The 121,896-nt window shown below is 38.8% G+C and overlaps 2 protein-coding genes and 1 non-coding gene across 10 annotated transcripts; 1 reads left to right on the plus strand and 2 right to left on the minus strand.

The window, feature by feature from the left end:
- The first annotated feature begins 52,341 nt into the window (after window positions 1-52,341).
- On the plus strand, window positions 52,342-96,537 carry DIS3L (DIS3 like exosome 3'-5' exoribonuclease). Of its 2 annotated transcripts, XM_020982950.2 has the most exons (17): window positions 52,342-52,534; window positions 54,761-54,914; window positions 62,969-63,097; window positions 66,706-66,841; window positions 71,611-71,787; window positions 72,666-72,744; window positions 73,988-74,167; window positions 74,622-74,791; window positions 83,915-84,076; window positions 85,044-85,291; window positions 85,958-86,050; window positions 87,575-88,108; window positions 90,012-90,166; window positions 90,268-90,446; window positions 94,214-94,359; window positions 95,885-96,059; window positions 96,143-96,537. In XM_020982950.2, the coding sequence occupies exons 1-17, from the start codon at window positions 52,396-52,398 to the stop codon at window positions 96,452-96,454; spliced, it is 3,168 nt and encodes a 1,055-aa protein (XP_020838609.1). In that variant the 5' UTR covers window positions 52,342-52,395; the 3' UTR covers window positions 96,455-96,537. The 2 variants fall into 2 exon arrangements, with proteins under 2 accessions (XP_020838609.1, XP_020838616.1); XM_020982957.2 differs by lacking the exons at window positions 52,342-52,534; window positions 54,761-54,914; window positions 62,969-63,097; window positions 66,706-66,841; window positions 71,611-71,787 and adding an exon at window positions 72,216-72,286.
- TIPIN (TIMELESS interacting protein) lies at window positions 89,640-110,421 on the minus strand. Of its 7 annotated transcripts, XR_013485340.1 has the most exons (9): window positions 110,316-110,421; window positions 108,933-109,070; window positions 108,499-108,583; window positions 108,221-108,296; window positions 106,754-106,876; window positions 105,777-105,840; window positions 101,920-102,126; window positions 95,910-96,084; window positions 89,640-90,338 (listed from the first exon to the last, which is right to left on the minus strand). XR_013485340.1 is itself a non-coding variant. In XM_020983000.2 (8 exons), the coding sequence occupies exons 2-8, from the start codon at window positions 109,060-109,062 to the stop codon at window positions 96,077-96,079; spliced, it is 693 nt and encodes a 230-aa protein (XP_020838659.1). In that variant the 5' UTR covers window positions 109,063-109,070; window positions 110,316-110,421; the 3' UTR covers window positions 89,640-96,076. The 7 variants fall into 7 exon arrangements, 6 of the variants coding, with proteins under 6 accessions (XP_020838659.1, XP_020838624.1, XP_020838632.1 ...); XM_020983000.2 differs by having other exon boundaries at window positions 89,640-96,084; XM_020982965.2 differs by lacking the exons at window positions 89,640-90,338; window positions 95,910-96,084 and adding an exon at window positions 99,317-99,947.
- On the minus strand, window positions 105,009-105,146 carry LOC144456433 (small Cajal body-specific RNA 14). Its single transcript, XR_013485526.1, has one exon.
- Window positions 110,422-121,896: the final 11,475 nt, after the last annotated feature.

Below are 121,896 nucleotides of genomic sequence, written 5' to 3' on the forward strand. Positions count from 1 at the left end.
AGTTGGATTAGTTTGAATCAGAACCAGGAGACCCCTGGAGATGCCTACCTTTGCTTGCTATTCAATTTTCTGAGTTGTGTGATCTGTCTTCAACTCAGTTTACCCACCAGTAAAATTCTATGAGAGAGTTCAGGTAGTGGATAGGGAAGTGGACTGAAGTCAGAAACATTTGCTTTCAAGCCTTACTTCTTAACACAACCTGGCTGGATGACCCCAGGCAATTCATTTAACTGATCACTGACCCAAGAAACTTTCTAAGATGAATAGTAGGTAAGGTTCTACCTCAATGAAGGGTGTTTCGTCATTGCAAGTTCCTTACACCAATGAACTCTCAGGTCTGGTCTAAAAAATGATGAGGCTACAGACTTTAAAAATGGAGCTGTGAGAGCCAGGTACTACCCAGCACCTTTCTTTAGGCATATAATATGATATTATTACTGTTACCACTCTGCCAGAGGTACTGTTTGCCAAACAATTTGAGAGTCCCTGGTGGAAGGTCATAAATACAACTTTCTCTTCCTTATCCATAGCAACAAGAAAAGTGGATCAATTAAACCTACAGATATTCCCCAAACTTCATCTCAGCCAACAGCTTTTACCATCAAGCTTTTCATCAAAGCTAGGCATAAAGAGGTTGAAATTACCGGTGGCATCTTTGCTTAGGGGTAAAAGCATTGGACTTGGATTGGAATCCTTCCTCTCACACTGACTAGCTTTGTGACTGTGGGCAAATTACTTAACCTCTCTGAGCCCTTATTTCTTCTTCTCTAACATGATAATACTGGGAGCACCTATCTCAGAAAGTTGCTTCGAGGATCAAGTGAGATAATAAGGTACATAAAGTACTCTGCAAGACTTAAAGAGTTATAGAACTGTCAGCAACAAGTATACCCAAGAGGGACAGCTTGGGACCATGGAAAAAGAATGATGGCTCTGGAGTCAGGTGACCTAGCTCCAATTCCTACCTCTGATTCTTACTATACGTTATGACCTCAATTAAGTTCCTTAAACCTCCTTGAGCTTAAATGTCACCATCTATAATGTGGCTAGGTTGCACCAGGTAACCTCTGCAGTCGCTTCCAGTCCTACATCTATGATCCAGGTGTGGTTATCTGAGTACCTGTGACAGTGCCCTAAATACAGTAGGTACTCCATAAATGTTTGCTGTTGAAGAAGAACAAGGAAGTGGTCAAAACGTTTCAAAGCAAAAAATAGTCCACACTGAATCAATAGCACCTAATCAATAAAATCCTGTATGCATACTATTTGCCCACCCTACCTCAGAATCTAGCCAAAGGCTGTCTGATAGTAAGCTTGGAGCATAAGTCCCAGACCAAGACCTATATTAAGTGGTTCTAGCTTCTACCTAAGTGCCTTGCTTTCTCCTTGCAGTCCCAGATCATGGTCTACTCCTCGTCCCTTAAAATACATATCTTAAGCTTTCCCACCTCTGGATCTTTGCTCACATAATTCACACTACCTGGAATGCACTCAAATTTCTGCACATTGAACTATTCTTCCTCCTTCAAAGTGTAGCTTCAGTCCCACCTCTTCCAGCAAGCCTTTCTCCATCTCCCTCCTCTGAAGTCCTATACCACTTAAGGCTAGCACTTAACTACAATATAAAACAGTCCTTACCCATTCTACTAATTCATAAGACTTAGAGCTGAAAACTCCTAAAAGACAAGGGCCAGGTGATAGGTATCTCTATTATGCTAGTCTATCACTGGTATTTCAAAGGAGCAGAATCAGTATTTCTTTAGGTCAAGAATAATTCTTGAATCACCAAAATAATTAACATTTCTATGGTACCTCACCAGCAACAAGCCAGTGAGGGCAGCAGCACCTTATGATTTCCATTTGTTGTTGTTCAGTCTTTTCAGTTGTAACTGACTCTCCATAACCCCATTTTGGAGTTTTCTTGACAAAGATATTAGAATGGTTTGCCATTTCCTTCTCTAGTTCATTGTACAGATGAGGAAACTGAGGCCAACAGGGTTAAGTGACTTGTTCAGGGTCACACAGCTAGTGTCAGAGGCCAGATTTGAACTCAGAAGGATGAGTTTTCCTGATTGCACACCCAGTGCTCTATTCATTGTTCCACCCAGCTGCCCCATGACTCCCATAAAAGGAGACTCAAAGAGGTTCTGACTTGGCCAAGGCCACACAGATAGTAAGTGGCAGAACCAGGATTCAAATCTAAAGTCTCTCACTCCAAGTCTATATTCTGTTCTCTGGGTTCCCAGGAAAACATCTGTCAAAGAAATAGCACTGTTTGAACTCCCTAACCCATCTTCATCTAATCAAGTGCATTTCTAGCATCACTTGGACTCAGCCTTCCAAAGGTCCTCACTGGAGTCAAAAGTTAACTAACACAATTCCATTTCCATTTTAAATTTTAAATTTATATTCACTTAAGACACACTATTTTTTACTTTTTTTAACATAATGTTCACATAATGTTGGATATAGCGGGACTGCATTCCCAGAATATTTGTTGGTTGACATCTGTGACAAGGTCCAGTGCCTCAGGGGATCCCTCCTCTGGTTTTGGGGAGTATGGTTGAATGACCTCTCCACAAAGCTCTCAGCTGTTATCCCCATTAACCTGAGTTTGATTAGACTGTGAAGAACTAAATGAAACCCACCTGCCTCCTATTCACTGAGACCTCCTCCAGAACAAAGAAAGCTGGAGTTCAAACTCTTCTATACTAAAATCAGACCTGAGCTCCCAAAACTTGGGCCTTTTAGCCCCTTCCCCTCCACAGGATTCATTCATTTTTCGAAGGAAATAGTTTTTGAGTCTTTTCCCCAAATTAATCCCACCCAACCTGCAAGTAGACCCCCAGCCCACCTTTCTGCCCACCCAACCCAACCTCTGCTTCTCCTTCCTAGAGGTCACAGATTCCCTCTCGGAGAGAATGGCCTCCAAGTCTCGGTCATTGACTTTCTTGTCTCAGGTGTCCCCCCAAATATCAACAAGATTCAAAACAAACCCAGCTCACCCAATCAAAGAGACTATTCTCTCTTCTTACCCCTGAGACGATGCCGGCACTTAACCACTTCGTGACTCTAATCTTTCGAAAAGGAAACATGAGGGGGGAGAGGCATTTGAGCCTCAGGAGCGGTTTCTAGAGGGTTACGGAGAATGTCTCCCGACACTAAGCCATCGAGCTGAGATGCCCTGTTAAGTAGAAGAAGCCAAAGCAACCCGGGGCTGCGGAAGAGCCCACAGAGCTTGCCAGCTCTTTGCTCTCACAAACACAGAGATGCCTGACTCCCAAACACAGACCCCCGTTTGTCCCTATTAGAAACATTTTGGGTTCAAAATCGTTATTACTTCAACACTTCAACTATCCGTGGCCTCATCTGTATGGGAAGCTCCCTTCCCCCAGCAAAAGATCGCAACCTCTCTGTGCCTTAGTGGGCAATCTTCACGAGTTGCTATGGCCAAAAAAAAAAAAAAAATTAATCACCCAGTGACTCACCTTCTGAGTTATTATTGCAAAATAAAAAAACAAATCACGTTTGGAAAGCCGGCTTCGTTTTGGAACGCTTAGAGAGGTCATTACTCTTTCACCCCCTTCTCCAAGTAACACCCCTCACTACAGAAGGGAAAAGTTAGGAACTCAGGATCCACTCTCCGGGTACACAGACAAAGTGGATTCTCAACCCAGCCATGGAAAGCCATTTTCGCTGGGGACAGAAGATGCTAATGCTTCAGTTCCCCGCCCGAGCTATTGCTCCGAGCAAACCCGTTCAATTCTGGGTTCCCATTCTGAAAAGGTTTAGGAATCGGGGTGTGGGTCATAGCAGGAGAGAAGGAAAGCTGGCAGTAATAAGACGAGGCAGGAAGGAGGAGTATTTTGCCTCTTCCCGCCTGCAGAAATGAAGCCATGGAAAGAACCCACGAGATCAGAAATGGGTAAGGTGCCGTGTTTCAGGCACCCCAGGAGAGGTGGCTCTCTACACCGCCTGCGGACCCGCATCAGCTGCGCGCGCCCAGCCTCCGGAAGAGCCCCAGCCGCCGTGCTGCCCACGGGGGACCACGGGGCCGTGGTGCTACCAGGGTTCTCTCTCTCTGCCTCCTCTCCCCCACGTGGAGGGAAACCTCAACTACCCGCACGCGGCTGCGGGGAAGCCCCGAGTCTGGGCGGGTTCTCTGGCAGGCTCCCCCACAGCCGTGTTCCCTGTCTTGTTGGCTCACCTCGGCGCCTCCAGACCCAGCTGGACCCCCGGGCTCCTCCCCATGTTCTGGTTTCAATCCCCAACCCTTCCCGCAAAACTCGAGTGCCGCATCCTGGATCGCGGAATGAACCTGAGAGAGACGGCAAGGGCACGAGTAGGGGGCAGGGGTGCTGGGCAAAGTTAGTCTGGGACCAAGCCCCGGGGGGACCCTTTATTCCTGAGCCGCCTCTCCCCGCTCCCCATCACTTACCTGCCCCGGTAGCTCCAAGCCGACCGGGTCTTCTCTGAAGTCAAGGCGCAGCGGCCGCGAGACGAGGAGAGCTCCGAAGCCTGGTTACTGCAAGCGGAGACCGCGGACTCTGCAACCGGCCCTGCGAGCTGGAGGAGCGGCGGTGGCTGCAGCTGTTGCCGCTGCTGCTGAACAAGCCCCCACCCCTTCCCTCGCCCCTCTGTCCCTCCCTGATGCCTCCCTCCCTCTCACCCTCCCCCTTTCCTCTCTCTTTTTCCTCCTTTCTTCCTCTTTTCTTCTCCCTTCTCGATTCTCTCTGACCTTCCTTCTCTATTCTTCTATCTCCCAGTCTCTCATATCTGTACCTCTCCCTCGGTCTTTCCCTATTTCTCCATCTCTCTTCCTCCCTTCCACCCTCTCCCCGCCTCTAAGGGTTTGGAGTTGCGGGTGTCCAAGCAGCGTCTACTCAATGCTGCTGGCTAGTCCGGCCGAGGGGCGGGGCGGACCGCACGTGGGAAGGGGAGGGAGGGAGAACCTCAGAGAGCACCGCGTAAGACCCGCACCTGAGCTGCCGCAAACTGAAGAGTACACGAGGGAGTTTAATCTAGATCAGGAACAGAGGACGAGAAAGAGGAACCAGAAAATAGAAGGGAAAAGGGCAGGACGTCATTAACACACTAGGAAGACTGGTGTCAAAGCTAGAAGGTCCAAGAATGGGAAAGGGGACAGAGAAGCCTTGTTTTTCCTCATCTATAACTCTCTTTTTCTCTGTTATTTCCTTCCCCTCCCCCACCCCAGGCCTCAACTTAAGCCTTCTTTCTTTTTGCCTCTGCACCAACGTTGTCAATGTCTCTCTGCCTCATCTCTCCTCCCCCCCACTCCCTTTAAAAATAATAATAATAATAATAATGAAGATTTGAAAGGGCCTTGGGGATCATCTACTTCAATCCTCTAATGTCAACGTCAGTCCTAGAAGCAGAGACTAGCCTGTCCTGTCCAGTAAAGCTCAACTAAGAATGAGGCAGACTTCCTCAGCCCCCAACCTCCTAGCAGAGAACTGGAATGACAAGGAAAGAAACATGAATAGCTGCATGATGCGGTCCTCTTGGTTAGCTCTCCCTTTTCCCTTTGACTAAAAAAAAAGTAAAAAACCTGAAGGACCAAAGTAGGGATAATAAGACTTTCCACACTAGCAGCCAGAATTATTTGCAAATAAAACCTCCAGTTCACTCTGACGCTTTTGGAAACAGCTTCTGTGCCTAAACATTAAGTCCTCTGAAGTCCACCTAGAATCCACATGAAAACTCTCTCTGGGTAGTGCCTGAGAAGGGCCCCAGATCACTTCGCTCTCTCTTACACTCCTACTACCCCCAAAGCAGTGTCCAAGCATGAAATAAATGTACTGGCAACAGAAACATCGGGAAAGAAAGTCATACATTATAATCATCATTGTCCTTTAAGAGTTTGTGAAGCCCAGGGTTGCCATCTGTCCCATACTGCTAAACTCTTCATCTTTGCAGGATGGAAACAGAGCCCCAGATGGTATGCAAAGAGTAGAGGAAAGTGGACTTTCCTCACCTCAAAAGTAGGCCCTCATTCTCTTGCAATGGTGTCAAACTCATCTTAGAAAACCATACATTAACATTATAGTGTATTATATTTTTATTCATTCTGTTAAACATTTCCCAATTTTATTTTAATCTGCTTCTGGCCACACTAAGGAATTTTGGGCTGCTCATAGCCCAAAGGCCTTAAGTTACACACACTTCTCTTGGGAACAATCTAGAATTCTAAACAGGACTAATGCCTTCCAATAATATTGTGAAAGTTCCAAAACAATAAAATGATATCCTATTTGAGTTTCATCCCATGGATAATTCAGTCAAATAAATGAACCAGTACTCTGGGCTCTTTCCACCCTGCAAACTCTTCTCATCCCAGTTAGACCAGGAAATGTATCCAGCCTTTAATTCTGGACTATTTTCTATATCATCATGATATTGCAGAAAGAACACTAAGCTAGGAATTCAAAGATCAGACTAGTAGAATAGATAGAGCACTGTATTTAGAGCTCAAAGCCCCAGCTTTGGAAAGGAAAAAGTAGGAAGAAAGCTATTCTCGACTATCAAACTAGTTACTAAAAAAAGTAGTTACAACATAAAAAGAAAAAATAGCAGTAGCAACATGAAATCCAAGAAAGGAGCCAGCAATAAAGTTCATCGTGTCAAATGTCTACACACAAAAGCATAAAGTATGAATAACGAACAAATCAAAATACGTATCCTAGGTGGCAGCTAGGTGGCACAGTGAATAGAGCGCTAGCTTTGGAGTCAGAAGGACCTGAGTTCAAATTTGACCTCAGACACTTGACACTTACTAGCTATGTGACTCTGGGCAAGTCACTAATCCTGATAGCCTAAGCAAAAAAAACCCCAAAAAACAGATATCCTCACACAAGGAAGCTTAACCTCGTAGGTATCACTGAGGCGTGGTAGGATGGGACCCATGACTAGAATATGTCTTTGGAAGGTCATAGCTTATTGCAAAGGAACAGAAGAGGCAAAGGAGACAAGACAGACTGACATTTACAAAAAGGAGATGTACTCAAGTATTTATAAAGTGTTTAACAGAATGCGGGGCATATTACAGGATATATATGTGTGTGTGTGTGTGTGTGTGTGTGTGTGTGTGTGTGTGTGTGTGTGTGTGTGTATTAACCATTATTGTTATTATTCGTGTGATGAAATCCTGGTACCAGAGGAGTGGAAATATGGTAGAGAACATCTGAGTGAAGATCAATCAACAGAAGCAATGTTGACATTGGAGTAGGCCACAGACCACCTGGACAGAAAAAGGAAATAGATGATGAGTTCGGGAAGTAGATCACAAACTGACAAGGAGGTGTGACATAGTAATGATGAGGGATTTTATTTATGTGGATACCTATGGCTCTCTCTGACAAAAGCAGAGCAGCTAATAGTTTACTCCTTTTAGTTAATGACAATTTCATCCTTTAAAAGGTAGAGGAAGTAAAGAGGGAAACCAGTTCTGGATCTGAATCATCAATAAGAAGGAATTAATGGCTGAAAGTAGAAATAATAGGAATCCGGTGGAAGTGTTGGAAGAAGTAACGCCCTCAATCTTGGAATTTGCGATAAATGAGAGGAAAACTGGGCATAGTCTATTACATACCCTAGATTTTGTGAGAACATATTAGAGGGTTTAGAAAAAAGGTAGGTTAGAATTCCATTCTACAGGAGAAGAAAACTCAGGAACTAATAAGCTAGCATTTATTAAATGCCTACTATGTACCAGCCACTGTACTAAGTACTGGGGATACAGACAGGCAAAAAACAGTCCCTGCCTGTAAGGAATTCACAGTCTAAAGGGGAAGAAATTTTTTAATAATTATATACAATCAAGATATATACAAGATAAAGTGGAGATAAGCTCAAGTAAAAGGCATTAAGATTAAAGGGGATTGGGAAGGGGTTCTTACAGAACATGGGACTTGAACTAAGACTTCAGAAGTCAGTGAAACTAGGAGACAGAGATGAGGAGGGAGAAAATTCCCAGCATGGAGGACAGCCAGGAAAAATGTTCAGTGGAGAGATGAGTGTCTTGTTCAAGGAAGCAAAGAGGCCAGTATCACTGGATGGCAGAGTAGGTGATGAGGAGAGTAAGACGTAAGAACGCTGGAAAGGTAAGAAGTGGCCAGATTATAAAGGTTTTTAAAAGTCAAAGAGGATGAGGGGCAGGGGAAGCTAGGTGGTTCAGTGGATAGAGCACTGGCCCTGAAGTCAGGAGAACTTGAGTTTAAATCTGGCCTCAGACACATAATACTTCCTAGCTGTGTGACTCTGGGCAAGTCATTTAACTCCAATTGCCTCACTTAAAAAAAAAGAGAGAGAATGAGGGACAGCTAGGTGGTCCAGTAGATAGAGCACCAGCCCTGGAGTCAGGAGGACTTGAGTTCAAATCTGGCCTCAGATACTTTACATTTACTAGCTGTGTGACCCTGGGCAAGTTACCCAATTGCCTCATCAAAAAAAAAAAAAGTCAAAGAGAATGTTTTTTATTTGATCCTAGAAGTAATAGGGAGCCATTAGAAAGGATGGGAAGCTCCAAGAATGAAATTTTGAAAGCACAAAGAGAATTCCAATGAGAAGGAAAAGGAAACCTCTAAAGAGACCAGTGTAGATGAACTGGAAACTCGTAAACAAACTTGTATTTTTAAAAGAAGAGGGAAATAAGGGCAGGTCACAGAGGAGAAATACAAAAGTATAGCACAGCCCTATAAAAATAATGCCAAAATTGCTAAAACTCAGAAAGAGATAAGATTGGTGGAAAAAATGTTAAAGACAAGAAAATGGGGAAGAGGGTAGGTTAAAACTATATTGGAGAAAAGAAGAAGATCAAAGAGGGAATAGAGCCAGTTTGAGTGGGCAGAATAATGTTCATGGAAGACTGAAAGAAGGGAAAAATAATTAATTCTTATTCTCTTGCTTTTTCTACCATGGAGAATAATTTATCTGTTGGAAAAGCCAGACCAAAAATGACTAATAGGGAAATTCAAATAAATGGAGAGATTGTAAGCAAAGATCTAAACTGCCCTTGATGAATTCAAGTCACCAGGCCCAGATGAATTGCAACCCAGGGTGCTGAAAGAAATGACTGATATGATTCCTGAAGCATCATTACTGATATGTTTTTACTTACATGTTTATATATAGTATCCCCCAGAGAGCAGCAATTATTTTTTTTAACTTTGTATCCCTATCACCTAACATAATACCATAAATACAGTAGGTGTTTAATAAATGGGGGAAGGGAGTAATTGCATTGAATTGGCTGGTGAGTTTGACAGTCTTGGCAAAAGTCTAGAATGTATTATTAAAGAATGCCCATCATTAGATGGTCTAAAGAAGCTAGTGGGGTTTGTTGAAGATGTGGGTTTGTTGACAATGTTGTCCTCTTCAGAATTTCTGTCTTGATCTTCACTCTTCTCATAATATGAATCTATGGTACGTTTCTTTTTACTCATGGTGTTTCTTTATTCCCTGGCCTTTAAAGAGATTGAGTTCTCCTGTTGGGGCACAGAGGGTACTGACCCAAGCTTCTTGTGTTGGGAGCCTAGGTCTTGGTCACTGGCTTTGCATTCTGGAGCCTCTTGTGCTGGGAATTGGAGGCTGTAGGTTGCTGGCAGCTTACCTTGTGTTGGGCTGGGATCAGCAAGGCTGGAACTTTCAGGCAATTCTAGGTTGCCTGCTTTTCCTTTCCTTTAGCTTTCTTCCACTCCTTTTAGATGGCTGCTGCAGGATGTTTATCTGCCTGGGGCCCCCTTCAGTGTTGTCTCCCTCGTTTCTGCTAATGCACTGGGGGATTCCTTTGCGGTGGACTGCTGAGAATCCTGGTGGTTTTCTGAGCTGGTTTCCACCGGTTCCCCCGCCCTCACTGAAGCACTCGGAGGTCCAGGTGTTGGTGTTTGCCTGCTCTATCACCTGGGCTTCAGGATCTCTTCACAATTGGGAGCTTCAGGGCTCCTACAGCTCACCTGGTGTTGGGTTGGAATCAGCAAGGTCGAGGCTTTAGGAAGCCTTTAGGTTGTTTTCTTCACCTCCTTCAGATGAATGCTGCAGGGTACTTATTCGCCTGGGGCCCCTTGTTTTTGCTGAGGCGCTGGGAGACCCGTTTGCTGGGCTACTGCACTGCTGTTCCTTGTCTTTCTTCTAGTTCAGGTGATCCAGGGTTGGTTTTTTTTTTTCTGGGGTGATATTTTCTGGGTTTTCAGAGGTTGATAGGGGAGAGTGAGAGGGACTACCTTTTCACTCCGCCATCTTGGCTCCCAGAAGAGGAAGTCCAGAAGTTAGTGGGGTTTGCAAAAAGCCATCTTAGCCTATCAAGAAGAGGCCATGCCAGACTATCCTCATTTCCATTTTTGACAAAGTTACTAAACTGGTAGATTAAGGAAATGGGAATAGGGAGGACTGGATCTGTGATTCCATGGGAATAGAGAATTCCCAGGTAAGGAAAATCTCTTTACCAATCCAAGTTGGCACCATCTTGCATCTCATAGTCTTAGAGAGTTGTCTAGAACGTTGAAACGTTAAGTGATTACCCAGGCCTACATGGCCAGTATGTGTCAAAGGCAAGTCTCAAGTCTTCCTAGCTTCAGGGCCAGTTCTGTGGTCAAAGTTTACCTACATTTAAGAGATGCATTTGCAGAGTTTATCACATTATTGTTATGGACAAGAAAAGAGGCACATGGACTACAAAATGATAGGTGGATTTGGAACTGGTTAAACAACTGGATCCAAAGAGACCCAATGTTTTTGTGGAAGGTTATCTCTAGTGGAATGCCTATGAGATCTGTGCTTGGTCCTATGCTGTTTAATCTCCTTATCATTGATTTGGATAAAAGAGTGGAGAACAAAAATAGATTCTAGTCTCCATCCCTCAAATTACCTTGCATTTAACTTATGTACGTTTTGTGTTTATTTATATGTGTATATTCTCAATAGAATATAAGCTCCTTCAGTTCTGAGACTATCTTTATTATGAGAGCACAGTTCCTGGTACATAGTAGGCATTTATTAAATGCTTGTCAATTAATTGATTGCACAACTCAGAAAATTTGACAGCAGATGACACAAAGTTAGGGAGTTAACACATTGATTGAGAGAATCATAATCCCAAAACATCTCAATGATATGTCATCAGCTATACAAATACAAGATGGGTGAGATACAGTATTTTAGCAGTTCATGTGAAAAAGATGTGGGTGAGCACAACAAATCACTTGACAACTTAGCATTTAGCATAGTGCCTGGCACATAGTAGGTGCTCAATAAATAAATAACTGACCAACTGATCTTTTGGGGCTCAGTTTCCTCACTTGCAAAATAGGGATAATACCTGGTCAACCTAATTCACAGGGAGGTTGTATGGAAAGCATTTAGTAACTTAGGAGGTTAAGTGACTTGCTAATAAGTGTCAGAGGTGAGTTTTGAATCTGTGTCTTCCTGATTCCAAGTCCACACTTGAATCTAGCCCTATACCACAAGCTCTACACAAAAACAGAGAGAAATAAGAGAAATAGCAGAACAAAACCCACATTAAATGATTTGGACAGGCTTCTTATGAACCTACAATCACCAATCAAAGCCTTGATTAAGTTGGTTGTATTTATTAAATGGTGTTCAATATTTAATAACATTGAATACGTATTGAATATTTAATGAGATTGGTTGAATGTTGTTTGTGTAAGAACCTGAGAAATGCTGATTGCTTTGGATCAAGAACTGAGTTTGAGTCATTCTGAAAAACTGGTGCTGTAAATCTCTTTTCCCCATTTTCATGGGTTTGTCCCAATCATAGGTCAATATCATGATTTTTATAATTATTATTATCGTTTATTCCTATTTGCTATAAAAATTAATACAGCTCTTTTAGGAAATTATTGGTTACTTTAAAAAGGCACCAAGCTTCCCTGGACCCATCTAAACTAAAGGTGAATTTCTCGGTTTCTTTTTTCTGCTTTCAACTGAAACAGGGACTGACTCAGATCTTATGAGATGTACCACTCGTTTTGAGCCCTTAGTATTCTCAGCGGGAACAATGAGATCTGGAAGCAATTCATGGAGCATAATTTGCCCAAGATCCTGGAGAAAAGAAACAGTAGCACTATTCCTCCTCTGTTCCATAACTACTGGTGAGCTGTCCAGGCACAGTACAAGAGTTTCTACATCTCTTTCTCCAAAATAAAAAGAATCAGATGCGAAATCCACCTTTCAGGGGTATCATGTGTATTTATGAGGTCCCTGGGAGAATTCAAGAGTTGGAAATCAATGAATGAACGAAGCATATCCATATGAGTATGTTTTTACATAGGTTACAGATATACTATTGATATCTTACAGCTAATAAGCAATCAGAATGCAATTTGACAATCGGCCAAAGTTAAATCATTGGAAATATTCCTCATACCACAGTGGGATGCAACCCAGCAGGATGTAAACTGCTTACTCACGAAGACAGCAATGCATTCACCATCAAATAAACTCATCTTGCCGGTGCACCTTGGCCAGATTCTGATTTCTTTCGATTTTGGGACAAAACCAGATGCAAATTAATGCTGCAAAAAATAAGTAAATAAATAAATAAGGCATTAGGTAGAGGAGAAGCACTTTCTTGCTGAAATCAATAGGGCCTTGCTCCTTATTATATGCTGCTTGTGTTAGCTGCAACATATACTCACTGCCTCTGCCTCCTCAACACCCACTCCTTTGTAAATCCCCCCCCAACTCCCCAGCCCTTTGCATTTTAGCTTATGACTTCTCCAGTCTATGGAAGCTGCTCTCTCCAAGGTCACCAATGATGTCTTCATTGGCAAATCCATTGGCTTTTTCTCAATACTCATCATCCTCTTTGGTCTTTCTGCAGCATTTGTTAGTCTTGACCAGTGCCCTCTTTCTTAGAGACTCTCTTTCATTTTTAAATTTCTCTAACACTTTTCTCGGGTTATCTTACCTAACTTCTCTGTCTTGATCTCCTTTCCTAGTTCATTCTCCATCTCCTGCCTACTAAGTGTGGGTGTACTCCCAAGGTTCTGTCTTTGTCTTTCAGTTCATCTAACTCTAAATTCTACTACTTGGGCATCTCATTCACTCCCAAGGTTTCCTTATTGCTTCCATGCTGATGACTCTCAAATCTATACAACCAGTCCCAGTTACTCCCCTGAGCTCTGGTACCACATCTCTAACTACCTGTGGGGCATCTCTTTAAGCATTTCTTGAAAATACCTCAGATTCAATATAGCCAAAACTAAATACATAATCTTCTCCCCAAGTCTTCGAAATTTCTCTCTTTCTATTGATGGCACTACCATCTTCCAAACCACAAAGACTCCAAACCTCAGCCGTATTTGACTTCAGTAAACTGTCAGCTCCTTGAGGGTAGAAACTGTTTGTTTTATTTTTTCTTTGTATCTCCAGGACTTAGCACAATGTCTGGAACATTTTAGGTACTTAACAAATGGTTAGTAAATTGATTCTTTCCTCTCCTTCACCTACCCTCCCATCACTGAATCATTTACCACATCTTTTGAATTGTACCTCCACAATTTCTTTCACATATGGTCCTTTTGCTCCATTCTCATTTACCACCATTGGCATTCAAGTCTTTATAACATCTCACCCAAACTATTATAACAGTCTTCTAACTGGTCTCTCCACTTCTAGGCTCTCCCCTCACCAACCTATCCTTCATATAACAGCCAAAATAGTCTTTCTAATGCTCAGGCATGTCCACATCACCCCCTTGCTAATAAGGAGCCCTAGTGTCTCCCTGCTGAACGAATGAGTGAATGAATGAAAAAGCATTTATTAAGCATTTACTATGGGCCAAGGGCACTTTGTTAAACGCTGGTGATACAATCACAAAAGCAAAGACATACCTTCTCTCAAGTGTTCTAAATGTTAATAGGGAAGACAACACATATAGGTGATTGGCGACCAGGAAGGGACACATTGGTCCAGAAAATTATAGGGATGGTGAATAGGGCTGAAGATGGAAGAGATGATTATCTGTGAGTGGAGATTTTCTTCTATTGCTTGTAGGATAAAAAAACAAGACCCTTAACTGGACATTTAAGGCCCTCCACAATCTTGTTCTACCTGACCTACCTTTTCATATTTATTTCACTTTTATGATTATTACCTTACTGTATTATATTCTAGTCAAACTAATATACTAAATATTCCTTAATCTGATCCTGTGCACTCCTATTTGATTTCTTTCTCACCTCTGCCTGTTATAGTTCGTATCTTCATTAGACGTCTTTAGGTGCCACTTCTTCCATGAAGTCTTCCCTGGCTTCCTGACTCTAAATCTATCACTTTTTCCACCACATCTATGTGCAAATGAGCTACCCTCTCTCCAAGACTCATGGGAATTCTCTGAAGGATAGGGCTTATGACAGCTAGAAGCCCATATGCCAACCTAACTGAGCAAAGGAGTGATTTGTCCATTAACAGCATCACACTCACAGTGAACGCGGTGGAGATTCCTTGAAGGGAGAAAAAGGACTCTTGGGGTTAAGTTATATAGCAACCACCCTAAATTTGAGTTCATTCTCCACAGGGATAAAATGGTTTATAACATGGTGAGTACTTGATTTGGAGGAGATATTGTTAAACTTCAGTCCTTGCTATATCTCCTCAGTCTGTTAATTATTTCCTTTTATTATCATTGAGTCATTTCAATAGTGTCTGACTCTTTGTGACCCCATTTGGGGTTTTCTTGGCAAAGATACTAGAGTGCTTTGCCATTTCCTTCTCAGCTCTTTTTACAGATGAAGAACTGAGGCAAACAGGGTTAAGCAACTTGCCCAGGGTCACACAGCTAGTAAAATGTCTGAGGCCTTATTTGAACTCAAGAAGATGAATTTTCCTGACTCCAGGCTCAGGGCTCTATCCACTGCTACCTAGCTGGCCCTAATTATTTCCTATTTATCCTATATATAGCTTGCTTTTTATGTATTTGTTGGTATTTTGTCTGTCCCATTAGATTATAAACTTCTTGAGGGAAGGAACTGTCTTTTGCCTTTTTTTATCTCCATTACTTTACACAGTGCCTGTCACATTGTAGGTGCTTAGTAAATGTTTATTGATTTATTGTAAAAGCTAATTTATGTTACTTGACTAATTGATATTGAGGATATGTCAAATGGTTAAGTCACATAATCAGGGAACACAACAAATGTAGGGCTTATATTAGAAGCCCAACTACTCATGGTCACCCTTACCACACTAAGGGGAAAAGAGGTATCTATTCTTTGGGAACTCAACATGGGAATACAAGTTCAAATTGGGAGAATGAGAACATAACCTTTTGTGATTTCCAAGGTTTGACCTTGGAAAGGTCAAAAGTAGGTACTTAAGGCAAGTTATTTCATATGTTTAATATGATCGTACATGGATGGCCTATATCAGATTGCTTGCCATCTTGGAGCTGGGGTGGGGAGGAAAAAAAATTGGAACTCAAAATCTTAAAAAGTATATCTTGAAAACTATCTTTACATGTAATTAGAAAAAATAAAATACTATTAAGTAAAAAAATCAAAAATAAGATAAAAATAAAGTACTCAACTGTAAAAAAAAAAGATTTCAGGAAGGGTTAAATGCCTGGAACTTAGCAAATTATCTGCAAGAAAAAGCTTCAGCATAATATGAAAGAACCTTTGAACAAAATCTATCTCAACTTTTTTGCACGGAGGATCCAAGATTCCTTCTTAGAGAATTCCATTGTTCAACTACACTGACAATCTGCTGAATGCCCTGCAGATTCTCTGCTTCACAGTAAAGCCACCAGAATTCTACTTCGTGAATGAGTCTACCCATATGGTAGACTGTCTATAGTTGTATGAATACATAAATGAATGATTGTGTCTCTCTATACGGGGAGTAGGGGCTGTGCATGTATGTATGCTAGAACTGCTAAAAAGTTAAACTCCAGCTCAGTGCTCAAGTTTAGGGAGGAAGTCAGATCTCTTTTGTCCTTTGAGGACTTCAGTTTTCCTATCTGCATTGAGGAAATAATACTAATGATCTCCCTCTAATTTTAGACATACACAAAGGGTCTTCACAAGGTCCTAGCATACTTTTAATTTTGTTAACCAATTTATAAATATGGTTTAAAATATCTACACATTATTTAAAAGCACCTTTTTTAAGGTTTAGGACAGCTATATTACATAGTTACACACAATGTATTCATTTTTTAAGCTCCTTATTACAAATGAATTTTTTTTTTTGTGGCAGACAGGAAGGTAAACTGTGTCCCAGGGCTAACAGAATTGAAGACCATATTAGCTTGGCAAAGAAAATTCAATATGTCTTTATGTTTACGAGTCAGTTTTTTTTTCTACTATGCCTACACCCTATGTGTGAAGTTTTAAAACCATACAAGGACTCTATGAAGAGCAATAGGTATATATATATGTATATATATATATATATGTATATATATATATATACATATATATACATATATGTATTGTGTTATATGTACATGTATATGTGTGTATATATATATATATATATATATATGCTAATGCATGTATATGCATGTATAGGTAGCACAGTGGATAAAACACTCGACCTGGAGTCAGGAAGACTTGAGTTCAAATCTAACCTCAGATATTAACTAGCTGTGTGACCTTGAAGAAGTAACTCAAAACAGCTGTTTGCCTCTGTTTCATCATCAGTAAAATTTGGACAATAACAGCATCTACCTCCCAAGGTTGTTGTGAAAATCACATGCGATAATAATTGTAAAGCACCTAGCAGTGTCTGGCACATAGCAGGTACTATATAAATGTTAGTTATCATGATTATGCGTAGATAAACAGATATGAATATCTGGATCTATGATTTCATTAGTGTAGGGAAATCCAAGGGTTCAAACTCCCTCCGGCCATGCAGATATGAAACTTGCCTACAACTTTTACAATTCAAAAGCTGCCAGGATCAGTGAGATGTTACGTGATTTGCCTATGGTCATGCGAGCTACTATGATTTAAACCTGGGTCTTCTTGATATTAAAGCAGATGAGCTGTTAGGCTACTATCATTCTTCTATGATATACCTATCATATAACATTTATTAACAATATCTGAAGACTGAGCACAGACTAATATATCTATATCCCAGAAGAACAATTAGCAAATGAATGAATGAAAGTTCTGCCTGTAATCATTTTTAGCTTGGGATTCTGTGCTTTGATTATATGATGAGTAAATAAAAGATAAAACTAAGCCTGAGATTCTGTCATGAGAGGTGAGAGTGTGGGATTCAAATATACTTCTAGAAAACTGAAACAAATTTTCCTTATTCCTAGGCACTCATATCTATAATGACAACAGAACATCTCATGAATATCATCTCATAATTTGCCTTGAAAACAACAGTATAAATGCTATAAATAATATTATACATAAAATATATAATATATAATACATTTATGTACTATATATTTATTATGCTTCTATATAATATATAAAATATACCATATAAAATAATATAAATAAATAAATGACTGAACAAATAAATAAATAAATAAATGAATGAATGATGAATGAATGAATGAATAAATAAATGAATGAATGAATGAATGAATGAATGAATGAATGAATGAATGAATGAATAAATAAATAAATAAATAAATAAATAGGTGAATGAATGAATGATGGGTTTGCTAGTTGTTATGTTTGGTCTTGAGTTTGACATATAATCACTGTATCTTGAAACAATCTTTGAAGAAAAAGGAGAGCAAACTGGAGCCTTTGAGGCCCAGCCTGTACACCTAAGCCAGCTGCCTGGATGGCCACTGAATTCAGCCATAATGGAACTTTCACAGGAAATGGAACTTCAGTTAATAATCCAATCTGAAATAATTTAGAAGGCTTTTTGGAGAAGTTTTTGAATCAGCTGAACTCATCACACATGGGTTTAATGTATAATAATTTGTTCTCAAATGCTAAGGTTTTTGTTGGCAATAAAGATAGCAAGTGGAAATAAGTTTTCTATAAGTAAAGCAGATTTATTCCTTGTTTCATATGGAATTGTTCCGGGTCTCAGCTTATGAATCACTCTGTGCTCCCCGCAATAAGATGTTGTCCATGCAGTCAGTAATGATAAATGGTTCGTAATTGTGAATCTGATATTGGTTTTCAATATTGAATTTATCATTCTGTCCTCTTAACAGATATTAAATACTTTTAAGAATTTGTATATTTGCCTGATCTATCTGTGATTTTTCAATGTGTAAAATTTATTAGTTTTCTAGTTTTTGAGATTTTCAACAGCTGACATCATTAATAATGCTGAGTAATGGAACTGACCTCTTTTAAACCTCGTTTCTTTCCACTAATCCACAATGTCTAAATTAAATCAAAATATATTAGACGTAGGGACCTGAAAAGCCAATGACTGTAGTGAAGTACCTGGCTAAGGCTCGTTTGAATGCAGCTCCCACAGGCCTAGAATGGACATCATATATATTTCTTCCATCAATGCCCACCATCCCCTCCCCCCACATACATATACACACCCAAGGAGAGCATTGATTCCAAGGCAGTACCTGGCTTGATGCCTGCTCTGTATCTGACTATCTGAGAAAGCTTAGGCAGCCTTCCCCTCCTCCCTCCATTGCCTCAGTTTCTTCATTCTTAGGTGATTGATGATAATAATAATGCTCCCTGTCTGGCTCCCTCTGAGAGCTAGGGGATGTGAATTAATGAGAGAACTCTGGCTAAACACTTAGCAATTTCCAGCCTCCAGAGAGGTTCTTTGTAAACACAAAGTATCATTACTTTCACTTACCTTTGCTCTGAGTAAGAGATCCATTCCTTCCTTCTTTTCATTTACCTTTGTTCTGAATGATTGGCTCATTACCAGAATAGGAAAGTTAAAAATCCTAGACACTCCTTTAAATCAGCTTTACAAATTAACCTGAAAGAAATTAGGCTGAGTATAAGAGAAATAAGGCTGTGCAGAAATAAGGGATTAGAAGTTAAATGTGGAAAGGTGGGGATGAGAAATCATGTCGTGTTCCTGCAGTGCTGGAAAGTAGAGGGCAGTCCTAAGGATTTTGTGGCTGGAAGATTCCTTTTGATCTTCCTTACAAGGTTCGGTATCCTATGACCCCTGTGGCTATGGGTGAGTTAAATAGCCATATAGAGTAGAAAGGGCCTGCAGAACTGGGCTTGCAAGGTCTGGGAATGAATCTGCTGTCAGCCACAGTAGATCTCTACAAACCGCACACACCTCCATCTGAGCCGGGAAAGCGGATCGATCTCCTTGTCTCTGCACATATACAGAGGGCTTACTCACCTGGGAAAGAAGCAATGGAAATAATGAGAAGCCAGCAGGGGTGGGCAAGGAGAGGGTCATGAAAGGGAATTGGGGGAAGCAGGTCCAATTAGAAAAAGAAAAGCTTCAAATGGGCACAGGACCAGCTTTATCTATAGGTGAAATTGGCAGTCACACATGTGGTACAAGCTGAGAAGAACTCCTTGACCCTAAACACCTCCTGAATTTGTACTGATGCCTGAAATCTATCTAACAATGGCCTAATCATTTTATTCCATCAGAGAAAAACTTCAATCAATCAAGTATCTATTAAGTGCTTGTTATATACCAAATACTGTGCCAGGCACTGAGCATACAAATACAATGGATGAAACAATTCCTACTCATGAGGGTCTTACATTCTAATAGAAAAGAAAATAAGTACATATATCACTATATATAAAATAAATATAAAGAGAATAAATTCAAATAAATACAAAATGTAAATAGCTCCAGTAGAATCAAGTAACTGTGACTTACAGACATGACCTAGCATAAATGGTTAATATTATTAACTCTTTTCAAAGAGCTATAACTATGGGGCAGCGATGTGGTGCTCTGGATAGAGCTCCCACCTTAGAGTCAGGAGGACTTGAGTTCAAATCTGGCCTCAGACACTTGACACTTACTAGCTGTGTGACCCGAGCAAGTCACTTAACCCCAACTGTCTCACCAAGAAAAAAAAAAGGAAAAAGAAAAAGAGCTATAACTATTACAGCTTTAAAAAAAAAAACCTGAGACATCATTTAGTCCTCTATCTACACATGGAGAAAATGAGGGCAAAACTAGCTTTCAAGTGGAGGAAAAGAAAGAACTAGAGGCATGGAGAGAGACATTCTGGAGGTAATAGAAAGAACATTGGACCAGGGACCAGGAGTACTGGATTCTAATCCTAGCTTTGACATTAACTCACTGTGACCTTTACCAAATCATTTCAACACTCTAAACCTCAGTTTTTCTCTTTTATAGCCTAACAGTAGGGACTGGATTTCATTAGTAGAGAGAGGGAAGTCCCAGGCAAGGAAATTCCTTATGCCACCATGATGGATGTTTTCTCTGCCCTTATAGTCTTAAAAACCCTGGAGCATGAAGAGCTAACTTGCCCAGGGCTACACAGCCAGTAGGTGTCAGGGGTGGGATTTGAACCCAGGTCTTCCTGGCATCAAAGTTGGCTCTCTTATGCACTGGGCCACTCTACTTCTTGTCTATAAAATGAGAAAACTGGACTGCATGTTCCGTGGTCCTGTGAATGACTGAAGGTGTATAGACTATGGACTAAGAGAAAGAAATGATAAAAGACCAGAAATACTGAAACATCAATGACAAAGCTCCCCAACCTGACTATTTGTTCCCCCGGGAGGATTGCCTCTTCTGCCATAAAGAAGAATGTGTAGAGAGCCTGACAAGCAAATGAGGATTGTTATAAGACTTGTTCCCCCTCATTCCTCCTTTACCTTTCTTCTCTCCTCTAGGTAAGGGGTCACAGTCACCTAAAAAAAGAGCTGACCCTGTTACAGGGCTTTAGGTTTGCAAAGCACTTTATACGGAAGAAGGAAGGCCAGAAAGAATCACAGACAAACAAGACAACTTTGAGTTACATTTTGAATTCAACTTTTGTAAAAAACTACATTTTGAATTCATTATACAGGGTGTCCCAAAAGTTTTGGTGCATTTTTAAATTATTAAGGCCTGAAACTGGATGGACTAAGAGTTTTGGGACTTCCTTTACACCTAAAAAGAGAAACAATCTTAACACAATACAGATTTGCAATTTCATATATAATCTTCTGATCTACAGCATACATACATGTATGGAAGTGCTTGTTTTACTTAATGTTTGCTAAGTTAAGAATAAAAATTAAATGACAAGTTTAAAAAATGTAAAGTGCTTTACATGCATTTTTTTTCCTTCTGGTCCTCTCAACAATTCTGTGAGGTAGGTACTTCAGGTATTGTTATCCCCACTTTAGAGAGGCTCAAAACTGAAGGGAATGTGCCTACGGTCATGCAGCTGGTAAGCATTAGAAGAAGATTCTAAACCCAGATTTCTAACTAAAAGTGTACCCATCAATTGGGGAATGGCTGAATAAGTGATGATACACGAATATAATGGAAAATTTGGCTTAGCACAGTTCCCGGGACATGGTATATCTTTTTTTTGTTTGTTTTTGTTTTGGTGAGGCAATCGGGGTTAAGTGACTTACCCAGAGTCACACAGCTAGTGAACATCATTTGTCCAAGGTCACATTTGAACTCAGGTCCTCCTGACTCCAGGGCCAGTGCTCTATCCACTGTGCCACCTAGCTGCCCCTCACATGGTATATCTTTAATAAATACTTATTTACATCCTTCCTTCCTACTATTGTTCTGTAAGAAAATGATGAAGGGAATGGTTTCAGAGAAACTGGGAAGACTTGCATGACCTGATACAAAGGTAAGTGAGCAGAACCAAAAGAACAAATTATATGATAATGAAAATATCATAAAGACAAATAACTTTGAAGGACTTAAGAACTCTGATCAACTCAATAACTAACCATGATTCCAGAGAACTGGTGATGAATGGATGGAGAGGTGATGGATTTGGGGTACAGAATGAGACATATTTTTGGAATTTGTTTAGCTTGACCAGGCACATTTGCTACAAGGATATTGTTTTTCTTTCTTTTTTCTTTCAATGAGATAGAGGAGGAGGTAGAAGAAAGATAATGAATTTTTGTTAATTGAAAAAAAATCCAAAAAAAAAACCAGGTTTTTCCTGATTCCAATGTCAGCTCTCTTTCCACTACACCAAGATGCCTCTAGGAGAGGCTTAAATCTGATCAACAATTCACATTTCCTCTAATACTTTAGTATTTACAAAGCACTTTCTTCACAACTTAAAGAGGCAAACACTGTAGGCATTGCTAACCCCACTTAACAGATGACATGAAGCTAAATGACAAAGCCAGGATCTGAACCAGGTTATTTGATTCCCAAGCCTGGAGCTCCTTCTGAGCTATCAGTTGGTGCACTGTAGGTACTTAGTAAATCTCTAATTGAATCAAACTGAATTATTACACATGTGTGACTTGTCCATTTTGTGGATTATATGTACTAATCGTTTAAAGCTAGATCCTTCTGGCTCCCTTGCCCCATTTCTGCCATCAAAGAATCTTAGAATTGGAAGGTAACACGTCTTGATCTGGACAATCCTCCCTTGGGATAAGAGTGAGGTGGGGAAAGGAAAGGTGTACCTCAGTTAGCATAAAAAGCAGCTGCAGGCTGATTCTAGAACATAGCTTCATTATCTCTTAATTGCCTCAATTCTGGCATATGATATGTCTGTACTCTGGAGCAGTACCAGCCACAACTCCAGATCAACACCAATGTGAACATCCACATTCACTGTTATGAAGACAAAAGAAGAATAAACTCCAGTTTCCCTAACACAAGAAGCAGGTACCACTATTGAGTTATTCTTCCTAGACTCAGAAAGGCAGAATTTCAGAGTGGGAGGGAAACTCAGCAGCCATCTATTCCAAATCAAGATGGAGAAGGAATCCCCACTATAGAGGAAGAGAGCACTGAATTCATATCCTGGCTCTGACACTTACTGTGTGATATCTTGTATCCTCATTGCAATAGACCCTAAGCTCCTTGAGGGAAGAACTATTTTAATTTTTGTCGTTGTAGTCCCAGACCACCCCATCATCAGTATAAGTGATTAAGAATTGACTCTTCGAATAGAAGAATTTATGACCAAACAAGAGATAGAGAACATTTTAAAATGTGAAATGGATAATTTTGATTACATTAAATTAAAAAGGGGTTGCACAAACAAAGCCAATGTAACCAAGATTAGAAGGGAAGCAGAAAGCTGAGAAATAATTTTTACAGCCAGTGTCTCTGATAGAGACTTCATTTCTAGAATATATAGAGAACTGAGTCAAATTGATAAGAATACAAGTCATTCCCCAATTGATAAATGGTCAAAGGATAGGCAATTTTCAGATGAAGAAATTAAAGCTATCTATAGTCACATGAAAAAATGCTCTGAATCACTATTGATTGGAGAAATACAGATTGAAATAACTCTGAATTACCATATTATACCTATCACATTGGCTAACGTGACAAAACAGAAAAATAATAAATGTTGGAGAAGATGTGGGTAAGTTGGAACATGCTTTGTTGGTAGAGTTGTGAACTGATCCAGCCATTCTGGAGAGCAGTTTGGAGCTATGCCCAAAGGGCTATAGAACTGTGTATACCCTTTGATCCAGCAATGCTACTTCTAGGTCTGTACCCAAGGAGATCAGAAAAATGAGAAAGGGACCCACATGTCCAAATATTTGTGATGGCTCTTTTTATGGTGGCAAAGAGTTGGAAATTGAAGGGACATCCATCAATTGGGGAATGTCTAAATAAGTTGTGGAATGCTCTTGTTCCACAAGAAATGATGAGCAGGTGGACTTCAGAAAAATCTGGAAAGACATACATGAACTAATGCTGACTGAAGAGAGAACCAGAAGAACATTGTGCATAGTGACAGCACTTTGCGCAATGACCAACTTTGATAGACTTGGCTCTTCTAAGCAGTGCAATGATCTAAGATGATTCCAAAAGACTCATGATGGAAAATGCTGTCCATATCCAGAAAGAGAACTATGGAGTTTGAATGCAGATTGAAGCATACTATTTTCTCTTTTTTTGTTTTTTCTTTCTCATGGTTTCCCCCTTTTGTTCTGATTCTTCTTTCATAACATGACTAATGTGGAAATATATTTAATATGATTATACATGTATAGTCTATATCAGCTTACATGCCATCATGGGGAGGGGGGATAATTTAGAACTCAAAATATTATAAAAGTGAATGTTAAAAAAAACTGAAAATAGATTTAAACATTTTAAAAAATAAAAAAAATTTGACTTCACCTCACACCAAGTCTAATTTCATGTTCTTGAGCCAGGCAGATTTCCCATTGGCTTTCAATCCAATGCAAATCAATTACTTCAGGCACTTTGTCCATGAAAGTATTATGGACCAAGAGCCAACATAGCAAAAGAAATGGATATCTATCAATAGGGTCATTCAAAGGCAAAAAAAGCTTAAAAATAAAACTTGGATTCAGAGGAAACTTGCTGATTCATGAAATGTCAGAGAGACAGTGTATCCGGCAGAAAGAGCTCTGGAGTAACATAAATTGATACAGGGGTTCCAGACCTGGAATATCTTGGGTAAGAGAAACCTAAATAGAGGTATGACTTTGGTCAACTCACTTCACATCTCTTGACTTCAGTTTTCTCATCTGTACAATGGGAGAGATATAACTAGGTGATTTCTAAGATCCTTTTCAGGGAGCTAAGTGATGCAGTTCATAGAGTGCCAGGCCTGAAGTCAGGAAGACTCACTTTCCTGAGTTCAGATCCAGCCTCAGACACTTACTAGCTGTGTGACCTTGGGTAAGTCACTTAACCCTGTTAGTCTCAGTTTCCTCATCTGTAAGATGAGCTGGAGAAGGAAATGTCACTGTAGCATCTTTGCCAAGAAAACCCCAAATGGGGCCAAAAAGAGTGGGATATGACTGAAACAGCTGAATAACAAGAAAATCTATACAATTCTAATAGTCTATGATATTAAATTACTTAGCCACTCTGTAATTCATTTTCCCAACATGTAAAGGTAAGGTGGTGTTACCTTACTTATGATTATATTATAGAATTAGAAAATGGATTTTAAGTGTTTTGAAAGCAAAAGTTTGGAGCAGCTAGGTGGCACAGTAGATGGAGCACTGGCCCTGGAGTCAGGAAGACCTGAGTTCAAATCTGGCCTCAGACACATAACACTCACTAGCTGTGTGACTCTGGGCAAGTCACTTAACCCCAATTGCCCCACCAAAAATAAAAAAAAAAGAAAGAAAGTGAAAGTGTTATACAAATGCAAGATGTTCATTCACTCAATATCTATTGACCATCCACGAGCTTGACCAGTGATGGGAACTATGGGAGTACAAAGAAATATAAAACATAGTCCCTGCCTCAAAGAATATTAGTAGTAACAAATACCAATATTAATCAATAAAGCATTTCTTAAATGCCTACTGCATACTTAGTTACCATGCTGTCTGCTGTGGGAGAATATAAAAGAATAGTAATACATAGTCCCCCCCTGGGAAACTTACAGTCTAATTAGGGAGATGACTTAAAAGAAAGAACAAGATTACAAGACAGTTTATAATAGACTGTTGAATTGTGTGGTACAGACAGCAAATGCAAAATGAGTTCAGAGAATGGACAGATCAATGCATGATGCTGTAACTATTATCTGGAATTGTCTGAAAAGACTTCAAGAAGGAAGTAGAACTGCAAGCTGGGCCTAGAAGAATAGGTAGGATTTGGATAGCTAGAAAGAGGAGAGGTTATTCCAAGCAAGGAAGATGTGTATCCCCAACACCTAGCACATAGTCTTGCACCCAGTAGGTGCTTAATGAATGTTTATCAAATAATCAGAAGTCTTATAAATATTCTAATGATTTATGGTTACCTTTCCAGCTAACCACTCTTTTTCATCATGAAAAGTAGAAACAAAATTTGGTACTGTCAGGATAGGAGCAAGAAGGAAGAGATAATAGACCCCATTCATTCATCTTCTCTTTCCCTTTAGACAAGCACAGTTGGGGTAAAAAAAACAAGTTGGATCCCTGAAAAACAAGAAAGAGATTTGATTAATGTGCCTCTCAAGGAACGACTCCTATCACTAAGTGAGTTACTGAACAGAGATAGTAACAGCCATAATAATGATGGCAATATTATCTTATATTTTCATAGCACTTTACCATCCAGGAATTATTTTCACATACCTCTGATATTCACATTGACCTTGGGAGACATCAAGGGCAGATAAGGCTTAGACCTTGGATAAGTCACTTAGCCTAGTAACTCACAGAGGCAGGATTAAAACCTAGGTTTTCTGACTCCTAGCCCAGTGTTTTTCCACCTACCTTCAGGGACTCCCACAGCTGACCACTTCTTAATCAATCAACAAGCATTTACTATGTACCTTTTATGTGCCAGACACTGTAGATACTAGGATACAAAGAATGAAACAATCCCTCCTCTCAAAGAGTTAACATTCTGTGGGAGACACTACATATATATACATATACATATATATATACATATATACATATATACACATATATATACACATATATACATATATATATATATACATATATACACACACACACACACACACACACATATATATATATATATGTAGCTGTGGGTTGTTGAGAGCATTCTCAGAGCTTCCCCGCCTGATTCTGGCTGACCAAGCTCAGTACTTGGGAACTTTGAAGATGACCGAGCATCTTGCCATTGAGCAAGAAGAGCCAATGAATGACCTAGTGGATCTTTAAAAAGAAGTGACTCACCTCTTGCTCTTCTTTCCTGTTGAATATGTGAGCACCCTTCAAGCCTCTCAACAGAGATGTTAGGGCAAGGGCTGCCTGCACTTCCCACCTCCTCTCCCCTCCCCTGCTATATGGCAGCTCCCCCATGTGGCAGCTAGAGCAGGGAATCTCAACTAGGTGCGCATGAGTTGGGTCGGGCTTCCGGCTGCCTCTTCTCCTTTGCATTTCTTTCCTAGTAAAGTGAAAGAACAAAGACTTTAAGATGCAGGTGTCCAGGCTTGGAGGTGCCCTTGTGAGTTTCAGAGATCTGGAAGCCCTGTATCCATTAAGTAGACCTGACTGGAAGCATAGGAAATTTCTTCATTGAAGAAGATAACCACTAACAAAAAAAGAAACCCAAGACCTAACCTGGCTGGCCAATAGATATGGACTTTGACAGTATAGAGCCAAGGTGAAATGTAGCACTGCCTATTCAGCAATTCCATAAGCTGCTTTATGTTCTAATGAGGTTTTACATCTCCACTTACCAGGTGAGTCTAATAATAGTTCTAAATTAAGCTACTGAATCTTGTTTTAAGTCTTTCTGTCAATATATGCTTGTGGGTTTTGTGTTTAGCATTTTCTTTTGCATCCTATACCTGATTCATAGTGCACATTGAGCACTTTTGTAATTCCCCCTTTAGAGAGAGACCCTAAATATGAGAGGTGGGAGTGTAAGAAGCCAAGGGAAAAGGAGCCCAGCACCTCTCACTATGGGCCTGACTCCCCTAGGACTGAACTGAGTCTGACTACGTGAAAAGGTCAGGAGCAGATGGGCCCTTTAAGGGAGGAGAGAGTACAGTACTGGTCCCAACCCCTTGAGAACAGTAGCAATTCTTATGGTTAGACATATGTAAGTACATTCAGAATAAATGCAAAATAAATACAAGGCAATTAAACACAAAGTATTTAGGGAGTAGAGCACTAGCAAGTGTATCAAGAAAAGCTTCAAGTAGAAGGCGATGCTTGAGCTGCATCTTGAAGGAAATGAAGGATTTTTATAAGGCAGAGGTGAAAAGGAAGTGCTTTCTTTACAGGTATGGGAAGTGAAAAGTCATGGAAATAGGAAATAGGAGTGCTGTGTGCAGGAATAGAGAGAAGACCAGTTTTGCTGGATCAGAGGGTTCAGGAAAGGTAGTAACATACAATGAAACTGGAAAGATAACTTGGGCCACGTGATATATGGGCTTTAAAGGACACCATGAGGAGTTCACATTTCATCCTAGAACACTGGAGTGACATTCTTAATACGTTCCTTGGTGACATCACGAGCTATTCCTAATTCATGAGGAAAAACTTCAAGCGCTGATCCCTGTAACAAAATTCTACATGCCATTCTTTCATGACCCCCTCTGAGGAGTCATGCATAACCACAGTTATCTCATCACTTACCTAGGAAGAACATTGCTAGTCCTGATAATTAGACAAGGACTATTTCTGAACTCTGTCATCTTTCAAGAGGTGGGAATAACAAACTAAAACATCAAATTATATGGTGTGATTAGTAGGAAAATTAAAATTCAAAAATATGTAGCTTCACAGCAATTAAATCGGTCCTGTTTTAAGCCAAGACCACTACAACTCAAAATAAAGGGGAAGAAGACCAAAGGATACCCCCCACTGTCCTTAATTATAGGAGAGATGAGAAGGAAGCAGCTTTGGTACAGCTTGCTCAAAACACAACACTGAAAGAAAATGGAAAAAGAGAATAATTAAAATCAAGATATCACTATTGTCTCTTTAAAGAAACTGGTGGGCAAAGGGATCTGATTCGCAGAAACACTCATGAGTTTCTATTTTTAATGTTCCTTCAGAAATAAGTAGTTCAAGGGCACAGTGGATAGAGCACTGGCCCTGGAGTCAGGAGGACCTGAGTTCAAATCCAGTCTCAAACAAGACACTTGACATTTATTAGCTATGTGACCCTGGGCAAGTCACTTAACCCCAATTGCCTTGAGAAAAAAAAAGAAATACATAGTTGAAAGATGAACATGCAGGACCTGCATCCACTTTTTCAGTTTTCTGTGATCCCATTCTCATGTTCCTTTGCTCTCAGGAAAAATGCAGGGGGGCCAAAGTCAGTCTCACTGCAAATTCTGGCTCAGGATACCTGTCTCATTTCTTCGCTCACCCTCAACCACGTGAAATGGTTAAATTTCTCTAGCCCACTTGGCATGACCAAAATACAATTACTACATCATCATAATTATTAGTATCATTATTGCTGCTGTCATTAAACATTTATCAAACATCGACAATGTACATAAAACAGGCACAAAGTATAAAGGAAGATACATCTCCTGCTTTGAAAGTATCTACACTTTTAACCACGCATTTATTTAACTGCAGGGGATCAGTGTCCTGTGACATGATATTCTTTTCCACTGGTTCTATCTCAATTCTCTTACTCAACTTCTGGCCTTCTGAAAATCTCTTGGCACATTAAATCTGCTCATTGTTTTCAGGTACCACCTGTGCCACTCATCTCTAAATTGATCATTGAAGTCAAAGGTCATTAGCATAGAGGACTTAAAGAGTACAATAGAGGACATGGACAATGAGTCATAGAAGCTCAGAGCCGAACAGAATCACCAGAATCATCTGGTCCACTGAGTTTCTGCTTAAATAGGAACGTCCACTACAATAGCCCTAACAGTGATCTTTGGTCTGCTAGCTGGTCTCCACTGATTGGGAACTCACTACCTTCTAGAGTGACCAGAGGTAATGATGGTGTGATCAAATTATCAAGATGAAAGAAAATAGGATATTTTGCCAGGGCACATGGGCAATTTGGTTTTTTTAACTTCAAGCATTCACGGTATGATCAGCGTGGAAACTTTCTCCACTGACATAAAATGCAACACACACATATACATTTGCACATGACTTGGATGGTCTTGTAGCTAAAAAATTCATTAACCTATAGCCAACCTCTTGGTGAGCCTCTCTGAACTTAGCTTGGCTGGTCTATCCCCATGTGACAAACATAGTATCTCATCAGATTCATTCCCAAAGCCTTTCTAGCTTGATAAGACCTCTCATGGCTTGTGCTTTTACCGCATAACTATTAAGAACCTGGGGCTACATCCACATGATGATAAACTCAGATCAGAGCTTGGTGGATGGAAGTGACTCAGATAGCATCTTATTTGGAGGCGTTCTGTTTCGCCTATAGCACCATTTTGAAATTTCACACTTTACAAGCCATAAACTTTTCTTAAAAGTCAAAACTAGCACTATCATAATTTTTATTTGTTTGTACATTTCCTTGGAATCCAAAAAAAACCCTCTAAAACTCTTACAAAGCGTTCATGGCTATATACGAGTATTATCAGTACACATAGGTTTGCCAAGCAAAGTCCTACTTCCTGCTGTCATATCACATTTTACAGCTGCTAGGTGATATAAGTGGAAGAATATATTTTACCACCTTGAGCTACTTTTTTAGAGTAAGGGGAAAAAAACAAACAAACCACCATGCACTTTTATTGCATTTTAACCAATAGAATTTCTGAACGCCAGTGAATTAGTCAGTTTTATGATTACTGGCTGGCCGACTTCCCTTGTCACAAACTGAGAGCCTGAGTAGTGTACATGACTTGTATTCTCATGAGTACGGGAGGAGATAAATGACTGACATTGCTACCAGTGAATGATGAGATTTGTCTTTATCGGTGAAAATAAGGTCATAACTAAGCTCAGCTGTTGCCTATTATATGTACATTATAGCTATGTTTCTGTTTATAATGTAATGTGAGACAGTATAACATGTTGAGCTGGAGTCTTCCAGTGCATAAATTGTCCATTTTTAAAACTGCATTAAGTCTTTAGGGCCAACTAGGGTAACATTTAATACACTGATGCCAGTCATCAATAAACTCCTTTACTTCTGATCTGGTTTTCTGATACCAGTCTGGGGAAAAGATCCTTTGGAGAGCCTTCTGGTTACTTTAAACAAGAGATTTCAAAATGACATAATGAACTTTGGGGGGTGAGGTGGGGGTGGGAGATATAGCCTCATGAGTGCATCCACACAAGAAACTCATCTACAACTTGAAGTTTTATAAACTGTCCTGGGGCATGAGAAGTTAAGTGGTTTGCCTGTGATACACAGCTTGTATGTGTTAGAAGCAGGACGTGAATCCTTAGTTTTCTTGATTCCAGAGTTAGCCCACTATACCACACTGCCTCTCCTATTGAACCATAGCTGGGTTTTCTTAGAATTTTAAGTTTGTCATTTCATTTCAATGAATTCTTTTTAGATCTTGGGAATGGGAAGAATGGCGTCCAGCTCCATTCTCCATTCTTTTCCAAAATGTTGAACTAACAGGTTGTACACGGTTCGCACCTGTGAAGATGAGAAAATCAAGAATATTTTATAAAACACAGGATACATAGACACTAACTCCTGGGAAGAGTGACACTTTTGGTATCCAGGGTTTTCAAGAACCACCTCCAAAACCTGCAAATGGAGCTCTTTTTTTATGCTCCTCCTTGGTCTGGAGTTTTCAAATTGACTTATGTTGTAGTAGCATAATAAGTATGCCCACCCTTAGCTGCTTCTGCAAAAACAAGTACATGCAGGTGTTTGCACAACTCAATAAAGTAAAACACTAACATCATAATCTGAGTGGATTGGCAGACTTTTTAGATACAGCATAATACAAAGGAAAAAACATGGAAAGCAATGGGTTAGGGCAGGGTAAGGGAAAAGATACAAAAGAACATAAATGTACAGAAGTGGAGGAAGGTTTCTTGCTGCTCAGCCGTGTCTGACTCTTTGTGGACCCACTGGAGATTTTCTTGGTAAAGATACTGGAGTGGTTTGCCCTTTCCTTCTCCAGCTCATTTTACAGATGAGGAACTGAGGCAAACAGTGACTTGCCCAGGCTCACACAATTAGTGTCTGAGGCCAGATTTGAACTTCGAAGATGAGTCTTCCTGATACCAAGTCCAATGCTCTAGCGACTTGGCCATGCCCCAGGAGAAAGGTAGATAACCAATTACTGATTAGTGACATGCCCAGCTAGCTAACCACATGCCCATACTTAGCATTACTATGCAGAAGTAGTAGGGGGCGGTGAAGAATACTAAATTGAAGACCTGGATTGTAGTCTCAACTTTGTGACAGATTTGCTATATGACCCAGGGTAGGCGACTTAACCTCTCAGTTTCTGGCCAAGATGGTGGAGTAGAGAAACATTCAGCTGAGCTCTCTCAACATTCCCTCCAAACAACTTTAAAATAATGCCTCAAATCAAGTTCTAGAGTGTCAGAGTCAACAAAAGGTCAGAGTGACACATTCTTTCAGTCTAAGACAGGTGATCTTAGGATCAAAAAGGATCAATCCTTTTGAGATTGTTCTGTGAAGTTTGGATTTATTCAAAGGGCCACACTTGAGGACCTAGAGGTCCACATGTGGCCACAAGGCCACAGATGCCCCACCCCTGGTCTAACACAACATAGGAGGTAGGAAAGAGATCTATGGCCCAGGGATGGAGGCTGACTCAGCCCACATGTACAAAACACCAGTGGTAGTTGTAGGTGACGGCAACAGAAGCAGCAGCTTCAGAAGAGCTCAAGCTAAAGACAGTAATGGGACCCGGTAACTGTCAGAAAGAGATTACAGGGGACTGCCTGTGTTATCACTGGATATAGAATCAGATGCTGTTTCACCACTCCATTGCCTATACTCACTTCTGGGTCATAGCTCAAGGGCAGTTTCACTTTCCCCCACCAAGGAAGGAGGAGCCCTGAGGTATTGATCCAAATCCCAAGGGATCAGGGACCCTTCCTAGGTAAGGAAGTATAGACCTAGAGTGTAGAGCAAGAGATGAGTGACCACACCTCTCCCCAGATCGTACCCCCATGATGGAGGGCAGAGCCAAGATGTCAGAGTAAAAGCAGTGACTTGCTTGAGCTCTTCCCCAAATCTCTCCAAATACCTGTAAAAAAAAAAGACTCTAAACAAATCCTAGAGCAGTAGAATCCACAAAAAGACAGAGTGAAACAAATTTCCAGCCCAAGACAACTTGGATGGTTGATGGGAAAGGTCTGTTGCACCAGGCTGGGAGAGGAGTGCCATTTAGTGTGAGCCACGAAGGCCAGCGAACCTCAGGAGACTGAATCACTGGCAGCTATGGTGGATTCCAGACTTCTCAACCCACAAACTCCAAAGACAACGTAGAAGGTCAGTAGGAAAAGTCTGTTGAACCTGAGTGAGAGAGGACTGCAGTTGGGCCCCAGTCCTGGTGCAGCCCAGGTGGTGGCAGCAGTGGCTGCTTCCTCCAGAGCTCTCAGCCCACGGATGGTGGGGGATGGAGCAGCTGATCAGAGTGGGATCTCTTTGCTGGCACTAAGGCAGGATTCTCTTGCTTTGCCCATGCTTAAATCTGGGTTGTGGTTCCGGATGGCAGTCCTGGGACAAGGAGGGGCACTGGAGTGGCAGAGCTTGTGGTAGCAGTGAAGAATGAATACTCCTCACAGTTCCAAGACAGAAAAGAGTGCTTATGGTCACTCATAGACTAGAGCACAGGTCAGGAAAGGAGTAAATACTTCTCTTTTGATCATACTACCTTGGAAGAACTGAAAATTTACAGGTCCCTAAAAGTATCTCTGAAAACAGTTGCGCAAAACCCCTGAAGCTTGGGACAGTATACCCTCCTCCATACTGGAAGGAGACCCCTACCTTAACTAAGAGTTAAAAAGTCAAGCAATTGGCTGGGAATATGAGCAAACGGCACAAAAAAAAGTCAGACCACAGAATCTTACTTTGGTGACAAAGATCAAAACATACAATCAGAATAAGACAACAAAGTCAAAGCTCCTACATCCAAAGCCTCCGAGAAAAATATCAATTGATCTCAGGCCACAGAAGGGCTCAAAAAGGATTTTAAAAAGCAAGTGAGAGAAGTAGAGGAAAAATTGGGAAGAGAAATGAGAGTAATGCAAGAAAATCATGAAAAATGAGTCAACAGCTTGCTAAAGGAGACAAAGAAAATAACACCTTAAAAAAAATAGACTAACCCAAAGGATCCATGATGAAAAAGAAAGAGAACTAATGAACTCTGAATACAGATTGTAGCATACTTTTTTTAACTTTATTTTTATTGTTTTACTTCATGTTTTCTTTTGCAACATGGCAAATATGGAAATATATTTTGCATGACTACACATGTATAACCTATATCAAATTGTTTGTTTTCTCAATGAGGGGGGTGGGAAGGGAGGAATGGAGAGAATTTAGAACTCAAATTTTTTAAAATGAATGTTTAAAATTATTTTTATATGTAATTGGAGAAAAATAAAATACTAAATAAATATTTAAAAAATAATAATCATAGAATTTTATATTTGTATAATACTTTATAGTGTTCTAAAGTATTTCCCTATGCATATATATGTATATGTGTATGTATGTGTGTATATATATACATACACACACACACACACACATTACCTTAGTTGATCTCCACAATACCCCTGCAAGATAGGGAGGGTAGGTATTATATCTATTTCACAAGGACTGTTATAGGAAAGCACTTCATAGACTTTAAAGCACTATATAAATATTATCAATCAATCAATCAACAAGCTTTTATTAAGCACTTACTCTGTACCAGGCATTGGGCTACGTAATGAGGATAAAAAGACAAAACACTAAAAGTCCCTTCCCTCAATGCATCAGTGCTATGATTATTTTTCTGGATAAAGAAAGGGAAACTGAGGGGCAGCTAGTTGGAGCAGTGGATAGAGCACCAGCCTTAGACTCAGGAGGACCGGAGTTCAAATCTGACCTCAGACACATGACACTTACTAGCTGTGTGACCCTGGGCAAGTCACTTAACCCCGATTGCCTCACAAAAAGGGGGGGGGGAAGTGAGGTTATTTTTTAAATCATTTTTATTTATTTCATTATTTCCCAATTACATATGAAAAAAAACTGTTTAATAATCTTTTTTTATTTTAGTTACAAATTCTCTCCCTCCCTTCTGTGCCACCCCAGTCCTTGAGAAGTTTTCCAATTTGATAAAGATTATTCATGTGAAGCAAAACAAATTTCTACATTAGCCATATTGTAAAAAAAAAAAACTTAGACCAAAATCCGCAAGAAAAATAAAGTAAAAAAAGTATGCTTCCATCTGTATTCTGACACCATCAGTTCTTTCTCTGGGAATGGATAGCATTTTCCATCATAAGTCCTTCAGAGTTGTCTTGGATCATTGTATTGTTGATAATAGCTAAGTCATTCACAGCTGATCATCTTAAAATATTGCTATTACTGTGTACAATGTTCTCCTGGTTCTACTCATTTCACTTTGCATCCATTCATGTAAGCCTTTCCAGGCTTTTCTGAGAGCATCCTGTTCATCATTTCTTACAGCACAATAGTATTCCATCACAATCATATACCACCAAAAGAGCTGCTATAAATATTTTTGTACAAAGAGGTCCTTTTGCCTTTTTCTTTGATCTCTTTCAGATGCAAATTAGTAGTAGTATTGCTGGTTCAAAGAGTATATACAGTTTTATAGCTCTTTGACCATAGTTCTAAGCTCTGATGTGCTACTGCTCCTCCTCATGCTGGGAGTGCCACCCAGGACTGTGACCCAGATCCAAGTATGGGCAAAGCAACAGAGTCCTGCTCTCAGTGCCAGAAAAGAGACCCCTATAATCTCTTTCTGATCAGTTGGTTGACCCCCTTACCATCTGTGGGCAGAGAGCTTCAGAAGCAGCCACACTGCTGCTGCTGACTCAGTGTCTCCCAGGGCGTGCTGCTGGTTTTTTTAGGGCCTGGTCTGTGCCACAGCCAGGTCTGCATGGGTGCAGCCACCACTGGACTCCACTCTTGCCCCGATGCAACAGACCTTTCCTGCCAACATTCTAAGTTGTATTTGGCTGGAAATTTATTTCTTCCCAACCTTTTGTGGATTCTGCCGCTCCCTGATTTGTTTTAGGGCATTATTTAAAGGTGTTCAGCAGGGTTTTAGGAAGAGTTCAGGCAAGTCCCTGCCTTTTCTCCTCCATCTTGACTCTGTCTCCCTCTGATTGTTATTATTATGCAGCTAATTATGGCTCCACAAAGTAGATCTTACCAAAAAATCAAGGTCAACTCTTTAAAAATCTGTTCTTTCCCATGTGACATAGTGATCCCCTGTTTTGCTTAAGGGAACAATCATGGAGAATGCCATTGATATCCGCTGTGGAGCTCAAGCCTCTAATTGCAATAAAAATCACATATATAGAGCGCACGAGTTGGTGAGTTATTTATAATAATGGAATGCAGATAAGTTTTTATTTGTAGCTTTTTCGACTCACTGAAAAAACCCTGCTTTGTTGCTTGAATTTTAATGTACTGGAAATCTAGGGGTAAAAGCAATGGGTTACATTATTGAAGCAAAGAAACAGCAGGAACTGAGGAGGTAGGGAAAGAAACAAAGGTCCAAATAAATGTCCCTTTTAGGGGGTGAGTAATTGACATCTGGGGTTAGGCCATGTTCCAGAAATCCAGACCAAGGACAGAGGGAAAAGAACCACAGCATCTCAAATGTCCACAGAGAGCCTTTGGTTTTAAGTCTCATCTGAAAGACACCCACACACTAAACTGCCTGGTATTCAATTTATTCTCTGCAGAAGAATAAAGAACTGAGTCAATGCTGCAAGGATGTGAACTTGGACTTCTAGGGAGAGGGAAGCTGCTGGTTTAACCACTAAACCAGCCCCTTCAGGCAGGGGAAGACAGACATTAAAGTACATGGAAGGCAGTCATATCCTTTATAAAAAGAATGTTTCTGTTTTCATTATCATTTAGGACTGAAGTCAGTGTTGAACAATAATAAGAATCTTGCTTGAAAAAAAATCCACCAAAATCACAGGCATACACAATAAAAACTCTATTATGGGCTTTTGTGCATATAAATAGTTTTAAAAATGAGGCTGCTAAGGCTGGCATCTCAGAGGCAACTAGAGAAAAGTCATGTTTATATATTCCAACAGTTGTAGCAGTCACAGATCTCAGCTTTCTCTATCAAAATGAGTTGGGCATTTTTTTCAGAATGTATATCAACAAAGATAGGTTGGGGGAGGAGAAGGAAGATACAAATAGGAGAGAAAGGAGCACAAAGTATATAGACAAAAGATCAGATGTTCTAGGGGGGGAAACTGGAGAGAACCAAAAAAAAAAAAAGGCAACAAGACAGAATTAGGGCTGGTTTTATTAGGCATTCTTTTATATAATTTGATTGTACATAAACTCAGGCTTCCTTCTGTGATTTTGCCTTTAAATAATAACAATTTAATGTGGCTTGGATGCCATTTTCATTGTTTTCCCTTCTATTCAAATACAAGGCAAGCAGCAATTAGCGTTCAGCTGGAACCTAATGATGTCAATGCTACTACTATCTCTATTGGGGCAATCCCATGTACACAAACAATCTGGATATCTTCATGAGGATTCCCAATTTAAAAAAAAGAGAGAGATAGGATGAGTATTGCACCCATTACATCAGATTTAAGGTTCACTCTGAGGAATTTAAGATAGGGAGGAGAAAGAATTTCCTCATAGTACTGGTTGTTAGACACTAAAATGAATGATCAGGAAGAGAATGAAATCTCCTTCTCTGCAAATCGTTAACAATACGGTCTCATCCATCTGATGAGACTACCCAAAGATAGGAGAAAGGACTGAGTGACCTTTTCAAGGTCACTTCCAGACTATCAGCTACCTAACACATACATGATGAGACTAGAACACACAGCTACCAGTTGGCTAAACATGAAAATACACACTTGAGAAAGGAATTATGAAATGAATATTTTGTTTCTTTACAAGTTTGAGCTGAAGGACTCACTTTGGTTTCCATTATAACAAACTAACTCATGGTTGGTTTGTTTTTTCTCTGCTTTCTTCTTTACCCATATCTTTTCCTCCTTTAATCCTCCAAAAGAGGTCACTCACCGAGGTTCCTGACCTTACCTAGAAAATCTGGCAGACAAGACTTAATCACTCCCTACTAACCACTCCATCCCCAACCCCTAGGTAGGTGATTTTCAGGGATTCCCCAGGGAGGAGCAGGTAGAGGACTGTGTCACTTAACAGTAGCACATTCTTGTGTGTGCTTCTTAGGGATTTCATTATCAGCCCTCCTCACCTTCCCCTTCTCTTAGGCCCCCTCTCTCCTGGTAATTTTAAGGCTTTAGTGAAATGAAAGGTACCTCTCCCTAATAAAAATCACGAGGTTTCCTGCTCTGCAAAATCGCGCTTTCAGAATCATAGAATTTGAGAAATGGATATAGTCTAACCAGAGATGGAGAATCTGCGGCTTACTGAGTTTGGATTCAGTCAAAGGGCCGTACTTGGGGACGTAGAGGGCCACCTATGGCCTTGAGGATGCAGGTTCCCCACCCCTAGTCTAACCCATATATTAATGAAATCCCACTCCAACACATATCACGAGTGGTCTTTCCATTTCTACTTGAAAAAAAACTCAAGGGGGCAGTCAGGTGGTAAAATGGATAGAGCACCAGACCTGGAGTCAGGAGGACCTGAGTTCAAATGTGGCCTCAAACACTTACTAGCTGTATGACCCTGGGCAAGTCACTTAATCCCAACTGCCTCTCCCCCCGCAAAAAAAAAAATTAAATTAAAAAACTTCAGGCTAGAAAACCCACACAGCCTATTCCACTGTTGGACAGCACTCATTACTAGGAAATTTTTCCTGACATCAAACCTAAATAAGCCTCTTTGACACCTACTCTCTGCTCTTGGTTCAATCCTCTGGAACCAAACAGAACAAATCTAATCCTCCTTCCACAGGACAGCCCTTCGAACACTTGAAGATGATCATCATGTCTCTTCCTTGGCACAGGCTTCTCTTCTCCAGGCTAAGTATGCCCAGTTCCTTTAACCAATCCACCTATGACATGGATTTCTGGCCCTTCCTCACTCTGGTTGTCCTCCTCTCAACACTCTCCAGCTTATCTATGCTTTTCTTAAACCATGGTATCCAGAAGAGAACACAATACTCCAGATAATTTCTGACCAATGCAAATGTGATAGCAATAATCTTTCCTGGGACCCTGACGCTTAGATAGGATTTTTATAATAATAGCACCTACCTCAAAGTGTTAAGAATCTTATGAGATAATGGATGAAAAGCACTTTGTGAACCTTAAAGAATTGTATAAATACTAGCTATCCTTTGACGATTTTCTACTCCAACTGAGTAATGACTTTTCTCCCTCTCAGATGTCACATAGCACTTTGTACCTCTTTCTGTTTTGTTCTGTTTTGTTTTAGGCAATTGGGATTAAGTGACATGCCCAGGGTCACACAGCTAGTGTCAAGTGTTTGGTCTGAGGCCAGATTTGAACTCAGGTCTTCCTGACTCCAGGGCCAGTGCTCTATCTACTTAGCCACCTAGCTGCCCCCTGTTTGTACCTCTTTTAAGCTATCATTATTACCTTATATGATTGTTATTTTTGTATGTCATATCTTCCTACTAGACTATATGTGAGCTCCATATAGGCAAGAACTGGGTCTTATCTATACTTTAAAGCTCCCCTGGGCTTAGTATGTGGTAGGCACTTAATATAATGCTGATAAACTGAATCATGTTACTAGTCCCACCAGTTCTTCCTTCGAAATACATCTCCCCTCCATCTCTTCCTTTTCATTTCTACTACAGTCTTACTGACATGACAACACTCCCTTCTGATCATCTTATTACCCAGCTCAAAAATCCTCACTGGCTCCCCTAGGCCAAAGGACTAAACTTGGCATTCCAGGCCAAGATCAGATCCGAGATCTGATTCCAATTTACCTTTCTAGCTTTATCACTTACTACTCCCCTACTCCAAGTCAAATCACTTTACTTTACTGTACTCAAAACTCACCTGAAGCTTTCCTTCTTCAATATTTTTGCCTAAAATCCTTCCTCATCTTCTCAGTTTATATAAATCTTCACCTCCCTTTAAGAACTAGCTCATCTCCCAACTCCTTAGTAAAATCTTCCTGGAAATTCTCAGCCTAAAGTGATCTCTCCCTACTCTGAAAGCATAAGACATTTATTATCTGTATCATTTGGTAATTTCTCATTTTCTACCTTGTGACATTTCTCCCACTGTTGTCTTTTGTTGCTATTTAAATATCATCTCATTTAACTTTTCATGTGATAGATGGATAAGCCTAAACTGGAGCAAGGGTACGGGGACCACGGGGTTTGGGTAGAGATCATGTCATAGCAGGGTAGAGATCATGTCATAGGATTTAGAGCTAAAAGCATCCACGTCATATTTCTTTGTACCCCCACAGCATCTAGCACAGTATCTGTACATAGCAGATGCTCAATAAATATTTGATGATTTAAGAGTGAGAAAACAACAACATTCTTTTCAGCTTGTCTTTTTATGTATGGTAATCTCCTCTGTGGATCACAGGAAAAGGATGTCTATCAGACAGGTCCTGGGGCTCAGGCAACCATCCCTAAATCCCAAGGAAAACCCTTCCACCTCTTTTTTTTTGCCTCCTTAGCTCAAAATTCAGATTAGAAGTTCAAGAGCCTCACCAAAACCAGGAAATTCTAACGAGGTCCTTGTTCAGTTGTTTCCAACTCTTTGTGACCCCATTTGGTGATTTCCTTGGCAAAGATACTGCCATTTCCTTCTCCAGTTCATTTTACAGATGAGGAGATTGGACAAACAGGGTTAAGTGACTTGCCCAGGTCACAGAGCTAGTAAGTGTCTGAGGCCGAATTTAAACTCATGAAGATGAGTCTTCCTAACTCCAAGTCCAGTGCTCCATCCACTTGCACTACCTAGCTGCCCTTAAAGAAGTCCTAAGTTCAAACCAAAAGATGATGAGACTAATTTTAACTGATGACATTTAGCCTCAAAACTGAGATCAGAATAACTTAATCTAACTTTTCACTATGTAGCAACTGTAAAGTACATAGCTGTAGGTGCACACAGACACACTAACCCATCTGAAATAGCATTAACTTTATGGGGCAAAATGCTGAACTTCATTCACACAGTCTATGGAAGGCATTATCTTGACAAACTGAATGAAGATGAATATATAAACCTTAAGTTCCTTTACTTTCTTGGACAGAGAATGCCACTGTATCATTTAACTTTTCATCTACTAGATTGTAAGATCCTTGAGGGCAAGGCTCATGTCATGTGATATACAATTATCAAGTTATAGAACAGCTGTGTTCCATGAGTTCATTTTTCTATCGGTCGCCTAGAACTTGTACTACATATTCCCATAGGAATAATGCTATGATTTTGCAGTCAAGCTCTAATTAACTATAATAACTCATCTCAGTCACAGCTGATGAAGAAAGGTACCTCCTACTGCTTGTTAAAGAAGCAGAGGAATAAAGGAGCAGAGTGTTGCATATGCTTACAGCATCATTTGATTTTACTTAACTTTCTCTTTGTTACAAGAGAGAGTTTTAAAATAGGGGGAGGGGATTGGGGAGATATCAGAAAATAATTAGACTGTAAAAGCAAAAGGTATCAAAACTTATTTTAAAAAAAAAAAAGGAAGAATACTATGAATGTTAGGTTCCCAGTACAGCTCACAAAAGCCTTCGTAACCCATCATGTACCTGCATAGGGTAATAAAGTTACTTCATCTATACCTAATTGCCCTTTATAACATTGTTTCTATGCAGCCTATCTCCCCTCCCCGTTGGCATGATGGGAGGGAAGTGCTATAGATAATCCTAAGTACTAATATCTTATTAAAGCTCCTCATCTGCATCACAGAAAACATTCTCGAAGCAACAAGGCTTCACTAGAAGTACTGAATTAAGGGGGGGGGGGAAGGCAATTGCCCCTCAGAGAATGTGATTTTCAGACTCAGCCATCTCTCTAGTGGATGACTTGTAAAAGTTGCTGTTGATACATCAGGGACTACTTAGCTACACACTAGAGATCCTGCAGTTCAATGATGAATACTGAACTTGAATTTTAGAAAGATCTGAGTTTGAATACTACCTCTGGCACTTGATAAATTTGTGATCATAGCAAGTCACTAAATTTCTTTGAGATTCAGTTTTCCCATCTGTAAAATGAAAATAATACCAGAATTATTTTGTGGGTCAAACAAGACTATGTTTGCTATGTGAATAATGTAATTTATAAACCTTAAAGGGATTTCAACCTGTGATTTCATTGACATGGAGAACTAATGGGTAAGGAAATGCTTTCTACCAATAAGGGTTGGCACCTTGTCAGTAACTTACAGTCTTAGACTGAGAGATCAGGAGACTTGCCCAGGATCACAGAGCCCAGGTACTTCTGAGGCAAAACTTGAACCCATATCACTCTGGCTTCAAGGTTAGCATTCTATCCTCTATGTCATGCTGCTGCTAACAAACTTTAAAGCACTATAGACATTTTAACCATTATTTGTCATTGGTTTAAAACTAACTACTAGATATAATAATATTCTTATCACTAGAAGTTTGCAGTTCACAATTGAAATGGAAAGGACAAAACAGAGAGAGAAAGAGAGACAGAGACAGTGAGAGACAGAGACAGAGAGAGACAGAGAGAGAAACTGAAAGCAATGTAATTAAAATGCACAAGTTTGGTGCTGAAGAAAGGATAAGAAAAAGTACTTCCCTCTCTTCTTTGCATAGGTGGGGGACTGTGAGTGTGGAACATTGCATATACTGTAAGATTCTGATGATACATTGGTTAGTTTTGCTGACTTGCCTTTTTTGCCTTTTCTTTCTATTCTACTTTTAATCACTTTAATTAATTTTAATTACAAGCAGTGTCTTACTGGTAATGGAGAGGGGAAAGATAATGTTATGTGAAGATGATATAAAAACAAAAGATCAGCAATTTTTAAAAATTCCATAGTCTTTATTTAGCTGTTACTTGAATTATTTTTTATTTATTAATCTAATCTTTTAAAAAGTATACTATGGACAGCTTCTAAAACTGTGGAAAAATTAAGAAAATTACCCTGAAGTGGAAAAGGTATGCTTCAATATGGCTTACTAAATATTTAATTATCTTCAGAAAATTGCTATTTACCTTCTATTTAATAACTTTTCTTACCTTTAATGCAATCAGTTAAACAACAAGTATTTATTAAATGCCTTCTTTGTTCCAGACACTATGTTAGATTCTGGGAAACAGTCCCTGACTTCAAAGAGCTTAGATTCTAAGGGGCAAATTCATAATAGCAAAGAGCAGCTCAGCAGAGATATGAGTAGATGGGGATGCCTTGAAAAGACTAGAAGAAAATCTCAACAGTGGAAAAAGAACCTGTAACCAGATGACATCACTAAACAAGTAGATGATGCCAGTGGGACTGTGGATAAATAGTCAGTAGCATTAGAGGCAGAGAGCAAGGATGTTGCATGTTACCCTGGTTAAACATGTTCTTTGACTATATGTTCCCCACGTGTGAGCTATTTCTTGACAGTATATATACTCTTGTATATAGAGGGGACTTTTCCTTGTCATTTATTTTGCTATGTTGATTAATTAAATGTCTTTTGCTTTGAAGTAGTGTGTTCTCAGAAATATCAGCAGGGGCTTATAAGCTATGATTTTAACTATGTGATAACCCAAAGCATGCTTTGAACTTGGGGTTGCTTTCAGGGAATATCAGACTACATACATAACCATATGTAGTAAATATGTGCATTCATGACACCAGAATAAAGGGCTAAAGTAACGACTACCAAGGCCAATTCCAGCTCTAGGTAGATAACTCCGCTAAAATACTGTGGTTTTTTTAAAGCTCTTACAAAAAGATATTTACTTCAAAGACACAGCAAGAACAAATGTGCAAACGTTTTCTCCAACACCTCAGTGAAACATTCTCTCCTATCTCATCTCAGTCTGTGGGGAAAGTGGGATGAGACTTAGCTTAGTTCCTACGTAGCACTGGTACCACCAAGTTAATGTCCAAAGGTGAAATCACTGCTGAAAGGATCCTACTCTCAGCTACTTCTGGGAACAGGGCAATGACATAGCTACGAGAATCCCAAGCCCCAGGTGGTTCCTGGACTTTCAGAAGCCTACTCTCCAGACCTTTTGGCACTTGCAAAGTTGGAGCTTCCGGATTAATTTCCTTCACCTAAAGAGAAAGAACAAAGGCCCATTTTCAGAGGGCGACATGTTAGCCTCAGAGGGGAGAAGACCCAAGGCCTCTTTTCTTCCTGTTGTAACTGTACTGTTGTTTTCTCTCACCAAATGCTTTCAGTGAAGGTGTCAACGCAAGAGCAGAGATATACCAAGAAAGCAGCCAAAAGAAAGGCTGAGGGTCTCGTTAGGTAGTGCCTCCAGTTCTGGCTGTATGCCCAAAAGAAAAAGCTTCTTCTAACCTCATAGTTAGTAGACTAGAACCAAGTACAGAAAGTCTAAATATGCTCCAAAGTCTCTCCAAGGTAACTCCATTCCACATCATCACAAGTCTCCCAGAAACAGGCTCCTCACACTCTCTCACATGGGAAGACAACATCAGGGGTGCTCTGTATACATGCCAGTACCCATTCACTATCCCTTGTTTAAAAAACTTAATAGTTCTCAGCAAATCATTAGGGATGGTGAAAATTACCACTGTCCATATATACAAAGTTATACAGATTCAATAAGGAATATTTTGCAAAGTTTACCAAAGATTGCTGATTGCTTAGTACCTGAGATGGCCCTACCATGTTGCTTGAAATGCTTTCCCCAACCCAAAAGCAATGAACCAAATAACAGTCAAAGAAATTTAGCTTCCTGTCTCAGAAGGAAACTTAGTCTTTAAGAAGCTTCCCAGGCTACTTGCTTGGTGTATCCCTGAAAAGATTTAGGACCTAGCATCACCTGAAAGTCAGCCTCTTACTTTCAAGGGAGAAACCAAATGTTCTCCAACATTTTCCATGATTTCCTCAATACAAAAGGTCATCCAACTTAGGCCAGGACAAATTTTTCTAAGTGTCCCTTTCTACTCATGAAACCCTATGCAGAAATTTCTTCAGGGGTTCCTGTACCATAAGTGATTCCCTTAGAGTCCAGGAAAACTTCCTCTGGGTCTCTATTTCAAAGAATACCTAAAAATTTTGCCAATCTATCCCTGTCAAGGCAAGGGCAATTCTACTGGAATTTGAGATTCACTACAATAACAGGACAAGTAAGCTTTGAAGAAATAATAAATAAGGTCAAATGAACAACTTAGGCAAAGTTTTGAGAAAAGGAATTAAACACAAAGTATTGACCAACTGAGGTTTCTAGGCTTGCAGGCAAACCTAGCCCTACAGACTTGCAATGGCAAAGTGATCTCACAATAAGGAAAGCAACCTAATCTGTTTAAAGGCAAAAGGAAAATATGAACATTTCTCAGCTAGGCACCAGCATTTTAGTAATGCAAAATTCATACTTTCCTAGTTCTCTTATTAGTCTCAATATTAATATGTGTACAGAATTCAGTAAAACATGAGATATCACCATTTAAACATTGAACAAATCAACAAATTCCAGTTTGCAAATGACATCTCAAATGGAACTGACTTATAAGGGAAACACACACTGGAAAAATAACTGTACATACATAAAGAGATAAATTCTTTTTTTTTTGCCAATTTCTCTAGGATCCTGCAAACTAAGGTATTCAAAAATGAAAGTCTAGAGTGGAGAATCTACCTAGAGGGTTCTGCAAATATAAAGGACCTGATTTTATCCAGGTATGCTCTGTTCTTACTATCCCAGAGCCGGGCTGGCTACATCTCCTCCTAGAGGTATCCCAAGAGGTTGGGGGCATCTCTTAACCAATGCCATTGGCTCAAGCCCTTTACTGTTTGTATTCCCCTAGTGTGAGCCAACAGTGATTAATACCATAGTTCTATTCAGTGATTGAACACCTATTAGCTTTTAGAAAGGGATATTTACTTCAAAGATACAACAAGAATTAAAGTATAAACATTTCTCCCTAAGCCTCTGAGCTCCCCAGATAGGCCCAGATTTAGTTCAGTTCCTAAATGGCATTGCTCCCACCAAGTGTGTATCCAAACGTAGTATTGCTGAGTTCTTGCTGGATTGGATCCCAAAGATCCCTTCTAAAGGTCACTCCAGGCTTCTCTGGGCCTCAACACTAGCAAGATTTGCTACAAAACCTGGCGTGGACTAAGACTCCTGGAATGCTGAACCCTAGGTAGCTCCTAGACCTCCAAAAGCTCATTCTCCTAACCTTAAACCTCTCAAGGTTGTAGTCACTGATCCCTTCATCTAATAGAGAAAACAAACAGAACAAAGGATCAGTTGTAGCTCATTTTCGTGGGGCCACATGTCAGCCTCAAAGAGGAAAGAAGATGTTGGCCTCTTTCTTTATAACGCTGTCTCTCACTAGACACTATCAGGGAAGGAGTCAGACCAAGAGCAGAGATCCACAAAGAGAGAGCAACCAAAAAGAATACTAATCTACTGTTTTCAAGCTGGCAAAATCAGCCAATTTTGTGTCCATTAAGCAATGGATTTTAGGATATTTTCAATATGCGCACATAAATTTGAAATAATAGCAATCTTCAGTGGACGATATAAATTGTGGTCTCAAAGAAGTAACTTCCTTCTTACTCCCCGGACAAGGGATTTCGACTTGGGAAAGGAGAAAGTTATTTTCTTCTCCCAACAGTGATCCCTCAAGCTGATTAAGGAGCATAATTTAAAATTTTGAAAACCAATCAAAATGCTTTCAGTTCTTCAGGTCTGGAGAGATGGGGCCTCGAAGGCTAAAAAAGTAAATAGAACTAGAATCTTATGGTTCAATAAAAAGTATGTAAGCCTCAAGCTCTTTTACATTCTAGAAAGAATATTTATTAATGGCATCTCTTAAAATGTCAGATTTAATAGAAAATACAGAAAGGAAAGTCTTTTTAAAATGTTACAAAGAGTTTCTTAATCATGCCTTTGACCCTATTTCAATTCTTCACAAAAAAGTGGTGGCTTATACTAGCATTCTCCCAGGTTTGATCACACTAACTGCCTCTCAATGATATTAGCCTATAATGATGATCTTTTAAATTTAAAATTAAAATCTTTTAAGAAATGTCAGGGGCTCCTATCATCTGACACTATGGGTTTACAAGTTTCTATCTCTGAATGAGATAGTTATCACTCATTCTTGGTGGAACCTGAACAGTGAAACAAAAGGTGAGAATCCCACGAGGCTTTTTTTCTGTACATATTGCCTTAACTACAAAAAACAGTGGGCTTGAGTTTGTAATGTCTTCCTATGCTCTGGGTACAAAATAAATCAATTCTGTTTAAAATGAACATAATATGGGTTGGTGTAAGTAAGGTTTTGTTTTAAATTTTCTATCAGCCTGGACTAACCAAGCTAATTTGGCCTACATGGACATCATTATCTCCAACTTCACATTTGTATGGTCTCCTGAAGAATGGATTGGCACTCTGATTTCTTCTTAAGGACATTATTTCTGCTGCTCTACATTTCAAATATTCCAACAAATGTGATTGTCTTAAACATATTTTATGAAGTTCAAAATGTTTATTTTAAATCAAATTATGAATCGTACAGGCTGTTTCCTTTGGCATGAAGCTGTTGTGGTAGAATCTTGCATATGTATCAGATTCTTAACTTTCAATATTTGCTCCTTCTTTTACATACAGAGACACAGAAATTATTTAAATGAATGACATTATTTGACAATTAAAATTGAACTAATTTGTGAAAATATCCCTCCTGTTTTCATGGGTGTTAGCCCCCTGAGATTTCCAGGAAGTCCTCTATTCTTTTCATTATAGCATGCATTTTTTTTGTAAGTCACAAATACAAGAATTCAGGGACGAAAACATAATATCCATCTTTTCCACTTCTAATCTCTCCATTATCTTTCTATTACAAGATTTTAAATGCATTAGCTGTCATTATAAGATATGAAATGGAATGCAGGTTTTCAGACAGCTATATTCAGTAACAAAAAACTAAAATGAGTTGAGAAATTCTGTGCAGTGTAGTCATCAAATTAAACTATGCATAGTGACCATGTCATAAGAATGACAAATGAAAACTTAATCCTTTCAAACAACACCAATCCAGAAAAACGTAAATGAAAAATAGGGATGCTCATATTTTAAATTATTTTCAATGGCTAATCACACAACTGCATTTTCCCTGCACAGTAACATGTTTCAAGAGCTTGAGACCTCACCCCTTTCACCATTCCCCTTAAATTCAATGAATCAAGTTTAGTTCTAATTAATTTTGAAGCAGTAATACTTCTGAGCCTCTTGTCAAAAGGCACTGTTAAAACGTGGAAGGTTTCTGAAAGAAACAACTAGAAGCATTTTGAAAGAAATAACCTACAAGCCTGAACGCCTTCTCCACGTGAGAAGGGAAGTTAGCAATATAACCTCAAAATCAATGAAATAGCATCACTTAGTGGTGTAAAAAGACATTACATTAAAGAAAGAAAAAAAAATTAATCTGCACAATAAAAATCCTGCTAAGATACACAATTTGGATGCAGAAAATAATTCTTTTTTTCTTTTACCACCCTGCCCCCCAAAAAAACCCTCTTAAGCAGAACATTTTACAGTAATCACTGCAAAATGGATTATGGGGATTCATAGTGCTTTCAGAAAGCCAAAAGGGAATTATTATATCTGTAACAAAAAGTGAAAATTAAGGATTATCATCTTTTAATGTATACGAAATTAAATTACCCTTAATACAACAGAGTCATCCTAGCAACCATTTCTCTCTAAATAATTTTCTACTGAACTGGGACACAAATGAAAGTAACCTTACTTTTGGATGAATTTGGTTATTTTAGCTATTTACATGGCATTTAACCACTGACTAGTTGGTTGTAGCACCCAACAAATTCTGAAACACTAGCTAGAGTAACTGAGGCCCAGGAAAGTTAGAGCAGCCACGTAATGTGTGCTGAAGGACAGTACTTGAATTCTGTAGGTCCTAATTGTCAGTACTGATAAAGTCCTGCTGCTGGACTTCTTAAAAGATAATGTTTTCATGCCTCCTTTCTTCTGTTTACTATCTGCCACTACACATTTGGCAGCCTGTTCAAAATATCTTTGGCTTGGACATATGATCAACTTTGAAAAGTTCTGGAGAAAATTCTAGATGCTTCTTCTATAACCCATTCAAGCACTTAAGTCTATCAGGTATTTTTTCTTCATATCCAACATCCATTCATATCACCTGAGTAAAGTGTTTTCCCAAGTGTGAATCAACGATATTTGGCCCAGCAGGTTACCAGAGGTTCTTAACATAGAATTTATGTGAATTAAAAAGAAAAAACCCTGATAACTGTATTTCAATGTAGTTTCCTTTATATTTCTCTGTACTTTATTTTAAGTATTTCAAACCATTATTCTGAGAAGGGGCCATGTGTTTGATTAGACTACCAAAGGGGTCCATGATACAAAAAGAAAAAAAAATGTTAAGAATCTCTATCCTAAAAGAATCTGTCACACTTGGAAGCCTAACTCTTTCCCTCCTACAGATTCCTTTCTTAGAGTCAAGATAGAAGAGTGGAATTGCCAAAGGCTGAGCTAAATGAGGATACCCAGAGATCCAATAAGAATGGTTCTGCGGTCTTAGCTATGCAAAGAATACCGAGGGCTGGGATGTTCTACCATCTACTATTAATTGATTTTTTTCAAAAAAGGAATAAAAGAAATTGTGAGCTAAAGATTGTCAATTCTGGTATTTGGTTTGGAAGTAAGTTCTCATCCTATCCCATGAAAATGGTAAATTTAATGGAAATAAACCTAAGTGTCTCAGGAGCTAATAAGTTCGTTGCCTACCCTTTGTAAAAATGCACATCTGGTCACCACTCATAGTATCACCCTTCATCAGTAGAAATTCAGAAGTTGTTGTTTGCTGCTGACTGCACTCTTGAAACACATATGCAAGTAAGCATGCAAATGAGTGACAACTCCTCTGCAGAATAAGCACACTGATGCTAAGCCTGAAGAAGAATCAAGTCATGCACCAGGAGAACCTATTCCTAATCAACTATTTTCATCAGCAATATGGAGTGCAAAGCTGTCACTGAATTTTGCTATTCTGGCATCATGCTGTCCAACAATATACTAACTGACAATGAAGTAAAAAACTGGAAATTGAATCAAGATGGCCAGTATCTGTTTTGTGGGGACAGACTGATCATGTATTGATATGGCACCACGCTACAGATCAAACTAAAAATGTGTAGAGTGGCAATCATGTCCAACCTCTATAGGACTACAGAACTTAGACTTATCACAGAATCCAAAACTGGTTTCTTGAGCAAATTAATAATCCTTAAACTACATTTAATATAAAGCAAGACTGGAATGAGATGCTAAAATGCTATTCGAGAGTGAACTGAAATGAAGCTATCTATAAGAGGGGACGACAAAAGACACACTGTGGGTCAGCATTAACCGATTATATAGGCATGAAATGCTGACTATACAGACAGACCAGTCTGAAACCAAGGGAGCAGAGACGACAAGCTAGTTCATTTTAAGAAAAGCATCATGCAGTCTTTGAGGGGAAAAGGGCAGTGTTTTTCATTTCAGATAGTAAATTCTTAGGAAGTAGGGATGGTTTTTCTTTAACACACTGCATAGTGTTTATTGGTGCAATGAATGTGCAGATGCTTACTAAGTACTCAAAATCAATGAAGGAGTTTCTCGACCTGAAATCACTAACAAAATATTTTGTACTAATATGTGTACTTTTTATGTTCTATCGCTAAAAAAAGATGATGAAACATAATGAAGCATTAAACTACATATAATACTACAAATTGTTTTGTTAGGTTTTGTTTTGTTTTGTTTTTTTTTTTCATTTTCGCCTCTCTTTGTATCCCCAGTGATAAGCAAAGTGCCTGGTGTTTAATGAAATGCTTATTGACTTGACTTAGTGATTTCAGGTACAAGGAAACTGCAATGATTTTGTTAATCAATCAACAAGAAATTATTATGCACCTACTATTTACCAAGGATTGTACTAGGCGCTGCAGATACAAAGACAAATAAATAACTAAATAACCCCTGTGTATCTATTAGAGAAAGAAAATGTGTGTGCATATGTATCCATATGTGTGCCTTTTTACCTACAGAATAAATATCAACAGAATTAAAAATAAATACAAAGTTGCATTTATTTTGGAGGGCACTAGAAATTAGAAGAATAGCTAGCATTCACATAGTTCTTTAAAGTTTGCCCTATGGTATATGTTACCTTATTTGATGTTCACAACCACCCAAAGACTGAATTATCTAAAATTTCTATCCACTCCACACCTGGAAGGCTTCTGCACGTAGCAGCAATTCAATAAATGTTTGTTGAATGAATAAATGAATGAAATCTACTGATGATGAAATACTACCACGCACATCATCTAAGTTCCAAACTGTTCTACACTACCTAGAAATCCTTAAGGTCCTTTTTTAAAATTAATGGGAAATTTTCACATATATAATAGACTATTTGGGTATGGTCTAGTGGCTTCCAAATCTTATGTAGTAACACCCCCACACCTTGTTCTAGGACAAAGTAAGCAATTCAACAGGTGCGTAGGCACCCATACTACTATCCACCCTCTTTGGTGAACAGGGCAACACTGAGAAGCCCTTCCTTTATTTCAGACACAATTAGACTGCAGATTATGGTCAACTGCTCAGGAAGGCTCTCTCCCAGTTGCCTAGTGACAAAGCTTAGTTAAGATTTGTGGTGATGGGAGGTGTCAGGTAAGGCGTTCCCTTAGTGTCCTAAGGTTGCCCTGAGTATATTAGTTGCAAATCATACCTACAAAAAGCTATAGACACAAGAAACTCCTTCACTTCTCTCCCAGCATTTTCACAAGCTGTCTCTCAAGCCTGGAATGTTCTCCCTTCTTAATTCCCACCCCTGGCTTCTTTCCAAGTCGATGCTAAAATATCACTTTCTGCAAGAAGTCTTTAATGAATACATACACAAGTATGTATGTCTGTGCATATGTGTATGTGTATATATGGAGAACAGGCTATACACACACACACATCTCTTTGTACAAAGCTTTTTTTATGTTGTCTCCCCTATTAGAATGTGAGCACCCTTAGGCATGGGATCGTTTTTGTCTTTGTATGTCCAGGGCTTAGCACAGCGCCTGATAACATAGTTGGTACTTAATGTATGTTTGTTGACCGGCTTCAAGTGGAATGAAAACCGCTGTAGTAATTAACACCCATAGTAATTAACCTGCTTTCCCTAGAACTGGACGCCTTTCACGTGCTTTCTCCTCCCCTCCTTTGTCTCTATAACCTCTTCTTTAGGGATGGGTAGAGTTTCCTCTCCCCAGGGCACGGGGGGGGGGGTCCCTCGGGGTCGGCCAGTGACGGAGCTCCGGCTCGGACCCCGGTGTCCCGGCCCCTCCCGCGCCCCTCTCCGAGGCCTCGTGGTCGAGGCGGGGTCGGTCGTTGGGCTCCGCAGGGGGCAGCCGGGCGGCCTCAGCAGCTGCAGCACCGCAAGCTTCAGCTGCGGCCTCAGGCCCCTCAGGAGGCGCCCCGCCGCGCTCGGGGCCCGGCCTCCAGAGGACGGAAGGGGGCGGGCCCCAAGCCGCGGCCTCGCCTCTTCCCGCTGCCCGGCCTCGCCGCCGCCATGCTGCAGAAGCGGGAGAAGGTGATGCACCTGAGGACGTTCCAGGGCCGCACCGTGCGCATTGTGAGGGAGCACTACCTGCGGCCCAGTGTGCCCTGCAACAGCCCGCTGTGCCCGCAGCCCACCCGCTGCCGTAACGGTCAGAGCCGGGGCGGGGGGAGCGGGAAGGGAGCTGGCGGGGGCGAGGGCGGGGGCGGGGGCGTAAACGCGGTTGGTGTTCCCGGCCTATCCGAAGCTGTGGCGCCCCCTGCAGGAAGGGCAGAAGCGAGGAGAGAAGCCGACCGCACTGTAAATACGGGGGTTTGCGCCTCCTCGTGGCGGTGGGGACGTGAGATGGCTCTAGGGCCGATGACTAGCCAGGGCTAGATTGTAAACACTGGGCCTGAGCTTCCCACCTCCTCCTAGCTGGGGCAGGCGGGACTAGAGACTGGGCTGGTTGGGAGCGGGGCGGGCATGTAAACTGGCCCTCCCCTACCCCTTCCGGAAGGGAATATAAACATTGCTTCTGCGCTGCCCGCCTCGTAACTTAGGCGTCCTCTGGAGGCGGGGTGGGGATGCAGTGGGAAGCCACAATGTCAACACTGGGCCTGCGCGCCTCTGCTTGCCGCTGTGGCGCCTCCTGGAGCGGGGGAGGTGGGGTGGCTGCTGGTGGTTTCTCAATGTAAGCCTGGGCCCCTCCGCTCCAGAAGCTTCCCCCTCTCATCCTAAACGGGGTGGGGTTTGGGGTTTTTTTGGTAGTTTTGTGCACTTAGAAACATTAGTCTGAAACACAAAAAGATTTAGGATCCCTGCTCGTAGGGTTAATTCCCATCTTCCATCTCTCTCTCCCTGTCTCCTTTTCTGCCTCCCCCTCCCTTTTCCCCCCTCCCTCCCCCTCTCTCATTGGGTATTTGTGTGTATGTAGGATCCCTCGTTAGAATGTAGTCTCTCCGCAGCCCCCAGCCCCAGTACCTGGCACACAGTAAGAGCTTAATAAAAGCTTGTTGATTGGTTGATTGATCTCAAATCACTTCTTCCATCTGGGTTACAGATTCCAGTTCTTCAAGATGAATGGGTTTGACTAAATATTCTGTATTCTTGCTTTAAAGCTTAGGACTCTATGACCTTATTAAAGGCAGTGGTCCTGTTGTCCACTTCCTTAGGAGCCACTTGTATTGAACGCATTTCCTTGTATGCTCCATTGATGACTGATCCTAATCCTTCAGGACTTGAAACCATGGGAGAAAATCCCTTATTTTTTAAAGGTTAAATGTCCATTTCTGACTGTCAAGGTCTCCCAGATCAGAGAGAAGGGTTGATTCTAACTGAAAAGTCAATTGCTTTACCAGAGATGGGCCTTCTGTTGGCTTGAATGTTCACACTTAACATAAAGTCGTGACATCCTGGGCATTCTCAGATGGCCAAGTTGAGTGCCCTCATCCTCATGCTATTTATGTATATAAACTATTATAGTGGCAAGAGACTTGCAGAAGACATATGGTAACCCTTACTGTTTTTCCCAAAGTACTATGGTCTTTGGTGTGCTCTGCAGTGTCTTCTCTGGTTTGTTTTTAAGTGTTTAAGTTGTTTCAAGTTCATAATAATAATGAACTTAATAATAGGTTTTAGAATTTAAAGAACCTTAGATGTCATCGAGTCTGGCCTCCTCATGTCCAAACTGAGGCCCATAGATGTTAAGTAACCAGCCTGTAGTCACACTAGCTGTGATAGAGCCCATATTATCATTCTTCTAGTGGAAGGTAGGGTGGGGGAAGTCATGAGCCACTTAATGCTGTTTGGAATCCTCAACTTCAGGGCTTAGTGGAACATTAATGGTCAAAGTTGGGTAAACCCATGAGCTGAAGAGAAATTGTATCCTTCATTGCCCATTACTTTTATTGAATAATTTATTCAGTTAACACTTTCATTATAGATGACCAGCATAATGCTCTGAAACATAAGGTAGAACTACTAGCTTGAAATTATATTTAGAAATAATAGCATTTTATGATTCTTTGGAAATTGTCTTTTTCATTCAGTCTTCAGATATGGGTTGCTTGGCAGCAATGGGTTAACTCAGAAAATCTAAGTAATCCTAAAAGTTTGTTTATTTTTCAGAAAATCTATCAACTTCCCCCAATGCAATTCTGGCACCATAATAAACCGTGTTATGCTTTTATTTATCCCAGCTTTAGAAAAATGAAGCCGCTAAGTTTACCTGGTCTTTGGCCCTCTACCAAAGTAGATCTGTCTTGTCTTTTAAAAACCATGCAGGGTAGTTAAGGTTGTAAGTTATTTTGTACTCTGGGACTCTGTGACATGGCAGTGGTAATAAAGCAGCCTTGGAACTGTTGTCTCATCTCTTAAATTTTGAATTATGTTCCAGATGGGAAACTTTTGTCCAGTGATGTGACTCATTATGTTATCCCTGACTGGAAAGTTGTTCAAGATTACCTTGAGATTCTTGAGTTTCCAGAGCTGAAAGGTATTATTTTCATGCAAACAGCCTGTCAAGCTGTACAGCATCAAAGAGGACGAAGGTATATCTGTTTTGCATAATTATTTACTTCTAATTTGAACTTATTAAAAAAGAAAGGGGGGGCAAGGTGAGAAATCTATTATTTAAAAAGAATTTTGGAACTAATTTGTTATTTACTTCTCTAATAAGGAATTATGAAAGGCATTTTTGCAGTAGCTCTATTTCACAGTTTTTGTTTCAGTTTGTGACTGAAACATAATCATCTGGCTCCGTGCTCATGTCCCAGTAGGTTGGTGTTTTAAGGTTACAACCAGCACAACCTTCACATAATTTGGTCTGCTTTCTTGCAGCAGAAAGCTGATTGGGGATTTCTTTTTTAAGGTCCTTCGCACTTTAATCCTGATATATATGTACATGTATACATAGAACTCTGTATATGTGTATTTATATGTACATATCTATATTTCAGAAATTTACAATGATTTGTTGAATGAAAAAGTTCAGTATTTTCTTTAAAATCTGTACTTCTATATTGCAAGTGCATTCAAATCGTACCATCTGATAATTTATTGAAGGAAACTAAAATAAACTCCTGTTTTGTTCTCAGAGTCTCATTGTAGCTGCCGTCCACAATAATTGTATTTGCTAAACAAAAGCCTTCTGGCAGAAGCCAATCTAAAACCCTTTCCTTATAAAAATATCTAAATGAAAGAAACAGTTGACAGACTTTTAAAACAAATGCTTTAACAATGTTTTTGCTTCATTTAATGTTTTAAGAGGATTCTGTGACTGAACTCAGAGACCATCCTTTGTTGAGAGATAGCGTATTAGAATTATATATCCAGCCTAATACCTAAAATCATTTAAATATAGGAATTATTTATTCTTATTAAACCTTGAAGTTTCTTCATTACTTGACAGTGAAGGGTGTAAAGTGTTTTTATTTGTATATTAAAATGATAAATTGCCTTTATACACATCGTGTTCATAAAAATGTGCATTAAGTAGATTGTGTGCAGGTTTTTCAGATAGAATATTATTAAATGAGTTTGGAGATGATTTTGTTCTGACACTGAGATAGAAATGTTTATACGTTTCCAAGTTTAAATGCAGCTCCAGGTGTCATATTTCAATTTCTCCAACTAAAATCAATTTGATGTGATCATTTGGATTGCTGACATAGTGCAGAGCCTGATAATCTTTTGTTTTTTAAAAATATTTTCTTTTTAAAGCAGTACTAAAATCCACCAGATGTAAAGAGGTGAATTTTAAATATAGTTTTCTTCAAAACGTTTCTAAACAAATCAGTGTGTTGAAAAGCTATTTTGGTTTTCCAATCTTGACACTGTTGTGAATTCTCTAATAATTAGGATTTATGCAATAGTCCTATAGATACACCATGATCACTTAGTAGTCCATATTGAGCACCTCATGTTTGTACCATCTTTGTGTGTTTTGGAGAGGTGTAGAAGGGAGACATGGACCTTACCTTCAGCGACCTTCAAATTCTAGTTGGGAAAATAGTGGCTGGCAAACTCCCAGCCCTTCCTCCTTTTGACTTGGTTACTGTCTTCTCCATCAGCCGTGTCCAGAAGCTTTCTACTATCTCCAGGATAAAATACAAACTCCTCTGTTTAACTTGTAAAGCTCTGCACCACCTGGTGCCCGTGTTTTCCAGCCTCCTTAGACATCACTCATCTCCTACACGTTGTGATCTGACCAAGGTGGTCTTCTCTCTTTGTTCCTCCTTCACAATGCTCCCTCTCTTTGCCTCTGCCCTGGCTGCTCCCCACCTGGCGTGTATTCAGCCCCTCTTTATCGTAGCCTCATAACTTCCTTTACAGACTCAACTCAAGCACTATCTTCTGCATGAAACCTTTCCTGATCTCCCCCCCCACCTTATATTAACTACTGTATGTGTGTTTATTAATTTTTATTTATGCTGGAGGCTTATTGCTGATGGGAATTGTCTCATTCATTGTATTTGTCCTCCCCAGCAGCTAGCACAGAGCTTGGAGCATGGTAGGTACTTTGTAAATCCTTAGTGATTGTTTGGTTCTTAAGGTAAAATCCACTTGCTTTACTCCTAATCCACAATTTCTCATTCCCATCCACATAAGCTCTACCCCTTCAGAGTTTCTATACTGACCTCCCATTCCTTTTCATTGTGTTCCCTCGAGCCCCTGTTCTATCTTTAACAAAATTCCCTTCCTTTCACATTTTTTTCTGTCTTTTTGCACTTATGGAAACCTGGCTCTGCCCCAAAAATGCTCTATCCCTGACCACCCTCTTCAGTATGAGGGGACTCTTCTTTTTTTTCACCACTTCTCTTCTCCACCCAGTCTTGGCAATTCTGCCACCACAGTTTCTATTGCATCTGTCCCGTGCAGTCCAATTCAATTCAGTAAATATTTATTAAGCGCCAACTGTGGGCAACTAGAGTACTGGGCCTGGAGCCAGGAAGAAGAGTCTTCCTGAATTCGAATCCAGCCTCAGACACTAGCTGTATGACCCTGGGTAAGTCACTTGATCCTGTTTGCCTCAGTTTGCTTATCTGTAAAATGAGCAGGAGAAGGAAATGGTAAACTAATCCATTATCTTTGCCAAGAAAACTTCAAATGAAGTCATAAAGAGTAGGACCCGACTGAAAAACAACTAAACAAGCTTAGCACTGTGCCAAGTGCTTGGGGTACAAATGGGAAAAAGGACAGTCCCTGCACTCAGGGAGGTTACAATCTAATGGAGGAAGACAACACGAAAGAGGAAGCTGGAAAGGGCTGAGAGTCGGGGAAAGGACAGGACACCACAGGTGACCTCCTGGCAGGAGCAGGGCAGGGGCATCTGATTGCATGTCTTGGAACCAGGCAGGACCACAGATACAAGATGAAATGAGCTGGAAGTCCACTTTCTGCCCTCTGTAAAGAAAAGCTTTGTCAGGAGGTGAGTACACCCCTGTCTTCACCTCCAGTCAGGGGAGAGGAGGCTGAGGAAGGTGGTATCCCAGGCCTGAGTTAGCCTCATGATCAGTTTATCCTGGGAGGGGCATCTTGGAGTGTCCACACATGCAGCCGCCACCCTAGCCTGAATTATTGCAACAGCCTCCTAATTGGTCTGTACTTCCAGCCTGTCTCCTCGCCAGTTCTTCCTCTGCACAGCTTCAGAAAAGATCTTTTTTTTTAAAACTTTTAGGCAATTGGGATTAAGTGACTTGCCCAGGGTCACACAGCTAGTAAGTGTCAAGTGATTGGTCTGAGGCCAGATTTGAACTCAAGTCCTCCTGACTTCAGGGCCTGTGCTTTATCCACTGTGCCACCTATCTGCCCCCAGAAATGTTCTTCTTAAAGGACATCTCTGACCATGTCACTCCTCTGTTCAGAAATCTTCAGTGACTCCTTACCTTGAGGATAAAATGCCCAACTCCTCAGCCTGGCTTTTAAGGGCCTTCACAATCTGACTGTAGCCCATCTTTCCTCACTTATTTTGACATTAGTCTCCTTCACATATTCTACATTCCTGCCAAGTCAGACTGCCATTTGTTTCCTATACTGAACATTCTCTTGCCGCTATGCCTTTATATAAGGCTGTTACCCCTGCCAGCAACGCCCTCCCTCCTCACCTTTGTTTCTTAGCATCCTCAGCTTTCTTCTGGGCATGACAAAAGTACCACATCTGACTATACAGCCTTTCCTGGTTTCTCTAGTTGTTAAATGCTCTCTTCCTCCCCAAATTATCCTTCACTGATGTATTTATTTCCATGTAGAACGTAAGCTCCTTGAGGGCAGGGACCGTTTTTAGTTTTTATCTTTGTGTTCCCAGCACCTTGCACATAATAAGTATTTAATAAATGTTTGGGGAATTGAATTGGACTAAAGGACTATTACATAGCAATTTATAAACAAATACAAGCCAATACAACAGCCTCTAAATGCTGTAGGGATACAAAGCCAAAGAGTGATCAGGATGGGCTTCTTAGAGGAGGTGAAGTTTGAGCCATACTTTTTTTATTCAACTCTGTTGAAGTAATAGACATGGATTAGTGGAGGGGAGGGAAGGATGAACCTTAGGAGAAGTAGCACAAATTGAGGCCAAGAAAGTGGTATCTATAAAGTCTGGTACTTCAGTAGCTCTCTTGCTTGTTAAGCAGGCTTCAGGTTTTTCATTTACTTGTTGCAGACCATATGGTTGATATTATTTAGAATATTTAGCTTTGCTTAGGTTTTAGAAAGGTTAGCAGATTGAATGTTTATGAGAAGATGATGAGTCCCAACATGCTTATGATACACTGAATGGAAAGATGGGCTTTTAAATTTTCAGCTTTTAAGATTGCAACTATAAATTAACTTTACTTTTTTGTATTTCTTCCAATTTGGAACAGCTAAGGCCATGGGTATGTAAGTATTTTTTATTCTTAATGGGTGACTCTTGTGATGCTTGTAAATAATGCATGTCATTTGACCTACTTTGGGGAAGCTTTTGATTCAGGGCAGACAAGGTTCTATTAATTATACAGAGTCTGGTATGAAGCACATTTAACCAGAAGTCAGGAAACCTGGATTCGGCTTTTGACTTCTTCCTGCCTGACTGCACCCTTTGCTCAGTCTCAGCATGTCTGTGCTTACACTGCCCCGTTCATTTCTGGAGTGTTGGGAAAAAAGAAGAGTTCAGATAAAACGGCAGTCCATCCTTTCAGAGGGATGGCACCTAAATAATAGTAAGTGATCAAGTGTGCCAACTGATATCCCAGGTAGAAAGGGGAGGGTAAGGAAAACTCCCCTTTTTTTGCCTTTTTTATTGAATTTTAATTTTTTTCTCAATTACATATAGACAAAAATTTTCAATATTTGTTTTTTAAACTTTCAAGTTCCAAATTCTCTCCCTCCCTCCTCTTCCCTCTTCTTGAGAAGGCAAGCAGTTTGATACAGATAATACATGTGCAGTCACACGAACGTTAGGGAAAACTTCCTTGAGGAGGAAGCTTTTGAATTGGGCGTTCAGCAATGGGTAGGAATCCGCAGAGAAGACATTCCAGGGATGGGGAACAGTGTCAGCAGAGCCCAGAGGTAGGCTTTGAACTCAGGTCTTCTGACTATGAATCCACTGTTCTTTCCACTGTAACATATTGATTGAATTTAGTGGAAAGCCATAGAGAAAGGGATGGTCTTGGAAGGGTGACATGGAAGTAACACTTGTCTCGGAAGTCAGAAAGCCTGGGTTTTTATTCCTAAGTTTCCTCCTTACTAACTAGGTGACGGGGATGAATGGAGGTAAGGCAAGTTAGTCAAGCTCTCTGAAACTCAGTTTCCAAATATGTAAAAGGGTATACAATAATACAGAGTTGTTGTGGGGAAAGCTCTTTATACTATGTCAGATGGAAGATACTGTTGTTATTGCTGTTGCTGTCATTATTATTAGGGGAACCTGCGGCCCTGAGGCCACATGTGGCCCTCTAGGTCCTCAAGTGCAGTCCTGTTCTGTGAAATTTGGATTCTGTCAAAAGGCAGAAGGTTCCCCCCTGGTATAGACCTTAAATATCCTATGAATCCGTAATTCTGTTGCTGTGGGTGCTGCCATCCAGATCATAGGCCCTCTCTACAGAGATAAAATCATGAGGCCTGTCCTTGAATCTTTGCCAGCTTGGTGAGAACTTTGCTGTGGCCTTTGAAAACCATTACATAGCATGTCAGTGGAGGTGTAAGGCACTAAGAGCGTGTGGCCATGTGTGAGACTGCATAGTGAGGCCTGTGTCCTTGGTTCGTCACTTAAGGCCCTTTCCAAACAACTCCTGCCTGTCTTTCTAGGTTATCATACATGATTTCCTTCTGAGTATTCTCCATTCCATCCAAAGTGTCTTATGTGCCAGTTCTCATACGAGATGTCTCATCTCCCCTCTCCACGCCTTTGCCTAGGTTGCTCATCTGCACTCTTGGAAGACACTCTTTCCTCACCTCTGCCTCTTCAAATCTCTAGTTTCCTTCAAAGCTCAGCTTAAGTTCTGCCTCCTCCGTGAGGTCTTTCCCAATCCCTCTGACCTTGCTAATGCCTCCCCCTCCCCTGAAATTACTATCTGTGTGTGTATGTGCATGTGTGTATATAACTGATATCATAATATATATATATATAACCATAACATAAATATAGAAAATTATGTGATCATAATATATAACATACGCATGTTACATACACACACACACATTTATATGTGTACATGTTGTTTTCTTCTAGAGATTGTAAGCTTCTTGAAGGCAGAGACTTTACTTTTTGCCTTGGTATACCCTGTGTCCCACCTAGGTATTCTATACCCTGTGCCTAGCTTGGCATATGGTAAAAGCTTAATCAATGAATTTTGACCGAGTAGATTGTTTTCTGATGATGCATAGTCAGCATTTGTTTGAAAGAGAGACGATAAAGTGTTTCATCTTTGCTTTCAGAAAAAGCTTTCCGTTTTCCCCGTTGTGGGGCAGTTGAGCAGGTATATGACCCAAGTGTTTTTCATACTGAACCAGAAGTAAATGCTAATTGCCTGCCTGGTGTAATTTATATGTTAATTTAACATCTGGTTTACTATGAACAATACTTACCTTTTTTTCAGAGAAATAATAAATTTTGTTTAAATAGCTATGAATGTCTCCATTCTTCTATACTGCCTATCTCCTGAAAAGGACTTTCTTCCTTATGAACTTGATCCATCCATCCATAGCTGTAGGCTTGACTTTCAGGTCTGATTGGCATATCCCTGTTTCTTGGAAGAAAATCTTATGACCCTGTGTTAGTGTTCTGGAAAATGTAATTAACTCCCTGTTGTCCATGCACTGGAGAAGCAGCGTACTAGAGAAAGAGCCCTCCCTACAGCAGGGAAGACATAGATAGGTTCAAGGTCCCACATCTGACACATGCTGGCAGTGTGACCCTGAAGAATTCATTTAACCTTTTAGTACTTCAGGCACTAAGATTTATGGTCTTAGTCTCTAAGGCTGAGTTGCAGAACAATTACCAGCCTGTATTGGTAAAAAGAAGTTTCTCACTGGAAAATGAAATCACAGATCCAGATCAAAACCCATGCTTTACAAGGATGGGCCTGGTGACAGACTATGTGACTGTCAGAGGACCAGCTGTGGCAGGTAAAAGATGAAATGATTGAAGAAACAAAGGTTTGATCTTCCAAGCATATCGATTTATTAAGCAATACATGCCAATTGCCTAACAAACCAGGACCACACCTCCTCACCCAAAATACAAGGTGAGACAGACTTTTATACATTAAGAACAATCAAAGAAGGTCAATTAATTAAAAGAAAACAGTAGAGCATTAAGTAATCTGATTTCCAATTGGATAAAAGATTAGGGATTTTCCAAGTTGGGTGGGAGAGAGCAAATAGGTACAATTCCCTGAATTCAGAAAAAGAGGTGTCCCACTCCCCCTAAGTGTCTGTAAGCAATCAAAGGAACATGGAAACAATAACTGATTGATGAATACAGGGACAGTTTTCCAATAAAACATAGGGATTACTTGAGTTGTACAATTGTGAGAAAGCCCCATACATCAGTCTTTGGATCTGACTGGGTTTCTGGTCAGCTAACCTAGCTCCTTAGTTAAAGGTCTCATTGAATAGCAACTAACTCTTACTTAGCAGGTCTTTTGAGTTGCTGTGACTGAAGAATTTATTACCCCATAATCAAGATGGTGATGAATTTAGTTAGTCAGCGATGAGTCTGGTCCACATTCTGTCTTGTGAGAAAAGTTTATTCAATTGTGAGAACTGGGAAAAAAACCTTACCTACTTATTTGTTTTTTGTTTTGTTTGAACCTACTCCTGTGTTGCTGGGAAACTGATGACCCCCACCTGTTGCTTAGAGACCTTTAACTAACTGACCAAAAGTCTCGGGAGCTAGAAAAAAGAAAAACCATACACTATTGGGTATAAAAGGGCAAATATCACCATGAAATAGTGGCAACACATGTACTATCTAAAAATGCCAATCTGAGTAAATATTTGTTCATTTAAAAATAGACATTTTCTTTGAAGTGCCTTTTTCTAATTTCATTTTCAGCAAATGTAAATGGTACTAGGAAAGCACCTGCTTCATTAAATTTTATTTTTCTTCTTTATGTCATAGACAGTATAACAAACTTCGAAATCTCCTGAAAGATGCCCGCTATGATTGTATTCTCTTTGCTAATGAGTTCCAGCAATACTGCTATCTTCCAAGAGAAAGAGGAGAGTCTATGGAAAAATGGCAGACCAGGTACAGTACTGAATCTGTATGAATTATCACTTTTTGGTGTGATTATTATTTGTAGCCTTATGACCATTTAACATTAGGATTTGACCAGAGAATATGACAGGATAAACCACCAGTCATTCTGTAGCTGAAATTTGTACTGAAATGCCTGAAACCTAAATAAATGAAGATTTTAAAACACTGTTTCAATGATTCGTATCAATGAACATTAAACATCTAATATGTACAAGACACTGTGCTAGGTGCTAGAGATACAAAAAAAGTTGGAAATTGTTTTGCCCTCAAGCAAACTTATTTTCTCCTGGACAAATACTTAGATATATAAATAAATGCAAGGTAATTTGAGGGAGAGACCACTAATAATGGGATGTAATGAGGAAAGGCTTCAGGTAGGAGGTGGCATCACCTCCATCAGAAGGTTTCTGAGAGGCAGAGGAGATATTTTGTGAAAGTATGCAAAAGTGGGATGTGGCATGTTGAGTATGAGAAACAGCTACTAGTACAGTTCGAGTGGTAAGTAGAGGGTATGAAGAACATCGTGAAATAAGACTGGAATAATAGATTGTATCCAAATTGTAGAGGACCTTAAATTCCAGTCTAAGAAGTTTGAATCTTATCTCAAAAGCAAGAGGGAGCCACTGAAAGTTTTGAACAAGGAAGGAATCTATGCCTTAGGAAGACGATTTTTGGCATTTATATCAAGAATGGATTGGGCAGAGGAAGAGAATGGAGGCAGGAAGGCCAATTAAGAGACTCAGGCCAGTGGGGAAGAAGAGCTGAACTAAGGTAGTGACAGTGCAAATGGAGCTGTGGAGCCAGACGAAAGAGATGTTGTAGAGGTAGAAGCAAGAAAACCTGATGTTTTGATTTGGACATGGTGAGTGAGGGAGACAGATGAGATAGAGATGGCTCACAGGTTTCAAACCTAGGTGACTAGAAAGATGGTGGTGCGCTTAAAAACAGGGAAATTTAGAGAAGGAGCAAGTTTGGGAGGTAAATGATGATTTCAGGTTTGAACATGTTGAGTTTAAGATACTAAGGGGGTAAATATATGAAGCAAGTAGTTAGGGATGCAAGCCTGGAATTCTGGAAAAAAGGTTAGGTTTAGATATGTAGATTTAAGACTCAACAGAGAGATGATAATTAAACTTATTTTCATGAAAATAGATGAAATCGTGGAAAAGGTATAAGAAAAAAAGAGAAGGGAACCTGGGATACCTGCTAGTAAGAGATAGGATGTATATACTGAACTAACAAAGGGGACTGAGAAGAAAATGGTCATAGAGGTAGAAAGAAAGAATATTCAGGAGGAGTGAGTCATCAACAGTGTCAGAAACCTCAGAAAGATCAGGGAGAATAAGGACTGAGGAAAAAGCCACCATATTTCACAATTAAGACGTCACTGAAAGAGTGGTTTTAGTAGAGAAAAGGAGTTAGAAATTGGTTGTAAGAGGGTGAGAGTGAAAAGGTAATGAGGAAAGGGATGTAATAAGTGTAGATTCCTCTTCCTAGGAGTTTAGCAGAAAAAGGAAGAATTTACAAAGTATCATAGCTTGAAAAGATGGTAGGTAGAGGGACATTTTTGAAATCCTTTTTTTTTGGTTAGGCAGTGGGGTTAAGTGATTTGCCCAGGGTCACACAGCTAGCAAATGTTACATGTCCAAGGCTGGATTTGAACTCAGGTCCTCCTGAATCCAGGGCTGGTACTCTATCCACTGTGCCACCTAGCTGCCCCTGGGTTACCTTATCTTCTGAGATGGAACAAAAGATGATGGAGAATTTACTAAAGCCTTGAGAGGTGAAGTGATTTACCCAGGATCACACAGCCAGTACGTGTCAGAGGTAGCATTTGAATCCAGGTTTTCCTGGCTCTGAGATTAGGCTTCTTATTTATAGCTGAATAAATAATTTAAAGTTTACTTACTCATAACCTGAGTGTTTGTAGCCGTCTATGAGTGGTGGAGCTAGAATGAAGGTGAAGGTCATAAGAGTTGAGGTTTATATATTGGAGGCCAGAGAATTCTGAGGCATATCTTCAGAATTTCCATCATACCGGGTAGTGTGGAAGGGAAGGCGTACATTTCTTCTGATCCTATCAACATGTTAACAAATGACATCATCACAATTAATATGAAAATATGGTGGTTGTTTGTACTGCTATAAATCAGAAGTCAGATCTCCCTCTGTTTGGCACAAGTTCAGTGACTGAGGCCAAAATGGGTTTCTTCTTACATGAATATAGCTTGGCCTACTGGCCCTTAGAGGTTGGCCTGGCTACTCATTGTATGCTTAGCCCTCTTCCCAGAGGACAAGATTATAGAAGACATAAAAGAGCAATCACAGTGAAGGAGAAGAAAGGTTCCATTGGATGCAATAGGAAAGGGAGTTAGACTCATAGTCCTTTTTTAGGGGATGAAATTTTTAAAAATCTGGTTGAGCATCATAATAACGGCTGATGTTTATATAGAATCTTAAAATTTACAATTGCATGATTTCTCTAGCTACTCGTAATAGCTCTGTGAGATGGTGTATTGGGCAGATACACTAAGTTGTTGGTGATACTTGCTGCTGTACTTGTGACATTCAGATAATCAATTTAGATGATGGAGGAAACCCACCCAGGCGTTGGCCTTCCCTTGCTTGTCTAGGGCTTAGCGCTAGGATTTCACTCACTCAGTTGATTGGTACTTCTCTAATAAGTATATTCCACAAGCATGGCTTGAACTCTGTTAGCAAAGGGGTATAGTACAGCATCTGAAAGGACCTATCAGATGTTGCCACAGTTTCCAAGTGTACCATAAGAATTTAATTCCACAGTACTACAGTAAAGCTATCTGGCATGTGGTTATGCCTGACCTTGAATTTCCACCAACCAAAGCTGATTCTGCCTTCAGAAACAAGCAGAATAGAGTCCAGGGATGACTGCACAGGAATCCCAACAGAGAACCATCTGAGAGGCTACCGGCATGGGCACCAGAGCACATCCTTTATAACAGTAGATGAGCAATATCCTTTGAATACCATATGAGCTCTTCAGTGCATTGTGAAAACTATATAGCTTTTAAATCATGTGGACAGTTTTCTTGTTATATTTCCACAGCCCATCCTTGTGGTATTGATTGTTTTTCAGTGTTGAATGGTATCAGTGTGTGTGTGTGTGTGTGTGTGTGTGTGTGTGTGTGTGTGTGTGTGTGTATCACATGAGATTTTTTTTAGACCCTAGTAAGTGCTTTTGGAATTTGAATCATAGATTTAGAGTTGGAAGGAAGCTTAGAGGCATTCTAAGGCCTCTCTTTTTGCAGATAAAGAAACTGAGGCCCCAGAGGTCATAAGAATTTCCCACAGTCACATATTACTTTAAGGAAATCTAAATGAAAGTTAATAAACCAAAAGTGCGCCGGTGAGTACAAGTGACTTGTCTGTGGTCATATGAATAGTTAGCTTTGGAGGCAAGAGTTGAATCCTGGGCTCTCATCTCCAAATCTAGCAGTTTTTCTGGTATTGCCTCTCCGCCTATCAATTAAACAAAATATGAAATTCTAAGCAACAATTTGTGTTTTCTAATGTGTATGTGTTTGGGGGGGGGGGTTGCATGTTGTTTGTTTTTCTAGGAGCATTTACAATGCAGCTGTGTGGTACTATCGCCACTGCCAAGATAGGATGCCCGTTGTTATGGTGACGGAAGATGAAGAGGCAATTCAGCAATATGGAAGTGAAACTGAAGGTGTATTTGTGATTTCATTCAAGGTATTTCAGATTGTTATTTAGTGAGTGTGCACGTGTGTATTTGTGTGCATGTGCATGCATGTATGTGCGGGTTATCCTCCCTAAGCAGGGCCCGCAAGGCTCCAGACATCTTTGGCTAAGGGGTGACAGAACAGGAAAGATGGGGGAAGATACTTTGAGGTTTTGCCTTACCCTTGCCCCAGTCCAGCCTGACACTGATGATTCTGAGCCAGACTCCCTGGGCCACGCTGCTCTCAGAATCTTGCCCCACTGGAGAGCCTAGGCCATCCCCACTTTGTCACTGTCAGCGTCCTGCACGTGCATCTCCAAGGAGAACCCAGTGTTTTGGATGGCAGAATGAAAGGCTGAATAAGTCTCCAGTGTTGAAGATGAGGCTTGTGCCTTTCAGCTGCTCTTTACTGTTGGTTACGCAGGGATAAGTAGAGAGATTAGTGTAAGTAAATAATAGAACTGAAGTGTGGCAGCGTCTGTTTGAGTCAGTCGTTGTCAAGCCTCGGTAGCATTGTCATTGGCAGTCTGCCCTGGGCTGCCCTTGCCCACTGGTGCTGTGTCCCGGGCACCTTTGGAGGCCATGAAAAGACCATTCGTTTGTTAATAGATTATTAGTCTGTTTTTTCTTGTCAGAATCTTCAGCCAAATGACTTTAGATTGCTGTCATTTTTGATGCAGAGTCTTGAATGTGACCACCCATTTCTTCTGGTCAGTTCTCAGAGATTCTTACTGAACCTTAATTGGAGATTTTATAAGGGCTTCTAATTGTCTTAGGTTTCTATTGCTAAAATTTGCCAATTGAATTTCCTTGCTCTCCAAAAAACAGTGTTCTCAAATGCCAGAGGATTCCAGGGGCTCTGGGTATGAACGCTGGCGTCACCTCTTTTTTTTCTGTAATGCATCATGCCTTGTTCCTGCGGAGGACAGTTGACTAAAATTACGTTTTTCTCCTCACTGTGAAAATCGCTTCTCTTTGTAGTCAAGTGTTACAATGAAGTTTAATTTTGTACAGCTTTTCTCACACCAACCATGTGACCAAGGGCTTCACAAAGTTGAATGATAGTGGAAGAAAAAAGTAACGTGGGGTCAAGGTGAGGTGGCCAATAAGTTCTTTCAGGGGGGATTTGGACTTAGAAAATAATGAGGAAGAAAACTGCAAAGAGCTTGGGCACTAATGACAGAATTTGGAAGGTTTGAGAGGTGAATGTGTTTGATACACTTGAGGTTTGAGGACCAAGAACAAAGAAAAGTCATGACTTCTGGCAGAGCCTGAGAAAGAAGAAAGCAATTTGAGTCAGACTCCCCAGTGGCTAGAAGAGATGCGTAGGCGTAAATTAAAAGGATAGTATAGTTTGACTTCCTTATGAACTTAAATAGAGAGACCATATAGGGAGTCCAAAGTCCAAAGACCTTTGACTAAAAACTGAGACAAAATCACAGGGTCATTGGATAGAGACAAGAATGTACATAGATTCTTTGTGGAAATTGAAAAATATCATATTAGTGGGTCGGTCAGTCAGTAAGTATTTGTTAAGCCTTTACTTTTTGCCAAGCACTGTGCTATGCTCTGGAGATACGAAGAAGAGCAAAGCCACTGTCCCAGCCCTTAAATTCTCATTCTGATTGAGGAGACAACACAAACGTAACTACATATATTTGAGGTATAGGGAGAATAAATGGAGGGCAATTGAAGGAGGAATGCAGGAACTGGAAAGGCTTCCCACAGAAGGCAGCATTTGAGTTGAGTCTTGGGAGAAGCCAGAGAAGCTAAGGGCTGGAGGTGAGAAGGAAGAGCATCCAGGAATGAGGGACAGCTAATGAAAAGGCACAGAGTCTGGACATGGAGCAGGGGAGCTGGGTCATACTGTGTAAGGACGGCAGTAAAGTGTAAGAAAACTGAAAACGTAAGAAGGAGCAAGAGTTCTAGGTGCCATATAGGATTTTATGTTTTGATCATGAAGACAATAAGCCACTGGAGTTGATTGAGTACATGGTGTGGTGGGAGATGGGAAGGGAATGATATGGTCAGACCTGTATTTATGGAACATCACTTTGGCATACGTGTAGAGATGGATTGTAGTGGGGAGAGACCTGAGGGAGGGAGACCAACCAGAAAGCAGTTGTAATAGTCAAGGTGTGAGGTGATAAGGGCATGCACCAAGGGGGCAGCAATGAGAGCAGAGAGAAGAGGACATAAATGAGAAGCATTGTGAAAGTACAAAGAATAAGACTTGACAAAAGATTGAATGCATGAAGCAGGTGTGAGGGAGGAATCAAGTATGATGCAGAGGTTTTGAGCCTGGGTGACTGGAAGGATGGTAATGCCCCTGACAATAACAAGAAAGTAGACAGGATAGAAGAGCTCAGGGAGAAAGATAATGAAGTTGTCTTGGACATAATGAATTTGAAATGCCTGTGGAACATCCATCTTGAAATATCCAAAAGACATTTGGTAACCCAAGACTATAATTAAAAAGTGAAATTAGGACTGGATATATTGATCTGGGAGTCATCTGCATAGAGAGGTTCATTGAACCTATTGGAGCTAATGACATCCCCAGTTGAGATGGTATAGAGAAGAGGGCTTAGGACAGAGACTTGGGGGAGAATGGTCAGTCATGGTTACTGGGCGTGACCTGGAAGAAGATCCAGGAAAGGAGATTGAGGAGTGGTCATATAGGTAAGGAGAACCAGAAGAGAACAATGTCATGAAAATCTAGAGAGGAGAAGATGGCAGTCTTCAGTGTCAAGGACAATAGAGGGATGAAAAAGGATGAGGATTGAGAAATGACCATTAGATTCACCAATTAAGAGATCATTGTTAACTTTGGTAGTATCAGTTGAATGATACAAGGCAGATTACAAAGGATATAGAAGTGAGTGAATAGAGAAGAAGGCATGTAGGATAGACAGCTTCCCCAAAGAGTTTAGCCAAGAAGGAGAGGAGATATATAGCCTAATAGCTGTTGAAGAACGAGGAATCAGTAATCTGTGACATACATTCCAAAATGGTACAAAAATCCACAGAGAAGGCATGAAACTCTGGGGGTTTGAGTGAAGATGTACACACTGGTGATCTCAAACTCAACGTTGTCACCCTTACTAGCCTTCTTCCTTGGATGCTGCCATTTGTCTAGAGAAATAATCATAGTAAGTATACCAGCAATGGTTCTATGCCCAGGACCTCTCTGAAGAATTGAGTTAAATGATGCTAGTATTCACTGGTTACCTCTTAGGGATTACTGTTACCCTGGCCACTTACTTCTAAAGATACAGTTTGAAATTAACTTAGGTTAACAGTATTTATTGACTGTTTGCTGTATGCAGAGTGCTGTATTAAGTTATCAGAGTAACTTAGGGAAGAGAATTCCTAAGGACAGAAAGGCCCAGTGCAGATATTTAAACCCAGGTGACAGAGACAGAAGTCAGTCCCCCACTTTTTAGCTTGTTTCATGCTGGCCCCTAAAGATCTATATTGCTCTCAGAACCAGGAGAGCATTGTACTCAGTAGCAGCAATATTGTGTGATGACCAACTTTGATAGACTTAGCTCCTCTTAACAATGCGATTATCCAAGACGATTGCAAAAGACTCATGATGGAAAATGCTATCCACATCCAGAGAAAGAGCTATGGAGTCTGGATGCAGATGGAAGCATACTGTTTGCTCTTTTTTTTTCTCTTTGTTGTGGTTTTTCCCTTTTGTTCTTTTTCTTGTTTCACAACATGACTAATGTGGAAATATGTTTAATGTGTTTGTACATCTGTAACCTATACCAAATTGCATGCCATCTTGGGGAGGGAGGAGTGGCTAGAGGGGGGAAATTTTAGAACTCACAACCTTGTAAAAATGAATGCTGAAAACCAATAAATAAATAAATATTTTTAAAGGGGGGAAAAAAGGTCTATATTGCTCTCCTTGTCAGTTTTACTGACTTAGTCAAACATTTTTTACCACTGACCCTAAATGTGGCCAAACAGATAAAGGCAACTGAGCCTGCACAGCCAGAATTTAGCTTTGTGATGATCCTTTTTAAGACAGTCTCCAGGGGGCAGCCAGGTGGTACAGTGGATAGAGCACCAGCCCTGAAGTCAGGAGGACCTGAGTTCAAATCCAGCCTCAGACCAAACGCTTGACACTAACTCTGTGACCCTGGGAAAGTCACTTAACCCCAACTGCTTTAAAAAACCCCAAAAAACAAAATGTCCCCAGAAACAGGGTGCTCTGTCTCCTACTGTCTGCCTTTACTAGCTTTGGAGATAGTATGCACACATATATATGCATGAAAATGCAGAGTAATCAAGAGTGCATATACTGAAATGTGAAGGAGCCACACTAGTTCTTTTAAAATGGCTTTGTGGAATAAGAGGGAGCCTCTGGCGACCTGCATGAGCAGGTCTTTGACCTGTCTTAGACCTAAACTTTCTTATCAATGAAACGTTGGACTAGAGGATGATGAAAGTCCTTATAATTCTAAATATGTGATCCTGCTTATAATCACCTTCTCACTAACACCATAAAACCTTTCAAGACTAACTAGGAAGTTCATTCACCCATTGAATAAACATTCATTAAACATTTATTATTTGTCAGATCCTCTAGTGGGTGCTGGGGATGCAAAGACAAAAAATGAATATTGGCTAATATCTCCTCAAAGTTGTGTACTAGCAGCTTTTGTTCAAGAAAATGAGTTTTTTAAATGGAACTGAAATGAAGATTTTTATTTATAGTTTCTGTGGTTGTTGGGTTTTGTTTTGTTTTGTTTTTAACATTACACAGAATTATCTGGACAACTTTTGGCCCGACTTAAAGGCTGCCCACGAGCTGTGTGATTCTATACTTCAGGCTCGTCGTGAGAGGGAGCTTGAAAGCCAAGAGAACAATGGGAAAGAATACCCAGAGCATCTTCCTCTGGAAGTATTAGAGGCCGGAATTAAGTCTGGGAGATATATCCAGGTGAGGAAAATGACCAAAAGACATTGTCAGGAGCAAGCTACCATGTACCCTTCTCTGAAGGAAGCATTTAAAACTCCCAGTTGTTTTCTTCTTTTCTTTAATTACCTTTGAGAGATCTGTATAGATGAGCAGTTAGTCTAACCAATGAACAGCTGTCACTGTTGCGTAGTTTGTTGGTGGTGTGTGGGGTCAGACATCATTCTGCTTACAGAATTTAGTCATCTAATCAAAAGCCACCATATTAGTGAGGCTTTTTAGTTGTAGGGTTTCAGTTGAAGAGGAGGTTGGAAATGGCCTTGCAAATGTCTCCTCACACTGGGAAAGAAATAAATATTCCTAATCTAGTTTAGGAGGCCGGGCTGGTTATAAGCAGAGTTTTTCTTGTATATCCTGGCCTCACCTTCTTCTTTTTTAAACCCTCTCAGTGACAGGTACACAAGAGGCTATTGCTGCCAGAGTTTCTTCTATCAGAAATGGATACGATAAACTCACTGATAGAGTAAGAATTTAATAATGTCACACCTCTCAGTGATAGCTACATTTTCTGCATAATCTGAAGGAGTATGTCACAAATGGTAACATTTTATATATAAATATATGGGATATATTTGGGGACAGGAGCCTTCCTGGGCTCTTTATGCTTCATAAGTAAGGCCAGATCAGTCAGAAATAATGTAATTATGGCCAGGAAGAACTCTACTGGGTCCTTTTCTTTCGAGGGAAAAAAAAAATCCTCATTCTTAAAAGTAGCGATCCCACACCTTATAAAAATTAATATAGTAGTTATTGTCACATCATTCTCAAAATTGTAAAGTTAAAGCTGAATTTCCTTCCACCCCTATCCAGGCCATCTCATTGACTGTTAATTTTGATTTTAGGGAATTCTCAATGTCAATAAACACAGAGCACAAATAGAAGCTTTTGTCCGACTCCAGGGAGCCAGCAGTAAAGACTCAGGTTCGTATATTCACTTTCTTTCAGAAACATTTTTACTCTTCTTTACTAAGGTCTTCCACAGTGGAAAAAAGTGGTATTTTTATTCTATTATATTACACTTTTTATTTGCCATCTCAGTCATTGGCTGCATAAAATAGAGATTGTGGCGGTCTACTTTCCTGAGGACCAGATTGTCAAGGTTAAGAGATGATGGGTTTTTATGGTCTTTTCCTCTTGAAAATGATCCTTTTGACTCAGAGGATTTAGAAGTGAATGAATGGAGAGGAAATGGAGGCACTTAGGATATGTGCCATGTCCAGCATGTGGTCATGCCTGACCTTGAATCTCCAGAGCTGATTTTGCCTCCAGAAACAAGCAGAGTCCAGGGATGACTGCACAGGAATCCCAACAGAGGACCCTCTGAGGGGCGGCCAGCATGGGCATAAGGGAATGTGAGCATTCATGGAAGACTGTTTCTGATGCAGCTGATTGATCTGCTGGAGAGCATAATCAGAGGGCAGTCACACTGAAATAGGATGGGTTGCTTAAATGTGTTTACAGAGATTCTGATTGGGGGTAATAATGCCTATATACCTTATGGGCTTATTATAAGGCTACAATAAGTGCTTTGGAGTTGCGACAGACAGCAAGTTGGGTTCAGATCCTATCTCTGACATTTGCAAACTCTTTGACCATGGGGAAACCACTTAATTTCTCTGACCCTTATTTTCCTCATCTGTAAAATGGGAGAAATAACAGCACCTACCTTAGGGGGTTATTGATGGTAACAATGAGATAATGTATGCGAAGCACTTTTCAGACCTTAAAAGGATCTTGTTACCTGTTATTATTGTTATCATTACTATTATTACAACGAGATAATAGTTCTGAAATTATTTGATGCTTTATCAAATAGTGCTAAACAAATGTTAATTGATCGTTAATAATCTTCAGAACAACACAAGTTTGTCTTCCTCTTTAGAAGTACAAAACTACTGAGCGCATGACTGTTGCATTTGAAATGTCTTACTGAAAAAAAAAAGAGGAAAAAAAAGAGGGGGTGGTGCAGCTAGATGGTGCAGTGGATAGAGAACCAGCCCTGGATTCAGGAAGATCTGATTTCAAATCTGGCCTCAGACATTTGACACTTTCTAGCTGTGTGACCCTGGGCAAGTGACTTTACCCCATTGCCTCAAAAAAAAATGTCTTACTGCTATTGAAGAGCTTTAGGACTTTCTGTGTATCTTTGCTTCCTTAAAAACAGATTTAATTAGTGACATCCTCGTTCATGGCATGAAAGCTCGCAACCGCTCAATTCATGGTGACATGGTAGTGGTGGAACTACTCCCCAAAAATGAATGGAAAGGAAGGACTGCTGCTTTATGTGAGAATGAAAATGATGACAAAACACCAGGAGAGTCTCCCAGTGAACCTATGCCCACAGGTAAATGAGAGAAGGAAGGACACATGGTAAGCCTCTTAGATGCATGAAATAAAATCACTTTTCTTCTGGTAATTCTTCCTCTGTCAGAGTTTTGCATAGATATGCCTTTCCCTACATACTTATTAACTCTGATACTGGTAGATAGGAGGCAAAAGAGAAGGGAGAGCAGCAGTATGCCAAGTACACTTGTCAGATATAGCAATAGAAGAACAAAAAGAATGAGGTAAGAGGATCTCCATCTTGTAAATGAAATGTTCTTGATAAGTGACATTTTGTGTTCAATTGTAACTACCTCAAGGCAGCAGAATGCTGAGTTAGCCCCTTAATTCCTTCTATGCCACTTTACAAGTAATTTTAGCATTAATTTAAACATCATCTATTCATATGGCAGACTATTATATCTTAACCTCTAGGTGTACCTACCTCACTAGTCAATATTATTTCTTTTTCAAAGGCAGAGTGGTAGGAATCCTTCAGAAGAACTGGCGAGATTATGTGGTGACTTTTCCATCTAAAGAAGAGGTTCAGTCCCAGGGTAAAAATGCCCAGAAAATCCTAGTTACACCTTGGGATTACAGGATTCCCAAAATCAGAATCAGTACTCAACAAGCAGAAGCCCTCCAGGTAACTAGTAGAAATTTATTTTGTTTTCCTTGAATTTGGTTGTGTTTGTTCAGTAGCAGTAGAGACAGGTATTTCCTTTAGCAAAGGAGGAAATAAATTATGAATGACCCCAAACTATACATCTAGTGTTATGGATACTGTTTTTAAGAAGTTCTAAATATAGAAGAATCAGCTATTGAGTAGTCTTCAGTTAATAAATGAAGGGCAGAAAGAAGCTGTCCTAGAAAGAGCTGTGTAGGACAACCAAAGAGAACATGTATTATCCAGCTGTCCAATTCAGAAACTAGTGCTGTATGTGTGTATATGTGTACACACACACACACACACACACACCCCTTGTTAGTATTGCTGACAAAGTATAGGTATGTGTTTTTGTTTACCTACATATGTGTATATGTATGTATGTATGTATGTATGTATACTTTGCCAACAGCACTAACAAGCTTTCTTTCAACAAATCATAGAGAAATAATTTTCATGCCCTATAGTAATGATTTATATAATGTTACTTCACAGAATCAATTGCCTAGAGAAGAATGTAGCGATGGAAAAAAGACATCAATAGAGGGAAAATTAGAAATGACTCTCATTTGACTCATAGACTTCGAGCCTTGTCTACCTTAGCTCATATAGGATTTCGCAAAGTGTGAGAATTGTCTATGCTCCACAGTATAATGAGGTTCATTGCCAATAGGTTTGGCCACTAGGTGGTGTCAGCTGTTCCACCCCATGAAACGAAACTTGAAAATGGCCCTTTAGTCCTGTGCAGCTCCCTATGTCTCTGTCACCTGTTGCATAATGGCAGAAAAGGGGACAAATGCTACTAAGAATCACAGTTTTTAGGCCTTTTATAAAAGTTAATTTAAAAATTAATTTATTGGTATTCTAAATGCGAAACCCATGTCTAATGATGAACAAGTTGACGTTTTATTAAAGAGAAATAGAACTGTATCAAAATTGACATTCTAAATGTGAGACCCTTGTCTATTGATTAACAGCCTGACATTCTATTAAAGAGAAACAGAACCATATCAAAATTGACATTCTCGATAAAAATGAAACCAAAAGACATAAGGAGATTGTAGCCAAGTGGTAGGCTTACAGTGTATCCTTGGAGAAACAGATGATGGATTTGGCAGAGGGAGTTTTATTATGCACCCAAAGGCAACAAGAATCATCATTTTATAGAACAGTTGTACTCGTGATGAACAATCATGGTCATGACCACAAAAAAAACAAACAACTCTGAAGATAATTACACCAAATTCTGTTGCAGAAGGGCAGCTAGGGAGTGCGGTAGATAGAGCACTGGCCCTGGAATCAGGAGGACCTGAGTTCAAATCCATCCTCAGACATTGGACACTTACTAGCTGTGTGACCCTGGACAAGTCACAATCCCAATTACCTCAGGGGAAAAAAATAAAATAAATAAGAATAAAAAAATAATCTGTTGCAGAGAACAAAATCTTATATACCAAAATCTGTTGCAGAGAACAAAGAAGTAGAGAAATTCTATGGACACTTTAATAAGGTTCTTTAATCTGAGTCAGCATGATATGGTAATGCCCAGTGACTTCATTTCAGAAGCAGGCATAGGGAAGGATGGTTTTAGAAAATACAGTTCAGGATTAAGAAATGAAAGAAGACCAAAGGCTTTTCAACTGCTTAGAGCCTCCTACCTGTATATCATGAGTCATTTCTTTAAGAAAAGAGTTAAAAGGTGCCAGATGGGGTGAGCACCAAACCACATGAAAAATAAAATTGATGTTATTACTAGACAGAACACAACTGGTTATTGATTTGGAAGTCAGTTGCAGATCAGCTGTGTTTTCTGCAGGTGATCAGAGCAAAGGTCAAAACCAATGCCAAACTAGAAGAAAATATAAAAATTTTAAAATGAAACTGTAAATAACTACAATAATTCCAACCTGACACATCCACACAAGCTGCTGACTCTAAAAAATGGGAAATGGATAAAAGAAAGGACATAAACTCCAATTATCAACTTTTTGGATTTTTTGTTTTTAAAGAAATTTAACCAGTACAAAACAGTCTTCTCATTTATGAGGCCAAAAGAGAAGTCAGCATGCAGAAAGCACCTGTTATGTGTAAAGCCCTGTGCTGGGTTCTGAGGACACAGATGCAAAACCAGAAAAAACTTCTGCTTCCAGAAACGTCAGCCAGCAAAATTTGATTTTGCCAAGAAAGATATAATAAGCAAGGACATGATTAATTTAGAATATAAACACATTTGAAAAATATTGTCGTAGGAGGATGGTGGAAGTTATGAGAAATATCACTTCATAAAACAGGTAAAAATGGTGGAAGAGAAAATGGTTTTATAATAAGCTTGGCATGAGACCTAACTAAGCCTTATCTTCTCAAAAATACTTGGCAGAACAACAAAGAGAAGGGAAAAAAATTAGAACAAATGTACCAGTGTTTTCTTTAGCAATTTGTTTTCATCATTGACATCATCATATCTGGACTCTTAAATAACTCATTCTCTTGTGTATTATATGAGGATATGGAATTGGTACATTAGAAAAGCAGGTGTGTCAGACCAAATACACACAGAGTAAATCTGTGCTGGAAGGCATGTAATTTTGAAAGCATTAAGGGATTGATTTTCAAGATCTTCTGCAAGAGAAGGTAGCAAATGATTTAAAAAAATAAGGGTGCCATCGTTACCAATGGGCAGCTAGGTGACAGAGTGAATAGAATGTCAGGTCTGAAATTAGGAAGATTCATCTTCCCAAGTTCAAAACTGGCCTTTGACACTTACCAGCTATGTGACCCTGGACAAGTCACTTAACCCTGTTTGCCTCAGTTTCCTCATCTGTAAAAATGAGCTGGAGAAGGAAATGGCAAACCACTCCAGTAATTTTGCCAGGAAAACCCCAGATGGGGTAATGAAGAGTCAGACATGACTGAACTGAACTGAAAAAATCTTTGAGAGTGATAATTGCAGGTATTCTTGAGGAATACATGAGAAGCCAACAATTTTGGAGATGTTATAGTCACACAATTGACTGAAAGTTAAGAAATTACAAGATCCTTCTGTCGTTTTTGATTGTTGATTATAAGAAAGCATTTTTTAAAAAAGGCATTTTACTCAGTAAAGGTGAATATAACCTTAAAGGCCCTTCTCCAACAAGATCAAATGAGATAATTATCAAGTGCTTTGCACATAATAAATGCTATAAAAATGTTAGTGATGGTGGTGATGATGTCTAACAGCTATATTAAAATGTAAGTTTCTTTGATAATAGATAACTTGGTTCAGTGATCCTGTGTCAAGCAAGGCATAAAGGGAGATGTATTCTTACAAAACCAGTTTGCCATTGGCATGAGGGTGTCCTTTAGGGTGCAAATGAAGTGTGAATCCCTATAGAAAGTAAGTTTCTCCAGATCTTCTGTTTGCAGATGACATGTACCAATCTCATTTGAGATCCAGAATATACAGGGCCTCCTTGATATGACCCATGACCATTCAAAAGAAATCAGCCAGACTCTCCATACAGGAAAAACAAATGAATGAAAAATGCCTGTTGTCCTGATTATGACAGAAGATCATAGCATCTAGAGCTGGAAGGGACTTTAAAAGACCATCTAAAGGGGATGGAGCCAAGATGGTGAACAGAAGGCAGGGACTTGCCTAAGTTTTCCCCCAAACCACTCCAAAGACATTCAAATAATGCCCTAAAACAAATTCTGGAGTGGCAGAACGCATAAAAGGACAGAGTAAAACAATTCCAGCCCAAGACTATTTGGAACTTCTGCAGGAAAAGTCTGTTACACCAAGGTGAAAGTGGAGTGCAGTCTAGTACAGGCTGCACCAGTGCAGACCAGGCCCCGTCAAACTAGGTGCAGGCCTTGGGAATGAATGAATCAGCAGCAACAGTGGCTGCTTCCACAGGTCTCAGCCCACAAATAGTAAAGGGGTTGAACAACTGTTCAGAAGGGAATTATGGAGGTCTCTTTGCTGGCGCGGGGGGCAGGACTCTGTTACTTTGCCCATATTTGAATCAGGGTCGCAGTCATGGGTGGCAGTCCCAGGGCAAGGAAGAGCAGTAGCATACCAGAGCTTGTAGCCTCAGGGGAGCAGAGACCCTCATCACAGCTCCAGGGCAGAAAAGAGTGTTTGTGGTCACTCACAGTCCAGAGAACTTATCAGGAAAGTAGTAAACATACCTCTCCTTAGATCATACCACCTTGAAAGAACTGAAAACTTACAAGTCCCTAGAAGTATCTCTGAAAACAGCTGCACAAACCCTCTGAAGCTTAGGGCAGTATGCCCTCAGGACAGTATGCCCTCTATACTGGAAGCTGAGCCCCATTTTAGCAAGGAGCTAAAGTCAAGATATAGGTGAGGAAAATGAGCAAACAACATAGAAAATTACTATGGTGACAAGGAAGATTAAAACATACACTTAGAAGAAGACAGCAAAGTCAAAACTCCTACATCCAAAGCCTCAAAGAAAAATATGATTTGGCCTCAGGCCATGGAAGAACTCAAAAAGGATTTTAGAAATCAAATAACAGAGGTAGAGGAAAAAATTGGGAAGAGAAATGAGAGTGATGCAAGAAAATAATGAAAAAAGAATCAACAGCTTGGTAAAAGAGGCACAAAAAAAATACTGAAGAAAATAACACCTTAAAAAATAGAATAGGCCAAGTGGTAAAAGAGGTATAAAAATCTAATGAGGAGAACAATGCCTTGAAAAATAGAATTGGCCAAATGGAAAAAAAATTAAAGTTCACTGAAGAGAAGAACTCCTTAAAAATTAGAATTAAGCAAGTGAAAGCTAGTGACTCAATGAGACATCAAGAAACAATAAACAAAACCAAAAGAATGAAGAGACAGAAGACTAAAATATCTCAGTGGAAAAACAACTGACCTGGAGAAAATATTGCAAGCAGCCAGAAAGAAATAAGTCAAGTATGTGGAGCCACAATAAGGATAACACAAGATTTAGCAGCCTCTACATTAAAGGATTTGGAAAGCTTGGAATATGATATTCCAGAAGGCAGTGGAGCTAGGCTTACAACCAAGAATCACTTACCCAGCAAAACTGAGTATAATCCTTCAGGGGGAAAAACAGACATTCAGTGAAATGGAGGACTTTCAAATATTCCTGATGGAAAGACCAGAGCTGAATAGAAAATTTGATTTTCAAATACAAGAGAAACAGAGAAAGGTAAACATGAAAGGGAAATCATAAGGAAATTAATAAGGTTAAACTGTTTTACATACCTACTTGGGAAGATGATACCTGTAATTCACAAGGAATTTCTCATTATTAGGGCAGTTAGAAGGAGTACATATAGATAGAGGACACAAGTGTGAATTGAATATGATAGGATGATATCTTAAAAATAAAATGAAGGGGTGAGAAAGAGAAATGCACTGGGCGAAAAGGAAAGGGAGAAGTAGAATGGGGGTTAAATTATCTGACATAAAAGAGGCACAAAAGGGCTTTTACAGTGGAGGGGAAAATGTGGGAGGTGGAGGAAAACGTTTGACCCATACTCTCATCAGAATTGACTCGAAGAGGGAATAACATGCATTCCATTGATTATAGAAATCCATCTTACCCTACAGGAAAGTAGGAGGGGAAGGCAGGGGTACTCGGAGAAAGGAGGTCAGATTGAGGGAGACAGTAGTCAGAAACAACACTTTTTGACAGGGACAGAGTGAAAGGAGATAGAGAATAGAATAAATGGGAGGAAATAGGATGGAAGGAAATACAGTTAGCAATCATAATTGTGAAAAAAAAATTTGAAGCAAGTTTTTCTGACAGAGTTCTCATCTTTCAAATATCTGGAGAAATGAGTCAAATTCGTGGGAATAAAGTATTGATAAAATATGAAGTCAGTTTTCAGATGAAGTTATCAAGGCTCTCAATAGCCACATGAGGAAATGCTCTAAATCAGGGCTTCTTAAATTTTTTCCACTCGTGAGCCCTTTTCATTTTGGCAGGTGTTACATGGCCTGAGGGCATGCATAGTGCAAAATGCACATGCTTTGTTTTCAGAACCAAGACTGTAGTGAGGTGTGCAATGCAACATGTGTAAACGCTGCAAGAAACACCTTGGATTCATTACACATTTGATTTTTAATTAATTTTTGATCATTGCATGTTCAGAAACTTTTTACTGTTGCCAAATTTTTCATGACCCCATATGGGGTCATGACCCACAGTTTAAGAAACGCTGCTCTAAATCACTGTTTATTGGAAAAATGCAAGTTAAAACAATCTGAGGTACTACCTCACACCTATTAGATTGGCTAATAGGATGGAAAAGGAAAATGACAAATGTTGGAGGGAATGGGGAAGGATTGAGACACTTAATACACTGGTGGTGGAGTTATGAAACGATTCAACCATTCTGTAGAGCAATTGGGAACTATGCCCAACAGCCTATAAAACTATGCATGTTCTTTGACCTAGCAATACCACTACTAGGTCTGTATGCCAAAAGAGATAAAAAATAAAAAGGAAAAGGACATATATGTACAAAAATATTTATACAGCTCTTTTCTGGTGGCAAAGAATTGAAAATTGAGGGGATGCCCATCGGTTGGGGAATGGCTGAATAAGTTGTGGTATATGATTGTGATGGAATACTGTTGGCTGTAAGAAATGATGAACTAGATGCCTTCAGAAAGACCTGGAAAGACTTACATGAACTGATGCAGAGTGAAATAAATGAGTAGAACCAGGAGAAAATTATACATAGTAACAGCAAGATATAAGATGATCAACTATGAATGACTGTTCTCAGCAATACAATAATCCAAGACAACTCTGAAGGACTTATTGATGAAAAAGTGCTGTCTATCCCCAGAGAAAGAACTGATGGTATCTGAATATAGATCAAAGCATGCTTTCTTTACTTTATATTTCTTGGGGTTTTTTTTTCATTTTGGTCTGTTTTCTTTTGCAACATTAACCTATATCAAATTGCTTGCCTTCTCAATGAGAGGGGTGGGGAAGGAGGGAGAGAATTTGGAACTCAATTTTAAAAAGCTAATGTTGAAAATTGTTTTTACATGTAATTGGGGGAAAATAAAACACTAATTTTTTTTTCCAAAGGACCATCAAGGGGCAGTGAGGTGGTGCAGTGGATAGAGCACTGGCCTTGAAGTCAGGAGGACCTGAGTTCAAATCTGGCCTCAGACACATAACACCCACTAGCTGTGTGACCCTGGACGAGTCACTTAACCCCAATTGCCCCACCAAAAAAACAAAACAAAACAAAAAAGACCACCTAATCCAACCCTTTGCAATGGAATGGGCAGCCTATGGCATTATATGTAACTGTATATATTTTATACATCCACGGTTGGTGAACAGTGAGCTAGGTCCAGAATTGAATAGAGAGAGCAGGCTAGATTGCATTGGGAAAATTACCCAGCTCTCTTAAGATCCCAAGCTATTCACAGATACAAGAACACCAATACCCTTCCAGTGAATCATGGGACACCACGATATTTGAAGAATCAAAATTGTGAGTGATTCAAAGGGCGCTAGAGAGATGAGTGGTAGACCTAAGTAGGCTGCCAGCATATTGCCAATAATAACTTGGGTTCAAGAAGGGATATAACATATATTGTCCCTGAAATAGGTGTTTTTTGTTTTCAAAAGGATGTAGGCAAATCATGGTAAGAATGAAAAATAACAGGTGGGTAACATGAGTGCTACATTAACAGATTGGTAAAAGTCTTTGCAGGGGACCTCCGGCTTATTGAGTGACTCCTCTATAGAGGATTTTTGGGAGGACATGGGCAAGAATTGCACTGAATGAGAAGTTTATGGATCGGTTAACATCTATCAATTAGAGAGAATACCCATGTCAAGAAATTGCTTGATCTTAAGCATTGAAGTATAGAAATGAAATCCCAAAACCAGGCCCCCGGTCAGTAGGTCATCATCTCCTTGTGCCCTTACCTGGTGCATCTCTTAAGTCCTCTTGCTGCTACCACACCTCTCCCCTGCTCTGGGTTGTAGCACTTTCTGGTAAAGGAGGGGATGTGTGGTTAGCAATGGCAGCCGCTTTCCATTTCAGCGGAATTCCCAATTACTCCACTTTAACATCTCCAAATCTTGAAAGAAATAAAGAGTAGCTCATCCTCACAAAGAAAGTTTGGAATCCCTGTCCTAAAACCTTACTGGACTACTCAAAAATGTTTTTCAGCATACATCTAGAAGAGGGTTTACTGTGATGTCTTATAATTGAGATGATTTCCAGTTGGCCTGTTTGTAGCAGGGTGTTAAGCCTCCCCTCTAAGAGTTGGACTAATGGTCTCATGCCCACCTGGCATTTCAGGAACCTATCAAGAAACAGTGTTGGGGGGCAGCGAGGTGGCACAGTGGATAGAGCACCTGCCCTGGATTCAGGAGGACCTGAGTTCAAATCCGGCCTCAGACACATAACACCTGTTAGCTATGTGACCCTGGGCAAGTCACTTAATCACATTGCCTAGCCAAAAAATTTTAAAAAAAAAGTGTTGGTAAAAAATGCCCTTCTCTTTGGATTGTGGTACTACTTCATCCTGCCCCAATCTGTGCGATGACATGGTGTTTATGCCAGCATCACCAGCTCTGAAATTTCAGAATACCTTGAAGGAATAAGTTGTGTCAATTGATGCAGTGCAGTTTTGTTTGTTTTTTAATTAAGGCAAAGAAAATAGAGATAGGATGAATTTTTATTTCAAAGTGAAATTATAATAAAATTTTTGCATCCGTTGACACACCTGGTCCTTCAAGTGCTGGTGCGCCCTGTAGTGGAAAGAGTGCTGGACTTGAAGTCAAAAAAGACCTGGGTTTGAGTCCTGCTTCTGACACTTACCTATGTGATGTGTGGACTGGTCACTTAACCTTGCTAAGTTTCTGTTTCATCATCTGTAAACTGAGGATACAAATACCTCCAGTGTATACTTTGCTGGGTTGTTGTAAGAATCACATGATGATACAATGTCTGTGAAGCCATTTGCAAACTTCCAAGTGCTATGTAAATGTCAGCTATGATTACTTTTTATATTTAAGTTTAAATGCCTCTTATTGACCAATTTACCATCTAATCCTGGAATGTCTGTACTCTTTCCTCTAATTTCAGGACTTCAGGGTGGTTGTGCGTATTGATTCTTGGGAGTCAACATCTGTATATCCAAATGGACATTTTGTACGAGTTTTAGGAAGAATACGAGATCTTGAAGGGGAAATTGCAACGATCCTGGTAGAGAACAGTATTTCTGTTGCCCCTTTCTCAGAAGCCCAGGTTAGTTCCTCTTTGTAATTCTATGTTCTAATAGTTTCTAGTGTTTCTTTTTAATTTTTTTTCATTTTGCTGGGAAAACAAAACTCTGGAAACAAAACTTCTTGGATCCATGAAATGAGAAAACCTACACTTGCCCTTGTTTGGTGTTTGAGACAGCTCATCCTGCTTCTGGTAGAGTTATTATTCGATGGTCTGTGTCCCTAACAGTGATGAGTTCTGAAATTTTTCCATGTAGCTAAAAAATGGCTTCCTGATAGAGCATGTAGTGAGAGTGTAACATTCCCCTCGTATCGTCTGGTTACATTTCTGCATTTCTGCCTTGTGGAGGGCCACACCCTTTAAAAAAAACTTTAGAAGTGTGTGAATCAAGCCTTCCAAACTCAAAAATATGAGAAGATTCTTCTGCTTATTTTCACAAGTCTCTTGTCTCCTAGCCAGACAAGGAAAGAATAAAGAAATCAGACTTAAAGAGACAAAATGGTTGCTCTAATGTCATATTTCAGAATACTTTACATTATGAAATCAGAGTGTTAATATAAATATACCTCTTAACTTGAATGCAATGAGTGAGGTTTGACAAGACCTGAATTTTTTTATCTCTTAGCGAAATTAGCTGGGATTTGACAGTCCAAATAGATGATAGCTGAGAGAAAATAAGGGTACAGGCCTTGGTCTAAATCACATTGTTTTAAGTGGTTTTTTAAAGAATATTAGCCTGCAGCCTTTGGGAACAATAGGGAGGGGAGGAAAACATGCATTAACCATCTGTACATTCACATTCTAGCTTCTGTGTTGAAAGTAGCAATTGGAAAGGAATAAAAACGGCTATAGGAGGTAATTGGAGAAGTACAGAATTAGAGTAATGTGTTAAGGGGTAGTTGGAGTGATATTTAATGTGAGAAAGAACAGGTGGATGATTCTTGAAGCATGAAACCCATCAGTGGCTGACTTAGTTCTCCTCATACAGATGTGTGAAATGCCAGTCAACACACCAGAAAATCCCTGGAAAGTGAATCCTAAGGAGGAACAAGAACGCATCGATTTGAGGAAAACCCATCTTGTATTCAGCATCGACCCTAAAGGCTGTGAAGATGTGGACGATGCTCTGTCAGTCAGAACCTTAATTAATGGCAGCTTGGAACTTGGCGTCCATATTGCAGATGTAACTCATTTTGTGCCAGCAAATTCTTATACTGATATTGAAGCTAGAACCAGGTAAATACTCTTAGGTGTGGATCAGGAAATGTTAACATTTTAAGTAGGCATTATTATTGAATGTAGGTGGCTGTACTTTAATCTTTGGGATCTGGCAGCTATGAAAGTTGGAGCTTTACAAAGAAAGAATATGCTTGAGGGAAAGGGCATTGGGTTCCCCAGTTCTGAAAATCCTTGGAGAAGGAAGTTGGCAGTCTATTTCCCCCCATTTTCCCTTAGGAAAATAGGATCCTTGATAATCCTACCTTTTATTATATATGGCTAACCTCTTCCTACCTTCTTTTATGGTAAATTAAAATTAGCTTAATGTTCCATGAATTAATATGGAATTGTTTTATATAAATACCAGATTACTACATTCTAACTTTTCCTTATGTTCAGAATTTTAATAAGATTCACATCAGCAAAGAAAGCAATTTTCTACTTTCTTTATGCAAAGTGAAAAATATGGATACTAAAAGCATTCACCCACAAGATGGGTATGCTCTGGTAACAGATGAACTCTCTCAAAGGGCGTGTCACATTGTGTTAAAAGCTTCCAGGCTGCAGTGAATTGTACTGGTCGTTTGGTCCTTTGACTCACTATAGACCAGATTATTTTCTAAAGCAATAAGTACTTTTGTATTCCTGTACTATATTATGTATACATATATATGTTATTTACAGGGCAACCACTTACTATTTAGCAGATCGTCGGTATGATATGCTGCCCTCCATCCTGAGTGCTGATTTGTGTTCCCTACTCGGAGGAGTTGATCGGTGAGATTTATTCAAACTACTAAGACTCTTCTTTTCCTTCGGCTCATCTCTCCATTGCTCTGCTTTTTATTTGTATCCTATGCCATATCTTTCCCTCCACTAGTCCATGTTTGGTTCACTTTTCTGTTCCAGTCTCCTCTTCTACATAAATCCTCTCATCTCCACTTCTGGTGCACAGTTGCTTTTAACTCCTACTTTTTTATTTTCCAGTTAAGTTCAATAATATATATGCATATTTATGTGCATGTGTATTTCTTTGGAGGACTCAAGGAATGTAAATTTTTTTTTGTACAACAGCCACGTATCTTTTATGCACTATGACTTTCATTTTTTGCTTTCTATGCGTTTCTGATTATCATTCTCTCAAAACTAGTGGGCTGTCACAAACGCTATGGGCTAGTATGATTCTACATACTTAGTTCTGTTTTCCTTTACTGTGGAGTCAATGTAAACAGGCTGATCCCAGTCAGAAGCTATTCTAATGAAGATGGAAAACTAAGCTGGGATTTGTAATCACTTAGCACTCTACCTCCAGGTTAAATATGAGATGACCTAAGGTGACCACTCATTTCAGTTAATTAGGATCTCATTGGAACCAAGTTTGTTACTGTTTTGTTCATTTAAAAATTACTTTGTTTTAGTAGTGCACTGAAGCCCATCCTACTTGGCATCTCATTGTGGCACAGATGGAACCCTGAATTCTGGAAGGCTATGCCTGTAGCACATATGCCCCAGCAGGTCCTACCAAGTTAGAACAGAGGAGAGGTTAGATGATGGCAGAGAGGAAATAGTGTACAGGCCTTGGTCTAGAGGATATTGTTTAAGTTGTTTTTAAAGAATTAGCCTAAATACAATGATCCAATACAATCCCAAAGGACTCATGATGAAAAATGCTGTCCATATCCAGAGAACTGCTGGAATCTGAATGCAGATCAAAGCATAGTATTTTTCAATTTCCTTTTTTTTTTTTGTTATTTTAATTTGGTCCATTTGTTCTTTTACAATATAGCTAATACAGAAACATATTTTACATGGTTGTACATATATAGCCTGTATCATTGCTTACTACCTTAGGAAGGGGGGAGATAAGGGAGGGAAGCAGAAAATTTGGAACTCAAAAGTTTTTAAATGAATATTAAAAATTATATTTACATGTAATTGGGAAAAGATAAAATACTTTAAAAAAAAGAATTAGCCTATCATAATGGAGGCATGTTGTTTTTTTTCCCTACTTGGACTTGATCTAATATTCTGCAAAATTCAAAAAAAAATAGAGCAGTCTTTAGAGAAAGGAAGAGAATACTCATTAATCATCCAAACATTCACGTTCTAGCTTCTGTCTTGAAAGTAGCAAGTTGGAATATAAAAGCAGCAGTGATGGACTATATGCTGTTAAAGTATAGAGATAATAGCATGAGAAACCAGATCAGAATCTATAGAAATGATATCTATTCTAAATTCTGAAAAGTAGAATTTGTAATTCAAGGTAAGCCAATGTGCTGAAAAACTTATTTTTTTTTCCAGGTATGCTGTAAGTGTCTTGTGGGAATTGGACAAAAATTCCTTTGAAATAAAAAAAGTATGGTATGGTAGAACCATCATTCAATCAGCATATAAGCTGTATTATGAGGCTGCACAAGACCTGTTAGATGGAAACTTTTGTGTTATAGATGAAATTCCAGAATTCAAAGAAATGGATGAGAAAAGCAGACAAGCCAAACAGGATGAATTGGTGTGGGCCATTGGAAAACTGACTGATATAGCCCGACATGTGCGGGCAAAACGAGACAGTTGTGGTGCCCTAGAACTGGAAGGCGTAGAAGTCCGAGTACAGCTAGATGATAAAAAGAACATTCATGATCTCATCCCTAAGCAGCCTCTGGAAGTTCATGAAACTGTTGCTGAATGTATGATCCTGGCCAATCACTGGGTAGCCAAGAAGATCTGGGAGAACTTCCCTCATCAGGCTTTGTTGAGACAACACCCACCTCCACATCAGGAGTTTTTTTCTGAGCTCCGGGAATGTGCGAAAGCTAAAGGCTTTTCCATGGATACACGGTATTCCTCTCTTTTTTTAGAGGGTGGGAGGGGTCCTTTGTACCCATTTCAGTTTGTGGGATTTTAATACGATACTAGAGCTTTGGGTGAAAATGGAAGACTTAACTTTGTTGTTGTTTAATTCATTTTGGTCACGTCTGACTCTTCATGACCTCATTTGGGGTTTTATTAGCAAAGATACTAGTGTGGTTTGCCATTTCCTTCTCCAAGGAAGATTACCGGCTCTCTTTGATTCATACCAATGTTAGATATTTTATAGGTGGTAATTTAAAATAAAAACCTATTTCCTAATTATAATGTTCACCCATTTCATTTTGTAAAGTGAGCATGAGAAGTGTCTGGCCATTGGCTTAATTTCATCCAGTCTGTAGTGCAGGTATTAAGAAGTAATCCTTCTTATGCCTAAACTTGCAAAACCTAGTATTGTAAGATGGTACATGCCAAAGATACTTAATTTCTCTGTAAAGTAAGATGTTATACTTTCTTCTTTAAAAATAAAAAAATCTTTCTCTTTTAAAATAAGCTTTAGAGAAGACTTTTAAGAATACTTCTCTCTGCTAGTAATGGAAACATGCTTTATATTTATATATTTATATTATATATAGTTATATTAAATATTATTATACTTATATATTATAATTATATTAAAATATTATAAATATTTATATTTATATTCCCATGATGTTTACACACTTAAAAACAAATTTAGAGGGCTGTATTTTAAAATTAGTTACTTAAAAATCTAAACCCCTCAGCCAATAGAAAACCACTGTCAGTAAATGAGTTAGGGATTTTACCTTTCTCCTCAGTGATATCAGTCTCTCTACGTGTCTTGTGTGTGTATGTGTGGGTGTGTGTCCATTTTTCCTTCTCTATGGAGTCTCTTTCTCTGTGTCTTTATCTGTTTCTCCTTCTGTTTACTTAGCTGTATCTATAATTACTTCTTTATTCTCTTTTTCCCCCTACCCTAATGTCTTTTTCTCTTATCTCATTATAAAGTAGAACCAAAGTAATTTGTAAAATATATTTGTTATATTTACTGAATAGAGTTCTGTGTTTCTCATTTTAAATTTTAAAACAATGATAGAACATTTTATATTTTTCTCTCTAATAATTTTAAAAGTGAATTAAGTTGCTTCATACTTAGGTGAGCCTCAATTGCTTTTCTTTTCTCTAGGTGAAGGTCCTTGATATAGAAGAAAAGTCTCTTGCTTCATCTTAGGGAGTAGTTATCTTAAGAAATGTAATATTCGTGTCAATAAGTATTTATTGAATACTAAGCAAAGAATCGAGAGCTTGAAAGAGGGCTTAGTGATCATCCAAGCCAACCTCTCATTATACAGATGAGAAAAAAAGAGATCCAGATGTTTCAAATGATGTACCCATAGTAACACCCCTAATTAATGAGAGGACTGTATCCAGAATGCAAGTGTCCTAATTTCTAGTGGAGCATTCTTATTGTTCACTATGCCATGCTGCCTTCTATGCATACAGTTTTGGGTTAGTCACAAGAAAGAGAGATCTTCTTGGCTGTAGGAGAATTGAACTATTTAATTTTAGATTGTTCTTTGAGGATCATTATTTTGACAACTTTAGTTCCAGAAAGTATACATGTAATTCTTTGTTAAATTAAGTATTTAACATATCAACACATTACTCCTTCCCAGATGGCTTATTTAGAATCTGATCCAATTTCTCTATTTTAACCATAAAGAAAAATTTGATTTTTCTACTTACTCTTAAACATTGTCCCCCCCACCAAAAAAAATGGGGACATTGTCAAAAAATGACGATAGCTAAAGCAGATCAAAGCCATTAGAAAGACAAGTAAAGTTTTCATCTTAAAGCTTGGATTTGCAGACTGATATTTGAACCTAAGATATTTTCTTTTTTTGCTTGGTAGGTCTAATAAAACTCTAGCTGATTCCCTTGACCACGCCAATGACCCAAAGGATCCCCTGGTGAACAGAATACTGCGTTCTATGGCTACCCAGGCCATGTCCAATGCATTGTACTTCTCGACTGGCTCTTATGCAGAGGATGAGTTCCGCCATTATGGTAGGATGCTGACATCTCCTCGATTTGCAGGAAATGTTTTAAAAACTGTTTGTTTAGCGTTCTTTTCTCTTCATTTGAAGCCTCCTTTTTTTTTCCTTCAGGACTTGCATTAGATAAATATACCCATTTCACTTCTCCAATTAGAAGATATGCCGATGTTGTTGTGCACCGACTGTTGATGGCAGCAATTTCAAAAGATAATAAAACAGAGATTAAGGAAAATTTGTTCAGCAGCAAAGACCTGGAGGAATTATGCCGACATATCAACAACAGGAACAGAGTAAGAGTGTATATTAAATGCCCTACCCATTGTACTACTTAAGTTAGTAATAACAATGATGACGTTATATTCGTTTAGATTCTATTAATGATAACAAAAACAGCACAGTGCTTTGAGGTCTGCAAAGTTTACCGTTGTTATTTCATTTGACCATCACAGCACCTGTGATAGTTGGAACTATCATGATCCCCTTTTACAGATGAGAAAATTGAGGCCCAGAAAAGTTTAATGACTTGCCCATAGTCACACAGCTAGTAAGTGTTAGAGGTGGGATTTGAACCTAGGTCTTCCTGATTCCCAGTCTTGCTCTCTTTCACTGCCCCATGCTTCCTCTTCAGCTTTACTGTACAATAGGATTAACAAATACTCGAGCTTTTATTTAACATTATATTCTAGCAAATTAGAATTTTTAATAACAATGAATTCATATTAAAAAATTTTCAAATTCTGTGAAATAATTTAATAGATACACAAATGTTCCCTAGTGGATATAGTCAGTAGCCTATGGAAACTTGGAAAGATTTTTCTTTGGGGCACTGTTTACAGTAGAGATAAGACCAAAGTGTTCCCCCTTTTTCTGCTCCCTTCTTGGTTTGATGAACTGTAGGCTGTGCTTACTTACAAGAGGTCACAATACAGTATTTTATTTGTAAGTTAGTTTAGAACTTGGAATATGTTTTCTCATGGAAACAGTGTTAATAATGGCTAGTTAAGTTCTCAGGTTGCCCCACAAAAGTCCCTTTACTCCAAAATGTAGCCTAGCAATTGTATTAATATTTTATTATGTGTGTGTATATGTAAAGTATGCACATGTATAATATACTATATGTGTGCATATGTGGGAATGTTTTCTGTGTGCACATTTTTTAAAGTACATATACTAAAATATACACGTTATCGCTGAATATTATTATGCTTTTGATATTTATATATGTTTGTGTGTGTGTGTGTGTGTGTGTGTGTGTGTGTAAAACTGCACTAAGATTTTTTTCAGACACTCTGTGTATACATGTATGTGTGTATATAAGTCAGTTGTATTATAGATTCAATGAGTCTTTTTAAAGGCAGCTAGGTGGGGTAGTGGATTGACTGTTGGACTTGGAGTTAGGAATTACTGAGTTCATATCCAGTCTCAGACCTAGCTTTTTGACCCTAGCAAGTAATTTAACTTCTGTCAGCCTTGATTTCCTCAATTGTGAAATGGAAATGATGATAATAGCAACCTCTCAGGGTTGTTGTGAGGATAAAATGAAGTGCTTCCTGTAAAACACTATATTAGTAACTGCAGAAGTATAAATACTATAGACTTACTAAAAAACCCAACATTTGAAAAGTTATTTATCGTAATTTTTAAAATATTGATGTTTCTTACTAAAATTCAACATAACCACCATTATGCTTATAAATTGCTCTGAACATTGCTGCTCAGTGACTGAAAAGATTGCATTTGTAATCCTAGCTTTAAGATCATCCAAGACATCTGCATACCAGACAGTTTTGATGTGACCTCACAAGAAAAAGTCTATTTGAGGTAGACCAGGTACCTAGGGAAGGAAGGAAGGACTTCCTCTGCTGATACAGCTGAAAAAATGTCATCTAGAAACAGTCACACCATGCCTAGTGAAAGGGTGCCATAGCTTGTTAAAATTAAACTTAAAGATTTATTATTCAAAATTCACAAAACTAAGTATACAAGAAATTAAAATTATTCAACTTTCAGTTCATGGTTTTTGTAAGTTTGTAGCATTCACAGTTCTGAGAGCTTAAAACTACACTAAGACTTTTGAGATACTCTGCATTGGCTTTCTAATGGGCACACTGCAACAAATAAGTGAAGTATGATCCAGTGGAAAGATCACTGGCTTTGGAGTCAAAGGACCTGTTCAAATACTCTGTCTCACACTTATGACCTTAGTCAAGTCACTTAACCACTCTGGGCTTCAGTTTCCTCATCTGTAAAATGGGGGAGTTAGACTAGATGACTTTTTTAAGTGAAAATTTTTATATTTTTTGACAATTATATGTAAAAACAATTTTAACATCTTTTTTTAAATTTTGAGTTCCAGATTCTCTCCCTCCTCTTTGAAAAGGCAAGCAATTTGATATAAATTATATATGTGCAGTCATGTAAAACATATTTCCATGTTAGCCATGTTATCAAAAGATAACACAGACCAAAAAAAAGACAAGGGGAAAAAAGTATGAATGCAGATTGAAGCAAACTTTTTAAAAAACTTTATTTATTTATTTATTTGTTTATTTATTTTTGGGATAGATGGTTTCTAACATTCCATCCAGCCTCCTCCCTTGGATTGTGAACTAAAGAATCTTGACTACTGTAAACACAACATTCAGTTGCACTTAGTGTTCTTCCTTTTTGATTACCTGGGCCGTAAATGTCTCCTTAGATTGTGTGGGTGGAAAGTGCTTCTGATGGGGGCAGCTAGGTGGCTCAGTAGGTAAAGCACCGACCTTGGAGTCAGGAGGACCTGAGTTCAAATCCAGCCTCAGGTGCTTGACACTTACTAGCTGTGTGACCCTGATTGCCTCACCAAAAAAAAAAATGCTTCTGATGCCATGACTGTGGTATTATCCGTGGAGGGGCTCTTTCCTGGCCTAACCAAGACAAGACTATGAAAATTTAAGGTTGATCTTTGTAGAGATGGACTGGGTGGCTAAGTCAGATAACACTAACTGCTCTAACATACCAAGTCATCTTAGGGCTCCCTAAGGTTTGAGGCAGAGGAATGGAAAAGGTGGTGACAGTCAGGAAGAAAGCACTGGTTAGGGGACAAGAAGTCAGTAAAATCCAGTAACAGTCTGGAAAATGGAAAAGAAAGACGGTAAACTCTTTCCTCCCCAGAAACTCCCTAACTTCTAGTATTAAAATCTCCCTAGAAATGACAACTTTCAGGTAAGTTTGGACATTGTTGGGGGGGGAGGGCAGGGAAATCCATGTGGAAAAGAAAGAGTAATTATAGCTGGGACCTGGTAGTTCAGGTGCCAAACTCCCCTGATTTCCCTTCCTCAGAAGTCTAAAGGAAAAAGACAACTTGCAGAAATCGACTAAGTTTTAAAACTTCTGGGTTTGTTTTTCTTTTGGGGTTTTTTTCCCAGTTATGTTCCAGAAGCAGCTAAGCTAAACGGAACAATTTGTTTGATGTGGTTTTATTGTGATTGTGGCTATTTATAGAAAGGGAGATAGATATATTCTTTTCTCACTATGATATTTAACAAAACAAGTGAAGAATAAATATTCAAACTGAACACTGGGGCTGAGCTGGGCTGGCCTCTGGGCATTTGTTGAAAGGTAGTATTAACCTCAAGTTTAGGTTGGAACTTGGTGCAAAAAGACATTAATTATATCTACTTTTATAAGGAGTATGCATGCCTGTGGTAGAACAGTGAAAGAACTTTCTGAATTTGAATGGTTAAATGATACTGAATTCTGTCGGCATAATCTATCTCACAGGGTTTTTTGTAAGGATCATACGAAAATATCTTTGTAACCATAATAAACTATACACTTATCAACTATTATTATTGTAAACTCTACTTGCTACAATGATCCATTTTAGAAAATAATGTTGTTTTCCATTAGGCTAACTTGCATCATCATGATAACTGAATTAGTTTAATTAGGCATTGTTTACTGTTATTTAGTGTTTTTTCTAAGATTTTAGTACTAATACTAATATATATTAATTTGTGGAACATCTTTCTGATTCATTTTTAAAGTTTGCTTTTGGGATTCTTTATTCTCATAGGCGGCCCAACATGCCCAAAAACAGTCTACTGAACTTTTCCAGTGTATGTATTTCAAAGACAAAGACCTCGAAATTGAGGAGCGCTGTATAGCAGATGGTGTTATTTATTCAATTAGAACAAATGGTGTGCTTGTATTTATACCAAGGTAAGTCATATCCACCAATACAGAATTTTATTTAAAATAAAGCCTAGAGGATCAGTATTCAATACTCCTAAATTTATTTCAGGCTTTGACTCCATTTAATTTGCTCACAAAGCAGAATATTTTTTGGGGGGGAGGAAGGTAAAGCAGTGTTTTCCATCTTATTCTACTGGGAAAAATACTTGTAAATTATAATTATAGTTCATATTATGATAAACTGTATATGAAAAATACTTCTTCATATGGCATTTTGCCGTTTACAAATGCCATATACTTTGTCTGTTTTGATCCTTACAATAGACAGAGTGGAATAGTGGCGGGGGGTGGGAAACTTACTTTAGAGTAGCTGACCTGGTTTCTGCTACCTGTGTGATCTGGGGTGTCACTTTATTTTTCAGGGCATTAGTTTCCTAATTTTCAAAATGGGGGTTGGGGTTAGATAGTTTTTATGGCCCCTTCCAGCTCATAGTACCAGTGTTGTTATCCCCATTTTATAGATAAGGAAAGTATAGATTTGCTGAGGTTGTGATTTCCCTAAAGTCCATGGGTGTGCTGGAGCCCTCTCCTACCAGAAGAGCTCACATTTTCAGAATGAGCATTTATACCTTAGAAATCAGCAAACACTACAAATCAGGGCTTGATTTATAATTTTGTCATTGTCTAGGCTTAAGCAAAGTGGGGGTGGCAGGATGGGGTGAAGGGAAGAAATGTTAATAATGCAGATCAAGCTTAAAAATGTGGTATATTCTCGGAGAGCCAGTTAAACATTTACCTGCACACTTCTGCCAAGGTCAGACAGAAAGTAGCAAAAACCAGGATTCAAATCCATTTTTACTGGACTTAACAGAATTCTTTACACTATTCCATGATAGCCCTACAGTCACAAAAGGTACTCTTTTAAAATAAAGGATTTTAGATAAAAAGTATCCAGTGAGGCCCATGGGCCGAATGTAGCTCCCAAGTATGGCCTGAACCAGATTAAAATGAAATCAGTATTGAATGTTAAGATTTATGTTGAATGGGTATGTAAATGTAAAGCCTATATCAGATTGTGTGCCGTCTTGGGGGGGGGCGGGGGAGGAAAAGGGAGAAAAATTTTCAACTCAAAAGCATATGGAAAAAATAAAAAAATTTAAATGAATGTTAAGATTAAAAATTAATATTAAAATGAATGCTACAGGCAGCTGGGTGGTACAGTGGAGAGAGCACTGGCCCTGGAGTCAGGAAGATTTGAGTTCAAATCCCCACTCGGACACTTGACACTGTGTGATCCTGGACAAGTTACTTTAACCCCGATTGCCTCACCAAAAAAAGTGAATGCTAATACTAAAATAAAAATACAGTAGAATATATGTAATAATGTGTGGTTTTCTAAGTCATTATGCAGCTCAAAGGGGTCCTTGTATAAGGTTTAGTGGCCCCATTTCAATTTGTGCTTAACACCATTTTAGATAAGGTCCTTGATCTGAAGGCTTGCCTGCTTACAATATGGCACCTCTGAATTTGTATTCTCTGTCTGTAATCCAAGGTTTGGGATTAAAGGTGCAGCCTACCTGAAGAATAAGGATGGCTTGGTTATCTCATGTTATCAGGATGGATGTTCTGAATGGAAACCTGGATCACTTCAGCGATTTCAAAATAAAATCACTTCTACCACAGCAGGAGGAGAATCAATTACATTTAGCTTGTTTGATCATGTTACAGTAAGTCCAGTTCCATATCAGGTGTCTAATGGAAAGAACACAGAAGGCAGTGATATAATGTGGCCCTTTCTTTTCTTTGATAGGTAAGGATATCTGTGCAGGCCTCTCGTTGCCATGCTGACACGATCAGGCTTGAAATCATCAGCAACAAACCGTACAAGATATCAGAGACGGAACTTTCTCAACAGAATTCCCTTTTAATGAAAAATGAGCTAGTGAAAGAAGTAACTAGGTCTGTTGAAGAAGCTCAGCTTGCCCAAGAAGAAGCCAAAGTCAAAATCATTCAGGAAGAATATCAGGAATATTGCCAAACAAAAGGGACTAGCTTGTACACACTTCTAGAGGAAATAAGGGACTTAGCTCTTCTGGACTTGTCCTCCAGTTATGCAATGTAAAATATACTTCGTTATTCCATCTAAGGAGTTTTGCCTCACAAATTTTTTTATGCTTTTCTTGAAATATATAATTATTTTACATAGATGGTGTCATTGATTATTTTAGTTAGGACTAGGTAAACATTGCAGTTTTGTTTTTGGACTGAACAGTTTCATTGACAGAGAGAACTCACCATGAGGCACCTATTCTATTATTTATAGAGTAGCCTGGGAAACAGAATTTAAATTGGAATTTAACCTTTCTTGTGTCATGGACACCTGTGGCAATCTGGTAAAACCCATGAATTCTTTTTCAGCATAAGGTTTTAAAGTAAAAATACATAGGGGATCACAGAAGAAATCAATTATGTTGAAATAATTATCTCCATCCACCTATCTATATCTATTGATTTTTTTTTTAAACAAATTCATGGACCCTCCATAAAGAACCCCTTGAATTGAATTATTTGCTTTGGGTCATTCAGCCCATATGAGTCAGAGTTAGGACAAGAATTCAGGTCTTCCTGACTCAGACTACCTCTCAAATATTCTTTGCATATACAAATAAGTTATTTTTATTAGTTGCTTGAATTTGCATTCAGTACAAAAAATGAATCTTTTGTAAAAACAATGAACACATAGACAGTGGTAGCTCTAAAAGGCTGATTATCAACCAAGTTTTCAGAAACTGTCAGTATCAGTTTGCTTTGTCCTGAATCACTATCCATCTCTTTCATTATTTTTATAATTCTTCTATAAATATTTTCTTGAGAGCAAAAAGAAAATCTTTTGTACAAGAATGATCAGTTCTTAACATTCTAGCCAAATGGGGGTCAGAATCTACAAACAAGATGGGAGGACATTAGCTTATATAAGGATCAGGTATTGCATGTGGTTTGGGTGCTGACACATTTGTTCTTTCGACAGATACTAAGCTCAGGATGCTGGAGGACACAGAAAAACATTAAATGCAATCAATCTCTGCTCTCTTGGAGTTTATAGTAGAGAGATATTCACAAATAACTTATCTGTAACTTAACTTTGGATTCACAGACTATTCAAAGTGGAAGATATTTTTGACTATAAAATGTCTCTGCATTGGATCAAACCCCCATCTGGGAATCATTTCAACTCAGTTTATACCTTACTAAACATTTAATCAAAATTTAACAGTTAACAAATTCACAGATCACATATCTTAAGTTCCTAAAAGGGATTTTCAAGGGGGACAGCTATTTACTTACGGATACTTACTAGCTGTGTGACCCTGGGCAAGGCACTTAACCCTTTTTGCCAGTTTCCTCATCTGTAAAATGACTAGAGAAGGAAATGGCAAACCACTCCAATCTTTGCCAAGAAAAACCCCAAATAGGCTTACAAAAAATTAGACACGACTGAAAAACAATCTGAGCCTTATTTTATCAGTGAGGAACTAAGGCTCGGAGGTTTTGACTTATCCAGGGTCAAGTAGGTAATAAATGACAGAACTAGAATTCATCCATAGCTAGGTCCTCGATTCCAAATCCAGCACGCTCTCCCCCATACTAGACTCTCAATACACATATATCCACACATTCCAGGGTTTAGAGTCTCATCCTTAGTGTCCAAGAGAAAGGAGGGGAAAACCCAGGGGACAAAAACCAGACTCTTGAGATAATGTCCTTCAAAAGAACCACTGTTTTGCATATGTACCCAAAACCTGACAGGCAACTAATTGGTGACTTAGTGTAGTCTGGAAGAAGTGAGTTCAAGGGGCAGCTAGGTGGCACGGTGAATAGAGCTCTGGCCTTGGAGTCAGGAAGACCCGAGTTTAAATCTGGCCTCAGACACTTGACACTAGCTGTGTGATTCAGCAAGTCACTTAACCCTGATTGCTTCACAAAAAAAAAAAAAAAAGGAACTGGGTTCAAGTCCTAAATGTAAAAACTCTTGACTAGGTTGACCTGAGCAAGTCACTTAACTTTTCAGCCTCAAGCAACTCGCAAGACTATAAACTGCAGAACTGATGGTAGAGCTTCCTAGAACAATGAAGTCGCGGCTCATTAGGACACAGCCAAGTTAAAACTAGGAATGACGAGAGGTATCACAGGAGATTGATTCTTAAGGTATGATTTCTACTGACTTCTCACTTATTCTTAGCAATAGGCCATCCTGTGCTGCTTTCCCTTTTCCTATACTAGAATACACATTAGAATGGAATGACCTGGGGCCTCAAGGGAAAAACTGCCAAATGAATGTGCCTCATTATATCAATATATGAAAATGAAATGGTTATTCCCCTCATAAGTTAGAAAGTACTAAGAACAGTTTCTTGGCTAAGAAATGCTGAGGAAGCAGAGTTTACCCAGAACTGGAGGTTAACAAAGCAGGTACTACAAGAGACCTAGGGGCTGAGATCCTAACAAAAAGACTGAGATGGCTGATGATGGGGGAGGGATCAGGTGCTTAGGGAAACAAAAGGAAAACAGAAATAGACTGAAGGACTAAGAGACTACAGGAGCATTTTAAAAATTAGTGATCTAATAAGATTTTAACTGGAGTACGATTTGAGAATTGTGGAGATAACACTTTTCAGCTGAAAATGTGGCTGTGCTTATGGGCTGGCTAAAGAGCAGAAATGAAGGTCACTAGATCAAAGAATTTTAAACACAAATTATCAGATTAATTCAATGATAATATTACTGCATAATCTCTAAAGACAAATCTGAAGTTTGGATGCCAAGCAGTGTTGTCTCATGTGTTTGTATGATGTACATATAAATGCCAACATAACTTACCTCTATGTTGAGAATCTCATTAAGCTTTCAAAAATATAGGAAAATTACCAATATATACAAACTAATGTAAATAGTTTCTATTATTATATTCATTAAAATGCCACCCTCTCTGTAAAAGAGCTTTTATTCACATTTTACAAAAAAACAGACTGATATTAGTGTACAATCATTTTTATATCTTAAAATTTAAGCACTTTTTATTAAAACAGGACTCTTAAGCTGTATACTAGCAGCAGAAGTTACCTGTCAAAAGATCTGTTTGTATAAAAAGACAAGGAGAAGAATCTATGGAAGCTGTGACAACTTAGGCTAATATAAATAAATAAAAGGGACAAATATAAACAAGTGGGTCAGATCTTTAAAAAGCTAATAAAGTTAGCCACTTAAATATTTTCACCTACTATGAAAAAAAAATACAATAAATCTTTACTAAGCTATTAATAATATTAAGACTTTTTTTTAGTCTTAACTGAGGCTAATACATATTTCTGAATGGGGCAACCCATTGTTGGCACTTAAGTGCTCTTAAATAAAAGCTTTGCTGGCTAGTCATCGTTGCATATTTTAAATGGCTTCATCTCCTCCTGAGTTTTCTAAGTCATCATGTATATTTGCAGTACTGGCAACACTGTCTGAGATGTCTAGATTTTCTTCATTTAATTCATTTAAGTTCTCTTCTTGAGCTTCATTTGTATTATTCTCAGATGCCTGTGTCCTGGGCACGATAACTGACAAATCTGGGGGGGGGAAAAGTGTCATTATCCACTGTTATTTTAACTTGTCCTATTTTATAAATACATTAAAATATCTAACAATTATCACTAAGAACAAAATGTTTTATTAATGTGAACATAGTTCTACCTAAATAAGTACAAAAGTCCTTTTGGATTTCTCAGTCCTTTTAGACTTGTGCAAAAGTGGAAAGAAGTAGTGAGGTCTTTAAGAATAGGCTGAAGCTGTAGAGAGTGTTGAACTGTATGACCTGTAAGATTCCTGAATATTCAGAGGTTATATTCAAAATCTGAATAAAGAGCTCCATTTTGAATCACTAGACAATGACAGCACCAATTGTTACATGTATTTGATTATAGGTTAATAAGGTAGTTACGTAGATAAGGAAGTCTCTTCAAGTTAGAAATAGTATAAGGGGTGTGTGTGTGTGGATGTGGGTGTGGGTGTGGGTGCTCATATACTCAACTGTCTGCTAGGCTGGAATAATGAATGATTATCTCCCGTCACTTTGCTGTTTTATATAATCTTTTTTTTTTTTGGCTAGGCAATGGGGGTTAAGTGACTTGCCCAGGGTCACACAGCTAGTAAGCGTTATGCGTCTGAATCCAGATTTGAACTCAGGTCCTCCTGACTCCAGGGCTGGTGCTCTATCCACTGTGCCACCTAGCCGCCTCCGCTTTGCTGTTTTAGAGTAGACAGAAGATCAGGGGTGGGGGGAGGGGAGATGGGAACAAAGAAGCCACCACATATTGGCTCTATCCTTTCCATAAAAATCATTTTCAATATATTCAACTATTGTAAACAAATATTTTAATGACATATAAGTTGATTATTAATCGAAAAAGAGCCTGGAGCAACTTCATAACTCTACCAAATGAAAAATCATGTTGTGTTCAAGTGTCTGAAGAAACACCCGTTATTTGTCATACTGCCATGACACCAACATTTTCACTGCTTGCATTAACCATGGAACCACAGAACAAGCTCTGAATTTAGAATTAGACCTGGGCTTGAATCTCAGCTCCACAACGTTACACGTGTGACTTGAGATTTATTTACTTAGCCTTTCTGAGCTTGGGTGTAATTCTGGACCCCTGTATAGTCTCTTCCAACTTTAGATCTGTGATTCAAATCATACTTTCCCACTTTAAAGAAAAAACAAAACAAAACAAAGCAGAGACAAGAAGCAAGCCAAAAAGGGCATCTAAGCAGTGAAAAAAGGTGTCAAAGTCTCTGTATGAAATTTATACTAAACAGTGAGAATTTCATAAGCTTTTCCTTCATACTCACTTAATTTATACAAAATTCTAACAAACTTATTTAACAGAGGAAAAGAAAAGCTGGAAAACAGTTTCTGGTAGACATGCTGACAGCTGCCAACACTAATGGCAAAATAGTGCCAACAAACAAAGGCAACAACAAAAAAAACCTATTAAAATCAGATTCCAGAGCTTAAATAGCACAACAATCTGGGACCTTAGAGGAAAGACGAACAGCCCTACAGACCCTCATTAGGTTCTGAAGACATCACTCCAGTATTCAGTACAATAACTGCCATTCGTGAGAATGGCCAAGTGACCAAGAAACAGCTAAATTAATACTGAGTACAATATCTCATCTTTCAGGCTGTTTCATTTTTGTCTTTGGATCCCTACTATCTAGTATTGCTCTTGGTTCATAGGTGCTTGATAAATGGTTGTTGAATGAACAAAATTTTTCAAAGATTTCCATCCAAAATGGCCAAAATTTTAAAAAGCGCTTGGGTAAAAATGGTATAAATCCATTCCCTTCAGCCCTAAAATTGTGAAGCTTCCAAGAGTTCCAACTAGTTACGGTTTTGCTTTCTTTTAAAACTGAACCTTTATCACCTTTTCTTAGATTTATTATTTTTGGGGCACAGAAAGAACTTAGGTTAAAAATTTCTAACATATCCTTGGTACGTCAGTGGCAGCACATATAACAAAATGTATAATTTACCATTTTCTTGGGACTGACTGTTATTTAACAGTTTTGCCTGTCTCCTTTCCAAGGCTAGTTGTTTGTTCTTCTCAATTCTTTGCCGTTGCTCCTCCGTTAAATTTGTGCTTGACTGAGAAGCAAATATCTCTCTATCATTTGGATTTGCAAACAAGGAATCAAAGTCTGTGGTAGTTGTGTCTAGTCCATTACCTTCTGCTTTATCACCTAAATTAAAAAACAAAAATAAATCAATACAAGTATACTAATTGTATATATGACTTATTAAAGAGCAAAGAGTCCCCCAGTGAAAGCTAGTTTAAAAGTTGACTAAAAACAGTAATTCTTCTGATCAGAGTAGAATGCATTCCTAACACTGAAGTTTCAGATTGCTATTATAGACTTGAAGGTTCTATAATTTCGCTGGCATAGCTACTCTCTCTATTTACTCAGATCAAAACTTCTCTTTTGACTCTGAGCTATGGTATCCAAAAAATTCATTACCATGAGACCATACTTATTAAGCTAAGTGAGTTCTCAGACAAGTCATAAAGACATGCAGTTGGTCACTAGGCTGTCACTCAAAGCCTTTGCAACTTTCCAAGGGGCCAGCCAGAGATTTCAGCTGTCCTTCCCTCCTCCGAGACAGACTGTCAGCTTTCACAAACACAAGGTCAGGTCAAGAATCGCAAGGGTGGTAATGAAAACTATGAGGGAAGGAACAGGATCTGTAAATCTCAAACTGCAATACAGAGTAGTAATCATTACAACATTTCATTACTGCTTTAAAAAAACATCAATGAGTATATACAGATTAGGTATATAACATATGAAAATAAACACAAAAGCATCCTACTTGATAAACCAGAGACTCAGTTTAGTGGGGAAAAGACTCAGTATATGACAAAAATTTCTGGGAAAACTGGATAGCAACTGGGCAGAAATTAAATTTAGACCAACACTTCACATCATACACCAAAGTAAGATCCAAATGGATATGATGGCCTACATATAAAAGGTAACATCATAAATTAAAGGAGCAAGGATGAAACTACCTCTCAGAAGTTGGATAGAAGAATTTATAATTAAACAAATGACAAAGATCACAAGATAAAATGGACAATTTTAAGTACATAAAACTTTAAAGGTTTTACAAAAACAGATCTAATGTAGTAAAAATTAGAAGGGAAACTGGGAAAAAAAACTTTTACAGCAAGTTTCTCTGATAAAGGTCTAATATCCAAGATATATAAGGAACTGATTTGAACTTATTAAGAACCATTCATTCCCCAGTAGATAAATGGTCAAAGGAAATAAACAAGCAGTTTTTTCCAAAGGAAGAAATCTAAGCTATTAAGCAAGCATATGAAAAAATGCTCTAAATCACTGATTTAATTTTTAGAGAAATACAAATTAAATGTTGGAGAAGTGGCAGGAAAACAAGTAGCATTTTGATAGAACTATTTACTATCCAGCTATTATGGAAAACAATTTGGAACTATGCCAAGAAAGTTACCAAACTGTATATACTCTTTTAATATAGTACTCTATTAGTAGACCTATACCACCTCAAAGAGGGAAAAGATTCATATGAACAAATATATTTATAGCAGCTCTTTTCAGAATAACAAAAAACTGGAAACTAAAGAAGTATCCTCTTATTGGATAATGACTAAATAAATTGGGGTACGTAAATGTAATGGTATATTTTTATCTCATAAGACTGATGAAGCAGTTTCAGAAGAAACAAACTGAGGCTGAGTGAAATGAGCAGAAACAGAGAATTTTTATAACATTATGGAGAAAAACAAATTTGAAAGCCTTTAGAATTCTGATCATTGTAATGATAAACCATGAGTCCAAAAAAAGATGGAACACAACACTTATCTCTTGACACCGAGGTTATGAACTTAAAATGAAAAAAGACATAAATCTTCAGACATGCTCAAGGAGGAGGAGGAGGAGGTAATAGGTGCAACAGATTAATCTTTAAAAGCCTAATTAAAAAATAAAAATAAAGAAGTAATTTTTTAAAAACACAAGGTTTTCTTCACACCAAAATGAGGCATCAGAGGTCTTTTCTTTAGTGGAGGAATGTTGAGATTATTTACCAACCAAAAAAGCATTTTTAAAAGACTTTAAAGTCAAATAGCTACACTGAAGTCATAAGGTAAAGGATAAAAAATGAGCAAAAAGTCTTAGTTTAAATTCTAGAGTCCTGGTTCTCTTTATTAAGAGTACCTTTTAGTAATTCAGTAACTACTCCATCCCTTACATATATGAAACCCATTCCTTTCCTCCCCTTCCTTTCCCTTGGTCCACATCCGATATCATACCCTTACCCTTACCTGTCGGTGTTCTGGTCAAAGGAATGTAAATTCCTTTGTAAATGGCTGAAACCTTGAGAAATATCTTGGGGTTTAAGCAAGATATCTTGGGGTTTATGGACTATATTTTATTCGTAAGGACTATGCCTTAAATCCAAATCACTCTCTCATCATTGACCAACAACAGGTCCCAGCCCAAGCCCCACTGGGTCACTGTTTGGCTGCAGATGACTCAGAGTGAATGTACATAGCAATTGTTTCTGTTTTGGCCAGAAACCCTGAAGGTCTTCCCCTCCCAGACTGATATGGTTTTTTTTTTACTAGGTAAAAGAGGCCATTCTTTGCTTCATTTCTTATCTAGCCTTAATCACTGAATGGGTGTTGCCTCAGTCAAACTGAGACCTAGGAAAGACCTAAGCTTAATAAAAGCCAAGGTCTCCCACTTCATCAGGGCCATCTCCAGTTGTCCTGATCTATACCCAGATGGCTCTGGAGGAGAAAGTGAGGCTGGTGACTGCACAGCCCTCTCTCACTTAAATCCAATTCACTTGCAAGTCATGGCATCACCCTCCTGAAGTCATGGTCCTCTTCAAGAACAAAGGACAAAAAAAAACCATATGAAATCCCACTATATGCCACATATCTTGACAAGAAATCCAGTTTTGGTATTGTATTAAATCATTCATATTCACCTTAAATTCAACTTACAAGTGACCCCGGGGAATTCTGTAGTGAGCCCATGTTTTCCACTATGTTTCAACACAAATATGTTGAAAAAAGATAGATGTGCAGAACCATCGCACAGGAAATCTGATAACTAGACAGACCCTGTCGGCAGGAACCACTTGTGTTGATATATGTGACTGACTGTGTGGTTACACTAAGTGACTAACAAATGTAACCAATACCAAGTGCAGTCACTTTGGTCTGGCTGCAGCCCTGCCACCAGAATGACCTTGGGGAAGTCATTTAGCCTTCCTGGGCTTCAGTTTCTTCTCCTATAAATAAGAGGCTGAATCAGATGTCCTCAAGTCCCCTGTCATGATCTTATGCTCAACTCTAAACAGTAAAATGCAAACTATTTCACCATCAGCTTATTCTACTTGATCTCCTAAGAAGCACCTTTTCAAGATTCAGTCACTAGGATGTGAACATCAACACTTCTTATCTCGACCTATCATCCTTTTACTCACTTCCTTATCTTGGCTAAATCATGAGTTAACCAAGTATAAACAGTGTCTCCATCAACTAAAGTCTCTTAAGGTCTTTTAATATCTTCTGGAAAATGGTACTCCAACTCAAGGAAGGACACAACAGACTTTACATAAGCATCTTATTGAGCTAGTTCACCAATGCTGGATTAGTAGTCTTTTGAATTTACAAGGATACTTTAACTTGACTCCTTATTTGTTAGATTGTCACTTTTTGCTTTAAAGATATATTCATCATTTGCTTAAAAAAAAAAGAGCCCCAATCCATTAGAACATATTCTAAAAACAAAATGGGTATATAAAAACTTAGCCCTCAACTGTAACTACAACAAATACTCACCATCATTACTAATAAAATCCTCATGTACAATAGGAAGATCAAGTCGAATTCGTTTTAAGCATGTCTGAAAGTAAGAAGGCAGTACATTTTTACATTTCAACACAGTCACCAAAAATGTCAGTGTAGTGGAAAAACAACAGCTACTTAAAGTTGAACATCATTCATTCTACTCCCAAGTTTCAAGAGATAACATTTTATTTCTATTATTATTCTATACTGACATTATGGGGGCAGCTAGGTGGTACAGTGGATAGAGCACCGGCCATGGATTCAGGAGGACCTGAGTTCAAATCTGATCTCAGACACATAACACTTACTAGCTGTGTGACCCTGGGCAAGTCACTTAACCCCATTGCCTAGCCAAATAAATAAATAAATAAATAAATGAATTTTAGAAATATTTTATTATGGATTCTTTTCTTCCCTACCAGGTTTAGCCAATTCAGAATACAGAATAACAATAGTAGCTCTGCTATGCTTAAAAAGAAGTGTTAAAACAATTGTTTTTATAGTGTTCTACTACAATTCTATGATGCTTCATATTTGTATGAAGGTTGTTCTAGGATTCTTGAAGGTTATATCAGTAGAATGTAAGCTCTCACAGGTTCTACACCTACCTAGAAAAGTCTTGACTCTGGACCCAAGAAAAGACTTATATAGAAAGTCTATTATATGATGGTCACCCTAGTTAATTTTGGAGAGGCTTCTCAGAACACTGAATATCAGTTATGTGAAGTTTTGGGCATAAAAATTCATAAAAGGCATAGAAGGGATTACAATTTGTGGAAGAATCCTTGAAGTTCTTAAAATTGTTGCAAAGTGCTCACAAGCACAGTAATTATAGATGCATTTTTAAATCATTTCCAAACATTTTAATTTAAAAAGGCACTCATAAAATATCATTCCCTCCTTCCATTAAGTCTATGCTTGTACTATATGGGATTGAGAAAGATACCTACATCATAGTTAATACTCACCTGAACTTCCTTCTTATTTCCCAAATGTTCTACTCTACCAATAAAATCCTCAAACTGCAGTTTAGGGAATAGCCTATGTGCCCAGTGCTCCATGTGTCTGATTAATGTCTTCAAATCTTCAGCCTAGAACATAAAAATAAAATTGCTAAATAGAAGTTCCATCCAAACATTTGACTGCGTCAGCAAATTCAGAATAAGGAGTGTTACCAAAGACACTGATGTCATTTAGTATTTTCAGAGTTGAGAAACTTTTAAAAGGAAACTAGTCAGTAAAGAGTTACTAAATCTAAAAGAGCCCAGAATATTTATTCACATAAAGGAAAAACATTGAATTATTTCAGATAAACATTCTAATAAGCATTTTCAAAAAAAATTTGAAGTGATTAGCTTAAAAATACTTTGAATATAGTTTTATATAGGCCAGGGGAAATCCCCAAATATAATTTATTCCAAATGCTACAGCAATTACACATGGATCACATTAAAACCATATAGGTATACATAATTACATAAATGTTTATGTCAATGGAACTCTTAGCAATAACTATTCACACAAGGCTCAGGAAGCCATCATTCAAGACTCAAGATTTTGAGGGGGAAAAAAAAAACATTTAAAATCCTTAAAAGGAAGTGTCAAGAAACTTTGGCAAGAGTATTTCCACTGCAAAGACTGCCAGAATAAGGGTGCTTTGGCTACAGTCTAATCAAGACACTCTTAACCGGGGGGTGGGGGTGTCCAGATCCATGAACTTTAAAAAATATTTTAATAACTGTATGTCAATATATTTTACTTCCTCTGTAATTCTATCTTTTTTATGCATTTAAAAACAATATTGAGTTAATAGGCTTCACCAGCATGCCAAAAGGGTCCATGATACAAAAAAAGGTCTAATTCATCTTCCTAGGCCCTTTCCATATCTGTATTCTGTGTTTCCATTAAGGGATTAGGACTTCTTCCTACTCAAACCTTCCTAGTTTCCTCATGCTTGAATATGAACTGGCATAAAGGACTTGCTGAAAAAAAAAAAAACCTAACATTGTCATACTGACTTATTAATAATGAATAGCAGTTATAATTAATTTGTAGGGTTCATTGTAAAGTATTCCATTTTCCATTTAATGATGTTTTATAACTTTGGACTAACCTTGAAACCAAAAGTCAAGAAATCAAGTTCTAACAATGGCTAACTATATAATCTTAAGTAACTTAACCTGTCTCTCAATCTATAAAACAAAGACTATAACCACCTTCCTAACTAAATCGAAGTGCCATGGAAAGTCTGTAAAGCTTTCTGGGCTTCTTAGGAAAATAACTGGCATGTTATAGCCTACGGGGTCACAAAGAATTGGACACAACTGAACAATAATAAACAACAGGAAAATGATGCTATTTGAATTCAAGACGTTATTAATAATAATAATAACAAAATAATAAAGACAAGTGTACCAAAATTAGTTGTTTCTTACCTCATGGCCTTTACCTTTGAATTTTACCTTATCAAACACATGCCTTAATGCTGGAAGTCCTCTTTCTGAAATTAATCTGTGAAATCATAAATATGTACTGTGAAAATCACTAAATTAAAAAGTATACTTGCATGGTAAACATGTAAAGTTATTTCTTAATGAATCAAAAATCTCTCTTCTAGGCAAGTTAAAATTTGATCAGTGAAATGAAACAATGTATCCAAAACCACCCTAACAAACACAAAGTTTAACATAATCAAAAGAAAGTTAGAAAATACCTCTGAGCATCTAACTTAGGCAAATTCCTTTTTACAGTTTTCTTTGTAGCTACAGGCATATCTCCCATCTGATCCCTCCTTGTATCTGAATAAAGATAAGGACATTTAAAATTATTTCTGTAATTAAAATGTGAAATGTGGTATTTACCACAAGTTAACATCTTAAAATAAGAACTGCCATGTGGATAGTTTCACTCATATCCACTCTACTAATCTGTTAAAGTTTGGATTTACTTTCCCTAAAAATGAAAACATCCACTTTATTACATTGCAGTTCTCTCTAGCTTTGTTGGAAGTCTAGTTGTGCTTTGGTTTTGATTGAGATAGCACCAAATACAGTTGATTCTCAAGTAAGCATTATTGATATAATTTCCAAACAATATTTATTTACATAATGACTACTTAGGTATTTTTTGGAACCACTCCTTTCTAACCTGTGGTGGGCTCATTTTCTCCAGCATCATCCCTTCCTGGAGAGGCTGGTGGTGGAAAAGGTTGGAAAGTTTCATCTTCTACCGCCTCATAATCAGGAAGATCCAGCAAATTGTTCTCCTCTGGTTCCATTGTTCCTGCTAGGAAAAGGGAGAGAGGGAAGTAAAGATAATTAAAAATATTAAACACTTCTTCCTAAATTGAAATTTTTCATCTGAAACCTCTCCTCTCCCTAGTCCTTATCCAGGATAACCATGTTTTATGATTCAAGTGTAGAAGTAATATAAAAAGGCTATACTTGTTAAGTCAGAAGACTTGGGATCAAATTCTGCTTCTGACATTTATTTGCTGGGTATCACTGGGCTAGTCACATTTTTTTTTAATATGGCCAATTCAGAAATCTGTTTTGTTTGATTACAAGTTTGTAAAAAGGATTTTCTTTTTCTTTTTTTTCTGGAGGGAAGACAGAAGGGAGGAGAAAGAAGGTAAGTGATTCAGAGAGAAGGGGAGATTGTTTATTGAAAAAATTAAATTTTTAAAAACGTTTCAACAAAGACAATCTACTACGTCCAAGGTGCAGAAGGTAGGATTAAAAAAAAAACCAGTTCTTGCCTTGGACTACCATAAAAACAGGGGAAAGATGCATACACAAGATGACAGTAAGAGGAATGAGACCTGTGATTTCATTAGTTATTAGTGGTTTCCAAGTGAAGAAACTCCCTCTACTAATGCAGGTAAGGCACTTTCTCTAAAACTCATTATCTTAGGGAGTTGCTAGAGCACTGAAAAGTCACGTGTCTTGTCCAGCGTCATACAGTTCCGTAAGTTATATTCTTGGCTTCCAGCTCTATAGTCACTCACTCTATACTGCTCTCAGAAATATGACACAAAATGATTATCCCTTTATGTAGCACTTTAAAGTTTACAATGGTAGAAATAAAGAAAAAACGGAGAAGGTCTGGACCTAGAAATGTCAGCAATCACTTAATTGTGCTTCCTACGCGTACGATCTGGGTCAAGTTACTTCCCCTCCCTGGGCCTTTGTAGTATCCTCCGAGAAAAGGGACACCCGAAGGGGGTATCTAGCAGTATTTTGCTTGCCAGTGTTTTTATGTCAATAAAACTCCATGCTCCCAGCAGCCCCTCCATTAACATTCCACTCCTTCACAGATGCCAGGCTGTGACGGAAACCAAGGCAGGGAGAACGGGTCACCCAGCACGCCGCCAGCTCCAACCCTGCCTCCGCGCCAGGCCCAGCCGCGGCGGAAACACAACTAGGTGGCGAGCCGCGACCCCCGCCGCCCCACGCTCCCTCGGAGGCGCTCGCTGCAGGCCCAGATCCCACACCTCCCGGGATCCCTCACCGTATCCGACCCACCCCTCACCGAGGCTCTGCCAGACTGCGACCGACTAGGGAAACCGGAATACCGCGCGTCCCGCGCTTAGCTTCCTCCCGCGAGAGCTTGACGCGCACAGGCGCAGAGAGGCCAGTATTCCCACCTTGGCCCCGCCCCCAGCCTCGCGATTTGGCGCCAAATGTGGAAAGGCGGCCATTGGGCGGTGCCTCCTCCACGTCCTCCCGGAAGAGCCCCCCCTCCTTTCAGTGAGTTCACTTCCGGTGACCCTGAGCCGAAGAGAGTGACAGATTTATGACTGTTTATAGTTGGAAAGACCTTTAGAGAGCAGATTTCTGAATTGGCCATATAAAAAATAATAATAATAATGTGACTAGCCCGGGGATGCCCAGCAAATAAATGTCAAAAGCAGAATTTGATCCCATATCTTCTGACTACTCCACTACTTCCACCTACTCTGTGTTGTATGTTCCTATTTATTTAAATATCTTCATTTGTTATGTGATCTTCTTGAGGGCAGGGAGTATTTTTGCCCTTCCTTGTATCCTCAGGGATTTTCACTGTGTTTGGAACATTCTAGATCTTTATCATTAAGTGGACTCTTGGAGATCCCGGACCATACAATCCATGGGGTTTTTTTGGCAAAGTTACTGGAGTGGTTTGCCATTTCCTCCTCCAGTGGATTAAGGCAAACCGAGGTTAAGTGACTTGCCCAGAGTCACACAGCTGCTGACTATGTGTCTGAGGTCTCATTTGAACTCTCTTCTTCCTGATTCCAGGCCCTGCACTCTATCCACCAAGTCACCTAGGGGCCTCCTATTATAAATACTTAATAAATGCAGGTTGACCTACTGACAACCCAGACCAGCAATCTGTGACTGAAGAATTAATCACCTAGATAAGAAACTCATGATGGTCTTCTTCAACCAGCTGGAGACTGATTTTTCAGACCACAGAGCAGCATTCCTTTCCAGCTTGCTAGAACCATTCAGAGCAGTAGCATTCACAAACCCAATGTCCTCCTGAAGTAAAATAAGGCCATACTCGGGAGGACTTTATTGATTAAGAGAAGATCAATATATGAACTCACAAATTTCACCATTCACTATTTTTAAATTTTAAGATCAATTATTGATTAAAATATTGAGAACAATTTCTCAATAATAAAGGCTAGCAAAAAAAAAGTTAGGCATCTATTTGATAAATTAAAAATAAATTTATTATATGTTATAAGGAATAACTTCACATTAGCTGGCCTAGGATGAAATAAAATAGTTTAATAGGCTTCTAATACTTAGGGAAGGTGCCAACAACTGGGGGGGGGGTCAGAAAAGGTTGGGGGAGGTAATGTTTAAACTGAGCTTTGAAGGAAACCAGGAATTCTGAGAAGAAAAGTGAAGTTGAGAGTGCATCCCAGACACTGGGAACAGAATATCTTTCGTATGGAACAGCAAGAAGTACAGTTTGGCCAGAATGTAGTATATGAAATGGGAAATAGTAGTTTGTATTTGTTCTAGAGATACAAGGAAAGCACTGATGTTTCTTGGGCAGGGAAGTAACATAGTCAAGACTTGTGCTTTAGGAGCTTGTCAGAGAGGAAGGAGAGGAGAGACTTTGAGGCTGGGAAATCAATTAGCAGGTTATTTATTGCCTTCCAGGTGGGAGGTAATAAAGGCCTGAGCTAAGCTGGTTGTGGTATGATTGGAAAGAAGGTGACAAGAGGAGAAATGTTGAGGTAAAATGGGGGAGACTTGGTAAATTAATTGGCTGTGTGGGGTGAAGGAGACAGAGCAACTGAAAACGACTCTGAGTTTGTGAACATGGGCATCTAGAAGGATGTCAAGGGTCAATAACAGATATAGAGAAGTTAGGAAGAGGGGTTGATTTTACAGGAAAGATACTGAGTTCTATTTTGAACACTTCTAGTTTGAGATGGCTATAGGACGTCTGGTTGGAAATGTCCAGTAGTTGATGATGTAAGAGTAAGACTGGAAATATAGCTGGATATACATATAATAATCAGCTAACATTCTGTAGCACTTAATAAGCACTTTAACAAAGTGCTTTACATATATATTGCCGATCTAAACATTTCTTTTGATATCTGAAAAACTGTGAAGAATATATTCACTGTACCTCCCATTTTACAGATGAGGAAACTGAGGCTCAAAAGAGTTTTAGTTTTAGTTGAGTGCTGATGTTAGAAGAGAGACTGAAAGTAAATGGGAGGTGAAAAAATGGTGGCAACCAGTTTGGATAGCTTTTTTTACGAGTTTGGCTGTGAAAGGGAGGAAAAATATAGGAAGAGATCTTCAGGAAATAGTAGGCTCAAGTGAAGGGACCCCAATCAACAGAGTCACTCTAACTCACTTTGAGATTTCAGAATGTAAGAGGCAACTATAAGAGACAATGAGGTATTAAAGTAGTCTTATTTGCACCATGTAAAGGGTAATCAGGAACTCTTCACAGATTATAAACTAGGAGTGATGTACTCACAGCTTGTAAAGGAAGCATAAAGAAGTGTTTACATTGTGTTGCCTCTTTGAATTAAGTCCCTCCACCAATTAGATGGAATTGATGGGTGGCCTTAAAAAACAACAACAGCCATTATACAGACAAAAACACTCTCTGGGGGTCAGCTGAAGCCAACAACAGCTTTAAGGAGTGTAATCTTTAGCAATGGAGAAGAGCGGGGAAGAAGCAGTGTTGTTTGGCAACAGAAGAACTCTCCCAGTAAAAGTTGCTCTGTGTCCAACAGTGAACAGACCCAGACAGTCCTGCTGTGGAATTGAGTTGAGTTGTAGAGAGAAATATAACCGCAGAACCCAGATTCTTGGCCCTTCTAGCAGAAACCCAGGAGGAGCAATGTAAGGATCCCATGAGAAAAGACACCAAAGACATAATATCCCTGTTGTTCTGGAGATATGAATTGACTACGTGTATTCCCTAAAGTATCTGTCTCTCCACTTGTGTACACTCTATGCATGTCCACTCTCCTCACTAACACTATGTGTATTTGTAGGACAGTGTAATCCAGGTTTATAGGGGGAATGCTTTGTTACTACTGTTCATGCTATGCCATTTCACTAAATACTTTTTCTTTGAGTTAATTGTGTCAAGTGGTTGGCTATTAAAGATGATTACAGTGGGTGGAGGCTCATAAGCAATAGTTTTAGGAACGTATACACATAGAATACTTTCAATTTGGAGTAGTTGTCCCTATTAACCCGCACAAGCTTTGAGTGCCAAGTTGGTGAATCGGGGAGGTATTCCTGCAGGGTATGCTGTACTAAAATGAGGATGTCCTAGACATGCTTTTAAGTCGTACTGGAGGTGCCAGTGCATAAAGAAAGACTGAAAATAGGGAGAGAAAAGGAATAATCAAAAGGGCGAGTTCCTAAGGATATGAGATGAATGGCATAGGTAGAGAGTTGGTATTGGCAAGAAGGGCCATCTCTTCCTCTGAGACTAGACCAAAGGAGTAGAAAATGGTAGCTGATATGAAGTGGTTTGAAGTGTAGAGCTGGGGAGAAGTAAGAGCTTTGGATGGATGGCCTCAAGAATGAAGTGAGGTCTTCTACTGTGAGGTGTTGAAATTGCAAAATAGTGATTGTTGATCTAGATAATAAGAGAGTTCTGTTGCTTACATTATTTTCTTCATGGTTTGCAATATCATATTCATTAAGGTATAGTATATTGAACTCTAACCCAAAAATAGAAAATTGAAAAATCCAATCGCTGGATAATTAATTATTCATGAGCACTTGGAAATATAGTGACTAGCAAGTGTAGCCCAGTGAGTTATTGTAGATGACTAATTTTCTTATACTCTCCCCCTTCACATATGAGAGATATTAAAATTAATTAATTATATATAGCAATTTCTCTAGAGATACATATGAGACATATCTGTTTTCCTAAGGTTTGTAGCAATGAGCCTCATGGATTACACTGATATCTTATGTCAGTTCTTTTTAGAAATTTTTTATCAAAGCAGTAAATAAATAGCTATGAATCATTCCTTTGGAGCAATTCCAAAAGTATTAAAAATTTGAATAGCTAGCAATTTCATTGTATTGAAGAAAAAGTAAACCTAAGCATCAAAAGCCTATTAAACTATTTCATTTCGTCTTAGGCCAGCTAATGTGAAGTTATTCCTTATAATGTATAATAAATTTATTTTTAATTTATCAAATAGATGCCTAACACTTTTTTTGCTAGCCTTTATTGTTGGGAAATTGTTCACAATATTTTAATCAATAATTGATCTTAAGTTTTAGAGATGGGTTAGAACCCGTGTTAGAGTTGAGGGTTCTATAACCTTTTTAAGTATGAGAGCTCTTTTTTTTCTTTTTGAGAACCCCTTTTTAAGATGACAAAATTTTCTAAACACTTATGTAACAGTAATTATACAATTAGCGTCCAATGAGTGATAAAATACACAATTAAATCATGTAATTAGTTGGTCTTCCTTAACCATTTTAGAGGAATGTACTTTGTAAGGGGTTTGTTTGGATGTTTGTTGAGAAGTGTTTGTTGTAACAACCAAAACATATGAATACAATATTTTTTAAAAAGAAAATACACGACCAAATACTGATTCATTGACAGGATGAAACTACTAATTATGTTCAACTCACTTTGTAGGTTAGGTAGCTGAGTCCCATAGTACTCAATCAATAAGTATGTATCAAATGCCCACCATATAGGTTCAATTACTATTCAAAACATGAGGCTTATAATCTACTGGAAGAAGCAATATTAAGACAAATGAGAATATACAGTGCAAAATGATATGTAACTATATGCTATTACACTCACGTATCTTATATTTTCTAGTATAATATCTTTTTCAATTGGGAAAAAGAAAAAGCCCTAAGCCACCTTCTGACAGAAAAGTGATGAACTCAAGGTACTAATTGAGACATATTTTTTGGACATGGCCAATGCGTGAAGTTGTTTTGCTTGACTATGGATATTTGTTACTGGCTTTTTCTTTTTCAGTGGGGGGTGAGGGAAGACGGGAAGGAAATGAGGTGGATTTTTGTTCATTGAAAAATTTTTTAACTGAAAAATAAAAATCGCCCTATTCCTTCCCCCAAAAGGCCTGAAACATAGGCACTATTAGGTAACAACTTACTCTTCCGTAATACCGTGGGCCCAAGGCACAGTTGTTATCAGGAGAGGAGCAGGAAAAAGAGCACAAGTGATGGGAAAATTTCCAGTAGTCATAGTGTCTATTAGGAATAAAGAACCAAGCAAGACCAATCTGCTGACAAAGACCATAGGAATCAAGCAGAACACAGGAGCTGCAACCATTGCCTGTGTTGGACTATGACAAATGCTATTTTAATAGAACCTAGTAAGCTAAGAATTCCTAGGGGAAGCAAGCTGGAGGGCAGACACAGTCTTTTCACACAAGTTCCCAATTCCTCTTATGATTGGGACTTACCCTATTAGGGTTATGAGTTTCTTTATATAGAGAAGGGGACTGACCCTCCATTCTCTCATCCCTATTCCTTTGTTATTTGGGACTTATGACTAAAACTTCATTTTTGTTCTTTAAAAGTTGTAAATATGTTTTCTGTCCAAATGTTTATTAAGTAAAGTGGTCAAAATATCACCCTATGGGTAGCAGCTATGGAAGAGTTTTTAGTTTCTGTACCACAGAAACTGCAAAAGACATACAATGCTCACAAGCATACATGAACAAACATAGGACACAGCTAGGAGGTAGATTGATAGAGTGATGGATTTAGGAAGACCTGAGTTTGAATCTTGTCTCAGATTCTTACTAGCTGTGTAATCCTCGGCAAGTCGCTGAACCACTAAGTCTCAGTTTTTAAATCTGTAAAATGGGGATAATAATGGCACCTACCTTCTAGTGTAGTTGTTAGGATCAAATGAGGTAATATATGCAAAGCACTTTGCAAACCTTAAAGTGCTATATAAGTGTTAACTATTTTTATTATTACTGTCTATTATTGGAATCATAAAACACTCAAATAGCCCACTATATTCAATAGACTGTTCTGTAAAGTAAAGACCATTTGTGAGACTGCCAAACAGCTGTTTCTCTTCCACCTCAGACCTGCACTGTTTGAGTAATTCATAACAGTTAATTCTGAAAGGTTGACAAGGTCTGCATCTCCTGATTGGCCATTATATGGCTTTAGTTCTCCAGATGTAAGATACTCCTGTTGGTCTGAATGAATGAATGAAAAAGAAAACAGTGAAAGATAACATTGTAAAGCAAGGCTCATGTTCAGTGCTACCATAGTTACTTAATATAAAGCAAGAGAAAAAACGATAATGGGATGAGCCTAATTGTTCCAGTTTAGAAATGAGGGAGCATAATTAAAGCCTTCCAGTTAACCATGTCATCACTGATTTCCCCCCCACATTGAGTCTTAGTATACACTGAGAATCTGGCTCCAAATTAGCCCAATTGACCTTGGTTTGGAAGTCATGCACTGAAAGAGCTAATGCAATTCTTGTGCTGAATTTATGCTCAATCGCTTACTTGCCCCCAAATAGTTTGATAAAGTAAATTCCTATGCACAAATGAACAAAATTATTAAGTACTTACTATATGTCTGATACTGAAATAATACATATGTCTTCTAAGACCTTATAATCTTATTGAGGAAGCAAGATCTATTCAATTATTGAAAAGGATCTTAGGTGAAAGTGATATCATTCCATGCTGATTCCTCTAACAGGTGGGCACCTCTGTCATCCCCACTTTCTCATTTATCTCCAGTCTTTCCCAGTCTACTGGTTGCTTCTGTACTGCCTACAAACATGTCCATGTCTCCTCCATCCTCAAAAAACTCTCATTTGATCCATCAGTTCCAGCTCACTATCATCCCATATCTCTTCTGCCCTATATGGCTAAGCTCCTTGAGAAGACCATCTATACGATAGATGTCTCTGCTCTCTCTCTTCTCACTCTTTTTAACTATAATCAGGCTTCTAAGTCATCATTCAGCCAAAACTGCGCTGTCCAAAGTTACCAATGCCGTCTCTTTTTTAAAAATTTATTTTTAACATTCTTTTTTAAAAAATTTTGAGTTCTAAATTCTCTCCTGCCCATGCCCTTTCCCTACTCGTTGAGAAGATAAGCAATATGGTATCAATCAGACATATGAAATCATGCAAAGCATATTTCAATATGAGCCATGTTGCAAAAAAAAAAAGCATGAAAAATAAAGTGAAAAAAATTATACTTCAATTTGCATTGAGTTCATCAGTTCCTTAGGGGTAGATAGCATTTTTCATAATGAGTCCTTTGGAATTGTTTTAGATCATTGCGTTGATCAGAGAAGCTAAGTCTTTTATAGTTGATTATCATTACAAAATTGTTGTTACTGTGTACAATGATGTCCTGGTTCTGTTCACTCTTCATCAATTCATAGAGGTCTTCCCAGGCTTTTTGTGAAACCATTCCCCTGGTCATTTCTTACAGCACAATAGCATTCTGTCACAATCATATACCACTACTTGTTCAGCCATTCCCCAATTGATGGGCATCCTCTCAATTTCCAATTTTTTGCCAACGCAAAAAGAGTTGCTGTATGTATTTTTTTTATGTATAGTCCTTTTCCTTTTTTTCTTTGATTTCTTTGGGATATAGACCTAGTAGTGGCGTAGCTGGGTCAAAGGTTACACAGTTTAATAGCATAGTTCCAAATTGCTCTCCAGAATGGCTGGACCAGTTCATATCTGTACCAACAGTGCATTAGTGGCCCTATTTTTTTCTGTATCCCCCCGACATTTTTCATTTTCCTTTTCTGTCATGTTAGCCAACCTGAGAGGTATGAGGTGGTACCTTAGAGGTGTTTTAATTTGCCTTTTTCTAATCAATATTTTGAGCATTTTTTCATATGATTATAGGTAATTTTGCTTTCTTCTTCCAAAAACTGTTCATATTCCTTGACTATTTCTCAATTGGGGAGTGGCTCTTATTTTTATAAATTTGACTCAGTTTTCCCAGTTTCCTGTTTTCTTTCTAATTTTGGCTGCATTGCTTTTATTTGTGCAAAACCTTTTTAATTTCATGTAATCAAAATTGTCCATTGTACTTCCCATGAACCTTTCTGTCTCTTGTCTGGTCATAAACTCTTCCGTTATTCATAGAGGTGACAGGTAAAATTTTCCAAGCTTCCCTCATTTGCTTATGATATCATCCTTTATGTCAAAATCCTGTACCCATTTTGACCTTATCTTGGTACGTGGTGTGAGATATTGGTCAATGCCTAGTTTATACCAAACTGCTTTCCAATTTTCCCTGCAATTTTGTCAAATATTTAATTCTTGCCCCCAAAACTTGGATTGTTGGGTTTATCAAACACCAGATTACTGTGATCATTTACTATTGCGTATTATATACCTAGTCTACCCCACTGATCCATCACTTTATTTCTTATTCGTACCAGATTATTTTTGATCATTGTTGCTTTGTAATATAGTTTCTAATTTGGTACTGCTAGGCCACCTTTCTTCATATTTTTTCATTTATTTCCTTGATATTCTTGACCAAATTTGTTCTTCCAAACGAATTGTTATTTTTTTCTAGATCTATAAAGTAATTTTTTGGTATTTTGGCATGACACTGAATAAGTAAGTTAATTTAGGTAGAATTGTTGTTTTTATTATATTAGCTCAGCCTACCCATGAATAATGAAGATGTCTCTAGTTGTTCAGATCTGTCTTTATTTATGTGAAATGTTTTGTAATTGTGTTCATATAGTTCCTAGATTTGTCTTGGCAGGTAGACTTCCAAGTATTTTATAGCATGTGCAGTTATTTTAAGTGGAATTTCTCTTTTTATCTCTTTCTGCTGGGTTTTGTTGGTAATATATAGAAATTCTGATGATTTATGTAGGTTTTAACTTTGCTGAAGTTTTAAATTATTTCAACTAGTTTTTTAAATTAATTCTCTAGGATTCTCTAAGTATACCATCATATCATTTCCAAAAAGTAATGGTTTTTGCTTTTTCATTGTCTATGTTATTTCTTCAATTTCTTTTTCTTGTCTTATTGATATAGCTAGTATTTCTAGTACAATATTGAATAATGGTGATAATGAACATCCTTGTTTCACCCCTGACTTACAGGAAAGGCTTCTAGTTTATCCTCATTATAGATAATGCTTGTTCTTGGCTTTAGATAGATACTAGTTGAAATTTTTAGAAAACCTCTGTTTCTTTGTATGCTTTCTAGTGTTTTAAATAGGAATGGGTGTTTGGGTTTTTTTTGTCAAAAGCCTTTTCTGCACCTATTGAGATAATCATGTGATATCTGTTGGTTTTATTACTGATATGGTCAATTATGCTTGTAGTTTTCCTAATATTGAACCAGTTCTGGATTCCTGGCATAACTCCCAACTGATCCTTTCTTTTTCTTTCCTTAGTAAGTAGTGCCTTATCTGAGCCTTTGTGATATATTATTGTAATCTCTTTGATAGTATTTTATTTTAAATGTTTGCATCAATATTCATTAGGGAAGTTGGTCTACAATTTCCTTTCTCTGTTTTTGCTCTTCCTGGTTGCAACCCTAGAATTTAGCACAATGACTGGCACATAATAGGCACTTAGTAAATGCTTATTTCCGAATGGTAAAGATGTGGTCCATTGTTAAATATCACTTGCAAGCTTATTCCCTACTAATATCCTCCTAGAGAAAGCCCATGATTCATGTATAAATAACCCCCTTAGAGATTTTGTATAATTAAGAGAGTAGGCATAGAGGTCAGTAATGATTGGTCACCTTTTTTGGTTTATTAAGGGCTAAGATTTTTTTTTCATAACTTTATCATCTTCCTCTACTTTTTTTTAGGTATCTTGTCTTTCCATGCCCTCACAATTGTATTGCCTCCAACACAGATTTCCCCTATATATCTCCTTGGTCCTGTCTTTGTTCTTTTTAGTGTAACTTCTGTGTCCTCTGTAAGTACACGTTAGAGTCTGGTGGTTCCACCTTCCCTGATGGAGAAAACAACTTGTTAAAAAAAATTTTTTTTTTGCAAATGTTTTCCATTTTTCTTCTGTTTATAGCCTTCTATCTCTCCTTCCCTTTTCAATCTTGAATTGTGTTGGGATGACTTTGCTTGGCTAGATATATTGCCAAACTTTCTTTAAACAAGTAAGGCCTACACACATGAAAAAATTAGAAAATTTATGAAATTACATAATAAACACAATCGAATCGCTTGATGAAGTGACAAAAATAAGGAAGTAAAGTAAGTAACAAATCAGCATTATCTAGAGTCATCTAGGAAAAAACAGGGCTTAAACTGGGCCTTAGAGGATAGGAAGGAATTAAATACTTAAGAGAGAGAAAAGGAGTTGAAGCTTGAGAATCAGTCTGAGAAAACATCTAATGCTGACAGTGTTCCTTGAGGCTATGTTCTTGGGCCCTCTTGTCTTCTCTTTCTTTCTCTCACCAAAAGATTGAATTATCTTTCTTCTTATAAATAACTTCCAAATCTATTATATACAGCCTCAATCTCTTTCCTAAATTCTAGTCTTGAATCACTAACTGCTGGCTGGAAACTTCTACCTGGGTGTTTCAACATCTCAAATTCAACATTTAAAAAAAAAATTTTTGTTATTCCTCCACTCACCCTATCTCTTGGTCCTTTCTCCATACTATTCTATTTCTGTTAAGGGCACCATGATACATCCAGTCATTCAAGTTCTCAACCTGAGTCATTCTCTCTTCTTCCCTCTTTCTCATTACCTGTATCTACATCCATTCACTCAGCCAACACCCTAATTCCGGCCCTCATCATATCTCACCTGTGCTATTGCAGTAACCTTACTTGAATATTGCAGTATTGCTTAACTGATCTCCCTGTTTCTAGCCTCTCCTCTTCTCCAACCTGTTCTCCACACAGCAGCCACAATAATCTTCCTAAAGCCTAGGGTTTACCATGTCAGTCTCCAGACCAAAAATCTGCGTGACTCCCTATTACCTCTAGGGTAAAATTAAAACCCTCTACCTTGGTGTTTAAAGCTTCTCATGACCTAGCTCCAACCTAATTTTCAGGTTTTTTTTCAAGTTATTCCCTTTCACACACTTGATGTTCCAGCAGAACAGGTTCACTTGCATTTAACCACTCATCTCCTGCTTTTGTGCCTTCAAACATACTGGCTCTCCCTCTTGCCTGAACACTCTCCTCAATTCTGCCTCTTAGAAATCTTAGCTTCTAAAAGCTCAGATAAGGCATTACTTACTAAGGAAAGAAAAGAGAAAGGGAATGAGCACTCACCCTGTGACTAAGTGCTATGATTATCCCCATTTCACATTTAGAGAAACTGAGGCAAACTGAGAGCCTGTCCTTAGTAAAAGTCTGAGGCCAAATTTATTTTTTTTAATTATTTTATTTTTAATTTGTAGAATAAAACAAGCATTTCTATAACAGAGTATAATTCTTAAAAAGATGATTGCACATGAAACTGCAGATCTATTATGTACAACTTGCTATTCCTTTTAAATATGTAATAAAGTTATTATGTAAATTTCTTTTTTTCCACTTCTCCCCACCCCAGAGATGGCTACCATTAGATTTGTATGTATGTATGTATGTATGTATGTATGTATGTAT

This window comes from Phascolarctos cinereus, unplaced genomic scaffold (assembly GCF_003287225.1).
Source record: "Phascolarctos cinereus isolate Bilbo 61053 unplaced genomic scaffold, phaCin_HiC Scaffold_3;HRSCAF=262, whole genome shotgun sequence".
In the NCBI taxonomy this organism is placed as follows: Eukaryota; Metazoa; Chordata; class Mammalia; order Diprotodontia; family Phascolarctidae; genus Phascolarctos; species Phascolarctos cinereus.

Excerpts from the sequence above, each read along its gene's own strand:
- DIS3L (XM_020982950.2), top strand. The coding sequence starts at position 52,396 with ATGCTGCAGAAGCGGGAGAAGGTGATGCACCTGAGGACGTTCCAGGGC. Across the intron at positions 54,915-62,968 it reads CAGCATCAAAGAGGACGAAG|ACAGTATAACAAACTTCGAA; the intron begins GTATATCTGTTT and ends TTTATGTCATAG. Across the intron at positions 85,292-85,957 it reads GATATTGAAGCTAGAACCAG|GGCAACCACTTACTATTTAG; the intron begins GTAAATACTCTT and ends TGTTATTTACAG.
- TIPIN (XM_020982965.2), bottom strand. The coding sequence starts at position 109,062 with ATGGAACCAGAGGAGAACAATTTGCTGGATCTTCCTGATTATGAGGCG. Across the intron at positions 105,841-106,753 it reads GAAATAAGAAGGAAGTTCAG|ACATGCTTAAAACGAATTCG; the intron begins GTGAGTATTAAC and ends TCTTACTTTCAG. Across the intron at positions 99,948-101,919 it reads CAGTCAGTCCCAAGAAAATG|ATTTGTCAGTTATCGTGCCC; the intron begins GTAAATTATACA and ends TCCCCCCCCCAG.